The sequence below is a fragment of the Pan paniscus genome, chromosome Y (assembly GCF_029289425.2).
Source record: "Pan paniscus chromosome Y, NHGRI_mPanPan1-v2.0_pri, whole genome shotgun sequence".
Taxonomy (NCBI): Eukaryota; Metazoa; Chordata; class Mammalia; order Primates; family Hominidae; genus Pan; species Pan paniscus.
In genome coordinates, this window is record NC_073273.2 from 12,784,269 (window position 1) to 12,928,447 (window position 144,179).

Below are 144,179 nucleotides of genomic sequence, written 5' to 3' on the forward strand. Positions count from 1 at the left end.
TGGAAAAGGCAATATCTTCACATAAAAACTAGACAGAAGCCTTCTGACAAACTTCTTTGTGATGTGTGAATTTATTTCATAGATTTCAACTTTCTTGTGATTGAGCAGTTGTGAAACACTCTTTTTGTAGAATCTGCAAGTGGACATTTGGAACGCTATGAAGCCTAAGGTGGAAAAGGAAATATCTTCACATAAAAATTAGACAGACGCATTTTGACAAACTTCTTCGAGATGTGTGCATTCATCTCACAGAGTTGAACCTTTCTTTTGATTAAGCAATCTTGAAACACTCTTTTTGTAGAATCTGCAAGTGGATATTTGTTGTGCTTTGAGGCCTACGGTGGAAAAGGAAATATCTTCAAATAAAAACTTGACAGAAGCACTCTGAGAGCCTCCTTTGGGCTGTGTGCATTTATCTCTCAGACTTGACCCTTTCTTTTGATTGAGCATCTTTGAAAGACCACTTTTGTAATAAATGCAAGTGGACATTCGAAGTGCTTTGAGGCCTATGGTGGAAAAGAAAATATCTTCACATCAGAAGGAGACAGAAGCATTCTGACCAATTTCTTTGTGGTGTGTGCATTAATCTCACAGAGTTAAACCTTACTTTCCATTGAGCCATTTTGAAACACTTTTCGTAGAATCTGCAAGTGGACATTTGAAGCGCTTGGAGGCCTAGGGTCGAAAAAGAAATATATTCACATACAAACTAGATGGAAGCCTTCTGACAAACCTCTTTCTGATGTGTGCATTCATCTCACAGAGTTGAACCTTTCTTTTGATTGAGCAGCTTTGAAACCCTCTTTTTGTAGAATTTGCATGTGAACATTTGAAGCGCTTTGAGGCCTGTGGAGCAAAAGGAAATATCTCCACCTAAAAACTAGACAGAAGCATTCTGACAAACTTCTTTGTGATGTGTGCATTCATCTCACAGAGTTGATCCTTACTTTTCATTGAGCAGTTTTGAAACACTCTTTCTGTAGAATCTGCAGGTGGATATTTGGAGGTCTTTGAGGCCTCTGGTGGATAACGAAATATCTTCACATAATAACTAGACAGAAGAATTCTCACAAACTTCTTTGTAATGTGAGCATTCGTCTCACACAGTTGAACTGTTCTTTTGACTGGGCAGCTTTGAAAGAGTACTTTTATCAAATCTGCAAGTGGACATTTGGATCGCTTTGAGGCCTCTGGTGGAAAAGGAAATAGCTTCACAATAAAACTGGAGAGAAGCGTTCTGACAAACTTCTTTGTGATGTGTACATTCATCTCACAGAGTTGAACCTTGCTTTTCATTGAGCAGTTTTGAAACACACTTTTTGTAGAATTTGAAAGTGGACCTTTGGATTGCTTGGAGGCCTATGGTGGAAAAGGAAATATCTTCACATAAAGACTAGACAGAAGCATTGTGACAAACTCCTTTGTGATGTGTGCATTCAACTCACAGAGTTGAACCTTTCTTTTGACTGAGCAACTTTGAAACACTCTCTCTGTAGAATCTCCCAGTGGATATTTGCAGTGGCTTGAGGCCTCTGACGGAAAAGGAAATATCTTCACATAACAAGTAGACAGAAGCACTCAGACAAACTTTTTTGTGATGTGTGCATTCTTCTCACAGAGTTGAACCTTACTTTTCATTGAGGAATTTTTAAATACTCTTTTTGTAGAATCTGCAAGATGACATTTGGAGCGCTTCAAGGCCTATGGTGGATAACGAAACGTCTTCATGTAATAACTAGGCAGAAGCATTATGAGAAACTCCAATGTGATGTGTGCTTTCGTATCACACAGAGTTTAACTTTTCTTTTGATTGAGCAGCTTTGAAACATTCTTTTTGTAGAATCTGAAAGTGGATATTTGGAGCTCTTTGAGGCCTATGGTGGATAACGAAATGACTTCGTATAATAATAACTAGAGAGAAGCATTCTGAGAAGCTTCTTTGTGACGTGATAATTCATCTCACAGATTTGAACCTTCGTTTGAATGAGTAGCTTTGAAGCACTCTTTTTGTAGAATCTGCAAACGGACATTTGGAGCGGTTTGAGGCCTACAGTGGAAAAGGAAACGTCCTCACATAAATAGGAGACAGAAGCATTCTCACAACATTCTTTGAGATATATGCATTCATCTCACAAAGCTGAACCTTACTTTTGATTGAGCAGTTTGGAAACCCCCTTTTTCTACTATCTGAAAATGGACATTTGGAGTGCTTTGAGGCCTATGGTGGAAAAGGAAATATCTTCACTTAAGAAGTAGACAGAAGGATTCTGATAAATTTCTTTGTGATGTGTGCATTCATCTCACAGAGATGAACCTTAGTCTGGTTGAACAGTTTTGAAACACTGTTTTCGTAGAATCTGCAAGTGGACATTTGGAGCGCTTGGAGGGCTATGGTGGTAAAGGAAATATCTTCCCATAAGAACTAGACACAAGCATTCTGACAAGCTTCTTTGTGATGTGTGCATTCGTCTCACAGAGTTGAAACTATCTTTTAATTGAGCAGCTTTGAAACACTCTTTCTGCAGAATCTGCAAGTAGGCATTTGGAAGGTTTGGGGCCTATGGTGGAAAAGGAAATATCTTCACACAAAAATTAGACAGAAGCATTCTGACAACCTTCTTTGTGATATGTGCATTTATCACACAGAGTGAAACCTTACCTTTTATTGAGCAGTTTTGAAACACCCTTTTTGAATGATCTGCATGTGGACTTTTGGAGTGCTTTGAGGTCTATTGTGGCAAAGGAAATATCTTCACCTAAGAACTAGACAGAAGCATTCTGAGAAATTTCTTGTGATATGTGTATTCATCTCACAGAGTTGAACCTTACTTTGGATTGACCAGTTTTGAAACACGAAAAGGAAATATCTTCACATTAAAACTAGACAGAAGGATTTTGACAAACTACTTTGTGATGTGTACATTCATCTCACAGAGTTGAACCTTACTTTCCATTGAGCAGTTTTGAAACCTTCCTTTGGGGAATCTGCAAGTGGATTTTTGGAGCACTTTGAGGCCTTTGCTGGAAAGGAAATACATTCACAAAAAACCTAGACAGAAGCATTCTCACAAACTACTTTGGGATGCATGCATTCATCTCACGGGGCTGAACCTTGCTTTTCATTGAGTAGTTTTGAAACACTCTTTTGTAGCATCTGCAAGTGGACATTTCGAGTGCTCTGAGGCCTACGGTGGATAAGGAAATATCTTCATATCACAGCTAGACAGAAGCTATCTGAGAAGCTTTCTATGTGATGTGTGCATTCATCTCACAGAGTTGAACCTTACTTGTGATTGAGCAGTTTGAAAGACTTTTTTTGTACTATAGGAAAGTGGATAATTGGAGTGCTTTGAGGCCGATCATGGAAAATTAAATATCTTCACATAAGAACAAGACAGAAGCATTCTGACAAATTTCTTTGTGATATGTGCATTCATCTCACAGAGTTGAACCTTAATTTTCATTGAGCAGTTTTGAAACACTCTTTTTGTAGAATCTGCAAGTAGTCATTTGGAGCGCTTTGAGGCCTTTGTTGGAAAACGAAATGTCTTCATATAATAACTAGACAGAAGCATTCTGAGAAACTTATTTGTGATATCTGCATTCATCTCACAGAGTTGAATCTTTCCTTTGATTCAGCAGCTTTGAAACACTCTTTTCGTAGAATCTGCTAGTGGACATTTGGAGCGCTTTGAGGCCTATGGTGGAAAAGGCAATATCTTCACATAAAAACTAGACAGAAGCCTTCTGACAAACTTCTTTGTGATGTGTGAATTTATTTCATAGATTTCAACTTTCTTGTGATTGAGCAGTTGTGAAACACTCTTTTTGTAGAATCTGCAAGTGGACATTTGGAACGCTATGAAGCCTAAGGTGGAAAAGGAAATATCTTCACATAAAAATTAGACAGACGCATTTTGACAAACTTCTTCGAGATGTGTGCATTCATCTCACAGAGTTGAACCTTTCTTTTGATTAAGCAATCTTGAAACACTCTTTTTGTAGAATCTGCAAGTGGATATTTGTTGTGCTTTGAGGCCTACGGTGGAAAAGGAAATATCTTCAAATAAAAACTTGACAGAAGCACTCTGAGAGCCTCCTTTGGGCTGTGTGCATTTATCTCTCAGACTTGACCCTTTCTTTTGATTGAGCATCTTTGAAAGACCACTTTTGTAATAAATGCAAGTGGACATTCGAAGTGCTTTGAGGCCTATGGTGGAAAAGAAAATATCTTCACATCAGAAGGAGACAGAAGCATTCTGACCAATTTCTTTGTGGTGTGTGCATTAATCTCACAGAGTTAAACCTTACTTTCCATTGAGCCATTTTGAAACACTTTTCGTAGAATCTGCAAGTGGACATTTGAAGCGCTTGGAGGCCTAGGGTCGAAAAAGAAATATATTCACATACAAACTAGATGGAAGCCTTCTGACAAACTTCTTTCTGATGTGTGCATTCATCTCACAGAGTTGAACCTTTCTTTTGATTGAGCAGCTTTGAAACCCTCTTTTTGTAGAATTTGCATGTGAACATTTGAAGCGCTTTGAGGCCTGTGGAGCAAAAGGAAATATCTCCACCTAAAAACTAGACAGAAGCATTCTGACAAACTTCTTTGTGATGTGTGCATTCATCTCACAGAGTTGATCCTTACTTTTCATTGAGCAGTTTTGAAACACTCTTTCTGTAGAATCTGCAGGTGGATATTTGGAGGTCTTTGAGGCCTCTGGTGGATAACGAAATATCTTCACATAATAACTAGACAGAAGAATTCTCACAAACTTCTTTGTAATGTGAGCATTCGTCTCACAGAGTTGAACTGTTCTTTTGACTGGGCAGCTTTGAAAGAGTACTTTTATAAAATCTGCAAGTGGACATTTGGATCGCTTTGAGGCCTCTGGTGGAAAAGGAAATAGCTTCACAATAAAACTGGAGAGAAGCGTTCTGACAAACTTCTTTGTGATGTGTACATTCATCTCACAGAGTTGAACCTTGCTTTTCATTGAGCAGTTTTGAAACACACTTTTTGTAGAATTTGAAAGTGGACCTTTGGATTGCTTGGAGGCCTATGGTGGAAAAGGAAATATCTTCACATAAAGACTAGACAGAAGCATTGTGACAAACTCCTTTGTGATGTGTGCATTCAACTCACAGAGTTGAACCTTTCTTTTGACTGAGCAACTTTGAAACACCCTCTCTGTAGAATCTCCCAGTGGATATTTGCAGTGGCTTGAGGCCTCTGACGGAAAAGGAAATATCTTCACATAACAACTAGACAGAAGCACTCAGACAAACTTTTTTGTGATGTGTGCATTCTTCTCACAGAGTTGAACCTTACTTTTCATTGAGGAATTTTTAAATACTCTTTTTGTAGAATCTGCAAGATGACATTTGGAGCGCTTCAAGGCCTATGGTGGATAACGAAACGTCTTCATGTAATAACTAGGCAGAAGCATTATGAGAAACTCCAATGTGATGTGTGCTTTCGTATCACACAGAGTTTAACTTTTCTTTTGATTGAGCAGCTTTGAAACATTCTTTTTGTAGAATCTGAAAGTGGATATTTGGAGCTCTTGGAGGCCTATGGTGGATAACGAAATGACTTCGTATAATAATAACTAGAGAGAAGCATTCTGAGAAGCTTCTTTGTGACGTGATAATTCATCTCACAGATTTGAACCTTCGTTTGAATGCGTAGCTTTGAAGCACTCTTTTTGTAGAATCTGCAAACGGACATTTGGAGCGGTTTGAGGCCTACAGTGGAAAAGGAAACGTCCTCACATAAATAGGAGACAGAAGCATTCTCACAACATTCTTTGAGATATATGCATTCATCTCACAAAGCTGAACCTTACTTTTGATTGAGCAGTTTGGAAACCCCCTTTTTCTACTATCTGAAAATGGACATTTGGAGTGCTTTGAGGCCTATGGTGGAAAAGGAAATATCTTCACTTAAGAAGTAGACAGAAGGATTCTGATAAATTTCTTTGTGATGTGTGCATTCATCTCACAGAGATGAACCTTAGTCTGGTTGAACAGTTTTGAAACACTGTTTTCGTAGAATCTGCAAGTGGACATTTGGAGCGCTTGGAGGGCTATGGTGGTAAAGGAAATATCTTCCCATAAGAACTAGACACAAGCATTCTGACAAGCTTCTTTGTGATGTGTGCATTCGTCTCACAGAGTTGAAACTATCTTTTAATTGAGCAGCTTTGAAACACTCTTTCTGCAGAATCTGCAAGTAGGCATTTGGAAGGTTTGGGGCCTATGGTGGAAAAGGAAATATCTTCACACAAAAATTAGACAGAAGCATTCTGACAACCTTCTTTGTGATATGTGCATTTATCACACAGAGTGAAACCTTACCTTTTATTGAGCAGTTTTGAAACACCCTTTTTGAATGATCTGCATGTGGACTTTTGGAGTGCTTTGAGGTCTATTGTGGCAAAGGAAATATCTTCACCTAAGAACTAGACAGAAGCATTCTGAGAAATTTCTTGTGATATGTGTATTCATCTCACAGAGTTGAACCTTACTTTGGATTGACCAGTTTTGAAACACGAAAAGGAAATATCTTCACATTAAAACTAGACAGAAGGATTTTGACAAACTACTTTGTGATGTGTACATTCATCTCACAGAGTTGAACCTTACTTTCCATTGAGCAGTTTTGAAACCTTCCTTTGGGGAATCTGCAAGTGGATTTTTGGAGCACTTTGAGGCCTTTGCTGGAAAGGAAATACATTCACAAAAAACCTAGACAGAAGCATTCTCACAAACTACTTTGGGATGCATGCATTCATCTCACGGGGCTGAACCTTGCTTTTCATTGAGTAGTTTTGAAACACTCTTTTGTAGCATCTGCAAGTGGACATTTCGAGTGCTCTGAGGCCTACGGTGGATAAGGAAATATCTTCATATCACAGCTAGACAGAAGCTATCTGAGAAGCTTTCTATGTGATGTGTGCATTCATCTCACAGAGTTGAACCTTACTTGTGATTGAGCAGTTTGAAAGACTTTTTTTGTACTATAGGAAAGTGGATAATTGGAGTGCTTTGAGGCCGATCATGGAAAATTAAATATCTTCACATAAGAACAAGACAGAAGCATTCTGACAAATTTCTTTGTGATATGTGCATTCATCTCACAGAGTTGAACCTTAATTTTCATTGAGCAGTTTTGAAACACTCTTTTTGTAGAATCTGCAAGTAGTCATTTGGAGCGCTTTGAGGCCTTTGTTGGAAAACGAAATGTCTTCATATAATAACTAGACAGAAGCATTCTGAGAAACTTATTTGTGATATCTGCATTCATCTCACAGAGTTGAATCTTTCCTTTGATTCAGCAGCTTTGAAACACTCTTTTCGTAGAATCTGCTAGTGGACATTTGGAGCGATTTGAGGCCTATGGTGGAAAAGGCAATATCTTCACATAAAAACTAGACAGAAGCCTTCTGACAAACTTCTTTGTGATGTGTGAATTTATTTCATAGATTTCAACTTTCTTGTGATTGAGCAGTTGTGAAACACTCTTTTTGTAGAATCTGCAAGTGGACATTTGGAACGCTATGAAGCCTAAGGTGGAAAAGGAAATATCTTCACATAAAAATTAGACAGACGCATTTTGACAAACTTCTTCGAGATGTGTGCATTCATCTCACAGAGTTGAACCTTTCTTTTGATTAAGCAATCTTGAAACACTCTTTTTGTAGAATCTGCAAGTGGATATTTGTTGTGCTTTGAGGCCTACGGTGGAAAAGGAAATATCTTCAAATAAAAACTTGACAGAAGCACTCTGAGAGCCTCCTTTGGGCTGTGTGCATTTATCTCTCAGACTTGACCCTTTCTTTTGATTGAGCATCTTTGAAAGACCACTTTTGTAATAAATGCAAGTGGACATTCGAAGTGCTTTGAGGCCTATGGTGGAAAAGAAAATATCTTCACATCAGAAGGAGACAGAAGCATTCTGACCAATTTCTTTGTGGTGTGTGCATTAATCTCACAGAGTTAAACCTTACTTTCCATTGAGCCATTTTGAAACACTTTTCGTAGAATCTGCAAGTGGACATTTGAAGCGCTTGGAGGCCTAGGGTCGAAAAAGAAATATATTCACATACAAACTAGATGGAAGCCTTCTGACAAACCTCTTTCTGATGTGTGCATTCATCTCACAGAGTTGAACCTTTCTTTTGATTGAGCAGCTTTGAAACCCTCTTTTTGTAGAATTTGCATGTGAACATTTGAAGCGCTTTGAGGCCTGTGGAGCAAAAGGAAATATCTCCACCTAAAAACTAGACAGAAGCATTCTGACAAACTTCTTTGTGATGTGTGCATTCATCTCACAGAGTTGATCCTTACTTTTCATTGAGCAGTTTTGAAACACTCTTTCTGTAGAATCTGCAGGTGGATATTTGGAGGTCTTTGAGGCCTCTGGTGGATAACGAAATATCTTCACATAATAACTAGACAGAAGAATTCTCACAAACTTCTTTGTAATGTGAGCATTCGTCTCACACAGTTGAACTGTTCTTTTGACTGGGCAGCTTTGAAAGAGTACTTTTATCAAATCTGCAAGTGGACATTTGGATCGCTTTGAGGCCTCTGGTGGAAAAGGAAATAGCTTCACAATAAAACTGGAGAGAAGCGTTCTGACAAACTTCTTTGTGATGTGTACATTCATCTCACAGAGTTGAACCTTGCTTTTCATTGAGCAGTTTTGAAACACACTTTTTGTAGAATTTGAAAGTGGACCTTTGGATTGCTTGGAGGCCTATGGTGGAAAAGGAAATATCTTCACATAAAGACTAGACAGAAGCATTGTGACAAACTCCTTTGTGATGTGTGCATTCAACTCACAGAGTTGAACCTTTCTTTTGACTGAGCAACTTTGAAACACTCTCTCTGTAGAATCTCCCAGTGGATATTTGCAGTGGCTTGAGGCCTCTGACGGAAAAGGAAATATCTTCACATAACAAGTAGACAGAAGCACTCAGACAAACTTTTTTGTGATGTGTGCATTCTTCTCACAGAGTTGAACCTTACTTTTCATTGAGGAATTTTTAAATACTCTTTTTGTAGAATCTGCAAGATGACATTTGGAGCGCTTCAAGGCCTATGGTGGATAACGAAACGTCTTCATGTAATAACTAGGCAGAAGCATTATGAGAAACTCCAATGTGATGTGTGCTTTCGTATCACACAGAGTTTAACTTTTCTTTTGATTGAGCAGCTTTGAAACATTCTTTTTGTAGAATCTGAAAGTGGATATTTGGAGCTCTTTGAGGCCTATGGTGGATAACGAAATGACTTCGTATAATAATAACTAGAGAGAAGCATTCTGAGAAGCTTCTTTGTGACGTGATAATTCATCTCACAGATTTGAACCTTCGTTTGAATGAGTAGCTTTGAAGCACTCTTTTTGTAGAATCTGCAAACGGACATTTGGAGCGGTTTGAGGCCTACAGTGGAAAAGGAAACGTCCTCACATAAATAGGAGACAGAAGCATTCTCACAACATTCTTTGAGATATATGCATTCATCTCACAAAGCTGAACCTTACTTTTGATTGAGCAGTTTGGAAACCCCCTTTTTCTACTATCTGAAAATGGACATTTGGAGTGCTTTGAGGCCTATGGTGGAAAAGGAAATATCTTCACTTAAGAAGTAGACAGAAGGATTCTGATAAATTTCTTTGTGATGTGTGCATTCATCTCACAGAGATGAACCTTAGTCTGGTTGAACAGTTTTGAAACACTGTTTTCGTAGAATCTGCAAGTGGACATTTGGAGCGCTTGGAGGGCTATGGTGGTAAAGGAAATATCTTCCCATAAGAACTAGACACAAGCATTCTGACAAGCTTCTTTGTGATGTGTGCATTCGTCTCACAGAGTTGAAACTATCTTTTAATTGAGCAGCTTTGAAACACTCTTTCTGCAGAATCTGCAAGTAGGCATTTGGAAGGTTTGGGGCCTATGGTGGAAAAGGAAATATCTTCACACAAAAATTAGACAGAAGCATTCTGACAACCTTCTTTGTGATATGTGCATTTATCACACAGAGTGAAACCTTACCTTTTATTGAGCAGTTTTGAAACACCCTTTTTGAATGATCTGCATGTGGACTTTTGGAGTGCTTTGAGGTCTATTGTGGCAAAGGAAATATCTTCACCTAAGAACTAGACAGAAGCATTCTGAGAAATTTCTTGTGATATGTGTATTCATCTCACAGAGTTGAACCTTACTTTGGATTGACCAGTTTTGAAACACGAAAAGGAAATATCTTCACATTAAAACTAGACAGAAGGATTTTGACAAACTACTTTGTGATGTGTACATTCATCTCACAGAGTTGAACCTTACTTTCCATTGAGCAGTTTTGAAACCTTCCTTTGGGGAATCTGCAAGTGGATTTTTGGAGCACTTTGAGGCCTTTGCTGGAAAGGAAATACATTCACAAAAAACCTAGACAGAAGCATTCTCACAAACTACTTTGGGATGCATGCATTCATCTCACGGGGCTGAACCTTGCTTTTCATTGAGTAGTTTTGAAACACTCTTTTGTAGCATCTGCAAGTGGACATTTCGAGTGCTCTGAGGCCTACGGTGGATAAGGAAATATCTTCATATCACAGCTAGACAGAAGCTATCTGAGAAGCTTTCTATGTGATGTGTGCATTCATCTCACAGAGTTGAACCTTACTTGTGATTGAGCAGTTTGAAAGACTTTTTTTGTACTATAGGAAAGTGGATAATTGGAGTGCTTTGAGGCCGATCATGGAAAATTAAATATCTTCACATAAGAACAAGACAGAAGCATTCTGACAAATTTCTTTGTGATATGTGCATTCATCTCACAGAGTTGAACCTTAATTTTCATTGAGCAGTTTTGAAACACTCTTTTTGTAGAATCTGCAAGTAGTCATTTGGAGCGCTTTGAGGCCTTTGTTGGAAAACGAAATGTCTTCATATAATAACTAGACAGAAGCATTCTGAGAAACTTATTTGTGATATCTGCATTCATCTCACAGAGTTGAATCTTTCCTTTGATTCAGCAGCTTTGAAACACTCTTTTCGTAGAATCTGCTAGTGGACATTTGGAGCGATTTGAGGCCTATGGTGGAAAAGGCAATATCTTCACATAAAAACTAGACAGAAGCCTTCTGACAAACTTCTTTGTGATGTGTGAATTTATTTCATAGATTTCAACTTTCTTGTGATTGAGCAGTTGTGAAACACTCTTTTTGTAGAATCTGCAAGTGGACATTTGGAACGCTATGAAGCCTAAGGTGGAAAAGGAAATATCTTCACATAAAAATTAGACAGACGCATTTTGACAAACTTCTTCGAGATGTGTGCATTCATCTCACAGAGTTGAACCTTTCTTTTGATTAAGCAATCTTGAAACACTCTTTTTGTAGAATCTGCAAGTGGATATTTGTTGTGCTTTGAGGCCTACGGTGGAAAAGGAAATATCTTCAAATAAAAACTTGACAGAAGCACTCTGAGAGCCTCCTTTGGGCTGTGTGCATTTCTCTCTCAGACTTGACCCTTTCTTTTGATTGAGCATCTTTGAAAGACCACTTTTGTAATAAATGCAAGTGGACATTCGAAGTGCTTTGAGGCCTATGGTGGAAAAGAAAATATCTTCACATCAGAAGGAGACAGAAGCATTCTGACCAATTTCTTTGTGGTGTGTGCATTAATCTCACAGAGTTAAACCTTACTTTCCATTGAGCCATTTTGAAACACTTTTCGTAGAATCTGCAAGTGGACATTTGAAGCGCTTGGAGGCCTAGGGTCGAAAAAGAAATATATTCACATACAAACTAGATGGAAGCCTTCTGACAAACTTCTTTCTGATGTGTGCATTCATCTCACAGAGTTGAACCTTTCTTTTGATTGAGCAGCTTTGAAACCCTCTTTTTGTAGAATTTGCATGTGAACATTTGAAGCGCTTTGAGGCCTGTGGAGCAAAAGGAAATATCTCCACCTAAAAACTAGACAGAAGCATTCTGACAAACTTCTTTGTGATGTGTGCATTCATCTCACAGAGTTGATCCTTACTTTTCATTGAGCAGTTTTGAAACACTCTTTCTGTAGAATCTGCAGGTGGATATTTGGAGGTCTTTGAGGCCTCTGGTGGATAACGAAATATCTTCACATAATAACTAGACAGAAGAATTCTCACAAACTTCTTTGTAATGTGAGCATTCGTCTCACAGAGTTGAACTGTTCTTTTGACTGGGCAGCTTTGAAAGAGTACTTTTATCAAATCTGCAAGTGGACATTTGGATCGCTTTGAGGCCTCTGGTGGAAAAGGAAATAGCTTCACAATAAAACTGGAGAGAAGCGTTCTGACAAACTTCTTTGTGATGTGTACATTCATCTCACAGAGTTGAACCTTGCTTTTCATTGAGCAGTTTTGAAACACACTTTTTGTAGAATTTGAAAGTGGACCTTTGGATTGCTTGGAGGCCTATGGTGGAAAAGGAAATATCTTCACATAAAGACTAGACAGAAGCATTGTGACAAACTCCTTTGTGATGTGTGCATTCAACTCACAGAGTTGAACCTTTCTTTTGACTGAGCAACTTTGAAACACTCTCTCTGTAGAATCTCCCAGTGGATATTTGCAGTGGCTTGAGGCCTCTGACGGAAAAGGAAATATCTTCACATAACAAGTAGACAGAAGCACTCAGACAAACTTTTTTGTGATGTGTGCATTCTTCTCACAGAGTTGAACCTTACTTTTCATTGAGGAATTTTTAAATACTCTTTTTGTAGAATCTGCAAGATGACATTTGGAGCGCTTCAAGGCCTATGGTGGATAACGAAACGTCTTCATGTAATAACTAGGCAGAAGCATTATGAGAAACTCCAATGTGATGTGTGCTTTCGTATCACACAGAGTTTAACTTTTCTTTTGATTGAGCAGCTTTGAAACATTCTTTTTGTAGAATCTGAAAGTGGATATTTGGAGCTCTTGGAGGCCTATGGTGGATAACGAAATGACTTCGTATAATAATAACTAGAGAGAAGCATTCTGAGAAGCTTCTTTGTGACGTGATAATTCATCTCACAGATTTGAACCTTCGTTTGAATGCGTAGCTTTGAAGCACTCTTTTTGTAGAATCTGCAAACGGACATTTGGAGCGGTTTGAGGCCTACAGTGGAAAAGGAAACGTCCTCACATAAATAGGAGACAGAAGCATTCTCACAACATTCTTTGAGATATATGCATTCATCTCACAAAGCTGAACCTTACTTTTGATTGAGCAGTTTGGAAACCCCCTTTTTCTACTATCTGAAAATGGACATTTGGAGTGCTTTGAGGCCTATGGTGGAAAAGGAAATATCTTCACTTAAGAAGTAGACAGAAGGATTCTGATAAATTTCTTTGTGATGTGTGCATTCATCTCACAGAGATGAACCTTAGTCTGGTTGAACAGTTTTGAAACACTGTTTTCGTAGAATCTGCAAGTGGACATTTGGAGCGCTTGGAGGGCTATGGTGGTAAAGGAAATATCTTCCCATAAGAACTAGACACAAGCATTCTGACAAGCTTCTTTGTGATGTGTGCATTCGTCTCACAGAGTTGAAACTATCTTTTAATTGAGCAGCTTTGAAACACTCTTTCTGCAGAATCTGCAAGTAGGCATTTGGAAGGTTTGGGGCCTATGGTGGAAAAGGAAATATCTTCACACAAAAATTAGACAGAAGCATTCTGACAACCTTCTTTGTGATATGTGCATTTATCACACAGAGTGAAACCTTACCTTTTATTGAGCAGTTTTGAAACACCCTTTTTGAATGATCTGCATGTGGACTTTTGGAGTGCTTTGAGGTCTATTGTGGCAAAGGAAATATCTTCACCTAAGAACTAGACAGAAGCATTCTGAGAAATTTCTTGTGATATGTGTATTCATCTCACAGAGTTGAACCTTACTTTGGATTGACCAGTTTTGAAACACGAAAAGGAAATATCTTCACATTAAAACTAGACAGAAGGATTTTGACAAACTACTTTGTGATGTGTACATTCATCTCACAGAGTTGAACCTTACTTTCCATTGAGCAGTTTTGAAACCTTCCTTTGGGGAATCTGCAAGTGGATTTTTGGAGCACTTTGAGGCCTTTGCTGGAAAGGAAATACATTCACAAAAAACCTAGACAGAAGCATTCTCACAAACTACTTTGGGATGCATGCATTCATCTCACGGGGCTGAACCTTGCTTTTCATTGAGTAGTTTTGAAACACTCTTTTGTAGCATCTGCAAGTGGACATTTCGAGTGCTCTGAGGCCTACGGTGGATAAGGAAATATCTTCATATCACAGCTAGACAGAAGCTATCTGAGAAGCTTTCTATGTGATGTGTGCATTCATCTCACAGAGTTGAACCTTACTTTTCACTGAACAGTTTTGAAACACTCTTTTGGCAGAATCTACAAGTGGACCTTTGGAACGCTTGGAGGCCTAGGGTGGAAAAGGAAATATCTTCACATAAGAACTAGACAGAAGCATACTGACAAATTTCTTTTTCGTGTGCGCATTCATCTCACAGAGTTGAAAGTTAATTTTCATTGAGCAGTTATGAAACATTCTTTTTGTGGAATCTGGATGACGACATTTGGAGCACTTTGAGGCCTATCACGGAAAGGGAAATATCTTCATATAAAAATTAGATGGAGGCATTCTGAAAAACATCTTTGTGATGTGTGCATTCATCTCACAGAGTTGAACCTTTCTTTTGATTGACCAGCTTCGAAATGCTCTTTTAGTAGAACCTGGAAGTGGACATTTGGAGCCTTTTGCGGCCTATTGCGGAAAAGGAAATATCTTCACGTAAAAAGTAGACAGAAGCATTCTGACAAATTTCTTTATGCTGTGTGCATTCATCTCACAGAGTTGAACATTTCTTTTCATTGACCAGTTTGGAAACAGTGTTTTAGTAGAATCTGGAATTGGACATTTGGAGCACTTTGAGGCCAATGGTGGAAAAGGAAATACCTTCACATAAAAACTAGACAGAAGCATTCTGACAAACTCCTTTGGATGTGTGCATGCATCTCATGGCGTTGAATATTTCTGTGGATGGAGCAGCTTTGAAACACTCTTTTTCTAGAATCTTCAAGGGGACATTTGGAGCACTTTCAGGCCTATGGTTCAATAGGAAATATCTTCACATAAAAACTAGACAGAAGCATTCTGACAAACTTCTCTGTGATGTGTGCATACATCTCAGAGAGTTGAACATTTCTTTTGATAGACCAGCTTTGAAACACTCCATTTGTAGAATCTGGGAGTGGACATTTGGAGTGCTTTGAGGCTTATGGTAGAAAGGGAAATATCTTCATATAAAAACTAGACAGAAGCATTCTGAAAAACTTCTTTGTGATATGTGCATTCATGTCAAAGAGTTGAACTTTTCTTTTGATTGAACAGTCATGAAACTCTCTTTCTGTAGAATCTGCAAACGGACATTTGTTGTGCTTTGAGGCCTATGGTGGAAAAGATAATATCTTCACATAAAAACTAGTCAGAAGCATTCTGAAAACTGTCTTTGTGATACGTGCATTCATCTCACACAGTTGAACCTTACTTGTGATTGAGCAGTTTGAAAGACTTTTTTTGTACTATAGGAAAGTGGATAATTGGAGTGCTTTGAGGCCGATCATGGAAAATTAAATATCTTCACATAAGAACAAGACAGAAGCATTCTGACAAATTTCTTTGTGATATGTGCATTCATCTCACAGAGTTGAACCTTAATTTTCATTGAGCAGTTTTGAAACACTCTTTTTGTAGAATCTGCAAGTAGTCATTTGGAGCGCTTTGAGGCCTTTGTTGGAAAACGAAATGTCTTCATATAATAACTAGACAGAAGCATTCTGAGAAACTTATTTGTGATATCTGCATTCATCTCACAGAGTTGAATCTTTCCTTTGATTCAGCAGCTTTGAAACACTCTTTTCGTAGAATCTGCTAGTGGACATTTGGAGCGCTTTGAGGCCTATGGTGGAAAACGCAATATCTTCACATAAAAACTAGACAGAAGCCTTCTGACAAACTTCTTTGTGATGTGTGAATTTATTTCATAGATTTCAACTTTCTTGTGATTGAGCAGTTGTGAAACACTCTTTTTGTAGAATCTGCAAGTGGACATTTGGAACGCTATGAAGCCTAATGTGGAAAAGGAAATATCTTCACATAAAAATTAGACAGACGCATTTTGACAAACTTCTTCGAGATGTGTGCATTCATCTCACAGAGTTGAACCTTTCTTTTGATTAAGCAATCTTGAAACACTCTTTTTGTAGAATCTGCAAGTGGATATTTGTTGTGCTTTGAGGCCTACGGTGGAAAAGGAAATATCTTCAAATAAAAACTTGACAGAAGCACTCTGAGAGCCTCCTTTGGGCTGTGTGCATTTATCTCTCAGACTTGACCCTTTCTTTTGATTGAGCATCTTTGAAAGACCACTTTTGTAATAAATGCAAGTGGACATTCGAAGTGCTTTGAGGCCTATGGTGGAAAAGAAAATATCTTCACATCAGAAGGAGACAGAAGCATTCTGACCAATTTCTTTGTGGTGTGTGCATTAATCTCACAGAGTTAAACCTTACTTTCCATTGAGCCATTTTGAAACACTTTTCGTAGAATCTGCAAGTGGACATTTGAAGCGCTTTGAGGCCTAGGGTCGAAAAAGAAATATATTCACATACAAACTAGATGGAAGCCTTCTGACAAACTTCTTTCTGATGTGTGCATTCATCTCACAGAGTTGAACCTTTCTTTTGATTGAGCAGCTTTGAAACCCTCTTTTTGTAGAATTTGCATGTGAACATTTGAAGCGCTTTGAGGCCTGTGGAGCAAAAGGAAATATCTCCACCTAAAAACTAGACAGAAGCATTCTGACAAACTTCTTTGTGATGTGTGCATTCATCTCACAGAGTTGATCCTTACTTTTCATTGAGCAGTTTTGAAACACTCTTTCTGTAGAATCTGCAGGTGGATATTTGGAGGTCTTTGAGGCCTCTGGTGGATAACGAAATATCTTCACATAATAACTAGACAGAAGAATTCTCACAAACTTCTTTGTAATGTGAGCATTCGTCTCACAGAGTTGAACTGTTCTTTTGACTGGGCAGCTTTGAAAGAGTACTTTTATAAAATCTGCAAGTGGACATTTGGATCGCTTTGAGGCCTCTGGTGGAAAAGGAAATAGCTTCACAATAAAACTGGAGAGAAGCGTTCTGACAAACTTCTTTGTGATGTGTACATTCATCTCACAGAGTTGAACCTTGCTTTTCATTGAGCAGTTTTGAAACACACTTTTTGTAGAATTTGAAAGTGGACCTTTGGATTGCTTGGAGGCCTATGGTGGAAAAGGAAATATCTTCACATAAAGACTAGACAGAAGCATTGTGACAAACTCCTTTGTGATGTGTGCATTCAACTCACAGAGTTGAACCTTTCTTTTGACTGAGCAACTTTGAAACACCCTCTCTGTAGAATCTCCCAGTGGATATTTGCAGTGGCTTGAGGCCTCTGACGGAAAAGGAAATATCTTCACATAACAACTAGACAGAAGCACTCAGACAAACTTTTTTGTGATGTGTGCATTCTTCTCACAGAGTTGAACCTTACTTTTCATTGAGGAATTTTTAAATACTCTTTTTGTAGAATCTGCAAGATGACATTTGGAGCGCTTCAAGGCCTATGGTGGATAACGAAACGTCTTCATGTAATAACTAGGCAGAAGCATTATGAGAAACTCCAATGTGATGTGTGCTTTCGTATCACACAGAGTTTAACTTTTCTTTTGATTGAGCAGCTTTGAAACATTCTTTTTGTAGAATCTGAAAGTGGATATTTGGAGCTCTTGGAGGCCTATGGTGGATAACGAAATGACTTCGTATAATAATAACTAGAGAGAAGCATTCTGAGAAGCTTCTTTGTGACGTGATAATTCATCTCACAGATTTGAACCTTCGTTTGAATGCGTAGCTTTGAAGCACTCTTTTTGTAGAATCTGCAAACGGACATTTGGAGCGGTTTGAGGCCTACAGTGGAAAAGGAAACGTCCTCACATAAATAGGAGACAGAAGCATTCTCACAACATTCTTTGAGATATATGCATTCATCTCACAAAGCTGAACCTTACTTTTGATTGAGCAGTTTGGAAACCCCCTTTTTCTACTATCTGAAAATGGACATTTGGAGTGCTTTGAGGCCTATGGTGGAAAAGGAAATATCTTCACTTAAGAAGTAGACAGAAGGATTCTGATAAATTTCTTTGTGATGTGTGCATTCATCTCACAGAGATGAACCTTAGTCTGGTTGAACAGTTTTGAAACACTGTTTTCGTAGAATCTGCAAGTGGACATTTGGAGCGCTTGGAGGGCTATGGTGGTAAAGGAAATATCTTCCCATAAGAACTAGACACAAGCATTCTGACAAGCTTCTTTGTGATGTGTGCATTCGTCTCACAGAGTTGAAACTATCTTTTAATTGAGCAGCTTTGAAACACTCTTTCTGCAGAATCTGCAAGTAGGCATTTGGAAGGTTTGGGGCCTATGGTGGAAAAGGAAATATCTTCACACAAAAATTAGACAGAAGCATTCTGACAACCTTCTTTGTGATATGTGCATTTATCACACAGAGTGAAACCTTACCTTTTATTGAGCAGTTTTGAAACACCCTTTTTGAATGATCTGCATGTGGACTTCTGGAGTGCTTTGAGGTCTATTGTGGCAAAGGAAATATCTTCACCTAAGAACTAGACAGAAGCATTCTGAGAAATTTCTTGTGATATGTGTATTCATCTCACAGAGTTGAACCTTACTTTGGATTGACCAGTTTTGAAACACGAAAAGGAAATATCTTCACATTAAAACTAGACAGAAGGATTTTGACAAACTACTTTGTGATGTGTACATTCATCTCACAGAGTTGAACCTTACTTTCCATTGAGCAGTTTTGAAACCTTCCTTTGGGGAATCTGCAAGTGGATTTTTGGAGCACTTTGAGGCCTTTGCTGGAAAGGAAATACATTCACAAAAAACCTAGACAGAAGCATTCTCACAAACTACTTTGGGATGCATGCATTCATCTCACGGGGCTGAACCTTGCTTTTCATTGAGTAGTTTTGAAACACTCTTTTGTAGCATCTGCAAGTGGACATTTCGAGTGCTCTGAGGCCTACGGTGGATAAGGAAATATCTTCATATCACAGCTAGACAGAAGCTATCTGAGAAGCTTTCTATGTGATGTGTGCATTCATCTCACAGAGTTGAACCTTACTTGTGATTGAGCAGTTTGAAAGACTTTTTTTGTACTATAGGAAAGTGGATAATTGGAGTGCTTTGAGGCCGATCATGGAAAATTAAATATCTTCACATAAGAACAAGACAGAAGCATTCTGACAAATTTCTTTGTGATATGTGCATTCATCTCACAGAGTTGAACCTTAATTTTCATTGAGCAGTTTTGAAACACTCTTTTTGTAGAATCTGCAAGTAGTCATTTGGAGCGCTTTGAGGCCTTTGTTGGAAAACGAAATGTCTTCATATAATAACTAGACAGAAGCATTCTGAGAAACTTATTTGTGATATCTGCATTCATCTCACAGAGTTGAATCTTTCCTTTGATTCAGCAGCTTTGAAACACTCTTTTCGTAGAATCTGCTAGTGGACATTTGGAGCGCTTTGAGGCCTATGGTGGAAAAGGCAATATCTTCACATAAAAACTAGACAGAAGCCTTCTGACAAACTTCTTTGTGATGTGTGAATTTATTTCATAGATTTCAACTTTCTTGTGATTGAGCAGTTGTGAAACACTCTTTTTGTAGAATCTGCAAGTGGACATTTGGAACGCTATGAAGCCTAAGGTGGAAAAGGAAATATCTTCACATAAAAATTAGACAGACGCATTTTGACAAACTTCTTCGAGATGTGTGCATTCATCTCACAGAGTTGAACCTTTCTTTTGATTAAGCAATCTTGAAACACTCTTTTTGTAGAATCTGCAAGTGGATATTTGTTGTGCTTTGAGGCCTACGGTGGAAAAGGAAATATCTTCAAATAAAAACTTGACAGAAGCACTCTGAGAGCCTCCTTTGGGCTGTGTGCATTTATCTCTCAGACTTGACCCTTTCTTTTGATTGAGCATCTTTGAAAGACCACTTTTGTAATAAATGCAAGTGGACATTCGAAGTGCTTTGAGGCCTATGGTGGAAAAGAAAATATCTTCACATCAGAAGGAGACAGAAGCATTCTGACCAATTTCTTTGTGGTGTGTGCATTAATCTCACAGAGTTAAACCTTACTTTCCATTGAGCCATTTTGAAACACTTTTCGTAGAATCTGCAAGTGGACATTTGAAGCGCTTTGAGGCCTAGGGTCGAAAAAGAAATATATTCACATACAAACTAGATGGAAGCCTTCTGACAAACTTCTTTCTGATGTGTGCATTCATCTCACAGAGTTGAACCTTTCTTTTGATTGAGCAGCTTTGAAACCCTCTTTTTGTAGAATTTGCATGTGAACATTTGAAGCGCTTTGAGGCCTGTGGAGCAAAAGGAAATATCTCCACCTAAAAACTAGACAGAAGCATTCTGACAAACTTCTTTGTGATGTGTGCATTCATCTCACAGAGTTGATCCTTACTTTTCATTGAGCAGTTTTGAAACACTCTTTCTGTAGAATCTGCAGGTGGATATTTGGAGGTCTTTGAGGCCTCTGGTGGATAACGAAATATCTTCACATAATAACTAGACAGAAGAATTCTCACAAACTTCTTTGTAATGTGAGCATTCGTCTCACAGAGTTGAACTGTTCTTTTGACTGGGCAGCTTTGAAAGAGGACTTTTATAAAATCTGCAAGTGGACATTTGGATCGCTTTGAGGCCTCTGGTGGAAAAGGAAATAGCTTCACAATAAAACTGGAGAGAAGCGTTCTGACAAACTTCTTTGTGATGTGTACATTCATCTCACAGAGTTGAACCTTGCTTTTCATTGAGCAGTTTTGAAACACACTTTTTGTAGAATTTGAAAGTGGACCTTTGGATTGCTTGGAGGCCTATGGTGGAAAAGGAAATATCTTCACATAAAGACTAGACAGAAGCATTGTGACAAACTCCTTTGTGATGTGTGCATTCAACTCACAGAGTTGAACCTTTCTTTTGACTGAGCAACTTTGAAACACCCTCTCTGTAGAATCTCCCAGTGGATATTTGCAGTGGCTTGAGGCCTCTGACGGAAAAGGAAATATCTTCACATAACAACTAGACAGAAGCACTCAGACAAACTTTTTTGTGATGTGTGCATTCTTCTCACAGAGTTGAACCTTACTTTTCATTGAGGAATTTTTAAATACTCTTTTTGTAGAATCTGCAAGATGACATTTGGAGCGCTTCAAGGCCTATGGTGGATAACGAAACGTCTTCATGTAATAACTAGGCAGAAGCATTATGAGAAACTCCAATGTGATGTGTGCTTTCGTATCACACAGAGTTTAACTTTTCTTTTGATTGAGCAGCTTTGAAACATTCTTTTTGTAGAATCTGAAAGTGGATATTTGGAGCTCTTGGAGGCCTATGGTGGATAACGAAATGACTTCGTATAATAATAACTAGAGAGAAGCATTCTGAGAAGCTTCTTTGTGACGTGATAATTCATCTCACAGATTTGAACCTTCGTTTGAATGCGTAGCTTTGAAGCACTCTTTTTGTAGAATCTGCAAACGGACATTTGGAGCGGTTTGAGGCCTACAGTGGAAAAGGAAACGTCCTCACATAAATAGGAGACAGAAGCATTCTCACAACATTCTTTGAGATATATGCATTCATCTCACAAAGCTGAACCTTACTTTTGATTGAGCAGTTTGGAAACCCCCTTTTTCTACTATCTGAAAATGGACATTTGGAGTGCTTTGAGGCCTATGGTGGAAAAGGAAATATCTTCACTTAAGAAGTAGACAGAAGGATTCTGATAAATTTCTTTGTGATGTGTGCATTCATCTCACAGAGATGAACCTTAGTCTGGTTGAACAGTTTTGAAACACTGTTTTCGTAGAATCTGCAAGTGGACATTTGGAGCGCTTGGAGGGCTATGGTGGTAAAGGAAATATCTTCCCATAAGAACTAGACACAAGCATTCTGACAAGCTTCTTTGTGATGTGTGCATTCGTCTCACAGAGTTGAAACTATCTTTTAATTGAGCAGCTTTGAAACACTCTTTCTGCAGAATCTGCAAGTAGGCATTTGGAAGGTTTGGGGCCTATGGTGGAAAAGGAAATATCTTCACACAAAAATTAGACAGAAGCATTCTGACAACCTTCTTTGTGATATGTGCATTTATCACACAGAGTGAAACCTTACCTTTTATTGAGCAGTTTTGAAACACCCTTTTTGAATGATCTGCATGTGGACTTCTGGAGTGCTTTGAGGTCTATTGTGGCAAAGGAAATATCTTCACCTAAGAACTAGACAGAAGGATTCTGATAAATTTCTTTGTGATGTGTGCATTCATCTCACAGAGATGAACCTTAGTCTGGTTGAACAGTTTTGAAACACTGTTTTCGTAGAATCTGCAAGTGGACATTTGGAGCGCTTGGAGGGCTATGGTGGTAAAGGAAATATCTTCCCATAAGAACTAGACACAAGCATTCTGACAAGCTTCTTTGTGATGTGTGCATTCGTCTCACAGAGTTGAAACTATCTTTTAATTGAGCAGCTTTGAAACACTCTTTCTGCAGAATCTGCAAGTAGGCATTTGGAAGGTTTGGGGCCTATGGTGGAAAAGGAAATATCTTCACACAAAAATTAGACAGAAGCATTCTGACAACCTTCTTTGTGATATGTGCATTTATCACACAGAGTGAAACCTTACCTTTTATTGAGCAGTTTTGAAACACCCTTTTTGAATGATCTGCATGTGGACTTCTGGAGTGCTTTGAGGTCTATTGTGGCAAAGGAAATATCTTCACCTAAGAACTAGACAGAAGCATTCTGAGAAATTTCTTGTGATATGTGTATTCATCTCACAGAGTTGAACCTTACTTTGGATTGACCAGTTTTGAAACACGAAAAGGAAATATCTTCACATTAAAACTAGACAGAAGGATTTTGACAAACTACTTTGTGATGTGTACATTCATCTCACAGAGTTGAACCTTACTTTCCATTGAGCAGTTTTGAAACCTTCCTTTGGGGAATCTGCAAGTGGATTTTTGGAGCACTTTGAGGCCTTTGCTGGAAAGGAAATACATTCACAAAAAACCTAGACAGAAGCATTCTCACAAACTACTTTGGGATGCATGCATTCATCTCACGGGGCTGAACCTTGCTTTTCATTGAGTAGTTTTGAAACACTCTTTTGTAGCATCTGCAAGTGGACATTTCGAGTGCTCTGAGGCCTACGGTGGATAAGGAAATATCTTCATATCACAGCTAGACAGAAGCTATCTGAGAAGCTTTCTATGTGATGTGTGCATTCATCTCACAGAGTTGAACCTTACTTGTGATTGAGCAGTTTGAAAGACTTTTTTTGTACTATAGGAAAGTGGATAATTGGAGTGCTTTGAGGCCGATCATGGAAAATTAAATATCTTCACATAAGAACAAGACAGAAGCATTCTGACAAATTTCTTTGTGATATGTGCATTCATCTCACAGAGTTGAACCTTAATTTTCATTGAGCAGTTTTGAAACACTCTTTTTGTAGAATCTGCAAGTAGTCATTTGGAGCGCTTTGAGGCCTTTGTTGGAAAACGAAATGTCTTCATATAATAACTAGACAGAAGCATTCTGAGAAACTTATTTGTGATATCTGCATTCATCTCACAGAGTTGAATCTTTCCTTTGATTCAGCAGCTTTGAAACACTCTTTTCGTAGAATCTGCTAGTGGACATTTGGAGCGCTTTGAGGCCTATGGTGGAAAAGGCAATATCTTCACATAAAAACTAGACAGAAGCCTTCTGACAAACTTCTTTGTGATGTGTGAATTTATTTCATAGATTTCAACTTTCTTGTGATTGAGCAGTTGTGAAACACTCTTTTTGTAGAATCTGCAAGTGGACATTTGGAACGCTATGAAGCCTAAGGTGGAAAAGGAAATATCTTCACATAAAAATTAGACAGACGCATTTTGACAAACTTCTTCGAGATGTGTGCATTCATCTCACAGAGTTGAACCTTTCTTTTGATTAAGCAATCTTGAAACACTCTTTTTGTAGAATCTGCAAGTGGATATTTGTTGTGCTTTGAGGCCTACGGTGGAAAAGGAAATATCTTCAAATAAAAACTTGACAGAAGCACTCTGAGAGCCTCCTTTGGGCTGTGTGCATTTATCTCTCAGACTTGACCCTTTCTTTTGATTGAGCATCTTTGAAAGACCACTTTTGTAATAAATGCAAGTGGACATTCGAAGTGCTTTGAGGCCTATGGTGGAAAAGAAAATATCTTCACATCAGAAGGAGACAGAAGCATTCTGACCAATTTCTTTGTGGTGTGTGCATTAATCTCACAGAGTTAAACCTTACTTTCCATTGAGCCATTTTGAAACACTTTTCGTAGAATCTGCAAGTGGACATTTGAAGCGCTTGGAGGCCTAGGGTCGAAAAAGAAATATATTCACATACAAACTAGATGGAAGCCTTCTGACAAACCTCTTTCTGATGTGTGCATTCATCTCACAGAGTTGAACCTTTCTTTTGATTGAGCAGCTTTGAAACCCTCTTTTTGTAGAATTTGCATGTGAACATTTGAAGCGCTTTGAGGCCTGTGGAGCAAAAGGAAATATCTCCACCTAAAAACTAGACAGAAGCATTCTGACAAACTTCTTTGTGATGTGTGCATTCATCTCACAGAGTTGATCCTTACTTTTCATTGAGCAGTTTTGAAACACTCTTTCTGTAGAATCTGCAGGTGGATATTTGGAGGTCTTTGAGGCCTCTGGTGGATAACGAAATATCTTCACATAATAACTAGACAGAAGAATTCTCACAAACTTCTTTGTAATGTGAGCATTCGTCTCACACAGTTGAACTGTTCTTTTGACTGGGCAGCTTTGAAAGAGTACTTTTATAAAATCTGCAAGTGGACATTTGGATCGCTTTGAGGCCTCTGGTGGAAAAGGAAATAGCTTCACAATAAAACTGGAGAGAAGCGTTCTGACAAACTTCTTTGTGATGTGTACATTCATCTCACAGAGTTGAACCTTGCTTTTCATTGAGCAGTTTTGAAACACACTTTTTGTAGAATTTGAAAGTGGACCTTTGGATTGCTTGGAGGCCTATGGTGGAAAAGGAAATATCTTCACATAAAGACTAGACAGAAGCATTGTGACAAACTCCTTTGTGATGTGTGCATTCAACTCACAGAGTTGAACCTTTCTTTTGACTGAGCAACTTTGAAACACTCTCTCTGTAGAATCTCCCAGTGGATATTTGCAGTGGCTTGAGGCCTCTGACGGAAAAGGAAATATCTTCACATAACAAGTAGACAGAAGCACTCAGACAAACTTTTTTGTGATGTGTGCATTCTTCTCACAGAGTTGAACCTTACTTTTCATTGAGGAATTTTTAAATACTCTTTTTGTAGAATCTGCAAGATGACATTTGGAGCGCTTCAAGGCCTATGGTGGATAACGAAACGTCTTCATGTAATAACTAGGCAGAAGCATTATGAGAAACTCCAATGTGATGTGTGCTTTCGTATCACACAGAGTTTAACTTTTCTTTTGATTGAGCAGCTTTGAAACATTCTTTTTGTAGAATCTGAAAGTGGATATTTGGAGCTCTTGGAGGCCTATGGTGGATAACGAAATGACTTCGTATAATAATAACTAGAGAGAAGCATTCTGAGAAGCTTCTTTGTGACGTGATAATTCATCTCACAGATTTGAACCTTCGTTTGAATGAGTAGCTTTGAAGCACTCTTTTTGTAGAATCTGCAAACGGACATTTGGAGCGGTTTGAGGCCTACAGTGGAAAAGGAAACGTCCTCACATAAATAGGAGACAGAAGCATTCTCACAACATTCTTTGAGATATATGCATTCATCTCACAAAGCTGAACCTTACTTTTGATTGAGCAGTTTGGAAACCCCCTTTTTCTACTATCTGAAAATGGACATTTGGAGTGCTTTGAGGCCTATGGTGGAAAAGGAAATATCTTCACTTAAGAAGTAGACAGAAGGATTCTGATAAATTTCTTTGTGATGTGTGCATTCATCTCACAGAGATGAACCTTAGTCTGGTTGAACAGTTTTGAAACACTGTTTTCGTAGAATCTGCAAGTGGACATTTGGAGCGCTTGGAGGGCTATGGTGGTAAAGGAAATATCTTCCCATAAGAACTAGACACAAGCATTCTGACAAGCTTCTTTGTGATGTGTGCATTCGTCTCACAGAGTTGAAACTATCTTTTAATTGAGCAGCTTTGAAACACTCTTTCTGCAGAATCTGCAAGTAGGCATTTGGAAGGTTTGGGGCCTATGGTGGAAAAGGAAATATCTTCACACAAAAATTAGACAGAAGCATTCTGACAACCTTCTTTGTGATATGTGCATTTATCACACAGAGTGAAACCTTACCTTTTATTGAGCAGTTTTGAAACACCCTTTTTGAATGATCTGCATGTGGACTTCTGGAGTGCTTTGAGGTCTATTGTGGCAAAGGAAATATCTTCACCTAAGAACTAGACAGAAGCATTCTGAGAAATTTCTTGTGATATGTGTATTCATCTCACAGAGTTGAACCTTACTTTGGATTGACCAGTTTTGAAACACGAAAAGGAAATATCTTCACATTAAAACTAGACAGAAGGATTTTGACAAACTACTTTGTGATGTGTACATTCATCTCACAGAGTTGAACCTTACTTTCCATTGAGCAGTTTTGAAACCTTCCTTTGGGGAATCTGCAAGTGGATTTTTGGAGCACTTTGAGGCCTTTGCTGGAAAGGAAATACATTCACAAAAAACCTAGACAGAAGCATTCTCACAAACTACTTTGGGATGCATGCATTCATCTCACGGGGCTGAACCTTGCTTTTCATTGAGTAGTTTTGAAACACTCTTTTGTAGCATCTGCAAGTGGACATTTCGAGTGCTCTGAGGCCTACGGTGGATAAGGAAATATCTTCATATCACAGCTAGACAGAAGCTATCTGAGAAGCTTTCTATGTGATGTGTGCATTCATCTCACAGAGTTGAACCTTACTTGTGATTGAGCAGTTTGAAAGACTTTTTTTGTACTATAGGAAAGTGGATAATTGGAGTGCTTTGAGGCCGATCATGGAAAATTAAATATCTTCACATAAGAACAAGACAGAAGCATTCTGACAAATTTCTTTGTGATATGTGCATTCATCTCACAGAGTTGAACCTTAATTTTCATTGAGCAGTTTTGAAACACTCTTTTTGTAGAATCTGCAAGTAGTCATTTGGAGCGCTTTGAGGCCTTTGTTGGAAAACGAAATGTCTTCATATAATAACTAGACAGAAGCATTCTGAGAAACTTATTTGTGATATCTGCATTCATCTCACAGAGTTGAATCTTTCCTTTGATTCAGCAGCTTTGAAACACTCTTTTCGTAGAATCTGCTAGTGGACATTTGGAGCGCTTTGAGGCCTATGGTGGAAAAGGCAATATCTTCACATAAAAACTAGACAGAAGCCTTCTGACAAACTTCTTTGTGATGTGTGAATTTATTTCATAGATTTCAACTTTCTTGTGATTGAGCAGTTGTGAAACACTCTTTTTGTAGAATCTGCAAGTGGACATTTGGAACGCTATGAAGCCTAAGGTGGAAAAGGAAATATCTTCACATAAAAATTAGACAGACGCATTTTGACAAACTTCTTCGAGATGTGTGCATTCATCTCACAGAGTTGAACCTTTCTTTTGATTAAGCAATCTTGAAACACTCTTTTTGTAGAATCTGCAAGTGGATATTTGTTGTGCTTTGAGGCCTACGGTGGAAAAGGAAATATCTTCAAATAAAAACTTGACAGAAGCACTCTGAGAGCCTCCTTTGGGCTGTGTGCATTTATCTCTCAGACTTGACCCTTTCTTTTGATTGAGCATCTTTGAAAGACCACTTTTGTAATAAATGCAAGTGGACATTCGAAGTGCTTTGAGGCCTATGGTGGAAATGAAAATATCTTCACATCAGAAGGAGACAGAAGCATTCTGACCAATTTCTTTGTGGTGTGTGCATTAATCTCACAGAGTTAAACCTTACTTTCCATTGAGCCATTTTGAAACACTTTTCGTAGAATCTGCAAGTGGACATTTGAAGCGCTTGGAGGCCTAGGGTCGAAAAAGAAATATATTCACATACAAACTAGATGGAAGCCTTCTGACAAACCTCTTTCTGATGTGTGCATTCATCTCACAGAGTTGAACCTTTCTTTTGATTGAGCAGCTTTGAAACCCTCTTTTTGTAGAATTTGCATGTGAACATTTGAAGCGCTTTGAGGCCTGTGGAGCAAAAGGAAATATCTCCACCTAAAAACTAGACAGAAGCATTCTGACAAACTTCTTTGTGATGTGTGCATTCATCTCACAGAGTTGATCCTTACTTTTCATTGAGCAGTTTTGAAACACTCTTTCTGTAGAATCTGCAGGTGGATATTTGGAGGTCTTTGAGGCCTCTGGTGGATAACGAAATATCTTCACATAATAACTAGACAGAAGAATTCTCACAAACTTCTTTGTAATGTGAGCATTCGTCTCACACAGTTGAACTGTTCTTTTGACTGGGCAGCTTTGAAAGAGTACTTTTATCAAATCTGCAAGTGGACATTTGGATCGCTTTGAGGCCTCTGGTGGAAAAGGAAATAGCTTCACAATAAAACTGGAGAGAAGCGTTCTGACAAACTTCTTTGTGATGTGTACATTCATCTCACAGAGTTGAACCTTGCTTTTCATTGAGCAGTTTTGAAACACACTTTTTGTAGAATTTGAAAGTGGACCTTTGGATTGCTTGGAGGCCTATGGTGGAAAAGGAAATATCTTCACATAAAGACTAGACAGAAGCATTGTGACAAACTCCTTTGTGATGTGTGCATTCAACTCACAGAGTTGAACCTTTCTTTTGACTGAGCAACTTTGAAACACTCTCTCTGTAGAATCTCCCAGTGGATATTTGCAGTGGCTTGAGGCCTCTGACGGAAAAGGAAATATCTTCACATAACAAGTAGACAGAAGCACTCAGACAAACTTTTTTGTGATGTGTGCATTCTTCTCACAGAGTTGAACCTTACTTTTCATTGAGGAATTTTTAAATACTCTTTTTGTAGAATCTGCAAGATGACATTTGGAGCGCTTCAAGGCCTATGGTGGATAACGAAACGTCTTCATGTAATAACTAGGCAGAAGCATTATGAGAAACTCCAATGTGATGTGTGCTTTCGTATCACACAGAGTTTAACTTTTCTTTTGATTGAGCAGCTTTGAAACATTCTTTTTGTAGAATCTGAAAGTGGATATTTGGAGCTCTTGGAGGCCTATGGTGGATAACGAAATGACTTCGTATAATAATAACTAGAGAGAAGCATTCTGAGAAGCTTCTTTGTGACGTGATAATTCATCTCACAGATTTGAACCTTCGTTTGAATGAGTAGCTTTGAAGCACTCTTTTTGTAGAATCTGCAAACGGACATTTGGAGCGGTTTGAGGCCTACAGTGGAAAAGGAAACGTCCTCACATAAATAGGAGACAGAAGCATTCTCACAACATTCTTTGAGATATATGCATTCATCTCACAAAGCTGAACCTTACTTTTGATTGAGCAGTTTGGAAACCCCCTTTTTCTACTATCTGAAAATGGACATTTGGAGTGCTTTGAGGCCTATGGTGGAAAAGGAAATATCTTCACTTAAGAAGTAGACAGAAGGATTCTGATAAATTTCTTTGTGATGTGTGCATTCATCTCACAGAGATGAACCTTAGTCTGGTTGAACAGTTTTGAAACACTGTTTTCGTAGAATCTGCAAGTGGACATTTGGAGCGCTTGGAGGGCTATGGTGGTAAAGGAAATATCTTCCCATAAGAACTAGACACAAGCATTCTGACAAGCTTCTTTGTGATGTGTGCATTCGTCTCACAGAGTTGAAACTATCTTTTAATTGAGCAGCTTTGAAACACTCTTTCTGCAGAATCTGCAAGTAGGCATTTGGAAGGTTTGGGGCCTATGGTGGAAAAGGAAATATCTTCACACAAAAATTAGACAGAAGCATTCTGACAACCTTCTTTGTGATATGTGCATTTATCACACAGAGTGAAACCTTACCTTTTATTGAGCAGTTTTGAAACACCCTTTTTGAATGATCTGCATGTGGACTTCTGGAGTGCTTTGAGGTCTATTGTGGCAAAGGAAATATCTTCACCTAAGAACTAGACAGAAGCATTCTGAGAAATTTCTTGTGATATGTGTATTCATCTCACAGAGTTGAACCTTACTTTGGATTGACCAGTTTTGAAACACGAAAAGGAAATATCTTCACATTAAAACTAGACAGAAGGATTTTGACAAACTACTTTGTGATGTGTACATTCATCTCACAGAGTTGAACCTTACTTTCCATTGAGCAGTTTTGAAACCTTCCTTTGGGGAATCTGCAAGTGGATTTTTGGAGCACTTTGAGGCCTTTGCTGGAAAGGAAATACATTCACAAAAAACCTAGACAGAAGCATTCTCACAAACTACTTTGGGATGCATGCATTCATCTCACGGGGCTGAACCTTGCTTTTCATTGAGTAGTTTTGAAACACTCTTTTGTAGCATCTGCAAGTGGACATTTCGAGTGCTCTGAGGCCTACGGTGGATAAGGAAATATCTTCATATCACAGCTAGACAGAAGCTATCTGAGAAGCTTTCTATGTGATGTGTGCATTCATCTCACAGAGTTGAACCTTACTTGTGATTGAGCAGTTTGAAAGACTTTTTTTGTACTATAGGAAAGTGGATAATTGGAGTGCTTTGAGGCCGATCATGGAAAATTAAATATCTTCACATAAGAACAAGACAGAAGCATTCTGACAAATTTCTTTGTGATATGTGCATTCATCTCACAGAGTTGAACCTTAATTTTCATTGAGCAGTTTTGAAACACTCTTTTTGTAGAATCTGCAAGTAGTCATTTGGAGCGCTTTGAGGCCTTTGTTGGAAAACGAAATGTCTTCATATAATAACTAGACAGAAGCATTCTGAGAAACTTATTTGTGATATCTGCATTCATCTCACAGAGTTGAATCTTTCCTTTGATTCAGCAGCTTTGAAACACTCTTTTCGTAGAATCTGCTAGTGGACATTTGGAGCGATTTGAGGCCTATGGTGGAAAAGGCAATATCTTCACATAAAAACTAGACAGAAGCCTTCTGACAAACTTCTTTGTGATGTGTGAATTTATTTCATAGATTTCAACTTTCTTGTGATTGAGCAGTTGTGAAACACTCTTTTTGTAGAATCTGCAAGTGGACATTTGGAACGCTATGAAGCCTAAGGTGGAAAAGGAAATATCTTCACATAAAAATTAGACAGACGCATTTTGACAAACTTCTTCGAGATGTGTGCATTCATCTCACAGAGTTGAACCTTTCTTTTGATTAAGCAATCTTGAAACACTCTTTTTGTAGAATCTGCAAGTGGATATTTGTTGTGCTTTGAGGCCTACGGTGGAAAAGGAAATATCTTCAAATAAAAACTTGACAGAAGCACTCTGAGAGCCTCCTTTGGGCTGTGTGCATTTATCTCTCAGACTTGACCCTTTCTTTTGATTGAGCATCTTTGAAAGACCACTTTTGTAATAAATGCAAGTGGACATTCGAAGTGCTTTGAGGCCTATGGTGGAAAAGAAAATATCTTCACATCAGAAGGAGACAGAAGCATTCTGACCAATTTCTTTGTGGTGTGTGCATTAATCTCACAGAGTTAAACCTTACTTTCCATTGAGCCATTTTGAAACACTTTTCGTAGAATCTGCAAGTGGACATTTGAAGCGCTTGGAGGCCTAGGGTCGAAAAAGAAATATATTCACATACAAACTAGATGGAAGCCTTCTGACAAACCTCTTTCTGATGTGTGCATTCATCTCACAGAGTTGAACCTTTCTTTTGATTGAGCAGCTTTGAAACCCTCTTTTTGTAGAATTTGCATGTGAACATTTGAAGCGCTTTGAGGCCTGTGGAGCAAAAGGAAATATCTCCACCTAAAAACTAGACAGAAGCATTCTGACAAACTTCTTTGTGATGTGTGCATTCATCTCACAGAGTTGATCCTTACTTTTCATTGAGCAGTTTTGAAACACTCTTTCTGTAGAATCTGCAGGTGGATATTTGGAGGTCTTTGAGGCCTCTGGTGGATAACGAAATATCTTCACATAATAACTAGACAGAAGAATTCTCACAAACTTCTTTGTAATGTGAGCATTCGTCTCACACAGTTGAACTGTTCTTTTGACTGGGCAGCTTTGAAAGAGTACTTTTATAAAATCTGCAAGTGGACATTTGGATCGCTTTGAGGCCTCTGGTGGAAAAGGAAATAGCTTCACAATAAAACTGGAGAGAAGCGTTCTGACAAACTTCTTTGTGATGTGTACATTCATCTCACAGAGTTGAACCTTGCTTTTCATTGAGCAGTTTTGAAACACACTTTTTGTAGAATTTGAAAGTGGACCTTTGGATTGCTTGGAGGCCTATGGTGGAAAAGGAAATATCTTCACATAAAGACTAGACAGAAGCATTGTGACAAACTCCTTTGTGATGTGTGCATTCAACTCACAGAGTTGAACCTTTCTTTTGACTGAGCAACTTTGAAACACTCTCTCTGTAGAATCTCCCAGTGGATATTTGCAGTGGCTTGAGGCCTCTGACGGAAAAGGAAATATCTTCACATAACAACTAGACAGAAGCACTCAGACAAACTTTTTTGTGATGTGTGCATTCTTCTCACAGAGTTGAACCTTACTTTTCATTGAGGAATTTTTAAATACTCTTTTTGTAGAATCTGCAAGATGACATTTGGAGCGCTTCAAGGCCTATGGTGGATAACGAAACGTCTTCATGTAATAACTAGGCAGAAGCATTATGAGAAACTCCAATGTGATGTGTGCTTTCGTATCACACAGAGTTTAACTTTTCTTTTGATTGAGCAGCTTTGAAACATTCTTTTTGTAGAATCTGAAAGTGGATATTTGGAGCTCTTGGAGGCCTATGGTGGATAACGAAATGACTTCGTATAATAATAACTAGAGAGAAGCATTCTGAGAAGCTTCTTTGTGACGTGATAATTCATCTCACAGATTTGAACCTTCGTTTGAATGCGTAGCTTTGAAGCACTCTTTTTGTAGAATCTGCAAACGGACATTTGGAGCGGTTTGAGGCCTACAGTGGAAAAGGAAACGTCCTCACATAAATAGGAGACAGAAGCATTCTCACAACATTCTTTGAGATATATGCATTCATCTCACAAAGCTGAACCTTACTTTTGATTGAGCAGTTTGGAAACCCCCTTTTTCTACTATCTGAAAATGGACATTTGGAGTGCTTTGAGGCCTATGGTGGAAAAGGAAATATCTTCACTTAAGAAGTAGACAGAAGGATTCTGATAAATTTCTTTGTGATGTGTGCATTCATCTCACAGAGATGAACCTTAGTCTGGTTGAACAGTTTTGAAACACTGTTTTCGTAGAATCTGCAAGTGGACATTTGGAGCGCTTGGAGGGCTATGGTGGTAAAGGAAATATCTTCCCATAAGAACTAGACACAAGCATTCTGACAAGCTTCTTTGTGATGTGTGCATTCGTCTCACAGAGTTGAAACTATCTTTTAATTGAGCAGCTTTGAAACACTCTTTCTGCAGAATCTGCAAGTAGGCATTTGGAAGGTTTGGGGCCTATGGTGGAAAAGGAAATATCTTCACACAAAAATTAGACAGAAGCATTCTGACAACCTTCTTTGTGATATGTGCATTTATCACACAGAGTGAAACCTTACCTTTTATTGAGCAGTTTTGAAACACCCTTTTTGAATGATCTGCATGTGGACTTCTGGAGTGCTTTGAGGTCTATTGTGGCAAAGGAAATATCTTCACCTAAGAACTAGACAGAAGCATTCTGAGAAATTTCTTGTGATATGTGTATTCATCTCACAGAGTTGAACCTTACTTTGGATTGACCAGTTTTGAAACACGAAAAGGAAATATCTTCACATTAAAACTAGACAGAAGGATTTTGACAAACTACTTTGTGATGTGTACATTCATCTCACAGAGTTGAACCTTACTTTCCATTGAGCAGTTTTGAAACCTTCCTTTGGGGAATCTGCAAGTGGATTTTTGGAGCACTTTGAGGCCTTTGCTGGAAAGGAAATACATTCACAAAAAACCTAGACAGAAGCATTCTCACAAACTACTTTGGGATGCATGCATTCATCTCACGGGGCTGAACCTTGCTTTTCATTGAGTAGTTTTGAAACACTCTTTTGTAGCATCTGCAAGTGGACATTTCGAGTGCTCTGAGGCCTACGGTGGATAAGGAAATATCTTCATATCACAGCTAGACAGAAGCTATCTGAGAAGCTTTCTATGTGATGTGTGCATTCATCTCACAGAGTTGAACCTTACTTGTGATTGAGCAGTTTGAAAGACTTTTTTTGTACTATAGGAAAGTGGATAATTGGAGTGCTTTGAGGCCGATCATGGAAAATTAAATATCTTCACATAAGAACAAGACAGAAGCATTCTGACAAATTTCTTTGTGATATGTGCATTCATCTCACAGAGTTGAACCTTAATTTTCATTGAGCAGTTTTGAAACACTCTTTTTGTAGAATCTGCAAGTAGTCATTTGGAGCGCTTTGAGGCCTTTGTTGGAAAACGAAATGTCTTCATATAATAACTAGACAGAAGCATTCTGAGAAACTTATTTGTGATATCTGCATTCATCTCACAGAGTTGAATCTTTCCTTTGATTCAGCAGCTTTGAAACACTCTTTTCGTAGAATCTGCTAGTGGACATTTGGAGCGCTTTGAGGCCTATGGTGGAAAAGGCAATATCTTCACATAAAAACTAGACAGAAGCCTTCTGACAAACTTCTTTGTGATGTGTGAATTTATTTCATAGATTTCAACTTTCTTGTGATTGAGCAGTTGTGAAACACTCTTTTTGTAGAATCTGCAAGTGGACATTTGGAACGCTATGAAGCCTAAGGTGGAAAAGGAAATATCTTCACATAAAAATTAGACAGACGCATTTTGACAAACTTCTTCGAGATGTGTGCATTCATCTCACAGAGTTGAACCTTTCTTTTGATTAAGCAATCTTGAAACACTCTTTTTGTAGAATCTGCAAGTGGATATTTGTTGTGCTTTGAGGCCTACGGTGGAAAAGGAAATATCTTCAAATAAAAACTTGACAGAAGCACTCTGAGAGCCTCCTTTGGGCTGTGTGCATTTCTCTCTCAGACTTGACCCTTTCTTTTGATTGAGCATCTTTGAAAGACCACTTTTGTAATAAATGCAAGTGGACATTCGAAGTGCTTTGAGGCCTATGGTGGAAAAGAAAATATCTTCACATCAGAAGGAGACAGAAGCATTCTGACCAATTTCTTTGTGGTGTGTGCATTAATCTCACAGAGTTAAACCTTACTTTCCATTGAGCCATTTTGAAACACTTTTCGTAGAATCTGCAAGTGGACATTTGAAGCGCTTGGAGGCCTAGGGTCGAAAAAGAAATATATTCACATACAAACTAGATGGAAGCCTTCTGACAAACTTCTTTCTGATGTGTGCATTCATCTCACAGAGTTGAACCTTTCTTTTGATTGAGCAGCTTTGAAACCCTCTTTTTGTAGAATTTGCATGTGAACATTTGAAGCGCTTTGAGGCCTGTGGAGCAAAAGGAAATATCTCCACCTAAAAACTAGACAGAAGCATTCTGACAAACTTCTTTGTGATGTGTGCATTCATCTCACAGAGTTGATCCTTACTTTTCATTGAGCAGTTTTGAAACACTCTTTCTGTAGAATCTGCAGGTGGATATTTGGAGGTCTTTGAGGCCTCTGGTGGATAACGAAATATCTTCACATAATAACTAGACAGAAGAATTCTCACAAACTTCTTTGTAATGTGAGCATTCGTCTCACAGAGTTGAACTGTTCTTTTGACTGGGCAGCTTTGAAAGAGGACTTTTATAAAATCTGCAAGTGGACATTTGGATCGCTTTGAGGCCTCTGGTGGAAAAGGAAATAGCTTCACAATAAAACTGGAGAGAAGCGTTCTGACAAACTTCTTTGTGATGTGTACATTCATCTCACAGAGTTGAACCTTGCTTTTCATTGAGCAGTTTTGAAACACACTTTTTGTAGAATTTGAAAGTGGACCTTTGGATTCCTTGGAGGCCTATGGTGGAAAAGGAAATATCTTCACATAAAGACTAGACAGAAGCATTGTGACAAACTCCTTTGTGATGTGTGCATTCAACTCACAGAGTTGAACCTTTCTTTTGACTGAGCAACTTTGAAACACCCTCTCTGTAGAATCTCCCAGTGGATATTTGCAGTGGCTTGAGGCCTCTGACGGAAAAGGAAATATCTTCACATAACAACTAGACAGAAGCACTCAGACAAACTTTTTTGTGATGTGTGCATTCTTCTCACAGAGTTGAACCTTACTTTTCATTGAGGAATTTTTAAATACTCTTTTTGTAGAATCTGCAAGATGACATTTGGAGCGCTTCAAGGCCTATGGTGGATAACGAAACGTCTTCATGTAATAACTAGGCAGAAGCATTATGAGAAACTCCAATGTGATGTGTGCTTTCGTATCACACAGAGTTTAACTTTTCTTTTGATTGAGCAGCTTTGAAACATTCTTTTTGTAGAATCTGAAAGTGGATATTTGGAGCTCTTGGAGGCCTATGGTGGATAACGAAATGACTTCGTATAATAATAACTAGAGAGAAGCATTCTGAGAAGCTTCTTTGTGACGTGATAATTCATCTCACAGATTTGAACCTTCGTTTGAATGCGTAGCTTTGAAGCACTCTTTTTGTAGAATCTGCAAACGGACATTTGGAGCGGTTTGAGGCCTACAGTGGAAAAGGAAACGTCCTCACATAAATAGGAGACAGAAGCATTCTCACAACATTCTTTGAGATATATGCATTCATCTCACAAAGCTGAACCTTACTTTTGATTGAGCAGTTTGGAAACCCCCTTTTTCTACTATCTGAAAATGGACATTTGGAGTGCTTTGAGGCCTATGGTGGAAAAGGAAATATCTTCACTTAAGAAGTAGACAGAAGGATTCTGATAAATTTCTTTGTGATGTGTGCATTCATCTCACAGAGATGAACCTTAGTCTGGTTGAACAGTTTTGAAACACTGTTTTCGTAGAATCTGCAAGTGGACATTTGGAGCGCTTGGAGGGCTATGGTGGTAAAGGAAATATCTTCCCATAAGAACTAGACACAAGCATTCTGACAAGCTTCTTTGTGATGTGTGCATTCGTCTCACAGAGTTGAAACTATCTTTTAATTGAGCAGCTTTGAAACACTCTTTCTGCAGAATCTGCAAGTAGGCATTTGGAAGGTTTGGGGCCTATGGTGGAAAAGGAAATATCTTCACACAAAAATTAGACAGAAGCATTCTGACAACCTTCTTTGTGATATGTGCATTTATCACACAGAGTGAAACCTTACCTTTTATTGAGCAGTTTTGAAACACCCTTTTTGAATGATCTGCATGTGGACTTCTGGAGTGCTTTGAGGTCTATTGTGGCAAAGGAAATATCTTCACCTAAGAACTAGACAGAAGCATTCTGAGAAATTTCTTGTGATATGTGTATTCATCTCACAGAGTTGAACCTTACTTTGGATTGACCAGTTTTGAAACACGAAAAGGAAATATCTTCACATTAAAACTAGACAGAAGGATTTTGACAAACTACTTTGTGATGTGTACATTCATCTCACAGAGTTGAACCTTACTTTCCATTGAGCAGTTTTGAAACCTTCCTTTGGGGAATCTGCAAGTGGATTTTTGGAGCACTTTGAGGCCTTTGCTGGAAAGGAAATACATTCACAAAAAACCTAGACAGAAGCATTCTCACAAACTACTTTGGGATGCATGCATTCATCTCACGGGGCTGAACCTTGCTTTTCATTGAGTAGTTTTGAAACACTCTTTTGTAGCATCTGCAAGTGGACATTTCGAGTGCTCTGAGGCCTACGGTGGATAAGGAAATATCTTCATATCACAGCTAGACAGAAGCTATCTGAGAAGCTTTCTATGTGATGTGTGCATTCATCTCACAGAGTTGAACCTTACTTGTGATTGAGCAGTTTGAAAGACTTTTTTTGTACTATAGGAAAGTGGATAATTGGAGTGCTTTGAGGCCGATCATGGAAAATTAAATATCTTCACATAAGAACAAGACAGAAGCATTCTGACAAATTTCTTTGTGATATGTGCATTCATCTCACAGAGTTGAACCTTAATTTTCATTGAGCAGTTTTGAAACACTCTTTTTGTAGAATCTGCAAGTAGTCATTTGGAGCGCTTTGAGGCCTTTGTTGGAAAACGAAATGTCTTCATATAATAACTAGACAGAAGCATTCTGAGAAACTTATTTGTGATATCTGCATTCATCTCACAGAGTTGAATCTTTCCTTTGATTCAGCAGCTTTGAAACACTCTTTTCGTAGAATCTGCTAGTGGACATTTGGAGCGCTTTGAGGCCTATGGTGGAAAAGGCAATATCTTCACATAAAAACTAGACAGAAGCCTTCTGACAAACTTCTTTGTGATGTGTGAATTTATTTCATAGATTTCAACTTTCTTGTGATTGAGCAGTTGTGAAACACTCTTTTTGTAGAATCTGCAAGTGGACATTTGGAACGCTATGAAGCCTAAGGTGGAAAAGGAAATATCTTCACATAAAAATTAGACAGACGCATTTTGACAAACTTCTTCGAGATGTGTGCATTCATCTCACAGAGTTGAACCTTTCTTTTGATTAAGCAATCTTGAAACACTCTTTTTGTAGAATCTGCAAGTGGATATTTGTTGTGCTTTGAGGCCTACGGTGGAAAAGGAAATATCTTCAAATAAAAACTTGACAGAAGCACTCTGAGAGCCTCCTTTGGGCTGTGTGCATTTATCTCTCAGACTTGACCCTTTCTTTTGATTGAGCATCTTTGAAAGACCACTTTTGTAATAAATGCAAGTGGACATTCGAAGTGCTTTGAGGCCTATGGTGGAAAAGAAAATATCTTCACATCAGAAGGAGACAGAAGCATTCTGACCAATTTCTTTGTGGTGTGTGCATTAATCTCACAGAGTTAAACCTTACTTTCCATTGAGCCATTTTGAAACACTTTTCGTAGAATCTGCAAGTGGACATTTGAAGCGCTTGGAGGCCTAGGGTCGAAAAAGAAATATATTCACATAAAAACTAGATGGAAGCCTTCTGACAAACTTCTTTCTGATGTGTGCATTCATCTCACAGAGTTGAACCTTTCTTTTGATTGAGCAGCTTTGAAACCCTCTTTTTGTAGAATTTGCATGTGAACATTTGAAGCGCTTTGAGGCCTGTGGAGCAAAAGGAAATATCTCCACCTAAAAACTAGACAGAAGCATTCTGACAAACTTCTTTGTGATGTGTGCATTCATCTCACAGAGTTGATCCTTACTTTTCATTGAGCAGTTTTGAAACACTCTTTCTGTAGAATCTGCAGGTGGATATTTGGAGGTCTTTGAGGCCTCTGGTGGATAACGAAATATCTTCACATAATAACTAGACAGAAGAATTCTCACAAACTTCTTTGTAATGTGAGCATTCGTCTCACAGAGTTGAACTGTTCTTTTGACTGGGCAGCTTTGAAAGAGGACTTTTATAAAATCTGCAAGTGGACATTTGGATCGCTTTGAGGCCTCTGGTGGAAAAGGAAATAGCTTCACAATAAAACTGGAGAGAAGCGTTCTGACAAACTTCTTTGTGATGTGTACATTCATCTCACAGAGTTGAACCTTGCTTTTCATTGAGCAGTTTTGAAACACACTTTTTGTAGAATTTGAAAGTGGACCTTTGGATTCCTTGGAGGCCTATGGTGGAAAAGGAAATATCTTCACATAAAGACTAGACAGAAGCATTGTGACAAACTCCTTTGTGATGTGTGCATTCAACTCACAGAGTTGAACCTTTCTTTTGACTGAGCAACTTTGAAACACCCTCTCTGTAGAATCTCCCAGTGGATATTTGCAGTGGCTTGAGGCCTCTGACGGAAAAGGAAATATCTTCACATAACAACTAGACAGAAGCACTCAGACAAACTTTTTTGTGATGTGTGCATTCTTCTCACAGAGTTGAACCTTACTTTTCATTGAGGAATTTTTAAATACTCTTTTTGTAGAATCTGCAAGATGACATTTGGAGCGCTTCAAGGCCTATGGTGGATAACGAAACGTCTTCATGTAATAACTAGGCAGAAGCATTATGAGAAACTCCAATGTGATGTGTGCTTTCGTATCACACAGAGTTTAACTTTTCTTTTGATTGAGCAGCTTTGAAACATTCTTTTTGTAGAATCTGAAAGTGGATATTTGGAGCTCTTGGAGGCCTATGGTGGATAACGAAATGACTTCGTATAATAATAACTAGAGAGAAGCATTCTGAGAAGCTTCTTTGTGACGTGATAATTCATCTCACAGATTTGAACCTTCGTTTGAATGCGTAGCTTTGAAGCACTCTTTTTGTAGAATCTGCAAACGGACATTTGGAGCGGTTTGAGGCCTACAGTGGAAAAGGAAACGTCCTCACATAAATAGGAGACAGAAGCATTCTCACAACATTCTTTGAGATATATGCATTCATCTCACAAAGCTGAACCTTACTTTTGATTGAGCAGTTTGGAAACCCCCTTTTTCTACTATCTGAAAATGGACATTTGGAGTGCTTTGAGGCCTATGGTGGAAAAGGAAATATCTTCACTTAAGAAGTAGACAGAAGGATTCTGATAAATTTCTTTGTGATGTGTGCATTCATCTCACAGAGATGAACCTTAGTCTGGTTGAACAGTTTTGAAACACTGTTTTCGTAGAATCTGCAAGTGGACATTTGGAGCGCTTGGAGGGCTATGGTGGTAAAGGAAATATCTTCCCATAAGAACTAGACACAAGCATTCTGACAAGCTTCTTTGTGATGTGTGCATTCGTCTCACAGAGTTGAAACTATCTTTTAATTGAGCAGCTTTGAAACACTCTTTCTGCAGAATCTGCAAGTAGGCATTTGGAAGGTTTGGGGCCTATGGTGGAAAAGGAAATATCTTCACACAAAAATTAGACAGAAGCATTCTGACAACCTTCTTTGTGATATGTGCATTTATCACACAGAGTGAAACCTTACCTTTTATTGAGCAGTTTTGAAACACCCTTTTTGAATGATCTGCATGTGGACTTCTGGAGTGCTTTGAGGTCTATTGTGGCAAAGGAAATATCTTCACCTAAGAACTAGACAGAAGCATTCTGAGAAATTTCTTGTGATATGTGTATTCATCTCACAGAGTTGAACCTTACTTTGGATTGACCAGTTTTGAAACACGAAAAGGAAATATCTTCACATTAAAACTAGACAGAAGGATTTTGACAAACTACTTTGTGATGTGTACATTCATCTCACAGAGTTGAACCTTACTTTCCATTGAGCAGTTTTGAAACCTTCCTTTGGGGAATCTGCAAGTGGATTTTTGGAGCACTTTGAGGCCTTTGCTGGAAAGGAAATACATTCACAAAAAACCTAGACAGAAGCATTCTCACAAACTACTTTGGGATGCATGCATTCATCTCACGGGGCTGAACCTTGCTTTTCATTGAGTAGTTTTGAAACACTCTTTTGTAGCATCTGCAAGTGGACATTTCGAGTGCTCTGAGGCCTACGGTGGATAAGGAAATATCTTCATATCACAGCTAGACAGAAGCTATCTGAGAAGCTTTCTATGTGATGTGTGCATTCATCTCACAGAGTTGAACCTTACTTGTGATTGAGCAGTTTGAAAGACTTTTTTTGTACTATAGGAAAGTGGATAATTGGAGTGCTTTGAGGCCGATCATGGAAAATTAAATATCTTCACATAAGAACAAGACAGAAGCATTCTGACAAATTTCTTTGTGATATGTGCATTCATCTCACAGAGTTGAACCTTAATTTTCATTGAGCAGTTTTGAAACACTCTTTTTGTAGAATCTGCAAGTAGTCATTTGGAGCGCTTTGAGGCCTTTGTTGGAAAACGAAATGTCTTCATATAATAACTAGACAGAAGCATTCTGAGAAACTTATTTGTGATATCTGCATTCATCTCACAGAGTTGAATCTTTCCTTTGATTCAGCAGCTTTGAAACACTCTTTTCGTAGAATCTGCTAGTGGACATTTGGAGCGCTTTGAGGCCTATGGTGGAAAAGGCAATATCTTCACATAAAAACTAGACAGAAGCCTTCTGACAAACTTCTTTGTGATGTGTGAATTTATTTCATAGATTTCAACTTTCTTGTGATTGAGCAGTTGTGAAACACTCTTTTTGTAGAATCTGCAAGTGGACATTTGGAACGCTATGAAGCCTAAGGTGGAAAAGGAAATATCTTCACATAAAAATTAGACAGACGCATTTTGACAAACTTCTTCGAGATGTGTGCATTCATCTCACAGAGTTGAACCTTTCTTTTGATTAAGCAATCTTGAAACACTCTTTTTGTAGAATCTGCAAGTGGATATTTGTTGTGCTTTGAGGCCTACGGTGGAAAAGGAAATATCTTCAAATAAAAACTTGACAGAAGCACTCTGAGAGCCTCCTTTGGGCTGTGTGCATTTCTCTCTCAGACTTGACCCTTTCTTTTGATTGAGCATCTTTGAAAGACCACTTTTGTAATAAATGCAAGTGGACATTCGAAGTGCTTTGAGGCCTATGGTGGAAAAGAAAATATCTTCACATCAGAAGGAGACAGAAGCATTCTGACCAATTTCTTTGTGGTGTGTGCATTAATCTCACAGAGTTAAACCTTACTTTCCATTGAGCCATTTTGAAACACTTTTCGTAGAATCTGCAAGTGGACATTTGAAGCGCTTGGAGGCCTAGGGTCGAAAAAGAAATATATTCACATACAAACTAGATGGAAGCCTTCTGACAAACTTCTTTCTGATGTGTGCATTCATCTCACAGAGTTGAACCTTTCTTTTGATTGAGCAGCTTTGAAACCCTCTTTTTGTAGAATTTGCATGTGAACATTTGAAGCGCTTTGAGGCCTGTGGAGCAAAAGGAAATATCTCCACCTAAAAACTAGACAGAAGCATTCTGACAAACTTCTTTGTGATGTGTGCATTCATCTCACAGAGTTGATCCTTACTTTTCATTGAGCAGTTTTGAAACACTCTTTCTGTAGAATCTGCAGGTGGATATTTGGAGGTCTTTGAGGCCTCTGGTGGATAACGAAATATCTTCACATAATAACTAGACAGAAGAATTCTCACAAACTTCTTTGTAATGTGAGCATTCGTCTCACACAGTTGAACTGTTCTTTTGACTGGGCAGCTTTGAAAGAGTACTTTTATAAAATCTGCAAGTGGACATTTGGATCGCTTTGAGGCCTCTGGTGGAAAAGGAAATAGCTTCACAATAAAACTGGAGAGAAGCGTTCTGACAAACTTCTTTGTGATGTGTACATTCATCTCACAGAGTTGAACCTTGCTTTTCATTGAGCAGTTTTGAAACACACTTTTTGTAGAATTTGAAAGTGGACCTTTGGATTGCTTGGAGGCCTATGGTGGAAAAGGAAATATCTTCACATAAAGACTAGACAGAAGCATTGTGACAAACTCCTTTGTGATGTGTGCATTCAACTCACAGAGTTGAACCTTTCTTTTGACTGAGCAACTTTGAAACACCCTCTCTGTAGAATCTCCCAGTGGATATTTGCAGTGGCTTGAGGCCTCTGACGGAAAAGGAAATATCTTCACATAACAACTAGACAGAAGCACTCAGACAAACTTTTTTGTGATGTGTGCATTCTTCTCACAGAGTTGAACCTTACTTTTCATTGAGGAATTTTTAAATACTCTTTTTGTAGAATCTGCAAGATGACATTTGGAGCGCTTCAAGGCCTATGGTGGATAACGAAACGTCTTCATGTAATAACTAGGCAGAAGCATTATGAGAAACTCCAATGTGATGTGTGCTTTCGTATCACACAGAGTTTAACTTTTCTTTTGATTGAGCAGCTTTGAAACATTCTTTTTGTAGAATCTGAAAGTGGATATTTGGAGCTCTTGGAGGCCTATGGTGGATAACGAAATGACTTCGTATAATAATAACTAGAGAGAAGCATTCTGAGAAGCTTCTTTGTGACGTGATAATTCATCTCACAGATTTGAACCTTCGTTTGAATGCGTAGCTTTGAAGCACTCTTTTTGTAGAATCTGCAAACGGACATTTGGAGCGGTTTGAGGCCTACAGTGGAAAAGGAAACGTCCTCACATAAATAGGAGACAGAAGCATTCTCACAACATTCTTTGAGATATATGCATTCATCTCACAAAGCTGAACCTTACTTTTGATTGAGCAGTTTGGAAACCCCCTTTTTCTACTATCTGAAAATGGACATTTGGAGTGCTTTGAGGCCTATGGTGGAAAAGGAAATATCTTCACTTAAGAAGTAGACAGAAGGATTCTGATAAATTTCTTTGTGATGTGTGCATTCATCTCACAGAGATGAACCTTAGTCTGGTTGAACAGTTTTGAAACACTGTTTTCGTAGAATCTGCAAGTGGACATTTGGAGCGCTTGGAGGGCTATGGTGGTAAAGGAAATATCTTCCCATAAGAACTAGACACAAGCATTCTGACAAGCTTCTTTGTGATGTGTGCATTCGTCTCACAGAGTTGAAACTATCTTTTAATTGAGCAGCTTTGAAACACTCTTTCTGCAGAATCTGCAAGTAGGCATTTGGAAGGTTTGGGGCCTATGGTGGAAAAGGAAATATCTTCACACAAAAATTAGACAGAAGCATTCTGACAACCTTCTTTGTGATATGTGCATTTATCACACAGAGTGAAACCTTACCTTTTATTGAGCAGTTTTGAAACACCCTTTTTGAATGATCTGCATGTGGACTTCTGGAGTGCTTTGAGGTCTATTGTGGCAAAGGAAATATCTTCACCTAAGAACTAGACAGAAGCATTCTGAGAAATTTCTTGTGATATGTGTATTCATCTCACAGAGTTGAACCTTACTTTGGATTGACCAGTTTTGAAACACGAAAAGGAAATATCTTCACATTAAAACTAGACAGAAGGATTTTGACAAACTACTTTGTGATGTGTACATTCATCTCACAGAGTTGAACCTTACTTTCCATTGAGCAGTTTTGAAACCTTCCTTTGGGGAATCTGCAAGTGGATTTTTGGAGCACTTTGAGGCCTTTGCTGGAAAGGAAATACATTCACAAAAAACCTAGACAGAAGCATTCTCACAAACTACTTTGGGATGCATGCATTCATCTCACGGGGCTGAACCTTGCTTTTCATTGAGTAGTTTTGAAACACTCTTTTGTAGCATCTGCAAGTGGACATTTCGAGTGCTCTGAGGCCTACGGTGGATAAGGAAATATCTTCATATCACAGCTAGACAGAAGCTATCTGAGAAGCTTTCTATGTGATGTGTGCATTCATCTCACAGAGTTGAACCTTACTTGTGATTGAGCAGTTTGAAAGACTTTTTTTGTACTATAGGAAAGTGGATAATTGGAGTGCTTTGAGGCCGATCATGGAAAATTAAATATCTTCACATAAGAACAAGACAGAAGCATTCTGACAAATTTCTTTGTGATATGTGCATTCATCTCACAGAGTTGAACCTTAATTTTCATTGAGCAGTTTTGAAACACTCTTTTTGTAGAATCTGCAAGTAGTCATTTGGAGCGCTTTGAGGCCTTTGTTGGAAAACGAAATGTCTTCATATAATAACTAGACAGAAGCATTCTGAGAAACTTATTTGTGATATCTGCATTCATCTCACAGAGTTGAATCTTTCCTTTGATTCAGCAGCTTTGAAACACTCTTTTCGTAGAATCTGCTAGTGGACATTTGGAGCGCTTTGAGGCCTATGGTGGAAAAGGCAATATCTTCACATAAAAACTAGACAGAAGCCTTCTGACAAACTTCTTTGTGATGTGTGAATTTATTTCATAGATTTCAACTTTCTTGTGATTGAGCAGTTGTGAAACACTCTTTTTGTAGAATCTGCAAGTGGACATTTGGAACGCTATGAAGCCTAAGGTGGAAAAGGAAATATCTTCACATAAAAATTAGACAGACGCATTTTGACAAACTTCTTCGAGATGTGTGCATTCATCTCACAGAGTTGAACCTTTCTTTTGATTAAGCAATCTTGAAACACTCTTTTTGTAGAATCTGCAAGTGGATATTTGTTGTGCTTTGAGGCCTACGGTGGAAAAGGAAATATCTTCAAATAAAAACTTGACAGAAGCACTCTGAGAGCCTCCTTTGGGCTGTGTGCATTTATCTCTCAGACTTGACCCTTTCTTTTGATTGAGCATCTTTGAAAGACCACTTTTGTAATAAATGCAAGTGGACATTCGAAGTGCTTTGAGGCCTATGGTGGAAAAGAAAATATCTTCACATCAGAAGGAGACAGAAGCATTCTGACCAATTTCTTTGTGGTGTGTGCATTAATCTCACAGAGTTAAACCTTACTTTCCATTGAGCCATTTTGAAACACTTTTCGTAGAATCTGCAAGTGGACATTTGAAGCGCTTGGAGGCCTAGGGTCGAAAAAGAAATATATTCACATAAAAACTAGATGGAAGCCTTCTGACAAACTTCTTTCTGATGTGTGCATTCATCTCACAGAGTTGAACCTTTCTTTTGATTGAGCAGCTTTGAAACCCTCTTTTTGTAGAATTTGCATGTGAACATTTGAAGCGCTTTGAGGCCTGTGGAGCAAAAGGAAATATCTCCACCTAAAAACTAGACAGAAGCATTCTGACAAACTTCTTTGTGATGTGTGCATTCATCTCACAGAGTTGATCCTTACTTTTCATTGAGCAGTTTTGAAACACTCTTTCTGTAGAATCTGCAGGTGGATATTTGGAGGTCTTTGAGGCCTCTGGTGGATAACGAAATATCTTCACATAATAACTAGACAGAAGAATTCTCACAAACTTCTTTGTAATGTGAGCATTCGTCTCACAGAGTTGAACTGTTCTTTTGACTGGGCAGCTTTGAAAGAGGACTTTTATAAAATCTGCAAGTGGACATTTGGATCGCTTTGAGGCCTCTGGTGGAAAAGGAAATAGCTTCACAATAAAACTGGAGAGAAGCGTTCTGACAAACTTCTTTGTGATGTGTACATTCATCTCACAGAGTTGAACCTTGCTTTTCATTGAGCAGTTTTGAAACACACTTTTTGTAGAATTTGAAAGTGGACCTTTGGATTGCTTGGAGGCCTATGGTGGAAAAGGAAATATCTTCACATAAAGACTAGACAGAAGCATTGTGACAAACTCCTTTGTGATGTGTGCATTCAACTCACAGAGTTGAACCTTTCTTTTGACTGAGCAACTTTGAAACACCCTCTCTGTAGAATCTCCCAGTGGATATTTGCAGTGGCTTGAGGCCTCTGACGGAAAAGGAAATATCTTCACATAACAAGTAGACAGAAGCACTCAGACAAACTTTTTTGTGATGTGTGCATTCTTCTCACAGAGTTGAACCTTACTTTTCATTGAGGAATTTTTAAATACTCTTTTTGTAGAATCTGCAAGATGACATTTGGAGCGCTTCAAGGCCTATGGTGGATAACGAAACGTCTTCATGTAATAACTAGGCAGAAGCATTATGAGAAACTCCAATGTGATGTGTGCTTTCGTATCACACAGACTTTAACTTTTCTTTTGATTGAGCAGCTTTGAAACATTCTTTTTGTAGAATCTGAAAGTGGATATTTGGAGCTCTTGGAGGCCTATGGTGGATAACGAAATGACTTCGTATAATAATAACTAGAGAGAAGCATTCTGAGAAGCTTCTTTGTGACGTGATAATTCATCTCACAGATTTGAACCTTCGTTTGAATGCGTAGCTTTGAAGCACTCTTTTTGTAGAATCTGCAAACGGACATTTGGAGCGGTTTGAGGCCTACAGTGGAAAAGGAAACGTCCTCACATAAATAGGAGACAGAAGCATTCTCACAACATTCTTTGAGATATATGCATTCATCTCACAAAGCTGAACCTTACTTTTGATTGAGCAGTTTGGAAACCCCCTTTTTCTACTATCTGAAAATGGACATTTGGAGTGCTTTGAGGCCTATGGTGGAAAAGGAAATATCTTCACTTAAGAAGTAGACAGAAGGATTCTGATAAATTTCTTTGTGATGTGTGCATTCATCTCACAGAGATGAACCTTAGTCTGGTTGAACAGTTTTGAAACACTGTTTTCGTAGAATCTGCAAGTGGACATTTGGAGCGCTTGGAGGGCTATGGTGGTAAAGGAAATATCTTCCCATAAGAACTAGACACAAGCATTCTGACAAGCTTCTTTGTGATGTGTGCATTCGTCTCACAGAGTTGAAACTATCTTTTAATTGAGCAGCTTTGAAACACTCTTTCTGCAGAATCTGCAAGTAGGCATTTGGAAGGTTTGGGGCCTATGGTGGAAAAGGAAATATCTTCACACAAAAATTAGACAGAAGCATTCTGACAACCTTCTTTGTGATATGTGCATTTATCACACAGAGTGAAACCTTACCTTTTATTGAGCAGTTTTGAAACACCCTTTTTGAATGATCTGCATGTGGACTTCTGGAGTGCTTTGAGGTCTATTGTGGCAAAGGAAATATCTTCACCTAAGAACTAGACAGAAGCATTCTGAGAAATTTCTTGTGATATGTGTATTCATCTCACAGAGTTGAACCTTACTTTGGATTGACCAGTTTTGAAACACGAAAAGGAAATATCTTCACATTAAAACTAGACAGAAGGATTTTGACAAACTACTTTGTGATGTGTACATTCATCTCACAGAGTTGAACCTTACTTTCCATTGAGCAGTTTTGAAACCTTCCTTTGGGGAATCTGCAAGTGGATTTTTGGAGCACTTTGAGGCCTTTGCTGGAAAGGAAATACATTCACAAAAAACCTAGACAGAAGCATTCTCACAAACTACTTTGGGATGCATGCATTCATCTCACGGGGCTGAACCTTGCTTTTCATTGAGTAGTTTTGAAACACTCTTTTGTAGCATCTGCAAGTGGACATTTCGAGTGCTCTGAGGCCTACGGTGGATAAGGAAATATCTTCATATCACAGCTAGACAGAAGCTATCTGAGAAGCTTTCTATGTGATGTGTGCATTCATCTCACAGAGTTGAACCTTACTTGTGATTGAGCAGTTTGAAAGACTTTTTTTGTACTATAGGAAAGTGGATAATTGGAGTGCTTTGAGGCCGATCATGGAAAATTAAATATCTTCACATAAGAACAAGACAGAAGCATTCTGACAAATTTCTTTGTGATATGTGCATTCATCTCACAGAGTTGAACCTTAATTTTCATTGAGCAGTTTTGAAACACTCTTTTTGTAGAATCTGCAAGTAGTCATTTGGAGCGCTTTGAGGCCTTTGTTGGAAAACGAAATGTCTTCATATAATAACTAGACAGAAGCATTCTGAGAAACTTATTTGTGATATCTGCATTCATCTCACAGAGTTGAATCTTTCCTTTGATTCAGCAGCTTTGAAACACTCTTTTCGTAGAATCTGCTAGTGGACATTTGGAGCGCTTTGAGGCCTATGGTGGAAAAGGCAATATCTTCACATAAAAACTAGACAGAAGCCTTCTGACAAACTTCTTTGTGATGTGTGAATTTATTTCATAGATTTCAACTTTCTTGTGATTGAGCAGTTGTGAAACACTCTTTTTGTAGAATCTGCAAGTGGACATTTGGAACGCTATGAAGCCTAAGGTGGAAAAGGAAATATCTTCACATAAAAATTAGACAGACGCATTTTGACAAACTTCTTCGAGATGTGTGCATTCATCTCACAGAGTTGAACCTTTCTTTTGATTAAGCAATCTTGAAACACTCTTTTTGTAGAATCTGCAAGTGGATATTTGTTGTGCTTTGAGGCCTACGGTGGAAAAGGAAATATCTTCAAATAAAAACTTGACAGAAGCACTCTGAGAGCCTCCTTTGGGCTGTGTGCATTTATCTCTCAGACTTGACCCTTTCTTTTGATTGAGCATCTTTGAAAGACCACTTTTGTAATAAATGCAAGTGGACATTCGAAGTGCTTTGAGGCCTATGGTGGAAAAGAAAATATCTTCACATCAGAAGGAGACAGAAGCATTCTGACCAATTTCTTTGTGGTGTGTGCATTAATCTCACAGAGTTAAACCTTACTTTCCATTGAGCCATTTTGAAACACTTTTCGTAGAATCTGCAAGTGGACATTTGAAGCGCTTGGAGGCCTAGGGTCGAAAAAGAAATATATTCACATACAAACTAGATGGAAGCCTTCTGACAAACTTCTTTCTGATGTGTGCATTCATCTCACAGAGTTGAACCTTTCTTTTGATTGAGCAGCTTTGAAACCCTCTTTTTGTAGAATTTGCATGTGAACATTTGAAGCGCTTTGAGGCCTGTGGAGCAAAAGGAAATATCTCCACCTAAAAACTAGATGGAAGCCTTCTGACAAACTTCTTTGTGATGTGTGCATTCATCTCACAGAGTTGATCCTTACTTTTCATTGAGCAGTTTTGAAACACTCTTTCTGTAGAATCTGCAGGTGGATATTTGGAGGTCTTTGAGGCCTCTGGTGGATAACGAAATATCTTCACATAATAACTAGACAGAAGAATTCTCACAAACTTCTTTGTAATGTGAGCATTCGTCTCACAGAGTTGAACTGTTCTTTTGACTGGGCAGCTTTGAAAGAGGACTTTTATAAAATCTGCAAGTGGACATTTGGATCGCTTTGAGGCCTCTGGTGGAAAAGGAAATAGCTTCACAATAAAACTGGAGAGAAGCGTTCTGACAAACTTCTTTGTGATGTGTACATTCATCTCACAGAGTTGAACCTTGCTTTTCATTGAGCAGTTTTGAAACACACTTTTTGTAGAATTTGAAAGTGGACCTTTGGATTGCTTGGAGGCCTATGGTGGAAAAGGAAATATCTTCACATAAAGACTAGACAGAAGCATTGTGACAAACTCCTTTGTGATGTGTGCATTCAACTCACAGAGTTGAACCTTTCTTTTGACTGAGCAACTTTGAAACACCCTCTCTGTAGAATCTCCCAGTGGATATTTGCAGTGGCTTGAGGCCTCTGACGGAAAAGGAAATATCTTCACATAACAACTAGACAGAAGCACTCAGACAAACTTTTTTGTGATGTGTGCATTCTTCTCACAGAGTTGAACCTTACTTTTCATTGAGGAATTTTTAAATACTCTTTTTGTAGAATCTGCAAGATGACATTTGGAGCGCTTCAAGGCCTATGGTGGATAACGAAACGTCTTCATGTAATAACTAGGCAGAAGCATTATGAGAAACTCCAATGTGATGTGTGCTTTCGTATCACACAGAGTTTAACTTTTCTTTTGATTGAGCAGCTTTGAAACATTCTTTTTGTAGAATCTGAAAGTGGATATTTGGAGCTCTTGGAGGCCTATGGTGGATAACGAAATGACTTCGTATAATAATAACTAGAGAGAAGCATTCTGAGAAGCTTCTTTGTGACGTGATAATTCATCTCACAGATTTGAACCTTCGTTTGAATGCGTAGCTTTGAAGCACTCTTTTTGTAGAATCTGCAAACGGACATTTGGAGCGGTTTGAGGCCTACAGTGGAAAAGGAAACGTCCTCACATAAATAGGAGACAGAAGCATTCTCACAACATTCTTTGAGATATATGCATTCATCTCACAAAGCTGAACCTTACTTTTGATTGAGCAGTTTGGAAACCCCCTTTTTCTACTATCTGAAAATGGACATTTGGAGTGCTTTGAGGCCTATGGTGGAAAAGGAAATATCTTCACTTAAGAAGTAGACAGAAGGATTCTGATAAATTTCTTTGTGATGTGTGCATTCATCTCACAGAGATGAACCTTAGTCTGGTTGAACAGTTTTGAAACACTGTTTTCGTAGAATCTGCAAGTGGACATTTGGAGCGCTTGGAGGGCTATGGTGGTAAAGGAAATATCTTCCCATAAGAACTAGACACAAGCATTCTGACAAGCTTCTTTGTGATGTGTGCATTCGTCTCACAGAGTTGAAACTATCTTTTAATTGAGCAGCTTTGAAACACTCTTTCTGCAGAATCTGCAAGTAGGCATTTGGAAGGTTTGGGGCCTATGGTGGAAAAGGAAATATCTTCACACAAAAATTAGACAGAAGCATTCTGACAACCTTCTTTGTGATATGTGCATTTATCACACAGAGTGAAACCTTACCTTTTATTGAGCAGTTTTGAAACACCCTTTTTGAATGATCTGCATGTGGACTTCTGGAGTGCTTTGAGGTCTATTGTGGCAAAGGAAATATCTTCACCTAAGAACTAGACAGAAGCATTCTGAGAAATTTCTTGTGATATGTGTATTCATCTCACAGAGTTGAACCTTACTTTGGATTGACCAGTTTTGAAACACGAAAAGGAAATATCTTCACATTAAAACTAGACAGAAGGATTTTGACAAACTACTTTGTGATGTGTACATTCATCTCACAGAGTTGAACCTTACTTTCCATTGAGCAGTTTTGAAACCTTCCTTTGGGGAATCTGCAAGTGGATTTTTGGAGCACTTTGAGGCCTTTGCTGGAAAGGAAATACATTCACAAAAAACCTAGACAGAAGCATTCTCACAAACTACTTTGGGATGCATGCATTCATCTCACGGGGCTGAACCTTGCTTTTCATTGAGTAGTTTTGAAACACTCTTTTGTAGCATCTGCAAGTGGACATTTCGAGTGCTCTGAGGCCTACGGTGGATAAGGAAATATCTTCATATCACAGCTAGACAGAAGCTATCTGAGAAGCTTTCTATGTGATGTGTGCATTCATCTCACAGAGTTGAACCTTACTTGTGATTGAGCAGTTTGAAAGACTTTTTTTGTACTATAGGAAAGTGGATAATTGGAGTGCTTTGAGGCCGATCATGGAAAATTAAATATCTTCACATAAGAACAAGACAGAAGCATTCTGACAAATTTCTTTGTGATATGTGCATTCATCTCACAGAGTTGAACCTTAATTTTCATTGAGCAGTTTTGAAACACTCTTTTTGTAGAATCTGCAAGTAGTCATTTGGAGCGCTTTGAGGCCTTTGTTGGAAAACGAAATGTCTTCATATAATAACTAGACAGAAGCATTCTGAGAAACTTATTTGTGATATCTGCATTCATCTCACAGAGTTGAATCTTTCCTTTGATTCAGCAGCTTTGAAACACTCTTTTCGTAGAATCTGCTAGTGGACATTTGGAGCGCTTTGAGGCCTATGGTGGAAAAGGCAATATCTTCACATAAAAACTAGACAGAAGCCTTCTGACAAACTTCTTTGTGATGTGTGAATTTATTTCATAGATTTCAACTTTCTTGTGATTGAGCAGTTGTGAAACACTCTTTTTGTAGAATCTGCAAGTGGACATTTGGAACGCTATGAAGCCTAAGGTGGAAAAGGAAATATCTTCACATAAAAATTAGACAGACGCATTTTGACAAACTTCTTCGAGATGTGTGCATTCATCTCACAGAGTTGAACCTTTCTTTTGATTAAGCAATCTTGAAACACTCTTTTTGTAGAATCTGCAAGTGGATATTTGTTGTGCTTTGAGGCCTACGGTGGAAAAGGAAATATCTTCAAATAAAAACTTGACAGAAGCACTCTGAGAGCCTCCTTTGGGCTGTGTGCATTTCTCTCTCAGACTTGACCCTTTCTTTTGATTGAGCATCTTTGAAAGACCACTTTTGTAATAAATGCAAGTGGACATTCGAAGTGCTTTGAGGCCTATGGTGGAAAAGAAAATATCTTCACATCAGAAGGAGACAGAAGCATTCTGACCAATTTCTTTGTGGTGTGTGCATTAATCTCACAGAGTTAAACCTTACTTTCCATTGAGCCATTTTGAAACACTTTTCGTAGAATCTGCAAGTGGACATTTGAAGCGCTTGGAGGCCTAGGGTCGAAAAAGAAATATATTCACATACAAACTAGATGGAAGCCTTCTGACAAACTTCTTTCTGATGTGTGCATTCATCTCACAGAGTTGAACCTTTCTTTTGATTGAGCAGCTTTGAAACCCTCTTTTTGTAGAATTTGCATGTGAACATTTGAAGCGCTTTGAGGCCTGTGGAGCAAAAGGAAATATCTCCACCTAAAAACTAGACAGAAGCATTCTGACAAACTTCTTTGTGATGTGTGCATTCATCTCACAGAGTTGATCCTTACTTTTCATTGAGCAGTTTTGAAACACTCTTTCTGTAGAATCTGCAGGTGGATATTTGGAGGTCTTTGAGGCCTCTGGTGGATAACGAAATATCTTCACATAATAACTAGACAGAAGAATTCTCACAAACTTCTTTGTAATGTGAGCATTCGTCTCACACAGTTGAACTGTTCTTTTGACTGGGCAGCTTTGAAAGAGGACTTTTATAAAATCTGCAAGTGGACATTTGGATCGCTTTGAGGCCTCTGGTGGAAAAGGAAATAGCTTCACAATAAAACTGGAGAGAAGCGTTCTGACAAACTTCTTTGTGATGTGTACATTCATCTCACAGAGTTGAACCTTGCTTTTCATTGAGCAGTTTTGAAACACACTTTTTGTAGAATTTGAAAGTGGACCTTTGGATTGCTTGGAGGCCTATGGTGGAAAAGGAAATATCTTCACATAAAGACTAGACAGAAGCATTGTGACAAACTCCTTTGTGATGTGTGCATTCAACTCACAGAGTTGAACCTTTCTTTTGACTGAGCAACTTTGAAACACCCTCTCTGTAGAATCTCCCAGTGGATATTTGCAGTGGCTTGAGGCCTCTGACGGAAAAGGAAATATCTTCACATAACAACTAGACAGAAGCACTCAGACAAACTTTTTTGTGATGTGTGCATTCTTCTCACAGAGTTGAACCTTACTTTTCATTGAGGAATTTTTAAATACTCTTTTTGTAGAATCTGCAAGATGACATTTGGAGCGCTTCAAGGCCTATGGTGGATAACGAAACGTCTTCATGTAATAACTAGGCAGAAGCATTATGAGAAACTCCAATGTGATGTGTGCTTTCGTATCACACAGAGTTTAACTTTTCTTTTGATTGAGCAGCTTTGAAACATTCTTTTTGTAGAATCTGAAAGTGGATATTTGGAGCTCTTGGAGGCCTATGGTGGATAACGAAATGACTTCGTATAATAATAACTAGAGAGAAGCATTCTGAGAAGCTTCTTTGTGACGTGATAATTCATCTCACAGATTTGAACCTTCGTTTGAATGCGTAGCTTTGAAGCACTCTTTTTGTAGAATCTGCAAACGGACATTTGGAGCGGTTTGAGGCCTACAGTGGAAAAGGAAACGTCCTCACATAAATAGGAGACAGAAGCATTCTCACAACATTCTTTGAGATATATGCATTCATCTCACAAAGCTGAACCTTACTTTTGATTGAGCAGTTTGGAAACCCCCTTTTTCTACTATCTGAAAATGGACATTTGGAGTGCTTTGAGGCCTATGGTGGAAAAGGAAATATCTTCACTTAAGAAGTAGACAGAAGGATTCTGATAAATTTCTTTGTGATGTGTGCATTCATCTCACAGAGATGAACCTTAGTCTGGTTGAACAGTTTTGAAACACTGTTTTCGTAGAATCTGCAAGTGGACATTTGGAGCGCTTGGAGGGCTATGGTGGTAAAGGAAATATCTTCCCATAAGAACTAGACACAAGCATTCTGACAAGCTTCTTTGTGATGTGTGCATTCGTCTCACAGAGTTGAAACTATCTTTTAATTGAGCAGCTTTGAAACACTCTTTCTGCAGAATCTGCAAGTAGGCATTTGGAAGGTTTGGGGCCTATGGTGGAAAAGGAAATATCTTCACACAAAAATTAGACAGAAGCATTCTGACAACCTTCTTTGTGATATGTGCATTTATCACACAGAGTGAAACCTTACCTTTTATTGAGCAGTTTTGAAACACCCTTTTTGAATGATCTGCATGTGGACTTCTGGAGTGCTTTGAGGTCTATTGTGGCAAAGGAAATATCTTCACCTAAGAACTAGACAGAAGCATTCTGAGAAATTTCTTGTGATATGTGTATTCATCTCACAGAGTTGAACCTTACTTTGGATTGACCAGTTTTGAAACACGAAAAGGAAATATCTTCACATTAAAACTAGACAGAAGGATTTTGACAAACTACTTTGTGATGTGTACATTCATCTCACAGAGTTGAACCTTACTTTCCATTGAGCAGTTTTGAAACCTTCCTTTGGGGAATCTGCAAGTGGATTTTTGGAGCACTTTGAGGCCTTTGCTGGAAAGGAAATACATTCACAAAAAACCTAGACAGAAGCATTCTCACAAACTACTTTGGGATGCATGCATTCATCTCACGGGGCTGAACCTTGCTTTTCATTGAGTAGTTTTGAAACACTCTTTTGTAGCATCTGCAAGTGGACATTTCGAGTGCTCTGAGGCCTACGGTGGATAAGGAAATATCTTCATATCACAGCTAGACAGAAGCTATCTGAGAAGCTTTCTATGTGATGTGTGCATTCATCTCACAGAGTTGAACCTTACTTGTGATTGAGCAGTTTGAAAGACTTTTTTTGTACTATAGGAAAGTGGATAATTGGAGTGCTTTGAGGCCGATCATGGAAAATTAAATATCTTCACATAAGAACAAGACAGAAGCATTCTGACAAATTTCTTTGTGATATGTGCATTCATCTCACAGAGTTGAACCTTAATTTTCATTGAGCAGTTTTGAAACACTCTTTTTGTAGAATCTGCAAGTAGTCATTTGGAGCGCTTTGAGGCCTTTGTTGGAAAACGAAATGTCTTCATATAATAACTAGACAGAAGCATTCTGAGAAACTTATTTGTGATATCTGCATTCATCTCACAGAGTTGAATCTTTCCTTTGATTCAGCAGCTTTGAAACACTCTTTTCGTAGAATCTGCTAGTGGACATTTGGAGCGCTTTGAGGCCTATGGTGGAAAAGGCAATATCTTCACATAAAAACTAGACAGAAGCCTTCTGACAAACTTCTTTGTGATGTGTGAATTTATTTCATAGATTTCAACTTTCTTGTGATTGAGCAGTTGTGAAACACTCTTTTTGTAGAATCTGCAAGTGGACATTTGGAACGCTATGAAGCCTAAGGTGGAAAAGGAAATATCTTCACATAAAAATTAGACAGACGCATTTTGACAAACTTCTTCGAGATGTGTGCATTCATCTCACAGAGTTGAACCTTTCTTTTGATTAAGCAATCTTGAAACACTCTTTTTGTAGAATCTGCAAGTGGATATTTGTTGTGCTTTGAGGCCTACGGTGGAAAAGGAAATATCTTCAAATAAAAACTTGACAGAAGCACTCTGAGAGCCTCCTTTGGGCTGTGTGCATTTATCTCTCAGACTTGACCCTTTCTTTTGATTGAGCATCTTTGAAAGACCACTTTTGTAATAAATGCAAGTGGACATTCGAAGTGCTTTGAGGCCTATGGTGGAAAAGAAAATATCTTCACATCAGAAGGAGACAGAAGCATTCTGACCAATTTCTTTGTGGTGTGTGCATTAATCTCACAGAGTTAAACCTTACTTTCCATTGAGCCATTTTGAAACACTTTTCGTAGAATCTGCAAGTGGACATTTGAAGCGCTTGGAGGCCTAGGGTCGAAAAAGAAATATATTCACATACAAACTAGATGGAAGCCTTCTGACAAACTTCTTTCTGATGTGTGCATTCATCTCACAGAGTTGAACCTTTCTTTTGATTGAGCAGCTTTGAAACCCTCTTTTTGTAGAATTTGCATGTGAACATTTGAAGCGCTTTGAGGCCTGTGGAGCAAAAGGAAATATCTCCACCTAAAAACTAGACAGAAGCATTCTGACAAACTTCTTTGTGATGTGTGCATTCATCTCACAGAGTTGATCCTTACTTTTCATTGAGCAGTTTTGAAACACTCTTTCTGTAGAATCTGCAGGTGGATATTTGGAGGTCTTTGAGGCCTCTGGTGGATAACGAAATATCTTCACATAATAACTAGACAGAAGAATTCTCACAAACTTCTTTGTAATGTGAGCATTCGTCTCACACAGTTGAACTGTTCTTTTGACTGGGCAGCTTTGAAAGAGGACTTTTATAAAATCTGCAAGTGGACATTTGGATCGCTTTGAGGCCTCTGGTGGAAAAGGAAATAGCTTCACAATAAAACTGGAGAGAAGCGTTCTGACAAACTTCTTTGTGATGTGTACATTCATCTCACAGAGTTGAACCTTGCTTTTCATTGAGCAGTTTTGAAACACACTTTTTGTAGAATTTGAAAGTGGACCTTTGGATTGCTTGGAGGCCTATGGTGGAAAAGGAAATATCTTCACATAAAGACTAGACAGAAGCATTGTGACAAACTCCTTTGTGATGTGTGCATTCAACTCACAGAGTTGAACCTTTCTTTTGACTGAGCAACTTTGAAACACCCTCTCTGTAGAATCTCCCAGTGGATATTTGCAGTGGCTTGAGGCCTCTGACGGAAAAGGAAATATCTTCACATAACAAGTAGACAGAAGCACTCAGACAAACTTTTTTGTGATGTGTGCATTCTTCTCACAGAGTTGAACCTTACTTTTCATTGAGGAATTTTTAAATACTCTTTTTGTAGAATCTGCAAGATGACATTTGGAGCGCTTCAAGGCCTATGGTGGATAACGAAACGTCTTCATGTAATAACTAGGCAGAAGCATTATGAGAAACTCCAATGTGATGTGTGCTTTCGTATCACACAGAGTTTAACTTTTCTTTTGATTGAGCAGCTTTGAAACATTCTTTTTGTAGAATCTGAAAGTGGATATTTGGAGCTCTTGGAGGCCTATGGTGGATAACGAAATGACTTCGTATAATAATAACTAGAGAGAAGCATTCTGAGAAGCTTCTTTGTGACGTGATAATTCATCTCACAGATTTGAACCTTCGTTTGAATGCGTAGCTTTGAAGCACTCTTTTTGTAGAATCTGCAAACGGACATTTGGAGCGGTTTGAGGCCTACAGTGGAAAAGGAAACGTCCTCACATAAATAGGAGACAGAAGCATTCTCACAACATTCTTTGAGATATATGCATTCATCTCACAAAGCTGAACCTTACTTTTGATTGAGCAGTTTGGAAACCCCCTTTTTCTACTATCTGAAAATGGACATTTGGAGTGCTTTGAGGCCTATGGTGGAAAAGGAAATATCTTCACTTAAGAAGTAGACAGAAGGATTCTGATAAATTTCTTTGTGATGTGTGCATTCATCTCACAGAGATGAACCTTAGTCTGGTTGAACAGTTTTGAAACACTGTTTTCGTAGAATCTGCAAGTGGACATTTGGAGCGCTTGGAGGGCTATGGTGGTAAAGGAAATATCTTCCCATAAGAACTAGACACAAGCATTCTGACAAGCTTCTTTGTGATGTGTGCATTCGTCTCACAGAGTTGAAACTATCTTTTAATTGAGCAGCTTTGAAACACTCTTTCTGCAGAATCTGCAAGTAGGCATTTGGAAGGTTTGGGGCCTATGGTGGAAAAGGAAATATCTTCACACAAAAATTAGACAGAAGCATTCTGACAACCTTCTTTGTGATATGTGCATTTATCACACAGAGTGAAACCTTACCTTTTATTGAGCAGTTTTGAAACACCCTTTTTGAATGATCTGCATGTGGACTTCTGGAGTGCTTTGAGGTCTATTGTGGCAAAGGAAATATCTTCACCTAAGAACTAGACAGAAGCATTCTGAGAAATTTCTTGTGATATGTGTATTCATCTCACAGAGTTGAACCTTACTTTGGATTGACCAGTTTTGAAACACGAAAAGGAAATATCTTCACATTAAAACTAGACAGAAGGATTTTGACAAACTACTTTGTGATGTGTACATTCATCTCACAGAGTTGAACCTTACTTTCCATTGAGCAGTTTTGAAACCTTCCTTTGGGGAATCTGCAAGTGGATTTTTGGAGCACTTTGAGGCCTTTGCTGGAAAGGAAATACATTCACAAAAAACCTAGACAGAAGCATTCTCACAAACTACTTTGGGATGCATGCATTCATCTCACGGGGCTGAACCTTGCTTTTCATTGAGTAGTTTTGAAACACTCTTTTGTAGCATCTGCAAGTGGACATTTCGAGTGCTCTGAGGCCTACGGTGGATAAGGAAATATCTTCATATCACAGCTAGACAGAAGCTATCTGAGAAGCTTTCTATGTGATGTGTGCATTCATCTCACAGAGTTGAACCTTACTTGTGATTGAGCAGTTTGAAAGACTTTTTTTGTACTATAGGAAAGTGGATAATTGGAGTGCTTTGAGGCCGATCATGGAAAATTAAATATCTTCACATAAGAACAAGACAGAAGCATTCTGACAAATTTCTTTGTGATATGTGCATTCATCTCACAGAGTTGAACCTTAATTTTCATTGAGCAGTTTTGAAACACTCTTTTTGTAGAATCTGCAAGTAGTCATTTGGAGCGCTTTGAGGCCTTTGTTGGAAAACGAAATGTCTTCATATAATAACTAGACAGAAGCATTCTGAGAAACTTATTTGTGATATCTGCATTCATCTCACAGAGTTGAATCTTTCCTTTGATTCAGCAGCTTTGAAACACTCTTTTCGTAGAATCTGCTAGTGGACATTTGGAGCGCTTTGAGGCCTATGGTGGAAAAGGCAATATCTTCACATAAAAACTAGACAGAAGCCTTCTGACAAACTTCTTTGTGATGTGTGAATTTATTTCATAGATTTCAACTTTCTTGTGATTGAGCAGTTGTGAAACACTCTTTTTGTAGAATCTGCAAGTGGACATTTGGAACGCTATGAAGCCTAAGGTGGAAAAGGAAATATCTTCACATAAAAATTAGACAGACGCATTTTGACAAACTTCTTCGAGATGTGTGCATTCATCTCACAGAGTTGAACCTTTCTTTTGATTAAGCAATCTTGAAACACTCTTTTTGTAGAATCTGCAAGTGGATATTTGTTGTGCTTTGAGGCCTACGGTGGAAAAGGAAATATCTTCAAATAAAAACTTGACAGAAGCACTCTGAGAGCCTCCTTTGGGCTGTGTGCATTTCTCTCTCAGACTTGACCCTTTCTTTTGATTGAGCATCTTTGAAAGACCACTTTTGTAATAAATGCAAGTGGACATTCGAAGTGCTTTGAGGCCTATGGTGGAAAAGAAAATATCTTCACATCAGAAGGAGACAGAAGCATTCTGACCAATTTCTTTGTGGTGTGTGCATTAATCTCACAGAGTTAAACCTTACTTTCCATTGAGCCATTTTGAAACACTTTTCGTAGAATCTGCAAGTGGACATTTGAAGCGCTTGGAGGCCTAGGGTCGAAAAAGAAATATATTCACATACAAACTAGATGGAAGCCTTCTGACAAACTTCTTTCTGATGTGTGCATTCATCTCACAGAGTTGAACCTTTCTTTTGATTGAGCAGCTTTGAAACCCTCTTTTTGTAGAATTTGCATGTGAACATTTGAAGCGCTTTGAGGCCTGTGGAGCAAAAGGAAATATCTCCACCTAAAAACTAGACAGAAGCATTCTGACAAACTTCTTTGTGATGTGTGCATTCATCTCACAGAGTTGATCCTTACTTTTCATTGAGCAGTTTTGAAACACTCTTTCTGTAGAATCTGCAGGTGGATATTTGGAGGTCTTTGAGGCCTCTGGTGGATAACGAAATATCTTCACATAATAACTAGACAGAAGAATTCTCACAAACTTCTTTGTAATGTGAGCATTCGTCTCACAGAGTTGAACTGTTCTTTTGACTGGGCAGCTTTGAAAGAGGACTTTTATAAAATCTGCAAGTGGACATTTGGATCGCTTTGAGGCCTCTGGTGGAAAAGGAAATAGCTTCACAATAAAACTGGAGAGAAGCGTTCTGACAAACTTCTTTGTGATGTGTACATTCATCTCACAGAGTTGAACCTTGCTTTTCATTGAGCAGTTTTGAAACACACTTTTTGTAGAATTTGAAAGTGGACCTTTGGATTGCTTGGAGGCCTATGGTGGAAAAGGAAATATCTTCACATAAAGACTAGACAGAAGCATTGTGACAAACTCCTTTGTGATGTGTGCATTCAACTCACAGAGTTGAACCTTTCTTTTGACTGAGCAACTTTGAAACACCCTCTCTGTAGAATCTCCCAGTGGATATTTGCAGTGGCTTGAGGCCTCTGACGGAAAAGGAAATATCTTCACATAACAACTAGACAGAAGCACTCAGACAAACTTTTTTGTGATGTGTGCATTCTTCTCACAGAGTTGAACCTTACTTTTCATTGAGGAATTTTTAAATACTCTTTTTGTAGAATCTGCAAGATGACATTTGGAGCGCTTCAAGGCCTATGGTGGATAACGAAACGTCTTCATGTAATAACTAGGCAGAAGCATTATGAGAAACTCCAATGTGATGTGTGCTTTCGTATCACACAGAGTTTAACTTTTCTTTTGATTGAGCAGCTTTGAAACATTCTTTTTGTAGAATCTGAAAGTGGATATTTGGAGCTCTTGGAGGCCTATGGTGGATAACGAAATGACTTCGTATAATAATAACTAGAGAGAAGCATTCTGAGAAGCTTCTTTGTGACGTGATAATTCATCTCACAGATTTGAACCTTCGTTTGAATGCGTAGCTTTGAAGCACTCTTTTTGTAGAATCTGCAAACGGACATTTGGAGCGGTTTGAGGCCTACAGTGGAAAAGGAAACGTCCTCACATAAATAGGAGACAGAAGCATTCTCACAACATTCTTTGAGATATATGCATTCATCTCACAAAGCTGAACCTTACTTTTGATTGAGCAGTTTGGAAACCCCCTTTTTCTACTATCTGAAAATGGACATTTGGAGTGCTTTGAGGCCTATGGTGGAAAAGGAAATATCTTCACTTAAGAAGTAGACAGAAGGATTCTGATAAATTTCTTTGTGATGTGTGCATTCATCTCACAGAGATGAACCTTAGTCTGGTTGAACAGTTTTGAAACACTGTTTTCGTAGAATCTGCAAGTGGACATTTGGAGCGCTTGGAGGGCTATGGTGGTAAAGGAAATATCTTCCCATAAGAACTAGACACAAGCATTCTGACAAGCTTCTTTGTGATGTGTGCATTCGTCTCACAGAGTTGAAACTATCTTTTAATTGAGCAGCTTTGAAACACTCTTTCTGCAGAATCTGCAAGTAGGCATTTGGAAGGTTTGGGGCCTATGGTGGAAAAGGAAATATCTTCACACAAAAATTAGACAGAAGCATTCTGACAACCTTCTTTGTGATATGTGCATTTATCACACAGAGTGAAACCTTACCTTTTATTGAGCAGTTTTGAAACACCCTTTTTGAATGATCTGCATGTGGACTTCTGGAGTGCTTTGAGGTCTATTGTGGCAAAGGAAATATCTTCACCTAAGAACTAGACAGAAGCATTCTGAGAAATTTCTTGTGATATGTGTATTCATCTCACAGAGTTGAACCTTACTTTGGATTGACCAGTTTTGAAACACGAAAAGGAAATATCTTCACATTAAAACTAGACAGAAGGATTTTGACAAACTACTTTGTGATGTGTACATTCATCTCACAGAGTTGAACCTTACTTTCCATTGAGCAGTTTTGAAACCTTCCTTTGGGGAATCTGCAAGTGGATTTTTGGAGCACTTTGAGGCCTTTGCTGGAAAGGAAATACATTCACAAAAAACCTAGACAGAAGCATTCTCACAAACTACTTTGGGATGCATGCATTCATCTCACGGGGCTGAACCTTGCTTTTCATTGAGTAGTTTTGAAACACTCTTTTGTAGCATCTGCAAGTGGACATTTCGAGTGCTCTGAGGCCTACGGTGGATAAGGAAATATCTTCATATCACAGCTAGACAGAAGCTATCTGAGAAGCTTTCTATGTGATGTGTGCATTCATCTCACAGAGTTGAACCTTACTTGTGATTGAGCAGTTTGAAAGACTTTTTTTGTACTATAGGAAAGTGGATAATTGGAGTGCTTTGAGGCCGATCATGGAAAATTAAATATCTTCACATAAGAACAAGACAGAAGCATTCTGACAAATTTCTTTGTGATATGTGCATTCATCTCACAGAGTTGAACCTTAATTTTCATTGAGCAGTTTTGAAACACTCTTTTTGTAGAATCTGCAAGTAGTCATTTGGAGCGCTTTGAGGCCTTTGTTGGAAAACGAAATGTCTTCATATAATAACTAGACAGAAGCATTCTGAGAAACTTATTTGTGATATCTGCATTCATCTCACAGAGTTGAATCTTTCCTTTGATTCAGCAGCTTTGAAACACTCTTTTCGTAGAATCTGCTAGTGGACATTTGGAGCGCTTTGAGGCCTATGGTGGAAAAGGCAATATCTTCACATAAAAACTAGACAGAAGCCTTCTGACAAACTTCTTTGTGATGTGTGAATTTATTTCATAGATTTCAACTTTCTTGTGATTGAGCAGTTGTGAAACACTCTTTTTGTAGAATCTGCAAGTGGACATTTGGAACGCTATGAAGCCTAAGGTGGAAAAGGAAATATCTTCACATAAAAATTAGACAGACGCATTTTGACAAACTTCTTCGAGATGTGTGCATTCATCTCACAGAGTTGAACCTTTCTTTTGATTAAGCAATCTTGAAACACTCTTTTTGTAGAATCTGCAAGTGGATATTTGTTGTGCTTTGAGGCCTACGGTGGAAAAGGAAATATCTTCAAATAAAAACTTGACAGAAGCACTCTGAGAGCCTCCTTTGGGCTGTGTGCATTTCTCTCTCAGACTTGACCCTTTCTTTTGATTGAGCATCTTTGAAAGACCACTTTTGTAATAAATGCAAGTGGACATTCGAAGTGCTTTGAGGCCTATGGTGGAAAAGAAAATATCTTCACATCAGAAGGAGACAGAAGCATTCTGACCAATTTCTTTGTGGTGTGTGCATTAATCTCACAGAGTTAAACCTTACTTTCCATTGAGCCATTTTGAAACACTTTTCGTAGAATCTGCAAGTGGACATTTGAAGCGCTTTGAGGCCTAGGGTCGAAAAAGAAATATATTCACATACAAACTAGATGGAAGCCTTCTGACAAACTTCTTTCTGATGTGTGCATTCATCTCACAGAGTTGAACCTTTCTTTTGATTGAGCAGCTTTGAAACCCTCTTTTTGTAGAATTTGCATGTGAACATTTGAAGCGCTTTGAGGCCTGTGGAGCAAAAGGAAATATCTCCACCTAAAAACTAGACAGAAGCATTCTGACAAACTTCTTTGTGATGTGTGCATTCATCTCACAGAGTTGATCCTTACTTTTCATTGAGCAGTTTTGAAACACTCTTTCTGTAGAATCTGCAGGTGGATATTTGGAGGTCTTTGAGGCCTCTGGTGGATAACGAAATATCTTCACATAATAACTAGACAGAAGAATTCTCACAAACTTCTTTGTAATGTGAGCATTCGTCTCACAGAGTTGAACTGTTCTTTTGACTGGGCAGCTTTGAAAGAGGACTTTTATAAAATCTGCAAGTGGACATTTGGATCGCTTTGAGGCCTCTGGTGGAAAAGGAAATAGCTTCACAATAAAACTGGAGAGAAGCGTTCTGACAAACTTCTTTGTGATGTGTACATTCATCTCACAGAGTTGAACCTTGCTTTTCATTGAGCAGTTTTGAAACACACTTTTTGTAGAATTTGAAAGTGGACCTTTGGATTGCTTGGAGGCCTATGGTGGAAAAGGAAATATCTTCACATAAAGACTAGACAGAAGCATTGTGACAAACTCCTTTGTGATGTGTGCATTCAACTCACAGAGTTGAACCTTTCTTTTGACTGAGCAACTTTGAAACACCCTCTCTGTAGAATCTCCCAGTGGATATTTGCAGTGGCTTGAGGCCTCTGACGGAAAAGGAAATATCTTCACATAACAACTAGACAGAAGCACTCAGACAAACTTTTTTGTGATGTGTGCATTCTTCTCACAGAGTTGAACCTTACTTTTCATTGAGGAATTTTTAAATACTCTTTTTGTAGAATCTGCAAGATGACATTTGGAGCGCTTCAAGGCCTATGGTGGATAACGAAACGTCTTCATGTAATAACTAGGCAGAAGCATTATGAGAAACTCCAATGTGATGTGTGCTTTCGTATCACACAGAGTTTAACTTTTCTTTTGATTGAGCAGCTTTGAAACATTCTTTTTGTAGAATCTGAAAGTGGATATTTGGAGCTCTTGGAGGCCTATGGTGGATAACGAAATGACTTCGTATAATAATAACTAGAGAGAAGCATTCTGAGAAGCTTCTTTGTGACGTGATAATTCATCTCACAGATTTGAACCTTCGTTTGAATGCGTAGCTTTGAAGCACTCTTTTTGTAGAATCTGCAAACGGACATTTGGAGCGGTTTGAGGCCTACAGTGGAAAAGGAAACGTCCTCACATAAATAGGAGACAGAAGCATTCTCACAACATTCTTTGAGATATATGCATTCATCTCACAAAGCTGAACCTTACTTTTGATTGAGCAGTTTGGAAACCCCCTTTTTCTACTATCTGAAAATGGACATTTGGAGTGCTTTGAGGCCTATGGTGGAAAAGGAAATATCTTCACTTAAGAAGTAGACAGAAGGATTCTGATAAATTTCTTTGTGATGTGTGCATTCATCTCACAGAGATGAACCTTAGTCTGGTTGAACAGTTTTGAAACACTGTTTTCGTAGAATCTGCAAGTGGACATTTGGAGCGCTTGGAGGGCTATGGTGGTAAAGGAAATATCTTCCCATAAGAACTAGACACAAGCATTCTGACAAGCTTCTTTGTGATGTGTGCATTCGTCTCACAGAGTTGAAACTATCTTTTAATTGAGCAGCTTTGAAACACTCTTTCTGCAGAATCTGCAAGTAGGCATTTGGAAGGTTTGGGGCCTATGGTGGAAAAGGAAATATCTTCACACAAAAATTAGACAGAAGCATTCTGACAACCTTCTTTGTGATATGTGCATTTATCACACAGAGTGAAACCTTACCTTTTATTGAGCAGTTTTGAAACACCCTTTTTGAATGATCTGCATGTGGACTTCTGGAGTGCTTTGAGGTCTATTGTGGCAAAGGAAATATCTTCACCTAAGAACTAGACAGAAGCATTCTGAGAAATTTCTTGTGATATGTGTATTCATCTCACAGAGTTGAACCTTACTTTGGATTGACCAGTTTTGAAACACGAAAAGGAAATATCTTCACATTAAAACTAGACAGAAGGATTTTGACAAACTACTTTGTGATGTGTACATTCATCTCACAGAGTTGAACCTTACTTTCCATTGAGCAGTTTTGAAACCTTCCTTTGGGGAATCTGCAAGTGGATTTTTGGAGCACTTTGAGGCCTTTGCTGGAAAGGAAATACATTCACAAAAAACCTAGACAGAAGCATTCTCACAAACTACTTTGGGATGCATGCATTCATCTCACGGGGCTGAACCTTGCTTTTCATTGAGTAGTTTTGAAACACTCTTTTGTAGCATCTGCAAGTGGACATTTCGAGTGCTCTGAGGCCTACGGTGGATAAGGAAATATCTTCATATCACAGCTAGACAGAAGCTATCTGAGAAGCTTTCTATGTGATGTGTGCATTCATCTCACAGAGTTGAACCTTACTTGTGATTGAGCAGTTTGAAAGACTTTTTTTGTACTATAGGAAAGTGGATAATTGGAGTGCTTTGAGGCCGATCATGGAAAATTAAATATCTTCACATAAGAACAAGACAGAAGCATTCTGACAAATTTCTTTGTGATATGTGCATTCATCTCACAGAGTTGAACCTTAATTTTCATTGAGCAGTTTTGAAACACTCTTTTTGTAGAATCTGCAAGTAGTCATTTGGAGCGCTTTGAGGCCTTTGTTGGAAAACGAAATGTCTTCATATAATAACTAGACAGAAGCATTCTGAGAAACTTATTTGTGATATCTGCATTCATCTCACAGAGTTGAATCTTTCCTTTGATTCAGCAGCTTTGAAACACTCTTTTCGTAGAATCTGCTAGTGGACATTTGGAGCGCTTTGAGGCCTATGGTGGAAAAGGCAATATCTTCACATAAAAACTAGACAGAAGCCTTCTGACAAACTTCTTTGTGATGTGTGAATTTATTTCATAGATTTCAACTTTCTTGTGATTGAGCAGTTGTGAAACACTCTTTTTGTAGAATCTGCAAGTGGACATTTGGAACGCTATGAAGCCTAAGGTGGAAAAGGAAATATCTTCACATAAAAATTAGACAGACGCATTTTGACAAACTTCTTCGAGATGTGTGCATTCATCTCACAGAGTTGAACCTTTCTTTTGATTAAGCAATCTTGAAACACTCTTTTTGTAGAATCTGCAAGTGGATATTTGTTGTGCTTTGAGGCCTACGGTGGAAAAGGAAATATCTTCAAATAAAAACTTGACAGAAGCACTCTGAGAGCCTCCTTTGGGCTGTGTGCATTTCTCTCTCAGACTTGACCCTTTCTTTTGATTGAGCATCTTTGAAAGACCACTTTTGTAATAAATGCAAGTGGACATTCGAAGTGCTTTGAGGCCTATGGTGGAAAAGAAAATATCTTCACATCAGAAGGAGACAGAAGCATTCTGACCAATTTCTTTGTGGTGTGTGCATTAATCTCACAGAGTTAAACCTTACTTTCCATTGAGCCATTTTGAAACACTTTTCGTAGAATCTGCAAGTGGACATTTGAAGCGCTTGGAGGCCTAGGGTCGAAAAAGAAATATATTCACATACAAACTAGATGGAAGCCTTCTGACAAACTTCTTTCTGATGTGTGCATTCATCTCACAGAGTTGAACCTTTCTTTTGATTGAGCAGCTTTGAAACCCTCTTTTTGTAGAATTTGCATGTGAACATTTGAAGCGCTTTGAGGCCTGTGGAGCAAAAGGAAATATCTCCACCTAAAAACTAGACAGAAGCATTCTGACAAACTTCTTTGTGATGTGTGCATTCATCTCACAGAGTTGATCCTTACTTTTCATTGAGCAGTTTTGAAACACTCTTTCTGTAGAATCTGCAGGTGGATATTTGGAGGTCTTTGAGGCCTCTGGTGGATAACGAAATATCTTCACATAATAACTAGACAGAAGAATTCTCACAAACTTCTTTGTAATGTGAGCATTCGTCTCACAGAGTTGAACTGTTCTTTTGACTGGGCAGCTTTGAAAGAGGACTTTTATAAAATCTGCAAGTGGACATTTGGATCGCTTTGAGGCCTCTGGTGGAAAAGGAAATAGCTTCACAATAAAACTGGAGAGAAGCGTTCTGACAAACTTCTTTGTGATGTGTACATTCATCTCACAGAGTTGAACCTTGCTTTTCATTGAGCAGTTTTGAAACACACTTTTTGTAGAATTTGAAAGTGGACCTTTGGATTGCTTGGAGGCCTATGGTGGAAAAGGAAATATCTTCACATAAAGACTAGACAGAAGCATTGTGACAAACTCCTTTGTGATGTGTGCATTCAACTCACAGAGTTGAACCTTTCTTTTGACTGAGCAACTTTGAAACACCCTCTCTGTAGAATCTCCCAGTGGATATTTGCAGTGGCTTGAGGCCTCTGACGGAAAAGGAAATATCTTCACATAACAACTAGACAGAAGCACTCAGACAAACTTTTTTGTGATGTGTGCATTCTTCTCACAGAGTTGAACCTTACTTTTCATTGAGGAATTTTTAAATACTCTTTTTGTAGAATCTGCAAGATGACATTTGGAGCGCTTCAAGGCCTATGGTGGATAACGAAACGTCTTCATGTAATAACTAGGCAGAAGCATTATGAGAAACTCCAATGTGATGTGTGCTTTCGTATCACACAGAGTTTAACTTTTCTTTTGATTGAGCAGCTTTGAAACATTCTTTTTGTAGAATCTGAAAGTGGATATTTGGAGCTCTTGGAGGCCTATGGTGGATAACGAAATGACTTCGTATAATAATAACTAGAGAGAAGCATTCTGAGAAGCTTCTTTGTGACGTGATAATTCATCTCACAGATTTGAACCTTCGTTTGAATGCGTAGCTTTGAAGCACTCTTTTTGTAGAATCTGCAAACGGACATTTGGAGCGGTTTGAGGCCTACAGTGGAAAAGGAAACGTCCTCACATAAATAGGAGACAGAAGCATTCTCACAACATTCTTTGAGATATATGCATTCATCTCACAAAGCTGAACCTTACTTTTGATTGAGCAGTTTGGAAACCCCCTTTTTCTACTATCTGAAAATGGACATTTGGAGTGCTTTGAGGCCTATGGTGGAAAAGGAAATATCTTCACTTAAGAAGTAGACAGAAGGATTCTGATAAATTTCTTTGTGATGTGTGCATTCATCTCACAGAGATGAACCTTAGTCTGGTTGAACAGTTTTGAAACACTGTTTTCGTAGAATCTGCAAGTGGACATTTGGAGCGCTTGGAGGGCTATGGTGGTAAAGGAAATATCTTCCCATAAGAACTAGACACAAGCATTCTGACAAGCTTCTTTGTGATGTGTGCATTCGTCTCACAGAGTTGAAACTATCTTTTAATTGAGCAGCTTTGAAACACTCTTTCTGCAGAATCTGCAAGTAGGCATTTGGAAGGTTTGGGGCCTATGGTGGAAAAGGAAATATCTTCACACAAAAATTAGACAGAAGCATTCTGACAACCTTCTTTGTGATATGTGCATTTATCACACAGAGTGAAACCTTACCTTTTATTGAGCAGTTTTGAAACACCCTTTTTGAATGATCTGCATGTGGACTTCTGGAGTGCTTTGAGGTCTATTGTGGCAAAGGAAATATCTTCACCTAAGAACTAGACAGAAGCATTCTGAGAAATTTCTTGTGATATGTGTATTCATCTCACAGAGTTGAACCTTACTTTGGATTGACCAGTTTTGAAACACGAAAAGGAAATATCTTCACATTAAAACTAGACAGAAGGATTTTGACAAACTACTTTGTGATGTGTACATTCATCTCACAGAGTTGAACCTTACTTTCCATTGAGCAGTTTTGAAACCTTCCTTTGGGGAATCTGCAAGTGGATTTTTGGAGCACTTTGAGGCCTTTGCTGGAAAGGAAATACATTCACAAAAAACCTAGACAGAAGCATTCTCACAAACTACTTTGGGATGCATGCATTCATCTCACGGGGCTGAACCTTGCTTTTCATTGAGTAGTTTTGAAACACTCTTTTGTAGCATCTGCAAGTGGACATTTCGAGTGCTCTGAGGCCTACGGTGGATAAGGAAATATCTTCATATCACAGCTAGACAGAAGCTATCTGAGAAGCTTTCTATGTGATGTGTGCATTCATCTCACAGAGTTGAACCTTACTTGTGATTGAGCAGTTTGAAAGACTTTTTTTGTACTATAGGAAAGTGGATAATTGGAGTGCTTTGAGGCCGATCATGGAAAATTAAATATCTTCACATAAGAACAAGACAGAAGCATTCTGACAAATTTCTTTGTGATATGTGCATTCATCTCACAGAGTTGAACCTTAATTTTCATTGAGCAGTTTTGAAACACTCTTTTTGTAGAATCTGCAAGTAGTCATTTGGAGCGCTTTGAGGCCTTTGTTGGAAAACGAAATGTCTTCATATAATAACTAGACAGAAGCATTCTGAGAAACTTATTTGTGATATCTGCATTCATCTCACAGAGTTGAATCTTTCCTTTGATTCAGCAGCTTTGAAACACTCTTTTCGTAGAATCTGCTAGTGGACATTTGGAGCGCTTTGAGGCCTATGGTGGAAAAGGCAATATCTTCACATAAAAACTAGACAGAAGCCTTCTGACAAACTTCTTTGTGATGTGTGAATTTATTTCATAGATTTCAACTTTCTTGTGATTGAGCAGTTGTGAAACACTCTTTTTGTAGAATCTGCAAGTGGACATTTGGAACGCTATGAAGCCTAAGGTGGAAAAGGAAATATCTTCACATAAAAATTAGACAGACGCATTTTGACAAACTTCTTCGAGATGTGTGCATTCATCTCACAGAGTTGAACCTTTCTTTTGATTAAGCAATCTTGAAACACTCTTTTTGTAGAATCTGCAAGTGGATATTTGTTGTGCTTTGAGGCCTACGGTGGAAAAGGAAATATCTTCAAATAAAAACTTGACAGAAGCACTCTGAGAGCCTCCTTTGGGCTGTGTGCATTTCTCTCTCAGACTTGACCCTTTCTTTTGATTGAGCATCTTTGAAAGACCACTTTTGTAATAAATGCAAGTGGACATTCGAAGTGCTTTGAGGCCTATGGTGGAAAAGAAAATATCTTCACATCAGAAGGAGACAGAAGCATTCTGACCAATTTCTTTGTGGTGTGTGCATTAATCTCACAGAGTTAAACCTTACTTTCCATTGAGCCATTTTGAAACACTTTTCGTAGAATCTGCAAGTGGACATTTGAAGCGCTTGGAGGCCTAGGGTCGAAAAAGAAATATATTCACATACAAACTAGATGGAAGCCTTCTGACAAACTTCTTTCTGATGTGTGCATTCATCTCACAGAGTTGAACCTTTCTTTTGATTGAGCAGCTTTGAAACCCTCTTTTTGTAGAATTTGCATGTGAACATTTGAAGCGCTTTGAGGCCTGTGGAGCAAAAGGAAATATCTCCACCTAAAAACTAGACAGAAGCATTCTGACAAACTTCTTTGTGATGTGTGCATTCATCTCACAGAGTTGATCCTTACTTTTCATTGAGCAGTTTTGAAACACTCTTTCTGTAGAATCTGCAGGTGGATATTTGGAGGGCTTTGAGGCCTCTGGTGGATAACGAAATATCTTCACATAATAACTAGACAGAAGAATTCTCACAAACTTCTTTGTAATGTGAGCATTCGTCTCACAGAGTTGAACTGTTCTTTTGACTGGGCAGCTTTGAAAGAGTACTTTTATAAAATCTGCAAGTGGACATTTGGATCGCTTTGAGGCCTCTGGTGGAAAAGGAAATAGCTTCACAATAAAACTGGAGAGAAGCGTTCTGACAAACTTCTTTGTGATGTGTACATTCATCTCACAGAGTTGAACCTTGCTTTTCATTGAGCAGTTTTGAAACACACTTTTTGTAGAATTTGAAAGTGGACCTTTGGATTGCTTGGAGGCCTATGGTGGAAAAGGAAATATCTTCACATAAAGACTAGACAGAAGCATTGTGACAAACTCCTTTGTGATGTGTGCATTCAACTCACAGAGTTGAACCTTTCTTTTGACTGAGCAACTTTGAAACACCCTCTCTGTAGAATCTCCCAGTGGATATTTGCAGTGGCTTGAGGCCTCTGACGGAAAAGGAAATATCTTCACATAACAACTAGACAGAAGCACTCAGACAAACTTTTTTGTGATGTGTGCATTCTTCTCACAGAGTTGAACCTTACTTTTCATTGAGGAATTTTTAAATACTCTTTTTGTAGAATCTGCAAGATGACATTTGGAGCGCTTCAAGGCCTATGGTGGATAACGAAACGTCTTCATGTAATAACTAGGCAGAAGCATTATGAGAAACTCCAATGTGATGTGTGCTTTCGTATCACACAGAGTTTAACTTTTCTTTTGATTGAGCAGCTTTGAAACATTCTTTTTGTAGAATCTGAAAGTGGATATTTGGAGCTCTTGGAGGCCTATGGTGGATAACGAAATGACTTCGTATAATAATAACTAGAGAGAAGCATTCTGAGAAGCTTCTTTGTGACGTGATAATTCATCTCACAGATTTGAACCTTCGTTTGAATGCGTAGCTTTGAAGCACTCTTTTTGTAGAATCTGCAAACGGACATTTGGAGCGGTTTGAGGCCTACAGTGGAAAAGGAAACGTCCTCACATAAATAGGAGACAGAAGCATTCTCACAACATTCTTTGAGATATATGCATTCATCTCACAAAGCTGAACCTTACTTTTGATTGAGCAGTTTGGAAACCCCCTTTTTCTACTATCTGAAAATGGACATTTGGAGTGCTTTGAGGCCTATGGTGGAAAAGGAAATATCTTCACTTAAGAAGTAGACAGAAGGATTCTGATAAATTTCTTTGTGATGTGTGCATTCATCTCACAGAGATGAACCTTAGTCTGGTTGAACAGTTTTGAAACACTGTTTTCGTAGAATCTGCAAGTGGACATTTGGAGCGCTTGGAGGGCTATGGTGGTAAAGGAAATATCTTCCCATAAGAACTAGACACAAGCATTCTGACAAGCTTCTTTGTGATGTGTGCATTCGTCTCACAGAGTTGAAACTATCTTTTAATTGAGCAGCTTTGAAACACTCTTTCTGCAGAATCTGCAAGTAGGCATTTGGAAGGTTTGGGGCCTATGGTGGAAAAGGAAATATCTTCACACAAAAATTAGACAGAAGCATTCTGACAACCTTCTTTGTGATATGTGCATTTATCACACAGAGTGAAACCTTACCTTTTATTGAGCAGTTTTGAAACACCCTTTTTGAATGATCTGCATGTGGACTTTTGGAGTGCTTTGAGGTCTATTGTGGCAAAGGAAATATCTTCACCTAAGAACTAGACAGAAGCATTCTGAGAAATTTCTTGTGATATGTGTATTCATCTCACAGAGTTGAACCTTACTTTGGATTGACCAGTTTTGAAACACGAAAAGGAAATATCTTCACATTAAAACTAGACAGAAGGATTTTGACAAACTACTTTGTGATGTGTACATTCATCTCACAGAGTTGAACCTTACTTTCCATTGAGCAGTTTTGAAACCTTCCTTTGGGGAATCTGCAAGTGGATTTTTGGAGCACTTTGAGGCCTTTGCTGGAAAGGAAATACATTCACAAAAAACCTAGACAGAAGCATTCTCACAAACTACTTTGGGATGCATGCATTCATCTCACGGGGCTGAACCTTGCTTTTCATTGAGTAGTTTTGAAACACTCTTTTGTAGCATCTGCAAGTGGACATTTCGAGTGCTCTGAGGCCTACGGTGGATAAGGAAATATCTTCATATCACAGCTAGACAGAAGCTATCTGAGAAGCTTTCTATGTGATGTGTGCATTCATCTCACAGAGTTGAACCTTACTTGTGATTGAGCAGTTTGAAAGACTTTTTTTGTACTATAGGAAAGTGGATAATTGGAGTGCTTTGAGGCCGATCATGGAAAATTAAATATCTTCACATAAGAACAAGACAGAAGCATTCTGACAAATTTCTTTGTGATATGTGCATTCATCTCACAGAGTTGAACCTTAATTTTCATTGAGCAGTTTTGAAACACTCTTTTTGTAGAATCTGCAAGTAGTCATTTGGAGCGCTTTGAGGCCTTTGTTGGAAAACGAAATGTCTTCATATAATAACTAGACAGAAGCATTCTGAGAAACTTATTTGTGATATCTGCATTCATCTCACAGAGTTGAATCTTTCCTTTGATTCAGCAGCTTTGAAACACTCTTTTCGTAGAATCTGCTAGTGGACATTTGGAGCGCTTTGAGGCCTATGGTGGAAAAGGCAATATCTTCACATAAAAACTAGACAGAAGCCTTCTGACAAACTTCTTTGTGATGTGTGAATTTATTTCATAGATTTCAACTTTCTTGTGATTGAGCAGTTGTGAAACACTCTTTTTGTAGAATCTGCAAGTGGACATTTGGAACGCTATGAAGCCTAAGGTGGAAAAGGAAATATCTTCACATAAAAATTAGACAGACGCATTTTGACAAACTTCTTCGAGATGTGTGCATTCATCTCACAGAGTTGAACCTTTCTTTTGATTAAGCAATCTTGAAACACTCTTTTTGTAGAATCTGCAAGTGGATATTTGTTGTGCTTTGAGGCCTACGGTGGAAAAGGAAATATCTTCAAATAAAAACTTGACAGAAGCACTCTGAGAGCCTCCTTTGGGCTGTGTGCATTTATCTCTCAGACTTGACCCTTTCTTTTGATTGAGCATCTTTGAAAGACCACTTTTGTAATAAATGCAAGTGGACATTCGAAGTGCTTTGAGGCCTATGGTGGAAAAGAAAATATCTTCACATCAGAAGGAGACAGAAGCATTCTGACCAATTTCTTTGTGGTGTGTGCATTAATCTCACAGAGTTAAACCTTACTTTCCATTGAGCCATTTTGAAACACTTTTCGTAGAATCTGCAAGTGGACATTTGAAGCGCTTGGAGGCCTAGGGTCGAAAAAGAAATATATTCACATACAAACTAGATGGAAGCCTTCTGACAAACTTCTTTCTGATGTGTGCATTCATCTCACAGAGTTGAACCTTTCTTTTGATTGAGCAGCTTTGAAACCCTCTTTTTGTAGAATTTGCATGTGAACATTTGAAGCGCTTTGAGGCCTGTGGAGCAAAAGGAAATATCTCCACCTAAAAACTAGACAGAAGCATTCTGACAAACTTCTTTGTGATGTGTGCATTCATCTCACAGAGTTGATCCTTACTTTTCATTGAGCAGTTTTGAAACACTCTTTCTGTAGAATCTGCAGGTGGATATTTGGAGGTCTTTGAGGCCTCTGGTGGATAACGAAATATCTTCACATAATAACTAGACAGAAGAATTCTCACAAACTTCTTTGTAATGTGAGCATTCGTCTCACAGAGTTGAACTGTTCTTTTGACTGGGCAGCTTTGAAAGAGTACTTTTATAAAATCTGCAAGTGGACATTTGGATCGCTTTGAGGCCTCTGGTGGAAAATGAAATAGCTTCACAATAAAACTGGAGAGAAGCGTTCTGACAAACTTCTTTGTGATGTGTACATTCATCTCACAGAGTTGAACCTTGCTTTTCATTGAGCAGTTTTGAAACACACTTTTTGTAGAATTTGAAAGTGGACCTTTGGATTGCTTGGAGGCCTATGGTGGAAAAGGAAATATCTTCACATAAAGACTAGACAGAAGCATTGTGACAAACTCCTTTGTGATGTGTGCATTCAACTCACAGAGTTGAACCTTTCTTTTGACTGAGCAACTTTGAAACACCCTCTCTGTAGAATCTCCCAGTGGATATTTGCAGTGGCTTGAGGCCTCTGACGGAAAAGGAAATATCTTCACATAACAACTAGACAGAAGCACTCAGACAAACTTTTTTGTGATGTGTGCATTCTTCTCACAGAGTTGAACCTTACTTTTCATTGAGGAATTTTTAAATACTCTTTTTGTAGAATCTGCAAGATGACATTTGGAGCGCTTCAAGGCCTATGGTGGATAACGAAACGTCTTCATGTAATAACTAGGCAGAAGCATTATGAGAAACTCCAATGTGATGTGTGCTTTCGTATCACACAGAGTTTAACTTTTCTTTTGATTGAGCAGCTTTGAAACATTCTTTTTGTAGAATCCGAAAGTGGATATTTGGAGCTCTTGGAGGCCTATGGTGGATAACGAAATGACTTCGTATAATAATAACTAGAGAGAAGCATTCTGAGAAGCTTCTTTGTGACGTGATAATTCATCTCACAGATTTGAACCTTCGTTTGAATGCGTAGCTTTGAAGCACTCTTTTTGTAGAATCTGCAAACGGACATTTGGAGCGGTTTGAGGCCTACAGTGGAAAAGGAAACGTCCTCACATAAATAGGAGACAGAAGCATTCTCACAACATTCTTTGAGATATATGCATTCATCTCACAAAGCTGAACCTTACTTTTGATTGAGCAGTTTGGAAACCCCCTTTTTCTACTATCTGAAAATGGACATTTGGAGTGCTTTGAGGCCTATGGTGGAAAAGGAAATATCTTCACTTAAGAAGTAGACAGAAGGATTCTGATAAATTTCTTTGTGATGTGTGCATTCATCTCACAGAGATGAACCTTAGTCTGGTTGAACAGTTTTGAAACACTGTTTTCGTAGAATCTGCAAGTGGACATTTGGAGCGCTTGGAGGGCTATGGTGGTAAAGGAAATATCTTCCCATAAGAACTAGACACAAGCATTCTGACAAGCTTCTTTGTGATGTGTGCATTCGTCTCACAGAGTTGAAACTATCTTTTAATTGAGCAGCTTTGAAACACTCTTTCTGCAGAATCTGCAAGTAGGCATTTGGAAGGTTTGGGGCCTATGGTGGAAAAGGAAATATCTTCACACAAAAATTAGACAGAAGCATTCTGACAACCTTCTTTGTGATATGTGCATTTATCACACAGAGTGAAACCTTACCTTTTATTGAGCAGTTTTGAAACACCCTTTTTGAATGATCTGCATGTGGACTTCTGGAGTGCTTTGAGGTCTATTGTGGCAAAGGAAATATCTTCACCTAAGAACTAGACAGAAGCATTCTGAGAAATTTCTTGTGATATGTGTATTCATCTCACAGAGTTGAACCTTACTTTGGATTGACCAGTTTTGAAACACGAAAAGGAAATATCTTCACATTAAAACTAGACAGAAGGATTTTGACAAACTACTTTGTGATGTGTACATTCATCTCACAGAGTTGAACCTTACTTTCCATTGAGCAGTTTTGAAACCTTCCTTTGGGGAATCTGCAAGTGGATTTTTGGAGCACTTTGAGGCCTTTGCTGGAAAGGAAATACATTCACAAAAAACCTAGACAGAAGCATTCTCACAAACTACTTTGGGATGCATGCATTCATCTCACGGGGCTGAACCTTGCTTTTCATTGAGTAGTTTTGAAACACTCTTTTGTAGCATCTGCAAGTGGACATTTCGAGTGCTCTGAGGCCTACGGTGGATAAGGAAATATCTTCATATCACAGCTAGACAGAAGCTATCTGAGAAGCTTTCTATGTGATGTGTGCATTCATCTCACAGAGTTGAACCTTACTTGTGATTGAGCAGTTTGAAAGACTTTTTTTGTACTATAGGAAAGTGGATAATTGGAGTGCTTTGAGGCCGATCATGGAAAATTAAATATCTTCACATAAGAACAAGACAGAAGCATTCTGACAAATTTCTTTGTGATATGTGCATTCATCTCACAGAGTTGAACCTTAATTTTCATTGAGCAGTTTTGAAACACTCTTTTTGTAGAATCTGCAAGTAGTCATTTGGAGCGCTTTGAGGCCTTTGTTGGAAAACGAAATGTCTTCATATAATAACTAGACAGAAGCATTCTGAGAAACTTATTTGTGATATCTGCATTCATCTCACAGAGTTGAATCTTTCCTTTGATTCAGCAGCTTTGAAACACTCTTTTCGTAGAATCTGCTAGTGGACATTTGGAGCGCTTTGAGGCCTATGGTGGAAAAGGCAATATCTTCACATAAAAACTAGACAGAAGCCTTCTGACAAACTTCTTTGTGATGTGTGAATTTATTTCATAGATTTCAACTTTCTTGTGATTGAGCAGTTGTGAAACACTCTTTTTGTAGAATCTGCAAGTGGACATTTGGAACGCTATGAAGCCTAAGGTGGAAAAGGAAATATCTTCACATAAAAATTAGACAGACGCATTTTGACAAACTTCTTCGAGATGTGTGCATTCATCTCACAGAGTTGAACCTTTCTTTTGATTAAGCAATCTTGAAACACTCTTTTTGTAGAATCTGCAAGTGGATATTTGTTGTGCTTTGAGGCCTACGGTGGAAAAGGAAATATCTTCAAATAAAAACTTGACAGAAGCACTCTGAGAGCCTCCTTTGGGCTGTGTGCATTTATCTCTCAGACTTGACCCTTTCTTTTGATTGAGCATCTTTGAAAGACCACTTTTGTAATAAATGCAAGTGGACATTCGAAGTGCTTTGAGGCCTATGGTGGAAAAGAAAATATCTTCACATCAGAAGGAGACAGAAGCATTCTGACCAATTTCTTTGTGGTGTGTGCATTAATCTCACAGAGTTAAACCTTACTTTCCATTGAGCCATTTTGAAACACTTTTCGTAGAATCTGCAAGTGGACATTTGAAGCGCTTGGAGGCCTAGGGTCGAAAAAGAAATATATTCACATAAAAACTAGATGGAAGCCTTCTGACAAACTTCTTTCTGATGTGTGCATTCATCTCACAGAGTTGAACCTTTCTTTTGATTGAGCAGCTTTGAAACCCTCTTTTTGTAGAATTTGCATGTGAACATTTGAAGCGCTTTGAGGCCTGTGGAGCAAAAGGAAATATCTCCACCTAAAAACTAGACAGAAGCATTCTGACAAACTTCTTTGTGATGTGTGCATTCATCTCACAGAGTTGATCCTTACTTTTCATTGAGCAGTTTTGAAACACTCTTTCTGTAGAATCTGCAGGTGGATATTTGGAGGGCTTTGAGGCCTCTGGTGGATAACGAAATATCTTCACATAATAACTAGACAGAAGAATTCTCACAAACTTCTTTGTAATGTGAGCATTCGTCTCACAGAGTTGAACTGTTCTTTTGACTGGGCAGCTTTGAAAGAGTACTTTTATAAAATCTGCAAGTGGACATTTGGATCGCTTTGAGGCCTCTGGTGGAAAAGGAAATAGCTTCACAATAAAACTGGAGAGAAGCGTTCTGACAAACTTCTTTGTGATGTGTACATTCATCTCACAGAGTTGAACCTTGCTTTTCATTGAGCAGTTTTGAAACACACTTTTTGTAGAATTTGAAAGTGGACCTTTGGATTGCTTGGAGGCCTATGGTGGAAAAGGAAATATCTTCACATAAAGACTAGACAGAAGCATTGTGACAAACTCCTTTGTGATGTGTGCATTCAACTCACAGAGTTGAACCTTTCTTTTGACTGAGCAACTTTGAAACACCCTCTCTGTAGAATCTCCCAGTGGATATTTGCAGTGGCTTGAGGCCTCTGACGGAAAAGGAAATATCTTCACATAACAACTAGACAGAAGCACTCAGACAAACTTTTTTGTGATGTGTGCATTCTTCTCACAGAGTTGAACCTTACTTTTCATTGAGGAATTTTTAAATACTCTTTTTGTAGAATCTGCAAGATGACATTTGGAGCGCTTCAAGGCCTATGGTGGATAACGAAACGTCTTCATGTAATAACTAGGCAGAAGCATTATGAGAAACTCCAATGTGATGTGTGCTTTCGTATCACACAGAGTTTAACTTTTCTTTTGATTGAGCAGCTTTGAAACATTCTTTTTGTAGAATCTGAAAGTGGATATTTGGAGCTCTTGGAGGCCTATGGTGGATAACGAAATGACTTCGTATAATAATAACTAGAGAGAAGCATTCTGAGAAGCTTCTTTGTGACGTGATAATTCATCTCACAGATTTGAACCTTCGTTTGAATGCGTAGCTTTGAAGCACTCTTTTTGTAGAATCTGCAAACGGACATTTGGAGCGGTTTGAGGCCTACAGTGGAAAAGGAAACGTCCTCACATAAATAGGAGACAGAAGCATTCTCACAACATTCTTTGAGATATATGCATTCATCTCACAAAGCTGAACCTTACTTTTGATTGAGCAGTTTGGAAACCCCCTTTTTCTACTATCTGAAAATGGACATTTGGAGTGCTTTGAGGCCTATGGTGGAAAAGGAAATATCTTCACTTAAGAAGTAGACAGAAGGATTCTGATAAATTTCTTTGTGATGTGTGCATTCATCTCACAGAGATGAACCTTAGTCTGGTTGAACAGTTTTGAAACACTGTTTTCGTAGAATCTGCAAGTGGACATTTGGAGCGCTTGGAGGGCTATGGTGGTAAAGGAAATATCTTCCCATAAGAACTAGACACAAGCATTCTGACAAGCTTCTTTGTGATGTGTGCATTCGTCTCACAGAGTTGAAACTATCTTTTAATTGAGCAGCTTTGAAACACTCTTTCTGCAGAATCTGCAAGTAGGCATTTGGAAGGTTTGGGGCCTATGGTGGAAAAGGAAATATCTTCACACAAAAATTAGACAGAAGCATTCTGACAACCTTCTTTGTGATATGTGCATTTATCACACAGAGTGAAACCTTACCTTTTATTGAGCAGTTTTGAAACACCCTTTTTGAATGATCTGCATGTGGACTTTTGGAGTGCTTTGAGGTCTATTGTGGCAAAGGAAATATCTTCACCTAAGAACTAGACAGAAGCATTCTGAGAAATTTCTTGTGATATGTGTATTCATCTCACAGAGTTGAACCTTACTTTGGATTGACCAGTTTTGAAACACGAAAAGGAAATATCTTCACATTAAAACTAGACAGAAGGATTTTGACAAACTACTTTGTGATGTGTACATTCATCTCACAGAGTTGAACCTTACTTTCCATTGAGCAGTTTTGAAACCTTCCTTTGGGGAATCTGCAAGTGGATTTTTGGAGCACTTTGAGGCCTTTGCTGGAAAGGAAATACATTCACAAAAAACCTAGACAGAAGCATTCTCACAAACTACTTTGGGATGCATGCATTCATCTCACGGGGCTGAACCTTGCTTTTCATTGAGTAGTTTTGAAACACTCTTTTGTAGCATCTGCAAGTGGACATTTCGAGTGCTCTGAGGCCTACGGTGGATAAGGAAATATCTTCATATCACAGCTAGACAGAAGCTATCTGAGAAGCTTTCTATGTGATGTGTGCATTCATCTCACAGAGTTGAACCTTACTTGTGATTGAGCAGTTTGAAAGACTTTTTTTGTACTATAGGAAAGTGGATAATTGGAGTGCTTTGAGGCCGATCATGGAAAATTAAATATCTTCACATAAGAACAAGACAGAAGCATTCTGACAAATTTCTTTGTGATATGTGCATTCATCTCACAGAGTTGAACCTTAATTTTCATTGAGCAGTTTTGAAACACTCTTTTTGTAGAATCTGCAAGTAGTCATTTGGAGCGCTTTGAGGCCTTTGTTGGAAAACGAAATGTCTTCATATAATAACTAGACAGAAGCATTCTGAGAAACTTATTTGTGATATCTGCATTCATCTCACAGAGTTGAATCTTTCCTTTGATTCAGCAGCTTTGAAACACTCTTTTCGTAGAATCTGCTAGTGGACATTTGGAGCGCTTTGAGGCCTATGGTGGAAAAGGCAATATCTTCACATAAAAACTAGACAGAAGCCTTCTGACAAACTTCTTTGTGATGTGTGAATTTATTTCATAGATTTCAACTTTCTTGTGATTGAGCAGTTGTGAAACACTCTTTTTGTAGAATCTGCAAGTGGACATTTGGAACGCTATGAAGCCTAAGGTGGAAAAGGAAATATCTTCACATAAAAATTAGACAGACGCATTTTGACAAACTTCTTCGAGATGTGTGCATTCATCTCACAGAGTTGAACCTTTCTTTTGATTAAGCAATCTTGAAACACTCTTTTTGTAGAATCTGCAAGTGGATATTTGTTGTGCTTTGAGGCCTACGGTGGAAAAGGAAATATCTTCAAATAAAAACTTGACAGAAGCACTCTGAGAGCCTCCTTTGGGCTATGTGCATTTATCTCTCAGACTTGACCCTTTCTTTTGATTGAGCATCTTTGAAAGACCACTTTTGTAATAAATGCAAGTGGACATTCGAAGTGCTTTGAGGCCTATGGTGGAAAAGAAAATATCTTCACATCAGAAGGAGACAGAAGCATTCTGACCAATTTCTTTGTGGTGTGTGCATTAATCTCACAGAGTTAAACCTTACTTTCCATTGAGCCATTTTGAAACACTTTTCGTAGAATCTGCAAGTGGACATTTGAAGCGCTTTGAGGCCTAGGGTCGAAAAAGAAATATATTCACATAAAAACTAGATGGAAGCCTTCTGACAAACTTCTTTCTGATGTGTGCATTCATCTCACAGAGTTGAACCTTTCTTTTGATTGAGCAGCTTTGAAACCCTCTTTTTGTAGAATTTGCATGTGAACATTTGAAGCGCTTTGAGGCCTGTGGAGCAAAAGGAAATATCTCCACCTAAAAACTAGACAGAAGCATTCTGACAAACTTCTTTGTGATGTGTGCATTCATCTCACAGAGTTGATCCTTACTTTTCATTGAGCAGTTTTGAAACACTCTTTCTGTAGAATCTGCAGGTGGATATTTGGAGGTCTTTGAGGCCTCTGGTGGATAACGAAATATCTTCACATAATAACTAGACAGAAGAATTCTCACAAACTTCTTTGTAATGTGAGCATTCGTCTCACACAGTTGAACTGTTCTTTTGACTGGGCAGCTTTGAAAGAGTACTTTTATAAAATCTGCAAGTGGACATTTGGATCGCTTTGAGGCCTCTGGTGGAAAAGGAAATAGCTTCACAATAAAACTGGAGAGAAGCGTTCTGACAAACTTCTTTGTGATGTGTACATTCATCTCACAGAGTTGAACCTTGCTTTTCATTGAGCAGTTTTGAAACACACTTTTTGTAGAATTTGAAAGTGGACCTTTGGATTGCTTGGAGGCCTATGGTGGAAAAGGAAATATCTTCACATAAAGACTAGACAGAAGCATTGTGACAAACTCCTTTGTGATGTGTGCATTCAACTCACAGAGTTGAACCTTTCTTTTGACTGAGCAACTTTGAAACACCCTCTCTGTAGAATCTCCCAGTGGATATTTGCAGTGGCTTGAGGCCTCTGACGGAAAAGGAAATATCTTCACATAACAAGTAGACAGAAGCACTCAGACAAACTTTTTTGTGATGTGTGCATTCTTCTCACAGAGTTGAACCTTACTTTTCATTGAGGAATTTTTAAATACTCTTTTTGTAGAATCTGCAAGATGACATTTGGAGCGCTTCAAGGCCTATGGTGGATAACGAAACGTCTTCATGTAATAACTAGGCAGAAGCATTATGAGAAACTCCAATGTGATGTGTGCTTTCGTATCACACAGAGTTTAACTTTTCTTTTGATTGAGCAGCTTTGAAACATTCTTTTTGTAGAATCTGAAAGTGGATATTTGGAGCTCTTGGAGGCCTATGGTGGATAACGAAATGACTTCGTATAATAATAACTAGAGAGAAGCATTCTGAGAAGCTTCTTTGTGACGTGATAATTCATCTCACAGATTTGAACCTTCGTTTGAATGCGTAGCTTTGAAGCACTCTTTTTGTAGAATCTGCAAACGGACATTTGGAGCGGTTTGAGGCCTACAGTGGAAAAGGAAACGTCCTCACATAAATAGGAGACAGAAGCATTCTCACAACATTCTTTGAGATATATGCATTCATCTCACAAAGCTGAACCTTACTTTTGATTGAGCAGTTTGGAAACCCCCTTTTTCTACTATCTGAAAATGGACATTTGGAGTGCTTTGAGGCCTATGGTGGAAAAGGAAATATCTTCACTTAAGAAGTAGACAGAAGGATTCTGATAAATTTCTTTGTGATGTGTGCATTCATCTCACAGAGATGAACCTTAGTCTGGTTGAACAGTTTTGAAACACTGTTTTCGTAGAATCTGCAAGTGGACATTTGGAGCGCTTGGAGGGCTATGGTGGTAAAGGAAATATCTTCCCATAAGAACTAGACACAAGCATTCTGACAAGCTTCTTTGTGATGTGTGCATTCGTCTCACAGAGTTGAAACTATCTTTTAATTGAGCAGCTTTGAAACACTCTTTCTGCAGAATCTGCAAGTAGGCATTTGGAAGGTTTGGGGCCTATGGTGGAAAAGGAAATATCTTCACACAAAAATTAGACAGAAGCATTCTGACAACCTTCTTTGTGATATGTGCATTTATCACACAGAGTGAAACCTTACCTTTTATTGAGCAGTTTTGAAACACCCTTTTTGAATGATCTGCATGTGGACTTTTGGAGTGCTTTGAGGTCTATTGTGGCAAAGGAAATATCTTCACCTAAGAACTAGACAGAAGCATTCTGAGAAATTTCTTGTGATATGTGTATTCATCTCACAGAGTTGAACCTTACTTTGGATTGACCAGTTTTGAAACACGAAAAGGAAATATCTTCACATTAAAACTAGACAGAAGGATTTTGACAAACTACTTTGTGATGTGTACATTCATCTCACAGAGTTGAACCTTACTTTCCATTGAGCAGTTTTGAAACCTTCCTTTGGGGAATCTGCAAGTGGATTTTTGGAGCACTTTGAGGCCTTTGCTGGAAAGGAAATACATTCACAAAAAACCTAGACAGAAGCATTCTCACAAACTACTTTGGGATGCATGCATTCATCTCACGGGGCTGAACCTTGCTTTTCATTGAGTAGTTTTGAAACACTCTTTTGTAGCATCTGCAAGTGGACATTTCGAGTGCTCTGAGGCCTACGGTGGATAAGGAAATATCTTCATATCACAGCTAGACAGAAGCTATCTGAGAAGCTTTCTATGTGATGTGTGCATTCATCTCACAGAGTTGAACCTTACTTGTGATTGAGCAGTTTGAAAGACTTTTTTTGTACTATAGGAAAGTGGATAATTGGAGTGCTTTGAGGCCGATCATGGAAAATTAAATATCTTCACATAAGAACAAGACAGAAGCATTCTGACAAATTTCTTTGTGATATGTGCATTCATCTCACAGAGTTGAACCTTAATTTTCATTGAGCAGTTTTGAAACACTCTTTTTGTAGAATCTGCAAGTAGTCATTTGGAGCGCTTTGAGGCCTTTGTTGGAAAACGAAATGTCTTCATATAATAACTAGACAGAAGCATTCTGAGAAACTTATTTGTGATATCTGCATTCATCTCACAGAGTTGAATCTTTCCTTTGATTCAGCAGCTTTGAAACACTCTTTTCGTAGAATCTGCTAGTGGACATTTGGAGCGCTTTGAGGCCTATGGTGGAAAAGGCAATATCTTCACATAAAAACTAGACAGAAGCCTTCTGACAAACTTCTTTGTGATGTGTGAATTTATTTCATAGATTTCAACTTTCTTGTGATTGAGCAGTTGTGAAACACTCTTTTTGTAGAATCTGCAAGTGGACATTTGGAACGCTATGAAGCCTAAGGTGGAAAAGGAAATATCTTCACATAAAAATTAGACAGACGCATTTTGACAAACTTCTTCGAGATGTGTGCATTCATCTCACAGAGTTGAACCTTTCTTTTGATTAAGCAATCTTGAAACACTCTTTTTGTAGAATCTGCAAGTGGATATTTGTTGTGCTTTGAGGCCTACGGTGGAAAAGGAAATATCTTCAAATAAAAACTTGACAGAAGCACTCTGAGAGCCTCCTTTGGGCTGTGTGCATTTATCTCTCAGACTTGACCCTTTCTTTTGATTGAGCATCTTTGAAAGACCACTTTTGTAATAAATGCAAGTGGACATTCGAAGTGCTTTGAGGCCTATGGTGGAAAAGAAAATATCTTCACATCAGAAGGAGACAGAAGCATTCTGACCAATTTCTTTGTGGTGTGTGCATTAATCTCACAGAGTTAAACCTTACTTTCCATTGAGCCATTTTGAAACACTTTTCGTAGAATCTGCAAGTGGACATTTGAAGCGCTTTGAGGCCTAGGGTCGAAAAAGAAATATATTCACATAAAAACTAGATGGAAGCCTTCTGACAAACTTCTTTCTGATGTGTGCATTCATCTCACAGAGTTGAACCTTTCTTTTGATTGAGCAGCTTTGAAACCCTCTTTTTGTAGAATTTGCATGTGAACATTTGAAGCGCTTTGAGGCCTTTGGAGCAAAAGGAAAAATCTCCACTTAAAAACTAGACAGAAGCATTCTGACAAACTTCTTTGTGATGTGTGCATTCATCTCACAGAGTTGATCCTTACTTTTCATTGAGCAGTTTTGAAACACTCTTTCTGTAGAATCTGCAGGTGGATATTTGGAGGTCTTTGAGGCCTCTGGTGGATAACGAAATATCTTCACATAATAACTAGACAGAAGAATTCTCACAAACTTCTTTGTAATGTGAGCATTCGTCTCACAGAGTTGAACTGTTCTTTTGACTGGGCAGCTTTGAAAGAGTACTTTTATCAAATCTGCAAGTGGACATTTGGATCGCTTTGAGGCCTCTGGTGGAAAAGGAAATAGCTTCACAATAAAACTGGAGAGAAGCGTTCTGACAAACTTCTTTGTGATGTGTACATTCATCTCACAGAGTTGAACCTTGCTTTTCATTGAGCAGTTTTGAAACACACTTTTTGTAGAATTTGAAAGTGGACCTTTGGATTGCTTGGAGGCCTATGGTGGAAAAGGAAATATCTTCACATAAAGACTAGACAGAAGCATTGTGACAAACTCCTTTGTGATGTGTGCATTCAACTCACAGAGTTGAACCTTTCTTTTGACTGAGCAACTTTGAAACACCCTCTCTGTAGAATCTCCCAGTGGATATTTGCAGTGGCTTGAGGCCTCTGACGGAAAAGGAAATATCTTCACATAACAAGTAGACAGAAGCACTCAGACAAACTTTTTTGTGATGTGTGCATTCTTCTCACAGAGTTGAACCTTACTTTTCATTGAGGAATTTTTAAATACTCTTTTTGTAGAATCTGCAAGATGACATTTGGAGCGCTTCAAGGCCTATGGTGGATAACGAAACGTCTTCATGTAATAACTAGGCAGAAGCATTATGAGAAACTCCAATGTGATGTGTGCCTTCGTATCACACAGAGTTTAACTTTTCTTTTGATTGAGCAGCTTTGAAACATTCTTTTTGTAGAATCTGAAAGTGGATATTTGGAGCTCTTGGAGGCCTATGGTGGATAACGAAATGACTTCGTATAATAATAACTAGAGAGAAGCATTCTGAGAAGCTTCTTTGTGACGTGATAATTCATCTCACAGATTTGAACCTTCGTTTGAATGAGTAGCTTTGAAGCACTCTTTTTGTAGAATCTGCAAATGGACATTTGGAGCGGTTTGAGGCCTACAGTGGAAAAGGAAACGTCCTCACATAAATAGGAGACAGAAGCATTCTCACAACATTCTTTGAGATATATGCATTCATCTCACAAAGCTGAACCTTACTTTTGATTGAGCAGTTTGGAAACCCCCTTTTTCTACTATCTGAAAATGGACATTTGGAGTGCTTTGAGGCCTATGGTGGAAAAGGAAATATCTTCACTTAAGAAGTAGACAGAAGGATTCTGATAAATTTCTTTGTGATGTGTGCATTCATCTCACAGAGATGAACCTTAGTCTGGTTGAACAGTTTTGAAACACTGTTTTCGTAGAATCTGCAAGTGGACATTTGGAGCGCTTGGAGGGCTATGGTGGTAAAGGAAATATCTTCCCATAAGAACTAGACACAAGCATTCTGACAAGCTTCTTTGTGATGTGTGCATTCGTCTCACAGAGTTGAAACTATCTTTTAATTGAGCAGCTTTGAAACACTCTTTCTGCAGAATCTGCAAGTAGGCATTTGGAAGGTTTGGGGCCTATGGTGGAAAAGGAAATATCTTCACACAAAAATTAGACAGAAGCATTCTGACAACCTTCTTTGTGATATGTGCATTTATCACACAGAGTGAAACCTTACCTTTTATTGAGCAGTTTTGAAACACCCTTTTTGAATGATCTGCATGTGGACTTTTGGAGTGCTTTGAGGTCTATTGTGGCAAAGGAAATATCTTCACCTAAGAACTAGACAGAAGCATTCTGAGAAATTTCTTGTGATATGTGTATTCATCTCACAGAGTTGAACCTTACTTTGGATTGACCAGTTTTGAAACACGAAAAGGAAATATCTTCACATTAAAACTAGACAGAAGGATTTTGACAAACTACTTTGTGATGTGTACATTCATCTCACAGAGTTGAACCTTACTTTCCATTGAGCAGTTTTGAAACCTTCCTTTGGGGAATCTGCAAGTGGATTTTTGGAGCACTTTGAGGCCTTTGCTGGAAAGGAAATACATTCACAAAAAACCTAGACAGAAGCATTCTCACAAACTACTTTGGGATGCATGCATTCATCTCACGGGGCTGAACCTTGCTTTTCATTGAGTAGTTTTGAAACACTCTTTTGTAGCATCTGCAAGTGGACATTTCGAGTGCTCTGAGGCCTACGGTGGATAAGGAAATATCTTCATATCACAGCTAGACAGAAGCTATCTGAGAAGCTTTCTATGTGATGTGTGCATTCATCTCACAGAGTTGAACCTTACTTGTGATTGAGCAGTTTGAAAGACTTTTTTTGTACTATAGGAAAGTGGATAATTGGAGTGCTTTGAGGCCGATCATGGAAAATTAAATATCTTCACATAAGAACAAGACAGAAGCATTCTGACAAATTTCTTTGTGATATGTGCATTCATCTCACAGAGTTGAACCTTAATTTTCATTGAGCAGTTTTGAAACACTCTTTTTGTAGAATCTGCAAGTAGTCATTTGGAGCGCTTTGAGGCCTTTGTTGGAAAACGAAATGTCTTCATATAATAACTAGACAGAAGCATTCTGAGAAACTTATTTGTGATATCTGCATTCATCTCACAGAGTTGAATCTTTCCTTTGATTCAGCAGCTTTGAAACACTCTTTTCGTAGAATCTGCTAGTGGACATTTGGAGCGCTTTGAGGCCTATGGTGGAAAAGGCAATATCTTCACATAAAAACTAGACAGAAGCCTTCTGACAAACTTCTTTGTGATGTGTGAATTTATTTCATAGATTTCAACTTTCTTGTGATTGAGCAGTTGTGAAACACTCTTTTTGTAGAATCTGCAAGTGGACATTTGGAACGCTATGAAGCCTAAGGTGGAAAAGGAAATATCTTCACATAAAAATTAGACAGACGCATTTTGACAAACTTCTTCGAGATGTGTGCATTCATCTCACAGAGTTGAACCTTTCTTTTGATTAAGCAATCTTGAAACACTCTTTTTGTAGAATCTGCAAGTGGATATTTGTTGTGCTTTGAGGCCTACGGTGGAAAAGGAAATATCTTCAAATAAAAACTTGACAGAAGCACTCTGAGAGCCTCCTTTGGGCTGTGTGCATTTATCTCTCAGACTTGACCCTTTCTTTTGATTGAGCATCTTTGAAAGACCACTTTTGTAATAAATGCAAGTGGACATTCGAAGTGCTTTGAGGCCTATGGTGGAAAAGAAAATATCTTCACATCAGAAGGAGACAGAAGCATTCTGACCAATTTCTTTGTGGTGTGTGCATTAATCTCACAGAGTTAAACCTTACTTTCCATTGAGCCATTTTGAAACACTTTTCGTAGAATCTGCAAGTGGACATTTGAAGCGCTTTGAGGCCTAGGGTCGAAAAAGAAATATATTCACATACAAACTAGATGGAAGCCTTCTGACAAACTTCTTTCTGATGTGTGCATTCATCTCACAGAGTTGAACCTTTCTTTTGATTGAGCAGCTTTGAAACCCTCTTTTTGTAGAATTTGCATGTGAACATTTGAAGCGCTTTGAGGCCTGTGGAGCAAAAGGAAATATCTCCACCTAAAAACTAGACAGAAGCATTCTGACAAACTTCTTTGTGATGTGTGCATTCATCTCACAGAGTTGATCCTTACTTTTCATTGAGCAGTTTTGAAACACTCTTTCTGTAGAATCTGCAGGTGGATATTTGGAGGTCTTTGAGGCCTCTGGTGGATAACGAAATATCTTCACATAATAACTAGACAGAAGAATTCTCACAAACTTCTTTGTAATGTGAGCATTCGTCTCACACAGTTGAACTGTTCTTTTGACTGGGCAGCTTTGAAAGAGTACTTTTATAAAATCTGCAAGTGGACATTTGGATCGCTTTGAGGCCTCTGGTGGAAAAGGAAATAGCTTCACAATAAAACTGGAGAGAAGCGTTCTGACAAACTTCTTTGTGATGTGTACATTCATCTCACAGAGTTGAACCTTGCTTTTCATTGAGCAGTTTTGAAACACACTTTTTGTAGAATTTGAAAGTGGACCTTTGGATTGCTTGGAGGCCTATGGTGGAAAAGGAAATATCTTCACATAAAGACTAGACAGAAGCATTGTGACAAACTCCTTTGTGATGTGTGCATTCAACTCACAGAGTTGAACCTTTCTTTTGACTGAGCAACTTTGAAACACCCTCTCTGTAGAATCTCCCAGTGGATATTTGCAGTGGCTTGAGGCCTCTGACGGAAAAGGAAATATCTTCACATAACAAGTAGACAGAAGCACTCAGACAAACTTTTTTGTGATGTGTGCATTCTTCTCACAGAGTTGAACCTTACTTTTCATTGAGGAATTTTTAAATACTCTTTTTGTAGAATCTGCAAGATGACATTTGGAGCGCTTCAAGGCCTATGGTGGATAACGAAACGTCTTCATGTAATAACTAGGCAGAAGCATTATGAGAAACTCCAATGTGATGTGTGCTTTCGTATCACACAGAGTTTAACTTTTCTTTTGATTGAGCAGCTTTGAAACATTCTTTTTGTAGAATCTGAAAGTGGATATTTGGAGCTCTTGGAGGCCTATGGTGGATAACGAAATGACTTCGTATAATAATAACTAGAGAGAAGCATTCTGAGAAGCTTCTTTGTGACGTGATAATTCATCTCACAGATTTGAACCTTCGTTTGAATGCGTAGCTTTGAAGCACTCTTTTTGTAGAATCTGCAAACGGACATTTGGAGCGGTTTGAGGCCTACAGTGGAAAAGGAAACGTCCTCACATAAATAGGAGACAGAAGCATTCTCACAACATTCTTTGAGATATATGCATTCATCTCACAAAGCTGAACCTTACTTTTGATTGAGCAGTTTGGAAACCCCCTTTTTCTACTATCTGAAAATGGACATTTGGAGTGCTTTGAGGCCTATGGTGGAAAAGGAAATATCTTCACTTAAGAAGTAGACAGAAGGATTCTGATAAATTTCTTTGTGATGTGTGCATTCATCTCACAGAGATGAACCTTAGTCTGGTTGAACAGTTTTGAAACACTGTTTTCGTAGAATCTGCAAGTGGACATTTGGAGCGCTTGGAGGGCTATGGTGGTAAAGGAAATATCTTCCCATAAGAACTAGACACAAGCATTCTGACAAGCTTCTTTGTGATGTGTGCATTCGTCTCACAGAGTTGAAACTATCTTTTAATTGAGCAGCTTTGAAACACTCTTTCTGCAGAATCTGCAAGTAGGCATTTGGAAGGTTTGGGGCCTATGGTGGAAAAGGAAATATCTTCACACAAAAATTAGACAGAAGCATTCTGACAACCTTCTTTGTGATATGTGCATTTATCACACAGAGTGAAACCTTACCTTTTATTGAGCAGTTTTGAAACACCCTTTTTGAATGATCTGCATGTGGACTTTTGGAGTGCTTTGAGGTCTATTGTGGCAAAGGAAATATCTTCACCTAAGAACTAGACAGAAGCATTCTGAGAAATTTCTTGTGATATGTGTATTCATCTCACAGAGTTGAACCTTACTTTGGATTGACCAGTTTTGAAACACGAAAAGGAAATATCTTCACATTAAAACTAGACAGAAGGATTTTGACAAACTACTTTGTGATGTGTACATTCATCTCACAGAGTTGAACCTTACTTTCCATTGAGCAGTTTTGAAACCTTCCTTTGGGGAATCTGCAAGTGGATTTTTGGAGCACTTTGAGGCCTTTGCTGGAAAGGAAATACATTCACAAAAAACCTAGACAGAAGCATTCTCACAAACTACTTTGGGATGCATGCATTCATCTCACGGGGCTGAACCTTGCTTTTCATTGAGTAGTTTTGAAACACTCTTTTGTAGCATCTGCAAGTGGACATTTCGAGTGCTCTGAGGCCTACGGTGGATAAGGAAATATCTTCATATCACAGCTAGACAGAAGCTATCTGAGAAGCTTTCTATGTGATGTGTGCATTCATCTCACAGAGTTGAACCTTACTTGTGATTGAGCAGTTTGAAAGACTTTTTTTGTACTATAGGAAAGTGGATAATTGGAGTGCTTTGAGGCCGATCATGGAAAATTAAATATCTTCACATAAGAACAAGACAGAAGCATTCTGACAAATTTCTTTGTGATATGTGCATTCATCTCACAGAGTTGAACCTTAATTTTCATTGAGCAGTTTTGAAACACTCTTTTTGTAGAATCTGCAAGTAGTCATTTGGAGCGCTTTGAGGCCTTTGTTGGAAAACGAAATGTCTTCATATAATAACTAGACAGAAGCATTCTGAGAAACTTATTTGTGATATCTGCATTCATCTCACAGAGTTGAATCTTTCCTTTGATTCAGCAGCTTTGAAACACTCTTTTCGTAGAATCTGCTAGTGGACATTTGGAGCGCTTTGAGGCCTATGGTGGAAAAGGCAATATCTTCACATAAAAACTAGACAGAAGCCTTCTGACAAACTTCTTTGTGATGTGTGAATTTATTTCATAGATTTCAACTTTCTTGTGATTGAGCAGTTGTGAAACACTCTTTTTGTAGAATCTGCAAGTGGACATTTGGAACGCTATGAAGCCTAAGGTGGAAAAGGAAATATCTTCACATAAAAATTAGACAGACGCATTTTGACAAACTTCTTCGAGATGTGTGCATTCATCTCACAGAGTTGAACCTTTCTTTTGATTAAGCAATCTTGAAACACTCTTTTTGTAGAATCTGCAAGTGGATATTTGTTGTGCTTTGAGGCCTACGGTGGAAAAGGAAATATCTTCAAATAAAAACTTGACAGAAGCACTCTGAGAGCCTCCTTTGGGCTGTGTGCATTTATCTCTCAGACTTGACCCTTTCTTTTGATTGAGCATCTTTGAAAGACCACTTTTGTAATAAATGCAAGTGGACATTCGAAGTGCTTTGAGGCCTATGGTGGAAAAGAAAATATCTTCACATCAGAAGGAGACAGAAGCATTCTGACCAATTTCTTTGTGGTGTGTGCATTAATCTCACAGAGTTAAACCTTACTTTCCATTGAGCCATTTTGAAACACTTTTCGTAGAATCTGCAAGTGGACATTTGAAGCGCTTTGAGGCCTAGGGTCGAAAAAGAAATATATTCACATAAAAACTAGATGGAAGCCTTCTGACAAACTTCTTTCTGATGTGTGCATTCATCTCACAGAGTTGAACCTTTCTTTTGATTGAGCAGCTTTGAAACCCTCTTTTTGTAGAATTTGCATGTGAACATTTGAAGCGCTTTGAGGCCTGTGGAGCAAAAGGAAATATCTCCACCTAAAAACTAGACAGAAGCATTCTGACAAACTTCTTTGTGATGTGTGCATTCATCTCACAGAGTTGATCCTTACTTTTCATTGAGCAGTTTTGAAACACTCTTTCTGTAGAATCTGCAGGTGGATATTTGGAGGTCTTTGAGGCCTCTGGTGGATAACGAAATATCTTCACATAATAACTAGACAGAAGAATTCTCACAAACTTCTTTGTAATGTGAGCATTCGTCTCACACAGTTGAACTGTCCTTTTGACTGGGCAGCTTTGAAAGAGTACTTTTATAAAATCTGCAAGTGGACATTTGGATCGCTTTGAGGCCTCTGGTGGAAAAGGAAATAGCTTCACAATAAAACTGGAGAGAAGCGTTCTGACAAACTTCTTTGTGATGTGTACATTCATCTCACAGAGTTGAACCTTGCTTTTCATTGAGCAGTTTTGAAACACACTTTTTGTAGAATTTGAAAGTGGACCTTTGGATTGCTTGGAGGCCTATGGTGGAAAAGGAAATATCTTCACATAAAGACTAGACAGAAGCATTGTGACAAACTCCTTTGTGATGTGTGCATTCAACTCACAGAGTTGAACCTTTCTTTTGACTGAGCAACTTTGAAACACCCTCTCTGTAGAATCTCCCAGTGGATATTTGCAGTGGCTTGAGGCCTCTGACGGAAAAGGAAATATCTTCACATAACAAGTAGACAGAAGCACTCAGACAAACTTTTTTGTGATGTGTGCATTCTTCTCACAGAGTTGAACCTTACTTTTCATTGAGGAATTTTTAAATACTCTTTTTGTAGAATCTGCAAGATGACATTTGGAGCGCTTCAAGGCCTATGGTGGATAACGAAACGTCTTCATGTAATAACTAGGCAGAAGCATTATGAGAAACTCCAATGTGATGTGTGCTTTCGTATCACACAGAGTTTAACTTTTCTTTTGATTGAGCAGCTTTGAAACATTCTTTTTGTAGAATCTGAAAGTGGATATTTGGAGCTCTTGGAGGCCTATGGTGGATAACGAAATGACTTCGTATAATAATAACTAGAGAGAAGCATTCTGAGAAGCTTCTTTGTGACGTGATAATTCATCTCACAGATTTGAACCTTCGTTTGAATGCGTAGCTTTGAAGCACTCTTTTTGTAGAATCTGCAAACGGACATTTGGAGCGGTTTGAGGCCTACAGTGGAAAAGGAAACGTCCTCACATAAATAGGAGACAGAAGCATTCTCACAACATTCTTTGAGATATATGCATTCATCTCACAAAGCTGAACCTTACTTTTGATTGAGCAGTTTGGAAACCCCCTTTTTCTACTATCTGAAAATGGACATTTGGAGTGCTTTGAGGCCTATGGTGGAAAAGGAAATATCTTCACTTAAGAAGTAGACAGAAGGATTCTGATAAATTTCTTTGTGATGTGTGCATTCATCTCACAGAGATGAACCTTAGTCTGGTTGAACAGTTTTGAAACACTGTTTTCGTAGAATCTGCAAGTGGACATTTGGAGCGCTTGGAGGGCTATGGTGGTAAAGGAAATATCTTCCCATAAGAACTAGACACAAGCATTCTGACAAGCTTCTTTGTGATGTGTGCATTCGTCTCACAGAGTTGAAACTATCTTTTAATTGAGCAGCTTTGAAACACTCTTTCTGCAGAATCTGCAAGTAGGCATTTGGAAGGTTTGGGGCCTATGGTGGAAAAGGAAATATCTTCACACAAAAATTAGACAGAAGCATTCTGACAACCTTCTTTGTGATATGTGCATTTATCACACAGAGTGAAACCTTACCTTTTATTGAGCAGTTTTGAAACACCCTTTTTGAATGATCTGCATGTGGACTTTTGGAGTGCTTTGAGGTCTATTGTGGCAAAGGAAATATCTTCACCTAAGAACTAGACAGAAGCATTCTGAGAAATTTCTTGTGATATGTGTATTCATCTCACAGAGTTGAACCTTACTTTGGATTGACCAGTTTTGAAACACGAAAAGGAAATATCTTCACATTAAAACTAGACAGAAGGATTTTGACAAACTACTTTGTGATGTGTACATTCATCTCACAGAGTTGAACCTTACTTTCCATTGAGCAGTTTTGAAACCTTCCTTTGGGGAATCTGCAAGTGGATTTTTGGAGCACTTTGAGGCCTTTGCTGGAAAGGAAATACATTCACAAAAAACCTAGACAGAAGCATTCTCACAAACTACTTTGGGATGCATGCATTCATCTCACGGGGCTGAACCTTGCTTTTCATTGAGTAGTTTTGAAACACTCTTTTGTAGCATCTGCAAGTGGACATTTCGAGTGCTCTGAGGCCTACGGTGGATAAGGAAATATCTTCATATCACAGCTAGACAGAAGCTATCTGAGAAGCTTTCTATGTGATGTGTGCATTCATCTCACAGAGTTGAACCTTACTTGTGATTGAGCAGTTTGAAAGACTTTTTTTGTACTATAGGAAAGTGGATAATTGGAGTGCTTTGAGGCCGATCATGGAAAATTAAATATCTTCACATAAGAACAAGACAGAAGCATTCTGACAAATTTCTTTGTGATATGTGCATTCATCTCACAGAGTTGAACCTTAATTTTCATTGAGCAGTTTTGAAACACTCTTTTTGTAGAATCTGCAAGTAGTCATTTGGAGCGCTTTGAGGCCTTTGTTGGAAAACGAAATGTCTTCATATAATAACTAGACAGAAGCATTCTGAGAAACTTATTTGTGATATCTGCATTCATCTCACAGAGTTGAATCTTTCCTTTGATTCAGCAGCTTTGAAACACTCTTTTCGTAGAATCTGCTAGTGGACATTTGGAGCGCTTTGAGGCCTATGGTGGAAAAGGCAATATCTTCACATAAAAACTAGACAGAAGCCTTCTGACAAACTTCTTTGTGATGTGTGAATTTATTTCATAGATTTCAACTTTCTTGTGATTGAGCAGTTGTGAAACACTCTTTTTGTAGAATCTGCAAGTGGACATTTGGAACGCTATGAAGCCTAAGGTGGAAAAGGAAATATCTTCACATAAAAATTAGACAGACGCATTTTGACAAACTTCTTCGAGATGTGTGCATTCATCTCACAGAGTTGAACCTTTCTTTTGATTAAGCAATCTTGAAACACTCTTTTTGTAGAATCTGCAAGTGGATATTTGTTGTGCTTTGAGGCCTACGGTGGAAAAGGAAATATCTTCAAATAAAAACTTGACAGAAGCACTCTGAGAGCCTCCTTTGGGCTGTGTGCATTTCTCTCTCAGACTTGACCCTTTCTTTTGATTGAGCATCTTTGAAAGACCACTTTTGTAATAAATGCAAGTGGACATTCGAAGTGCTTTGAGGCCTATGGTGGAAAAGAAAATATCTTCACATCAGAAGGAGACAGAAGCATTCTGACCAATTTCTTTGTGGTGTGTGCATTAATCTCACAGAGTTAAACCTTACTTTCCATTGAGCCATTTTGAAACACTTTTCGTAGAATCTGCAAGTGGACATTTGAAGCGCTTTGAGGCCTAGGGTCGAAAAAGAAATATATTCACATAAAAACTAGATGGAAGCCTTCTGACAAACTTCTTTCTGATGTGTGCATTCATCTCACAGAGTTGAACCTTTCTTTTGATTGAGCAGCTTTGAAACCCTCTTTTTGTAGAATTTGCATGTGAACATTTGAAGCGCTTTGAGGCCTTTGGAGCAAAAGGAAAAATCTCCACTTAAAAACTAGACAGAAGCATTCTGACAAACTTCTTTGTGATGTGTGCATTCATCTCACAGAGTTGATCCTTACTTTTCATTGAGCAGTTTTGAAACACTCTTTCTGTAGAATCTGCAGGTGGATATTTGGAGGTCTTTGAGGCCTCTGGTGGATAACGAAATATCTTCACATAATAACTAGACAGAAGAATTCTCACAAACTTCTTTGTAATGTGAGCATTCGTCTCACAGAGTTGAACTGTTCTTTTGACTGGGCAGCTTTGAAAGAGTACTTTTATCAAATCTGCAAGTGGACATTTGGATCGCTTTGAGGCCTCTGGTGGAAAAGGAAATAGCTTCACAATAAAACTGGAGAGAAGCGTTCTGACAAACTTCTTTGTGATGTGTACATTCATCTCACAGAGTTGAACCTTGCTTTTCATTGAGCAGTTTTGAAACACACTTTTTGTAGAATTTGAAAGTGGACCTTTGGATTGCTTGGAGGCCTATGGTGGAAAAGGAAATATCTTCACATAAAGACTAGACAGAAGCATTGTGACAAACTCCTTTGTGATGTGTGCATTCAACTCACAGAGTTGAACCTTTCTTTTGACTGAGCAACTTTGAAACACCCTCTCTGTAGAATCTCCCAGTGGATATTTGCAGTGGCTTGAGGCCTCTGACGGAAAAGGAAATATCTTCACATAACAAGTAGACAGAAGCACTCAGACAAACTTTTTTGTGATGTGTGCATTCTTCTCACAGAGTTGAACCTTACTTTTCATTGAGGAATTTTTAAATACTCTTTTTGTAGAATCTGCAAGATGACATTTGGAGCGCTTCAAGGCCTATGGTGGATAACGAAACGTCTTCATGTAATAACTAGGCAGAAGCATTATGAGAAACTCCAATGTGATGTGTGCCTTCGTATCACACAGAGTTTAACTTTTCTTTTGATTGAGCAGCTTTGAAACATTCTTTTTGTAGAATCTGAAAGTGGATATTTGGAGCTCTTGGAGGCCTATGGTGGATAACGAAATGACTTCGTATAATAATAACTAGAGAGAAGCATTCTGAGAAGCTTCTTTGTGACGTGATAATTCATCTCACAGATTTGAACCTTCGTTTGAATGAGTAGCTTTGAAGCACTCTTTTTGTAGAATCTGCAAATGGACATTTGGAGCGGTTTGAGGCCTACAGTGGAAAAGGAAACGTCCTCACATAAATAGGAGACAGAAGCATTCTCACAACATTCTTTGAGATATATGCATTCATCTCACAAAGCTGAACCTTACTTTTGATTGAGCAGTTTGGAAACCCCCTTTTTCTACTATCTGAAAATGGACATTTGGAGTGCTTTGAGGCCTATGGTGGAAAAGGAAATATCTTCACTTAAGAAGTAGACAGAAGGATTCTGATAAATTTCTTTGTGATGTGTGCATTCATCTCACAGAGATGAACCTTAGTCTGGTTGAACAGTTTTGAAACACTGTTTTCGTAGAATCTGCAAGTGGACATTTGGAGCGCTTGGAGGGCTATGGTGGTAAAGGAAATATCTTCCCATAAGAACTAGACACAAGCATTCTGACAAGCTTCTTTGTGATGTGTGCATTCGTCTCACAGAGTTGAAACTATCTTTTAATTGAGCAGCTTTGAAACACTCTTTCTGCAGAATCTGCAAGTAGGCATTTGGAAGGTTTGGGGCCTATGGTGGAAAAGGAAATATCTTCACACAAAAATTAGACAGAAGCATTCTGACAACCTTCTTTGTGATATGTGCATTTATCACACAGAGTGAAACCTTACCTTTTATTGAGCAGTTTTGAAACACCCTTTTTGAATGATCTGCATGTGGACTTTTGGAGTGCTTTGAGGTCTATTGTGGCAAAGGAAATATCTTCACCTAAGAACTAGACAGAAGCATTCTGAGAAATTTCTTGTGATATGTGTATTCATCTCACAGAGTTGAACCTTACTTTGGATTGACCAGTTTTGAAACACGAAAAGGAAATATCTTCACATTAAAACTAGACAGAAGGATTTTGACAAACTACTTTGTGATGTGTACATTCATCTCACAGAGTTGAACCTTACTTTCCATTGAGCAGTTTTGAAACCTTCCTTTGGGGAATCTGCAAGTGGATTTTTGGAGCACTTTGAGGCCTTTGCTGGAAAGGAAATACATTCACAAAAAACCTAGACAGAAGCATTCTCACAAACTACTTTGGGATGCATGCATTCATCTCACGGGGCTGAACCTTGCTTTTCATTGAGTAGTTTTGAAACACTCTTTTGTAGCATCTGCAAGTGGACATTTCGAGTGCTCTGAGGCCTACGGTGGATAAGGAAATATCTTCATATCACAGCTAGACAGAAGCTATCTGAGAAGCTTTCTATGTGATGTGTGCATTCATCTCACAGAGTTGAACCTTACTTGTGATTGAGCAGTTTGAAAGACTTTTTTTGTACTATAGGAAAGTGGATAATTGGAGTGCTTTGAGGCCGATCATGGAAAATTAAATATCTTCACATAAGAACAAGACAGAAGCATTCTGACAAATTTCTTTGTGATATGTGCATTCATCTCACAGAGTTGAACCTTAATTTTCATTGAGCAGTTTTGAAACACTCTTTTTGTAGAATCTGCAAGTAGTCATTTGGAGCGCTTTGAGGCCTTTGTTGGAAAACGAAATGTCTTCATATAATAACTAGACAGAAGCATTCTGAGAAACTTATTTGTGATATCTGCATTCATCTCACAGAGTTGAATCTTTCCTTTGATTCAGCAGCTTTGAAACACTCTTTTCGTAGAATCTGCTAGTGGACATTTGGAGCGATTTGAGGCCTATGGTGGAAAAGGCAATATCTTCACATAAAAACTAGACAGAAGCCTTCTGACAAACTTCTTTGTGATGTGTGAATTTATTTCATAGATTTCAACTTTCTTGTGATTGAGCAGTTGTGAAACACTCTTTTTGTAGAATCTGCAAGTGGACATTTGGAACGCTATGAAGCCTAAGGTGGAAAAGGAAATATCTTCACATAAAAATTAGACAGACGCATTTTGACAAACTTCTTCGAGATGTGTGCATTCATCTCACAGAGTTGAACCTTTCTTTTGATTAAGCAATCTTGAAACACTCTTTTTGTAGAATCTGCAAGTGGATATTTGTTGTGCTTTGAGGCCTACGGTGGAAAAGGAAATATCTTCAAATAAAAACTTGACAGAAGCACTCTGAGAGCCTCCTTTGGGCTGTGTGCATTTATCTCTCAGACTTGACCCTTTCTTTTGATTGAGCATCTTTGAAAGACCACTTTTGTAATAAATGCAAGTGGACATTCGAAGTGCTTTGAGGCCTATGGTGGAAAAGAAAATATCTTCACATCAGAAGGAGACAGAAGCATTCTGACCAATTTCTTTGTGGTGTGTGCATTAATCTCACAGAGTTAAACCTTACTTTCCATTGAGCCATTTTGAAACACTTTTCGTAGAATCTGCAAGTGGACATTTGAAGCGCTTTGAGGCCTAGGGTCGAAAAAGAAATATATTCACATACAAACTAGATGGAAGCCTTCTGACAAACTTCTTTCTGATGTGTGCATTCATCTCACAGAGTTGAACCTTTCTTTTGATTGAGCAGCTTTGAAACCCTCTTTTTGTAGAATTTGCATGTGAACATTTGAAGCGCTTTGAGGCCTGTGGAGCAAAAGGAAATATCTCCACCTAAAAACTAGACAGAAGCATTCTGACAAACTTCTTTGTGATGTGTGCATTCATCTCACAGAGTTGATCCTTACTTTTCATTGAGCAGTTTTGAAACACTCTTTCTGTAGAATCTGCAGGTGGATATTTGGAGGTCTTTGAGGCCTCTGGTGGATAACGAAATATCTTCACATAATAACTAGACAGAAGAATTCTCACAAACTTCTTTGTAATGTGAGCATTCGTCTCACACAGTTGAACTGTTCTTTTGACTGGGCAGCTTTGAAAGAGTACTTTTATAAAATCTGCAAGTGGACATTTGGATCGCTTTGAGGCCTCTGGTGGAAAATGAAATAGCTTCACAATAAAACTGGAGAGAAGCGTTCTGACAAACTTCTTTGTGATGTGTACATTCATCTCACAGAGTTGAACCTTGCTTTTCATTGAGCAGTTTTGAAACACACTTTTTGTAGAATTTGAAAGTGGACCTTTGGATTGCTTGGAGGCCTATGGTGGAAAAGGAAATATCTTCACATAAAGACTAGACAGAAGCATTGTGACAAACTCCTTTGTGATGTGTGCATTCAACTCACAGAGTTGAACCTTTCTTTTGACTGAGCAACTTTGAAACACTCTCTCTGTAGAATCTCCCAGTGGATATTTGCAGTGGCTTGAGGCCTCTGACGGAAAAGGAAATATCTTCACATAACAAGTAGACAGAAGCACTCAGACAAACTTTTTTGTGATGTGTGCATTCTTCTCACAGAGTTGAACCTTACTTTTCATTGAGGAATTTTTAAATACTCTTTTTGTAGAATCTGCAAGATGACATTTGGAGCGCTTCAAGGCCTATGGTGGATAACGAAACGTCTTCATGTAATAACTAGGCAGAAGCATTATGAGAAACTCCAATGTGATGTGTGCTTTCGTATCACACAGAGTTTAACTTTTCTTTTGATTGAGCAGCTTTGAAACATTCTTTTTGTAGAATCTGAAAGTGGATATTTGGAGCTCTTTGAGGCCTATGGTGGATAACGAAATGACTTCGTATAATAATAACTAGAGAGAAGCATTCTGAGAAGCTTCTTTGTGACGTGATAATTCATCTCACAGATTTGAACCTTCGTTTGAATGAGTAGCTTTGAAGCACTCTTTTTGTAGAATCTGCAAACGGACATTTGGAGCGGTTTGAGGCCTACAGTGGAAAAGGAAACGTCCTCACATAAATAGGAGACAGAAGCATTCTCACAACATTCTTTGAGATATATGCATTCATCTCACAAAGCTGAACCTTACTTTTGATTGAGCAGTTTGGAAACCCCCTTTTTCTACTATCTGAAAATGGACATTTGGAGTGCTTTGAGGCCTATGGTGGAAAAGGAAATATCTTCACTTAAGAAGTAGACAGAAGGATTCTGATAAATTTCTTTGTGATGTGTGCATTCATCTCACAGAGATGAACCTTAGTCTGGTTGAACAGTTTTGAAACACTGTTTTCGTAGAATCTGCAAGTGGACATTTGGAGCGCTTGGAGGGCTATGGTGGTAAAGGAAATATCTTCCCATAAGAACTAGACACAAGCATTCTGACAAGCTTCTTTGTGATGTGTGCATTCGTCTCACAGAGTTGAAACTATCTTTTAATTGAGCAGCTTTGAAACACTCTTTCTGCAGAATCTGCAAGTAGGCATTTGGAAGGTTTGGGGCCTATGGTGGAAAAGGAAATATCTTCACACAAAAATTAGACAGAAGCATTCTGACAACCTTCTTTGTGATATGTGCATTTATCACACAGAGTGAAACCTTACCTTTTATTGAGCAGTTTTGAAACACCCTTTTTGAATGATCTGCATGTGGACTTTTGGAGTGCTTTGAGGTCTATTGTGGCAAAGGAAATATCTTCACCTAAGAACTAGACAGAAGCATTCTGAGAAATTTCTTGTGATATGTGTATTCATCTCACAGAGTTGAACCTTACTTTGGATTGACCAGTTTTGAAACACGAAAAGGAAATATCTTCACATTAAAACTAGACAGAAGGATTTTGACAAACTACTTTGTGATGTGTACATTCATCTCACAGAGTTGAACCTTACTTTCCATTGAGCAGTTTTGAAACCTTCCTTTGGGGAATCTGCAAGTGGATTTTTGGAGCACTTTGAGGCCTTTGCTGGAAAGGAAATACATTCACAAAAAACCTAGACAGAAGCATTCTCACAAACTACTTTGGGATGCATGCATTCATCTCACGGGGCTGAACCTTGCTTTTCATTGAGTAGTTTTGAAACACTCTTTTGTAGCATCTGCAAGTGGACATTTCGAGTGCTCTGAGGCCTACGGTGGATAAGGAAATATCTTCATATCACAGCTAGACAGAAGCTATCTGAGAAGCTTTCTATGTGATGTGTGCATTCATCTCACAGAGTTGAACCTTACTTTTCACTGAACAGTTTTGAAACACTCTTTTGGCAGAATCTACAAGTGGACCTTTGGAACGCTTGGAGGCCTAGGGTGGAAAAGGAAATATCTTCACATAAGAACTAGACAGAAGCATACTGACAAATTTCTTTTTCGTGTGCGCATTCATCTCACAGAGTTGAAAGTTAATTTTCATTGAGCAGTTATGAAACATTCTTTTTGTGGAATCTGGATGACGACATTTGGAGCACTTTGAGGCCTATCACGGAAAGGGAAATATCTTCATATAAAAATTAGATGGAGGCATTCTGAAAAACATCTTTGTGATGTGTGCATTCATCTCACAGAGTTGAACCTTTCTTTTGATTGACCAGCTTCGAAATGCTCTTTTAGTAGAACCTGGAAGTGGACATTTGGAGCCTTTTGCGGCCTATTGCGGAAAAGGAAATATCTTCACGTAAAAAGTAGACAGAAGCATTCTGACAAATTTCTTTATGCTGTGTGCATTCATCTCACAGAGTTGAACATTTCTTTTCATTGACCAGTTTGGAAACAGTGTTTTAGTAGAATCTGGAATTGGACATTTGGAGCACTTTGAGGCCTATGGTGGAAAAGGAAATACCTTCACATAAAAACTAGACAGAAGCATTCTGACAAACTCCTTTGGATGTGTGCATGCATCTCATGGCGTTGAATATTTCTGTGGATGGAGCAGCTTTGAAACACTCTTTTTCTAGAATCTTCAAGGGGACATTTGGAGCACTTTCAGGCCTATGGTTCAATAGGAAATATCTTCACATAAAAACTAGACAGAAGCATTCTGACAAACTTCTCTGTGATGTGTGCATACATCTCAGAGAGTTGAACATTTCTTTTGATAGACCAGCTTTGAAACACTCCATTTGTAGAATCTGGGAGTGGACATTTGGAGTGCTTTGAGGCTTATGGTAGAAAGGGAAATATCTTCATATAAAAACTAGACAGAAGCATTCTGAAAAACTTCTTTGTGATATGTGCATTCATGTCAAAGAGTTGAACTTTTCTTTTGATTGAACAGTCATGAAACTCTCTTTCTGTAGAATCTGCAAACGGACATTTGTTGTGCTTTGAGGCCTATGGTGGAAAAGATAATATCTTCACATAAAAACTAGTCAGAAGCATTCTGAAAACTGTCTTTGTGATACGTGCATTCATCTCACACAGTTGAACCTTACTTGTGATTGAGCAGTTTGAAAGACTTTTTTTGTACTATAGGAAAGTGGATAATTGGAGTGCTTTGAGGCCGATCATGGAAAATTAAATATCTTCACATAAGAACAAGACAGAAGCATTCTGACAAATTTCTTTGTGATATGTGCATTCATCTCACAGAGTTGAACCTTAATTTTCATTGAGCAGTTTTGAAACACTCTTTTTGTAGAATCTGCAAGTAGTCATTTGGAGCGCTTTGAGGCCTTTGTTGGAAAACGAAATGTCTTCATATAATAACTAGACAGAAGCATTCTGAGAAACTTATTTGTGATATCTGCATTCATCTCACAGAGTTGAATCTTTCCTTTGATTCAGCAGCTTTGAAACACTCTTTTCGTAGAATCTGCTAGTGGACCTTTGGAGCGCTTTGAGGCCTATGGTGGAAAAGGCAATATCTTCACATAAAAACTAGACAGAAGCCTTCTGACAAACTTCTTTGTGATGTGTGAATTTATTTCATAGATTTCAACTTTCTTGTGATTGAGCAGTTGTGAAACACTCTTTTTGTAGAATCTGCAAGTGGACATTTGGAACGCTATGAAGCCTAATGTGGAAAAGGAAATATCTTCACATAAAAATTAGACAGACGCATTTTGACAAACTTCTTCGAGATGTGTGCATTCATCTCACAGAGTTGAACCTTTCTTTTGATTAAGCAATCTTGAAACACTCTTTTTGTAGAATCTGCAAGTGGATATTTGTTGTGCTTTGAGGCCTACGGTGGAAAAGGAAATATCTTCAAATAAAAACTTGACAGAAGCACTCTGAGAGCCTCCTTTGGGCTGTGTGCATTTATCTCTCAGACTTGACCCTTTCTTTTGATTGAGCATCTTTGAAAGACCACTTTTGTAATAAATGCAAGTGGACATTCGAAGTGCTTTGAGGCCTATGGTGGAAAAGAAAATATCTTCACATCAGAAGGAGACAGAAGCATTCTGACCAATTTCTTTGTGGTGTGTGCATTAATCTCACAGAGTTAAACCTTACTTTCCATTGAGCCATTTTGAAACACTTTTCGTAGAATCTGCAAGTGGACATTTGAAGTGCTTTGAGGCCTAGGGTCGAAAAAGAAATATATTCACATAAAAACTAGATGGAAGCCTTCTGACAAACATCTTTCTGATGTGAGCATTCATCTCACAGAGTTGAACCTTTCTTTTGATTGAGCAGCTTTGAAACCCTCTTTTTGTAGAATTTGCATGTGAACATTTGAAGCGCTTTGAGGCCTGTGGAGCAAAAGGAAATATCTCCACCTAAAAACTAGACAGAAGCATTCTGACAAACTTCTTTGTGATGTGTGCATTCATCTCACAGAGTTGATCCTTACTTTTCATTGAGCAGTTTTGAAACACTCTTTTTGTAGAATCTGCAGGTGGATATTTGGAGGGCTTTGAGGCCTCTGGTGGATAACGAAATATCTTCACATAATAACTAGACAGAAGAATTCTCACAAACTTCTTTGTAATGTGAGCATTCGTCTCACACAGTTGAACTGTTCTTTTGACTGAGCAGCTTTGAAAGAGTACTTTTATAAAATCTGCAAGTGGACATTTGGATCGCTTTGAGGCCTCTGGTGGAAAAGGAAATAGCTTCACAATAAAACTGGAGAGAAGCGTTCTGACAAACTTCTTTGTGATGTGTACATTCATCTCACAGAGTTGAACCTTGCTTTTCATTGAGCAGTTTTGAAACACACTTTTTGTAGAATTTGAAAGTGGACCTTTGGATTGCTTGGAGGCCTATGGTGGAAAAGGAAATATCTTCACATAAAGACTAGACAGAAGCATTGTGACAAACTCCTTTGTGATGTGTGCATTCAACTCACAGAGTTGAACCTTTCTTTTGACTGAGCAACTTTGAAACACTCTCTCTGTAGAATCTCCCAGTGGATATTTGCAGTGGCTTGAGGCCTCTGATGGAAAAGGAAATATCTTCACATAACAAGTAGACAGAAGCACTCAGACAAACTTTTTTGTGATGTGTGCATTCTTCTCACAGAGTTGAACCTTACTTTTCATTGAGGAATTTTTAAATACTCTTTTTGTAGAATCTGCAAGATGACATTTGGAGCGCTTCAAGGCCTATGGTGGATAACGAAACGTCTTCATGTAATAACTAGGCAGAAGCATTATGAGAAACTCCAATGTGATGTGTGCTTTCGTATCACACAGAGTTTAACTTTTCTTTTGATTGAGCAGCTTTGAAACATTCTTTTTGTAGAATCTGAAAGTGGATATTTGGAGCTCTTGGAGGCCTATGGTGGATAACGAAATGACTTCGTATAATAATAACTAGAGAGAAGCATTCTGAGAAGCTTCTTTGTGACGTGATAATTCATCTCACAGATTTGAACCTTCGTTTGAATGAGTAGCTTTGAAGCACTCTTTTTGTAGAATCTGCAAACGGACATTTGGAGTGGTTTGAGGCCTACAGTGGAAAAGGAAACGTCCTCACATAAATAGGAGACAGAAGCATTCTCACAACATTCTTTGAGATATATGCAATCATCTCACAAAGCTGAACCTTACTTTTGATTGAGCAGTTTGGAAACCCCCTTTTTCTACTATCTGAAAATGGACATTTGGAGTGCTTTGAGGCCTATGGTGGAAAAGGAAATATCTTCACTTAAGAAGTAGACAGAAGGATTCTGATAAATTTCTTTGTGATGTGTGCATTCATCTCACAGAGATGAACCTTAGTCTGGTTGAACAGTTTTGAAACACTGTTTTCGTAGAATCTGCAAGTGGACATTTGGAGCGCTTGGAGGGCTATGGTGGTAAAGGAAATACCTTCCCATAAGAACTAGACACAAGCATTCTGACAAGCTTCTTTGTGATGTGTGCATTCATCTCACAGAGTTGATCCTTACTTTTCATTGAGCAGTTTTGAAACACTCTTTCTGTAGAATCTGCAGGTGGATATTTGGAGGTCTTTTAGGCCTCTGGTGGATAACGAAATATCTTCACATAATAACTAGACAGAAGAATTCTCACAAACTTCTTTGTAATGTGAGCATTCGTCTCACACAGTTGAACTGTTCTTTTGACTGGGCAGCTTTGAAAGAGTACTTTTATAAAATCTGCAAGTGGACATTTGGATCGCTTTGAGGCCTCTGGTGGAAAATGAAATAGCTTCACAATAAAACTGGAGTGAAGCGTTCTGACAAACTTCTTTGTGATGTGTACATTCATCTCACAGAGTTGAACCTTGCTTTTCATTGAGCAGTTTTGAAACACACTTTTTGTAGAATTTGAAAGTGGACCTTTGGATTGCTTGGAGGCCTATGGTGGAAAAGGAAATATCTTCACATAAAGACTAGACAGAAGCATTGTGACAAACTCCTTTGTGATGTGTGCATTCAACTCACAGAGTTGAACCTTTCTTTTGACTGAGCAACTTTGAAACACTCTCTCTGTAGAATCTCCCAGTGGATATTTGCAGTGGCTTGAGGCCTCTGACGGAAAAGGAAATATCTTCACATAACAAGTAGACAGAAGCACTCAGACAAACTTTTTTGTGATGTGTGCATTCTTCTCACAGAGTTGAACCTTACTTTTCATTGAGGAATTTTTAAATACTCTTTTTGTAGAATCTGCAAGATGACATTTGGAGCGCTTCAAGGCCTATGGTGGATAACGAAACGTCTTCATGTAATAACTAGGCAGAAGCATTATGAGAAACTCCAATGTGATGTGTGCTTTCGTATCACACAGAGTTTAACTTTTCTTTTGATTGAGCAGCTTTGAAACATTCTTTTTGTAGAATCTGAAAGTGGATATTTGGAGCTCTTGGAGGCCTATGGTGGATAACGAAATGACTTCGTATAATAATAACTAGAGAGAAGCATTCTGAGAAGCTTCTTTGTGACGTGATAATTCATCTCACAGATTTGAACCTTCGTTTGAATGAGTAGCTTTGAAGCACTCTTTTTGTAGAATCTGCAAACGGACATTTGGAGCGGTTTGAGGCCTACAGTGGAAAAGGAAACGTCCTCACATAAATAGGAGACAGAAGCATTCTCACAACATTCTTTGAGATATATGCATTCATCTCACAAAGCTGAACCTTACTTTTGATTGAGCAGTTTGGAAACCCCCTTTTTCTACTATCTGAAAATGGACATTTGGAGTGCTTTGAGGCCTATGGTGGAAAAGGAAATATCTTCACTTAAGAAGTAGACAGAAGGATTCTGATAAATTTCTTTGTGATGTGTGCATTCATCTCACAGAGATGAACCTTAGTCTGGTTGAACAGTTTTGAAACACTGTTTTCGTAGAATCTGCAAGTGGACATTTGGAGCGCTTGGAGGGCTATGGTGGTAAAGGAAATATCTTCCCATAAGAACTAGACACAAGCATTCTGACAAGCTTCTTTGTGATGTGTGCATTCGTCTCACAGAGTTGAAACTATCTTTTAATTGAGCAGCTTTGAAACACTCTTTCTGCAGAATCTGCAAGTAGGCATTTGGAAGGTTTGGGGCCTATGGTGGAAAAGGAAATATCTTCACACAAAAATTAGACAGAAGCATTCTGACAACCTTCTTTGTGATATGTGCATTTATCACACAGAGTGAAACCTTACCTTTTATTGAGCAGTTTTGAAACACCCTTTTTGAATGATCTGCATGTGGACTTTTGGAGTGCTTTGAGGTCTATTGTGGCAAAGGAAATATCTTCACCTAAGAACTAGACAGAAGCATTCTGAGAAATTTCTTGTGATATGTGTATTCATCTCACAGAGTTGAACCTTACTTTGGATTGACCAGTTTTGAAACACGAAAAGGAAATATCTTCACATTAAAACTAGACAGAAGGATTTTGACAAACTACTTTGTGATGTGTACATTCATCTCACAGAGTTGAACCTTACTTTCCATTGAGCAGTTTTGAAACCTTCCTTTGGGGAATCTGCAAGTGGATTTTTGGAGCACTTTGAGGCCTTTGCTGGAAAGGAAATACATTCACAAAAAACCTAGACAGAAGCATTCTCACAAACTACTTTGGGATGCATGCATTCATCTCACGGGGCTGAACCTTGCTTTTCATTGAGTAGTTTTGAAACACTCTTTTGTAGCATCTGCAAGTGGACATTTCGAGTGCTCTGAGGCCTACGGTGGATAAGGAAATATCTTCATATCACAGCTAGACAGAAGCTATCTGAGAAGCTTTCTATGTGATGTGTGCATTCATCTCACAGAGTTGAACCTTACTTTTCACTGAACAGTTTTGAAACACTCTTTTGGCAGAATCTACAAGTGGACCTTTGGAACGCTTGGAGGCCTAGGGTGGAAAAGGAAATATCTTCACATAAGAACTAGACAGAAGCATACTGACAAATTTCTTTTTCGTGTGCGCATTCATCTCACAGAGTTGAAAGTTAATTTTCATTGAGCAGTTATGAAACATTCTTTTTGTGGAATCTGGATGACGACATTTGGAGCACTTTGAGGCCTATCACGGAAAGGGAAATATCTTCATATAAAAATTAGATGGAGGCATTCTGAAAAACATCTTTGTGATGTGTGCATTCATCTCACAGAGTTGAACCTTTCTTTTGATTGACCAGCTTCGAAATGCTCTTTTAGTAGAACCTGGAAGTGGACATTTGGAGCCTTTTGCGGCCTATTGCGGAAAAGGAAATATCTTCACGTAAAAAGTAGACAGAAGCATTCTGACAAATTTCTTTATGCTGTGTGCATTCATCTCACAGAGTTGAACATTTCTTTTCATTGACCAGTTTGGAAACAGTGTTTTAGTAGAATCTGGAATTGGACATTTGGAGCACTTTGAGGCCTATGGTGGAAAAGGAAATACCTTCACATAAAAACTAGACAGAAGCATTCTGACAAACTCCTTTGGATGTGTGCATGCATCTCATGGCGTTGAATATTTCTGTGGATGGAGCAGCTTTGAAACACTCTTTTTCTAGAATCTTCAAGGGGACATTTGGAGCACTTTCAGGCCTATGGTTCAATAGGAAATATCTTCACATAAAAACTAGACAGAAGCATTCTGACAAACTTCTCTGTGATGTGTGCATACATCTCAGAGAGTTGAACATTTCTTTTGATAGACCAGCTTTGAAACACTCCATTTGTAGAATCTGGGAGTGGACATTTGGAGTGCTTTGAGGCTTATGGTAGAAAGGGAAATATCTTCATATAAAAACTAGACAGAAGCATTCTGAAAAACTTCTTTGTGATATGTGCATTCATGTCAAAGAGTTGAACTTTTCTTTTGATTGAACAGTCATGAAACTCTCTTTCTGTAGAATCTGCAAACGGACATTTGTTGTGCTTTGAGGCCTATGGTGGAAAAGATAATATCTTCACATAAAAACTAGTCAGAAGCATTCTGAAAACTGTCTTTGTGATACGTGCATTCATCTCACACAGTTGAACCTTACTTGTGATTGAGCAGTTTGAAAGACTTTTTTTGTACTATAGGAAAGTGGATAATTGGAGTGCTTTGAGGCCGATCATGGAAAATTAAATATCTTCACATAAGAACAAGACAGAAGCATTCTGACAAATTTCTTTGTGATATGTGCATTCATCTCACAGAGTTGAACCTTAATTTTCATTGAGCAGTTTTGAAACACTCTTTTTGTAGAATCTGCAAGTAGTCATTTGGAGCGCTTTGAGGCCTTTGTTGGAAAACGAAATGTCTTCATATAATAACTAGACAGAAGCATTCTGAGAAACTTATTTGTGATATCTGCATTCATCTCACAGAGTTGAATCTTTCCTTTGATTCAGCAGCTTTGAAACACTCTTTTCGTAGAATCTGCTAGTGGACCTTTGGAGCGCTTTGAGGCCTATGGTGGAAAAGGCAATATCTTCACATAAAAACTAGACAGAAGCCTTCTGACAAACTTCTTTGTGATGTGTGAATTTATTTCATAGATTTCAACTTTCTTGTGATTGAGCAGTTGTGAAACACTCTTTTTGTAGAATCTGCAAGTGGACATTTGGAACGCTATGAAGCCTAATGTGGAAAAGGAAATATCTTCACATAAAAATTAGACAGACGCATTTTGACAAACTTCTTCGAGATGTGTGCATTCATCTCACAGAGTTGAACCTTTCTTTTGATTAAGCAATCTTGAAACACTCTTTTTGTAGAATCTGCAAGTGGATATTTGTTGTGCTTTGAGGCCTACGGTGGAAAAGGAAATATCTTCAAATAAAAACTTGACAGAAGCACTCTGAGAGCCTCCTTTGGGCTGTGTGCATTTATCTCTCAGACTTGACCCTTTCTTTTGATTGAGCATCTTTGAAAGACCACTTTTGTAATAAATGCAAGTGGACATTCGAAGTGCTTTGAGGCCTATGGTGGAAAAGAAAATATCTTCACATCAGAAGGAGACAGAAGCATTCTGACCAATTTCTTTGTGGTGTGTGCATTAATCTCACAGAGTTAAACCTTACTTTCCATTGAGCCATTTTGAAACACTTTTCATAGAATCTGCAAGTGGACATTTGAAGTGCTTTGAGGCCTAGGGTCGAAAAAGAAATATATTCACATAAAAACTAGATGGAAGCCTTCTGACAAACTTCTTTCTGATGTGAGCATTCATCTCACAGAGTTGAACCTTTCTTTTGATTGAGCAGCTTTGAAACCCTCTTTTTGTAGAATTTGCATGTGAACATTTGAAGCGCTTTGAGGCCTGTGGAGCAAAAGGAAATATCTCCACCTAAAAACTAGACAGAAGCATTCTGACAAACTTCTTTGTGATGTGTGCATTCATCTCACAGAGTTGATCCTTACTTTTCATTGAGCAGTTTTGAAACACTCTTTTTGTAGAATCTGCAGGTGGATATTTGGAGGGCTTTGAGGCCTCTGGTGGATAACGAAATATCTTCACATAATAACTAGACAGAAGAATTCTCACAAACTTCTTTGTAATGTGAGCATTCGTCTCACACAGTTGAACTGTTCTTTTGACTGAGCAGCTTTGAAAGAGTACTTTTATAAAATCTGCAAGTGGACATTTGGATCGCTTTGAGGCCTCTGGTGGAAAAGGAAATAGCTTCACAATAAAACTGGAGAGAAGCGTTCTGACAAACTTCTTTGTGATGTGTACATTCATCTCACAGAGTTGAACCTTGCTTTTCATTGAGCAGTTTTGAAACACACTTTTTGTAGAATTTGAAAGTGGACCTTTGGATTGCTTGGAGGCCTATGGTGGAAAAGGAAATATCTTCACATAAAGACTAGACAGAAGCATTGTGACAAACTCCTTTGTGATGTGTGCATTCAACTCACAGAGTTGAACCTTTCTTTTGACTGAGCAACTTTGAAACACTCTCTCTGTAGAATCTCCCAGTGGATATTTGCAGTGGCTTGAGGCCTCTGATGGAAAAGGAAATATCTTCACATAACAAGTAGACAGAAGCACTCAGACAAACTTTTTTGTGATGTGTGCATTCTTCTCACAGAGTTGAACCTTACTTTTCATTGAGGAATTTTTAAATACTCTTTTTGTAGAATCTGCAAGATGACATTTGGAGCGCTTCAAGGCCTATGGTGGATAACGAAACGTCTTCATGTAATAACTAGGCAGAAGCATTATGAGAAACTCCAATGTGATGTGTGCTTTCGTATCACACAGAGTTTAACTTTTCTTTTGATTGAGCAGCTTTGAAACATTCTTTTTGTAGAATCTGAAAGTGGATATTTGGAGCTCTTGGAGGCCTATGGTGGATAACGAAATGACTTCGTATAATAATAACTAGAGAGAAGCATTCTGAGAAGCTTCTTTGTGACGTGATAATTCATCTCACAGATTTGAACCTTCGTTTGAATGAGTAGCTTTGAAGCACTCTTTTTGTAGAATCTGCAAACGGACATTTGGAGTGGTTTGAGGCCTAGAGTGGAAAAGGAAACGTCCTCACATAAATAGGAGACAGAAGCATTCTCACAACATTCTTTGAGATATATGCAATCATCTCACAAAGCTGAACCTTACTTTTGATTGAGCAGTTTGGAAACCCCCTTTTTCTACTATCTGAAAATGGACATTTGGAGTGCTTTGAGGCCTATGGTGGAAAAGGAAATATCTTCACTTAAGAAGTAGACAGAAGGATTCTGATAAATTTCTTTGTGATGTGTGCATTCATCTCACAGAGATGAACCTTAGTCTGGTTGAACAGTTTTGAAACACTGTTTTCGTAGAATCTGCAAGTGGACATTTGGAGCGCTTGGAGGGCTATGGTGGTAAAGGAAATATCTTCCCATAAGAACTAGACACAAGCATTCTGACAAGCTTCTTTGTGATGTGTGCATTCGTCTCACAGAGTTGAAACTATCTTTTAATTGAGCAGCTTTGAAACACTCTTTCTGCAGAATCTGCAAGTAGGCATTTGGAAGGTTTGGGGCGTATGGTGGAAAAGGAAATATCTTCACACAAAAATTAGACAGAAGCATTCTGACAACCTTCTTTGTGATATGTGCATTTATCACACAGAGTGAAACCTTACTTTTTATTGAGCAGTTTTGAAACACCCTTTTTGAATGATCTGCAAGTGGACATTTGGAGTGCTTTGAGGTCTATTGTGGCCAAGGAAATATCTTCACCTAAGAACTAGACAGAAGCATTCTGAGAAATTTCTTGTGATATGTGTATTCATCTCACAGAGTTGAACCTCACTTTGGATTGACCAGTTTTGAAACACGAAAAGGAAATATCTTCACATTAAAACTAGACAGAAGGATTTTGACAAACTTCTTTGTGATGTGTACATTCATCTCACAGAGTTGAACCTTACTTTCCATTGAGCAGTTTCGAAACCTTCCTTTGGGGAATCTGCAAGTGGATTTTTGGAGCACTTTGAGGCCTTTGCTGGAAAGGAAATACATTCACAAAAAACCTAGACAGAAGCATTCTCACAAACTACTTTGGGATGCATGCATTCTTCTCACAGGGCTGAAGCTTGCTTTTCATTGAGTAGTTTTGAAACACACTTTTGTAGCATCTGCAAGTGGACATTTCGAGTGCTCTGAGGCCTACGGTGGATAAGGAAATATCTTCATATCACAGCTAGACAGAAGCTATCTGAGAAGCTTTCTATGTGATGTGTGCATTCATCTCACAGAGTTGAACCTTACTTTTCACTGAACAGTTTTGAAACACTCTTTTGGCAGAATCTACAAGTGGACCTTTGGAACGCTTGGAGGCCTAGGGTTGAAAAGGAAATATCTTCACATAAGAACTAGACAGAAGAATACTGACAAATTTCTTTTTCGTGTGTGCATTCATCTCACAGAGTTGAAAGTTAATTTTCATTGAGCAGTTATGAAACATTCTTTTTGTGGAATCTGGATGACGACATTTGGAGCACTTTGAGGCCTATCACGGAAAGGGAAATATCTTCATATAAAAATTAGATGGAGGCATTCTGAAAAACATCTTTGTGATGTGTGCATTCATCTCACAGAGTTGAACCTTTCTTTTGATTGACCAGCTTCGAAATGCTCTTTTAGTAGGACCTGGAAGTGGACATTTGGAGCCTTTTGTGGCCTATTGCGGAAAAGGAAATATCTTCACGTAAAAAGTAGACAGAAGCATTCTGACAAATTTCTTTATGCTGTGTGCATTCATCTCACAGAGTTGAACATTTCTTTTCATTGACCAGTTTGGAAACACTGTTTTAGTAGAATCCGGAAGTGGACATTTGGAGCACTTTGAGGCCTATGGTGGAAAAGGAAATACCTTCACATAAAAACTAGACAGAAGCATTCTGACAAACTCCTTTGGATGTGTGCATGCATCTCATGGCGTTGAATATTTCTGTGGATTGAGCAGCTTTGAAACACTCTTTTTCTAGAATCTTCAAGGGGACATTTGGAGCACTTTCAGGCCTATGGTTCAATAGGAAATATCTTCACATAAAAACTAGACAGAAGCATTCTGACAAACTTCTCTGTGATGTGTGCATACATCTCAGAGAGTTGAACATTTCTTTTGATAGACCAGCTTTGAAACACTCCATTTGTAGAATCTGGGAGTGGACATTTGGAGTGCTTTGAGGCTTATGGTAGAAAGGGAAATATCTTCATATAAAAACTAGACAGAAGCATTCTGAAAAACTTCTTTGTGATATGTGCATTCATGTCAAAGAGTTGAACTTTTCTTTTGATTGAACAGTCATGAAACTCTCTTTCTGTAGAATCTGCAAACGGACATTTGTTGTGCTTTGAGGCCTATGGTGGAAAAGATAATATCTTCACATAAAAACTAGTCAGAAGCATTCTGAAAACTGTCTTTGTGATACGTGCATTCATCTCACACAGTTGAACCTTACTTGTGATTGAGCAGTTTGAAAGACTTTTTTTGTACTATAGGAAAGTGGATAATTGGAGTGCTTTGAGGCCGATCATGGAAAATTAAATATCTTCACATAAGAACAAGACAGAAGCATTCTGACAAATTTCTTTGTGATATGTGCATTCATCTCACAGAGTTGAACCTTAATTTTCATTGAGCAGTTTTGAAACACTCTTTTTGTAGAATCTGCAAGTAGTCATTTGGAGCGCTTTGAGGCCTTTGTTGGAAAACGAAATGTCTTCATATAATAACTAGACAGAAGCATTCTGAGAAACTTATTTGTGATATCTGCATTCATCTCACAGAGTTGAATCTTTCCTTTGATTCAGCAGCTTTGAAACACTCTTTTCGTAGAATCTGCTAGTGGACCTTTGGAGCGCTTTGAGGCCTATGGTGGAAAAGGCAATATCTTCACATAAAAACTAGACAGAAGCCTTCTGACAAACTTCTTTGTGATGTGTGAATTTATTTCATAGATTTCAACTTTCTTGTGATTGAGCAGTTGTGAAACACTCTTTTTGTAGAATCTGCAAGTGGACATTTGGAACGCTATGAAGCCTAATGTGGAAAAGGAAATATCTTCACATAAAAATTAGACAGACGCATTTTGACAAACTTCTTCGAGATGTGTGCATTCATCTCACAGAGTTGAACCTTTCTTTTGATTAAGCAATCTTGAAACACTCTTTTTGTAGAATCTGCAAGTGGATATTTGTTGTGCTTTGAGGCCTACGGTGGAAAAGGAAATATCTTCAAATAAAAACTTGACAGAAGCACTCTGAGAGCCTCCTTTGGGCTGTGTGCATTTATCTCTCAGACTTGACCCTTTCTTTTGATTGAGCATCTTTGAAAGACCACTTTTGTAATAAATGCAAGTGGACATTCGAAGTGCTTTGAGGCCTATGGTGGAAAAGAAAATATCTTCACATCAGAAGGAGACAGAAGCATTCTGACCAATTTCTTTGTGGTGTGTGCATTAATCTCACAGAGTTAAACCTTACTTTCCATTGAGCCATTTTGAAACACTTTTCGTAGAATCTGCAAGTGGACATTTGAAGTGCTTTGAGGCCTAGGGTCGAAAAAGAAATATATTCACATAAAAACTAGATGGAAGCCTTCTGACAAACTTCTTTCTGATGTGAGCATTCATCTCACAGAGTTGAACCTTTCTTTTGATTGAGCAGCTTTGAAACCCTCTTTTTGTAGAATTTGCATGTGAACATTTGAAGCGCTTTGAGGCCTGTGGAGCAAAAGGAAATATCTCCACCTAAAAACTAGACAGAAGCATTCTGACAAACTTCTTTGTGATGTGTGCATTCATCTCACAGAGTTGATCCTTACTTTTCATTGAGCAGTTTTGAAACACTCTTTTTGTAGAATCTGCAGGTGGATATTTGGAGGGCTTTGAGGCCTCTGGTGGATAACGAAATATCTTCACATAATAACTAGACAGAAGAATTCTCACAAACTTCTTTGTAATGTGAGCATTCGTCTCACACAGTTGAACTGTTCTTTTGACTGAGCAGCTTTGAAAGAGTACTTTTATAAAATCTGCAAGTGGACATTTGGATCGCTTTGAGGCCTCTGGTGGAAAAGGAAATAGCTTCACAATAAAACTGGGGAGAAGCGTTCTGACAAACTTCTTTGTGATGTGTACATTCATCTCACAGAGTTGAACCTTGCTTTTCATTGAGCAGTTTTGAAACACACTTTTTGTAGAATTTGAAAGTGGACCTTTGGATTGCTTGGAGGCCTATGGTGGAAAAGGAAATATCTTCACATAAAGACTAGACAGAAGCATTGTGACAAACTCCTTTGTGATGTGTGCATTCAACTCACAGAGTTGAACCTTTCTTTTGACTGAGCAACTTTGAAACACTCTCTCTGTAGAATCTCCCAGTGGATATTTGCAGTGGCTTGAGGCCTCTGATGGAAAAGGAAATATCTTCACATAACAAGTAGACAGAAGCACTCAGACAAACTTTTTTGTGATGTGTGCATTCTTCTCACAGAGTTGAACCTTACTTTTCATTGAGGAATTTTTAAATACTCTTTTTGTAGAATCTGCAAGATGACATTTGGAGCGCTTCAAGGCCTATGGTGGATAACGAAACGTCTTCATGTAATAACTAGGCAGAAGCATTATGAGAAACTCCAATGTGATGTGTGCTTTCGTATCACACAGAGTTTAACTTTTCTTTTGATTGAGCAGCTTTGAAACATTCTTTTTGTAGAATCTGAAAGTGGATATTTGGAGCTCTTGGAGGCCTATGGTGGATAACGAAATGACTTCGTATAATAATAACTAGAGAGAAGCATTCTGAGAAGCTTCTTTGTGACGTGATAATTCATCTCACAGATTTGAACCTTCGTTTGAATGAGTAGCTTTGAAGCACTCTTTTTGTAGAATCTGCAAACGGACATTTGGAGTGGTTTGAGGCCTACAGTGGAAAAGGAAACGTCCTCACATAAATAGGAGACAGAAGCATTCTCACAACATTCTTTGAGATATATGCAATCATCTCACAAAGCTGAACCTTACTTTTGATTGAGCAGTTTGGAAACCCCCTTTTTCTACTATCTGAAAATGGACATTTGGAGTGCTTTGAGGCCTATGGTGGAAAAGGAAATATCTTCACTTAAGAAGTAGACAGAAGGATTCTGATAAATTTCTTTGTGATGTGTGCATTCATCTCACAGAGATGAACCTTAGTCTGGTTGAACAGTTTTGAAACACTGTTTTCGTAGAATCTGCAAGTGGACATTTGGAGCGCTTGGAGGGCTATGGTGGTAAAGGAAATATCTTCCCATAAGAACTAGACACAAGCATTCTGACAAGCTTCTTTGTGATGTGTGCATTCGTCTCACAGAGTTGAAACTATCTTTTAATTGAGCAGCTTTGAAACACTCTTTCTGCAGAATCTGCAAGTAGGCATTTGGAAGGTTTGGGGCGTATGGTGGAAAAGGAAATATCTTCACACAAAAATTAGACAGAAGCATTCTGACAACCTTCTTTGTGATATGTGCATTTATCACACAGAGTGAAACCTTACTTTTTATTGAGCAGTTTTGAAACACCCTTTTTGAATGATCTGCAAGTGGACATTTGGAGTGCTTTGAGGTCTATTGTGGCCAAGGAAATATCTTCACCTAAGAACTAGACAGAAGCATTCTGAGAAATTTCTTGTGATATGTGTATTCATCTCACAGAGTTGAACCTCACTTTGGATTGACCAGTTTTGAAACACGAAAAGGAAATATCTTCACATTAAAACTAGACAGAAGGATTTTGACAAACTTCTTTGTGATGTGTACATTCATCTCACAGAGTTGAACCTTACTTTCCATTGAGCAGTTTCGAAACCTTCCTTTGGGGAATCTGCAAGTGGATTTTTGGAGCACTTTGAGGCCTTTGCTGGAAAGGAAATACATTCACAAAAAACCTAGACAGAAGCATTCTCACAAACTACTTTGGGATGCATGCATTCTTCTCACAGGGCTGAAGCTTGCTTTTCATTGAGTAGTTTTGAAACACACTTTTGTAGCATCTGCAAGTGGACATTTCGAGTGCTCTGAGGCCTACGGTGGATAAGGAAATATCTTCATATCACAGCTAGACAGAAGCTATCTGAGAAGCTTTCTATGTGATGTGTGCATTCATCTCACAGAGTTGAACCTTACTTTTCACTGAACAGTTTTGAAACACTCTTTTGGCAGAATCTACAAGTGGACCTTTGGAACGCTTGGAGGCCTAGGGTTGAAAAGGAAATATCTTCACATAAGAACTAGACAGAAGAATACTGACAAATTTCTTTTTCGTGTGTGCATTCATCTCACAGAGTTGAAAGTTAATTTTCATTGAGCAGTTATGAAACATTCTTTTTGTGGAATCTGGATGACGACATTTGGAGCACTTTGAGGCCTATCACGGAAAGGGAAATATCTTCATATAAAAATTAGATGGAGGCATTCTGAAAAACATCTTTGTGATGTGTGCATTCATCTCACAGAGTTGAACCTTTCTTTTGATTGACCAGCTTCGAAATGCTCTTTTAGTAGGACCTGGAAGTGGACATTTGGAGCCTTTTGTGGCCTATTGCGGAAAAGGAAATATCTTCACGTAAAAAGTAGACAGAAGCATTCTGACAAATTTCTTTATGCTGTGTGCATTCATCTCACAGAGTTGAACATTTCTTTTCATTGACCAGTTTGGAAACACTGTTTTAGTAGAATCCGGAAGTGGACATTTGGAGCACTTTGAGGCCTATGGTGGAAAAGGAAATACCTTCACATAAAAACTAGACAGAAGCATTCTGACAAACTCCTTTGGATGTGTGCATGCATCTCATGGCGTTGAATATTTCTGTGGATTGAGCAGCTTTGAAACACTCTTTTTCTAGAATCTTCAAGGGGACATTTGGAGCACTTTCAGGCCTATGGTTCAATAGGAAATATCTTCACATAAAAACTAGACAGAAGCATTCTGACAAACTTCTCTGTGATGTGTGCATACATCTCAGAGAGTTGAACATTTCTTTTGATAGACCAGCTTTGAAACACTCCATTTGTAGAATCTGGGAGTGGACATTTGGAGTGCTTTGAGGCTTATGGTAGAAAGGGAAATATCTTCATATAAAAACTAGACAGCAGCATTCTGAAAAACTTCTTTGTGATATGTGCATTCATGTCAAAGAGTTGAACTTTTCTTTTGATTGAACAGTCATGAAACTCTTTCTGTAGAATCTGCAAACGGACATTTGTTGTGCTTTGAGGCCTATGGTGGAAAAGATAATATCTTCACATAAAACTAGTCAGAAGCATTCTGAAAACTGTCTTTCTGATACGTGCATTCATCTCACACAGTTGAACCTTACTTGTGATTGAGCAGTTTGAAAGACTTTTTTTGTACTATAGGAAAGTGGATAATTGGAGTGCTTTGAGGCCGATCATGGAAAATTAAATATCTTCACATAAGAACAAGACAGAAGCATTCTGACAAATTTCTTTGTGATATGTGCATTCATCTCACAGAGTTGAACCTTAATTTTCATTGAGCAGTTTTGAAACACTCTTTTTGTAGAATCTGCAAGTAGTCATTTGGAGCGCTTTGAGGCCTTTGTTGGAAAACGAAATGTCTTCATATAATAACTAGACAGAAGCATTCTGAGAAACTTATTTGTGATATCTGCATTCATCTCACAGAGTTGAATCTTTCCTTTGATTCAGCAGCTTTGAAACACTCTTTTCGTAGAATCTGCTAGTGGACCTTTGGAGAGCTTTGAGGCCTATGGTGGAAAAGGCAATATCTTCACATAAAAACTAGACAGAAGCCTTCTGACAAACTTCTTTGTGATGTGTGAATTTATTTCATAGATTTCAACTTTCTTGTGATTGAGCAGTTGTGAAACACTCTTTTTGTAGAATCTGCAAGTGGACATTTGGAACGCTATGAAGCCTAATGTGGAAAAGGAAATATCTTCACATAAAAATTAGACAGACGCATTTTGACAAACTTCTTCGAGATGTGTGCATTCATCTCACAGAGTTGAACCTTTCTTTTGATTAAGCAATCTTGAAACACTCTTTTTGTAGAATCTGCAAGTGGATATTTGTTGTGCTTTGAGGCCTACGGTGGAAAAGGAAATATCTTCAAATAAAAACTTGACAGAAGCACTCTGAGAGCCTCCTTTGGGCTGTGTGCATTTATCTCTCAGACTTGACCCTTTCTTTTGATTGAGCATCTTTGAAAGACCACTTTTGTAATAAATGCAAGTGGACATTCGAAGTGCTTTGAGGCCTATGGTGGAAAAGAAAATATCTTCACATCAGAAGGAGACAGAAGCATTCTGACCAATTTCTTTGTGGTGTGTGCATTAATCTCACAGAGTTAAACCTTACTTTCCATTGAGCCATTTTGAAACACTTTTCGTAGAATCTGCAAGTGGACATTTGAAGTGCTTTGAGGCCTAGGGTCGAAAAAGAAATATATTCACATAAAAACTAGATGGAAGCATTCTGACAAACTTCTTTCTGATGTGAGCATTCATCTCACAGAGTTGAACCATTCTTTTGATTGAGCAGCTATGAAACCCTCTTTTTGTAGAATTTGCATGTGAACATTTGAAGCGCTTTGAGGCCTGTGGAGCAAAAGGAAATATCTCCACCTAAAAACTAGACAGAAGCATTCTGACAAACTTCTTTGTGATGTGTGCATTCATCTCACAGAGTTGATCCTTACTTTTCATTGAGCAGTTTTGAAACACTCTTTTTGTAGAATCTGCAGGTGGATATTTGGAGGGCTTTGAGGCCTCTGGTGGATAACGAAATATCTTCACATAATAACTAGACAGAAGAATTCTCACAAACTTCTTTGTAATGTGAGCATTCGTCTCACACAGTTGAACTGTTCTTTTGACTGAGCAGCTTTGAAAGAGTACTTTTATAAAATCTGCAAGTGGACATTTGGATCGCTTTGAGGCCTCTGGTGGAAAAGGAAATAGCTTCACAATAAAACTGGAAAGAAGCGTTCTGACAAACTTCTTTGTGATGTGTACATTCATCTCACAGAGTTGAACCTTGCTTTTCATTGAGCAGTTTTGAAACACACTTTTTGTAGAATTTGAAAGTGGACCTTTGGATTGCTTGGAGGCCTATGGTGGAAAAGGAAATATCTTCACATAAAGACTAGACAGAAGCATTGTGACAAACTCCTTTGTGATGTGTGCATTCAACTCACAGAGTTGAACCTTTCTTTTGACTGAGCAACTTTGAAACACTCTCTCTGTAGAATCTCCCAGTGGATATTTGCAGTGGCTTGAGGCCTCTGATGGAAAAGGAAATATCTTCACATAACAAGTAGACAGAAGCACTCAGACAAACTTTTTTGTGATGTGTGCATTCTTCTCACAGAGTTGAACCTTACTTTTCATTGAGGAATTTTTAAATACTCTTTTTGTAGAATCTGCAAGATGACATTTGGAGCGCTTCAAGGCCTATGGTGGATAACGAAACGTCTTCATGTAATAACTAGGCAGAAGCATTATGAGAAACTCCAATGTGATGTGTGCTTTCGTATCACACAGAGTTTAACTTTTCTTTTGATTGAGCAGCTTTGAAACATTCTTTTTGTAGAATCTGAAAGTGGATATTTGGAGCTCTTGGAGGCCTATGGTGGATAACGAAATGACTTCGTATAATAATAACTAGAGAGAAGCATTCTGAGAAGCTTCTTTGTGACGTGATAATTCATCTCACAGATTTGAACCTTCGTTTGAATGAGTAGCTTTGAAGCACTCTTTTTGTAGAATCTGCAAACGGACATTTGGAGTGGTTTGAGGCCTAGAGTGGAAAAGGAAACGTCCTCACATAAATAGGAGACAGAAGCATTCTCACAACATTCTTTGAGATATATGCAATCATCTCACAAAGCTGAACCTTACTTTTGATTGAGCAGTTTGGAAACCCCCTTTTTCTACTATCTGAAAATGGACATTTGGAGTGCTTTGAGGCCTATGGTGGAAAAGGAAATATCTTCACTTAAGAAGTAGACAGAAGGATTCTGATAAATTTCTTTGTGATGTGTGCATTCATCTCACAGAGATGAACCTTAGTCTGGTTGAACAGTTTTGAAACACTGTTTTCGTAGAATCTGCAAGTGGACATTTGGAGCGCTTGGAGGGCTATGGTGGTAAAGGAAATATCTTCCCATAAGAACTAGACACAAGCATTCTGACAAGCTTCTTTGTGATGTGTGCATTCGTCTCACAGAGTTGAAACTATCTTTTAATTGAGCAGCTTTGAAACACTCTTTCTGCAGAATCTGCAAGTAGGCATTTGGAAGGTTTGGGGCGTATGGTGGAAAAGGAAATATCTTCACACAAAAATTAGACAGAAGCATTCTGACAACCTTCTTTGTGATATGTGCATTTATCACACAGAGTGAAACCTTACTTTTTATTGAGCAGTTTTGAAACACCCTTTTTGAATGATCTGCAAGTGGACATTTGGAGTGCTTTGAGGTCTATTGTGGCCAAGGAAATATCTTCACCTAAGAACTAGACAGAAGCATTCTGAGAAATTTCTTGTGATATGTGTATTCATCTCACAGAGTTGAACCTCACTTTGGATTGACCAGTTTTGAAACACGAAAAGGAAATATCTTCACATTAAAACTAGACAGAAGGATTTTGACAAACTTCTTTGTGATGTGTACATTCATCTCACAGAGTTGAACCTTACTTTCCATTGAGCAGTTTCGAAACCTTCCTTTGGGGAATCTGCAAGTGGATTTTTGGAGCACTTTGAGGCCTTTGCTGGAAAGGAAATACATTCACAAAAAACCTAGACAGAAGCATTCTCACAAACTACTTTGGGATGCATGCATTCTTCTCACAGGGCTGAAGCTTGCTTTTCATTGAGTAGTTTTGAAACACACTTTTGTAGCATCTGCAAGTGGACATTTCGAGTGCTCTGAGGCCTACGGTGGATAAGGAAATATCTTCATATCACAGCTAGACAGAAGCTATCTGAGAAGCTTTCTATGTGATGTGTGCATTCATCTCACAGAGTTGAACCTTACTTTTCACTGAACAGTTTTGAAACACTCTTTTGGCAGAATCTACAAGTGGACCTTTGGAACGCTTGGAGGCCTAGGGTTGAAAAGGAAATATCTTCACATAAGAACTAGACAGAAGAATACTGACAAATTTCTTTTTCGTGTGTGCATTCATCTCACAGAGTTGAAAGTTAATTTTCATTGAGCAGTTATGAAACATTCTTTTTGTGGAATCTGGATGACGACATTTGGAGCACTTTGAGGCCTATCACGGAAAGGGAAATATCTTCATATAAAAATTAGATGGAGGCATTCTGAAAAACATCTTTGTGATGTGTGCATTCATCTCACAGAGTTGAACCTTTCTTTTGATTGACCAGCTTCGAAATGCTCTTTTAGTAGGACCTGGAAGTGGACATTTGGAGCCTTTTGTGGCCTATTGCGGAAAAGGAAATATCTTCACGTAAAAAGTAGACAGAAGCATTCTGACAAATTTCTTTATGCTGTGTGCATTCATCTCACAGAGTTGAACATTTCTTTTCATTGACCAGTTTGGAAACACTGTTTTAGTAGAATCCGTAAGTGGACATTTGGAGCACTTTGAGGCCTATGGTGGAAAAGGAAATACCTTCACATAAAAACTAGACAGAAGCATTCTGACAAACTCATTTGGATGTGTGCATGCATCTCATGGCGTTGAATATTTCTGTGGATTGAGCAGCTTTGAAACACTCTTTTTCTAGAATCTTCAAGGGGACATTTGGAGCACTTTCAGGCCTATGGTTCAATAGGAAATATCTTCACATAAAAACTAGACAGAAGCATTCTGACAAACTTCTCTGTGATGTGTGCATACATCTCAGAGAGTTGAACATTTCTTTTGATAGACCAGCTTTGAAACACTCCATTTGTAGAATCTGGGAGTGGACATTTGGAGTGCTTTGAGGCTTATGGTAGAAAGGGAAATATCTTCATATAAAAACTAGACAGCAGCATTCTGAAAAACTTCTTTGTGATATGTGCATTCATGTCAAAGAGTTGAACTTTCTTTTGATTGAACAGTCATGAAACTTTCTGTAGAATCTGCAAACGGACATTTGTTGTGCTTTGAGGCCTATGGTGGAAAAGATAATATCTTCACACAAAACTAGTCAGAAGCATTCTGAAAACTGTCTTTCTGATACGTGCATTCATCTCACACAGTTGAACCTTACTTGTGATTGAGCAGTTTGAAAGACTTTTTTTGTACTATAGGAAAGTGGATAATTGGAGTGCTTTGAGGCCGATCATGGAAAATTAAATATCTTCACATAAGAACAAGACAGAAGCATTCTGACAAATTTCTTTGTGATATGTGCATTCATCTCACAGAGTTGAACCTTAATTTTCATTGAGCAGTTTTGAAACACTCTTTTTGTAGAATCTGCAATAGTCATTTGGAGCGCTTTGAGGCCTTTGTTGGAAAACGAAATGTCTTCATATAATAACTAGACAGAAGCATTCTGAGAAACTTATTTGTGATATCTGCATTCATCTCACAGAGTTGAATCTTTCCTTTGACTCAGCAGCTTTGAAACACTCTTTTCGTAGAATCTGCTAGTGGACATTTGGAGCGCTTCGAGGCCTATGGTGGAAAAGGCAATATCTTCACATAAAAACTAGACAGAAGCCTTCTGACAAACTTCTTTGTGATGTGTGAATTTATTTCATAGATTTCAACTTTCTTGTGATTGAGCAGTTGTGAAACACTCTTTTTGTAGAATCTGCAAGTGGACATTTGGAACGCTATGAAGCCTAAGGTGGAAAAGGAAATATCTTCACATAAAAATTAGACAGACGCATTTTGACAAACTTCTTCGAGATGTGTGCATTCATCTCACAGAGTTGAACCTTTCTTTTGATTAAGCAATCTTGAAACACTCTTTTTGTAGAATCTGCAAGTGGATATTTGTTGTGCTTTGAGGCCTACGGTGGAAAAGGAAATATCTTCAAATAAAAACTTGACAGAAGCACTCTGAGAGCCTCCTTTGGGCTGTGTGCATTTATCTCTCAGACTTGACCCTTTCTTTTGATTGAGCATCTTTGAAAGACCACTTTTGTAATAAATGCAAGTGGACATTCGAAGTGCTTTGAGGCCTATGGTGGAAAAGAAAATATCTTCACATCAGAAGGAGACAGAAGCATTCTGACCAATTTCTTTGTGGTGTGTGCATTAATCTCACAGAGTTAAACCTTACTTTCCATTGAGCCATTTTGAAACACTTTTCGTAGAATCTGCAAGTGGACATTTGAAGCGCTTGGAGGCCTAGGGTCGAAAAAGAAATATATTCACATAAAAACTAGATGGAAGCCTTCTGACAAACTTCTTTCTGATGTGTGCATTCATCTCACAGAGTTGAACCTTTCTTTTGATTGAGCAGCTTTGAAACCCTCTTTTTGTAGAATTTGCATGTGAACATTTGAAGCGCTTTGAGGCCTGTGGAGCAAAAGGAAATATCTCCACCTAAAAACTAGACAGAAGCATTCTGACAAACTTCTTTGTGATGTGTGCATTCATCTCACAGAGTTGATCCTTACTTTTCATTGAGCAGTTTTGAAACACTCTTTTTGTAGAATCTGCAGGTGGATATTTGGAGGGCTTTGAGGCCTCTGGTGGATAACGAAATATCTTCACATAATAACTAGACAGAAGAATTCTCACAAACTTCTTTGTAATGTGAGCATTCGTCTCACAGAGTTGAACTGTTCTTTTGACTGGGCAGCTTTGAAAGAGTACTTTTATAAAATCTGCAAGTGGACATTTGGATCGCTTTGAGGCCTCTGGTGGAAAAGGAAATAGCTTCACAATAAAACTGGAGAGAAGCGTTCTGACAAACTTCTTTGTGATGTGTACATTCATCTCACAGAGTTGAACCTTGCTTTTCATTGAGCAGTTTTGAAACACACTTTTTGTAGAATTTGAAAGTGGACCTTTGGATTGCTTGGAGGCCTATGGTGGAAAAGGAAATATCTTCACATAAAGACTAGACAGAAGCATTGTGACAAACTCCTTTGTGATGTGTGCATTCAACTCACAGAGTTGAACCTTTCTTTTGACTGAGCAACTTTGAAACACTCTCTCTGTAGAATCTCCCAGTGGATATTTGCAGTGGCTTGAGGCCTCTGATGGAAAAGGAAATATCTTCACATAACAAGTAGACAGAAGCACTCAGACAAACTTTTTTGTGATGTGTGCATTCTTCTCACAGAGTTGAACCTTACTTTTCATTGAGGAATTTTTAAATACTCTTTTTGTAGAATCTGCAAGATGACATTTGGAGCGCTTCAAGGCCTATGGTGGATAACGAAACGTCTTCATGTAATAACTAGGCAGAAGCATTATGAGAAACTCCAATGTGATGTGTGCTTTCGTATCACACAGAGTTTAACTTTTCTTTTGATTGAGCAGCTTTGAAACATTCTTTTTGTAGAATCTGAAAGTGGATATTTGGAGCTCTTGGAGGCCTATGGTGGATAACGAAATGACTTCGTATAATAATAACTAGAGAGAAGCATTCTGAGAAGCTTCTTTGTGACGTGATAATTCATCTCACAGATTTGAACCTTCGTTTGAATGAGTAGCTTTGAAGCACTCTTTTTGTAGAATCTGCAAACGGACATTTGGAGTGGTTTGAGGCCTAGAGTGGAAAAGGAAACGTCCTCACATAAATAGGAGACAGAAGCATTCTCACAACATTCTTTGAGATATATGCAATCATCTCACAAAGCTGAACCTTACTTTTGATTGAGCAGTTTGGAAACCCCCTTTTTCTACTATCTGAAAATGGACATTTGGAGTGCTTTGAGGCCTATGGTGGAAAAGGAAATATCTTCACTTAAGAAGTAGACAGAAGGATTCTGATAAATTTCTTTGTGATGTGTGCATTCATCTCACAGAGATGAACCTTAGTCTGGTTGAACAGTTTTGAAACACTGTTTTCGTAGAATCTGCAAGTGGACATTTGGAGCGCTTGGAGGGCTATGGTGGTAAAGGAAATATCTTCCCATAAGAACTAGACACAAGCATTCTGACAAGCTTCTTTGTGATGTGTGCATTCGTCTCACAGAGTTGAAACTATCTTTTAATTGAGCAGCTTTGAAACACTCTTTCTGCAGAATCTGCAAGTAGGCATTTGGAAGGTTTGGGGCGTATGGTGGAAAAGGAAATATCTTCACACAAAAATTAGACAGAAGCATTCTGACAACCTTCTTTGTGATATGTGCATTTATCACACAGAGTGAAACCTTACTTTTTATTGAGCAGTTTTGAAACACCCTTTTTGAATGATCTGCAAGTGGACATTTGGAGTGCTTTGAGGTCTATTGTGGCCAAGGAAATATCTTCACCTAAGAACTAGACAGAAGCATTCTGAGAAATTTCTTGTGATATGTGTATTCATCTCACAGAGTTGAACCTCACTTTGGATTGACCAGTTTTGAAACACGAAAAGGAAATATCTTCACATTAAAACTAGACAGAAGGATTTTGACAAACTTCTTTGTGATGTGTACATTCATCTCACAGAGTTGAACCTTACTTTCCATTGAGCAGTTTCGAAACCTTCCTTTGGGGAATCTGCAAGTGGATTTTTGGAGCACTTTGAGGCCTTTGCTGGAAAGGAAATACATTCACAAAAAACCTAGACAGAAGCATTCTCACAAACTACTTTGGGATGCATGCATTCTTCTCACAGGGCTGAAGCTTGCTTTTCATTGAGTAGTTTTGAAACACACTTTTGTAGCATCTGCAAGTGGACATTTCGAGTGCTCTGAGGCCTACGGTGGATAAGGAAATATCTTCATATCACAGCTAGACAGAAGCTATCTGAGAAGCTTTCTATGTGATGTGTGCATTCATCTCACAGAGTTGAACCTTACTTTTCACTGAACAGTTTTGAAACCCTCTTTTGGCAGAATCTACAAGTGGACCTTTGGAACGCTTGGAGGCCTAGGGTTGAAAAGGAAATATCTTCACATAAGAACTAGACAGAAGAATACTGACAAATTTCTTTTTCGTGTGTGCATTCATCTCACAGAGTTGAAAGTTAATTTTCATTGAGCAGTTATGAAACATTCTTTTTGTGGAATCTGGATGACGACATTTGGAGCACTTTGAGGCCTATCACGGAAAGGGAAATATCTTCATATAAAAATTAGATGGAGGCATTCTGAAAAACATCTTTGTGATGTGTGCATTCATCTCACAGAGTTGAACCTTTCTTTTGATTGACCAGCTTCGAAATGCTCTTTTAGTAGGACCTGGAAGTGGACATTTGGAGCCTTTTGTGGCCTATTGCGGAAAAGGAAATATCTTCACGTAAAAAGTAGACAGAAGCATTCTGACAAATTTCTTTATGCTGTGTGCATTCATCTCACAGAGTTGAACATTTCTTTTCATTGACCAGTTTGGAAACACTGTTTTAGTAGAATCCGGAAGTGGACATTTGGAGCACTTTGAGGCCTATGGTGGAAAAGGAAATACCTTCACATAAAAACTAGACAGAAGCATTCTGACAAACTCATTTGGATGTGTGCATGCATCTCATGGCGTTGAATATTTCTGTGGATTGAGCAGCTTTGAAACACTCTTTTTCTAAAATCTTCAAGGGGACATTTGGAGCACTTTCAGGCCTATGGTTCAATAGGAAATATCTTCACATAAAAACTAGACAGAAGCATTCTGACAAACTTCTCTGTGATGTGTGCATACATCTCAGAGAGTTGAACATTTCTTTTGATAGACCAGCTTTGAAACACTCCATTTGTAGAATCTGGGAGTGGACATTTGGAGTGCTTTGAGGCTTATGGTAGAAAGGGAAATATCTTCATATAAGAACTAGACAGCAGCATTTTGAAAAACTTCTTTGTGATATGTGCATTCATGTCAAAGAGTTGAACTTTTCTTTTGATTGAACAGTCATGAAACTCTTTCTGTAGAATCTGCAAACGGACATTTGTTGTGCTTTGAGGCCTATGGTGGAAAAGATAATATCTTCACATAAAACTAGTCAGAAGCATTCTGAAAACTGTCTTTGTGATACGTGCATTCATCTCACACAGTTGAACCTTACTTGTGATTGAGCAGTTTGAAAGACTTTTTTTGTACTATAGGAAAGTGGATAATTGGAGTGCTTTGAGGCCGATCATGGAAAATTAAATATCTTCACATAAGAACAAGACAGAAGCATTCTGACAAATTTCTTTGTGATATGTGCATTCATCTCACAGAGTTGAACCTTAATTTTCATTGAGCAGTTTTGAAACACTCTTTTTGTAGAATCTGCAAGTAGTCATTTGGAGCGCTTTGAGGCCTTTGTTGGAAAACGAAATGTCTTCATATAATAACTAGACAGAAGCATTCTGAGAAACTTATTTGTGATATCTGCATTCATCTCACAGAGTTGAATCTTTCCTTTGATTCAGCAGCTTTGAAACACTCTTTTCGTAGAATCTGCTAGTGGACATTTGGAGCGCTTCGAGGCCTATGGTGGAAAAGGCAATATCTTCACATAAAAACTAGACAGAAGCCTTCTGACAAACTTCTTTGTGATGTGTGAATTTATTTCATAGATTTCAACTTTATTGTGATTGAGCAGTTGTGAAACACTCTTTTTATAGAATCTGCAAGTGGACATTTGGAACGCTATGAAGCCTAAGGTGGAAAAGGAAGTATCTTCACATAAAAATTAGACAGACGCATTTTGACAAACTTCTTCGAGATGTGTGCATTCATCTCACAGAGTTGAACCTTTCTTTTGATTAAGCAATCTTGAAACACTCTTTTTGTAGAATCTGCAAGTGGATATTTGTTGTGCTTTGAGGCCTACGGTGGAAAAGGAAATATCTTCAAATAAAAACTTGACAGAAGCACTCTGAGAGCCTCCTTTGGGCTGTGTGCATTTATCTCTCAGACTTGACCCTTTCTTTTGATTGAGCATCTTTGAAAGACCACTTTTGTAATAAATGCAAGTGGACATTCGAAGTGCTTTGAGGCCTATGGTGGAAAAGAAAATATCTTCACATCAGAAGGAGACAGAAGCATTCTGACCAATTTCTTTGTGGTGTGTGCATTAATCTCACAGAGTTAAACCTTACTTTCCATTGAGCCATTTTGAAACACTTTTCGTAGAATCTGCAAGTGGACATTTGAAGCGCTTGGAGGCCTAGGGTCAAAAAAGAAATATATTCACATAAAAACTAGATGGAAGCCTTCTGACAAACTTCTTTCTGATGTGTGCATTCATCTCACAGAGTTGAACCTTTCTTTTGATTGAGCAGCTTTGAAACCCTCTTTTTGTAGAATTTGCATGTGAACATTTGAAGCGCTTTGAGGCCTGTGGAGCAAAAGGAAATATCTCCACCTAAAAACTAGACAGAAGCATTCTGACAAACTTCTTTGTGATGTGTGCATTCATCTCACAGAGTTGATCCTTACTTTTCATTGAGCAGTTTTGAAACACTCTTTTTGTAGAATCTGCAGGTGGATATTTGGAGGGCTTTGAGGCCTCTGGTGGATAACGAAATATCTTCACATAATAACTAGACAGAAGAATTCTCACAAACTTCTTTGTAATGTGAGCATTCGTCTCACAGAGTTGAACTGTTCTTTTGACTGGGCAGCTTTGAAAGAGTACTTTTATCAAATCTGCAAGTGGACATTTGGATCGCTTTGAGGCCTCTGGTGGAAAAGGAAATAGCTTCACAATAAAACTGGAGAGAAGCGTTCTGACAAACTTCTTTGTGATGTGTACATTCATCTCACAGAGTTGAACCTTGCTTTTCATTGAGCAGTTTTGAAACACACTTTTTGTAGAATTTGAAAGTGGACCTTTGGATTGCTTGGAGGCCTATGGTGGAAAAGGAAATATCTTCACATAAAGACTAGACAGAAGCATTGTGACAAACTCCTTTGTGATGTGTGCATTCAACTCACAGAGTTGAACCTTTCTTTTGACTGAGCAACTTTGAAACACTCTCTCTGTAGAATCTCCCAGTGGATATTTGCAGTGGCTTGAGGCCTCTGACGGAAAAGGAAATATCTTCACATAACAAGTAGACAGAAGCACTCAGACAAACTTTTTTGTGATGTGTGCATTCTTCTCACGGAGTTGAACCTTAATTTTCATTGAGCAGTTTTGAAACACTCTTTTTGTAGAATCTGCAAGTAGTCATTTGGAGCGCTTTGAGGCCTTTGTTGGAAAACGAAATGTCTTCATATAATAACTAGACAGAAGCATTCTGAGAAACTTATTTGTGATATCTGCATTCATCTCACAGAGTTGAATCTTTCCTTTGATTCAGCAGCTTTGAAACAGTCTTTTCGTAGAATCTGCTAGTGGACATTTGGAGCGCTTCGAGGCCTATGGTGGAAAAGGCAATATCTTCACATAAAAACTAGACAGAAGCCTTCTGACAAACTTCTTTGTGATGTGTGAATTTATTTCATAGATTTCAACTTTCTTGTGATTGAGCAGTTGTGAAACACTCTTTTTGTAGAATCTGCAAGTGGACATTTGGAACGCTATGAAGCCTAAGGTGGAAAAGGAAATATCTTCACATAAAAATTAGACAGACGCATTTTGACAAACTTCTTCGAGATGTGTGCATTCATCTCACAGAGTTGAACCTTTCTTTTGATTAAGCAATCTTGAAACACTCTTTTTGTAGAATCTGCAAGCGGATATTTGTTGTGCTTTGAGGCCTACGGTGGAAAAGGAAATATCTTCAAATAAAAACTTGACAGAAGCACTCTGAGAGCCTCCTTTGGGCTGTGTGCATTTATCTCTCAGACTTGACCCTTTCTTTTGATTGAGCATCTTTGAAAGACCACTTTTGTAATAAATGCAAGTGGACATTCGAAGTGCTTTGAGGCCTATGGTGGAAAAGAAAATATCTTCACATCAGAAGGAGACAGAAGCATTCTGACCAATTTCTTTGTGGTGTGTGCATTAATCTCACAGAGTTAAACCTTACTTTCCATTGAGCCATTTTGAAACACTTTTCGTAGAATCTGCAAGTGGACATTTGAAGCGCTTGGAGGCCTAGGGTCGAAAAAGAAATATATTCACATACAAACTAGATGGAAGCCTTCTGACAAACTTCTTTCTGATGTGTGCATTCATCTCACAGAGTTGAACCTTTCTTTTGATTGAGCAGCTTTGAAACCCTCTTTTTGTAGAATTTGCATGTGAACATTTGAAGCGCTTTGAGGCCTGTGGAGCAAAAGGAAATATCTCCACCTAAAAACTAGACAGAAGCATTCTGACAAACTTCTTTGTGATGTGTGCATTCATCTCACAGAGTTGATCCTTACTTTTCATTGAGCAGTTTTGAAACACTCTTTCTGTAGAATCTGCAGGTGGATATTTGGAGGTCTTTGAGGCCTCTGGTGGATAACGAAATATCTTCACATAATAACTAGACAGAAGAATTCTCACAAACTTCTTTGTAATGTGAGCATTCGTCTCACAGAGTTGAACTGTTCTTTTGACTGGGCAGCTTTGAAAGAGTACTTTTATAAAATCTGCAAGTGGACATTTGGATCGCTTTGAGGCCTCTGGTGGAAAAGGAAATAGCTTCACAATAAAACTGGAGAGAAGCGTTCTGACAAACTTCTTTGTGATGTGTACATTCATCTCACAGAGTTGAACCTTGCTTTTCATTGAGCAGTTTTGAAACACACTTTTTGTAGAATTTGAAAGTGGACCTTTGGATTGCTTGGAGGCCTATGGTGGAAAAGGAAATATCTTCACATAAAGACTAGACAGAAGCATTGTGACAAACTCCTTTGTGATGTGTGCATTCAACTCACAGAGTTGAACCTTTCTTTTGACTGAGCAACTTTGAAACACCCTCTCTGTAGAATCTCCCAGTGGATATTTGCAGTGGCTTGAGGCCTCTGACGGAAAAGGAAATATCTTCACATAACAAGTAGACAGAAGCACTCAGACAAACTTTTTTGTGATGTGTGCATTCTTCTCACAGAGTTGAACCTTACTTTTCATTGAGGAATTTTTAAATACTCTTTTTGTAGAATCTGCAAGATGACATTTGGAGCGCTTCAAGGCCTATGGTGGATAACGAAACGTCTTCATGTAATAACTAGGCAGAAGCATTATGAGAAACTCCAATGTGATGTGTGCTTTCGTATCACACAGAGTTTAACTTTTCTTTTGATTGAGCAGCTTTGAAACATTCTTTTTGTAGAATCTGAAAGTGGATATTTGGAGCTCTTGGAGGCCTATGGTGGATAACGAAATGACTTCGTATAATAATAACTAGAGAGAAGCATTCTGAGAAGCTTCTTTGTGACGTGATAATTCATCTCACAGATTTGAACCTTCGTTTGAATGCGTAGCTTTGAAGCACTCTTTTTGTAGAATCTGCAAACGGACATTTGGAGCGGTTTGAGGCCTACAGTGGAAAAGGAAACGTCCTCACATAAATAGGAGACAGAAGCATTCTCACAACATTCTTTGAGATATATGCATTCATCTCACAAAGCTGAACCTTACTTTTGATTGAGCAGTTTGGAAACCCCCTTTTTCTACTATCTGAAAATGGACATTTGGAGTGCTTTGAGGCCTATGGTGGAAAAGGAAATATCTTCACTTAAGAAGTAGACAGAAGGATTCTGATAAATTTCTTTGTGATGTGTGCATTCATCTCACAGAGATGAACCTTAGTCTGGTTGAACAGTTTTGAAACACTGTTTTCGTAGAATCTGCAAGTGGACATTTGGAGCGCTTGGAGGGCTATGGTGGTAAAGGAAATATCTTCCCATAAGAACTAGACACAAGCATTCTGACAAGCTTCTTTGTGATGTGTGCATTCGTCTCACAGAGTTGAAACTATCTTTTAATTGAGCAGCTTTGAAACACTCTTTCTGCAGAATCTGCAAGTAGGCATTTGGAAGGTTTGGGGCCTATGGTGGAAAAGGAAATATCTTCACACAAAAATTAGACAGAAGCATTCTGACAACCTTCTTTGTGATATGTGCATTTATCACACAGAGTGAAACCTTACCTTTTATTGAGCAGTTTTGAAACACCCTTTTTGAATGATCTGCATGTGGACTTCTGGAGTGCTTTGAGGTCTATTGTGGCAAAGGAAATATCTTCACCTAAGAACTAGACAGAAGCATTCTGAGAAATTTCTTGTGATATGTGTATTCATCTCACAGAGTTGAACCTTACTTTGGATTGACCAGTTTTGAAACACGAAAAGGAAATATCTTCACATTAAAACTAGACAGAAGGATTTTGACAAACTACTTTGTGATGTGTACATTCATCTCACAGAGTTGAACCTTACTTTCCATTGAGCAGTTTTGAAACCTTCCTTTGGGGAATCTGCAAGTGGATTTTTGGAGCACTTTGAGGCCTTTGCTGGAAAGGAAATACATTCACAAAAAACCTAGACAGAAGCATTCTCACAAACTACTTTGGGATGCATGCATTCATCTCACGGGGCTGAACCTTGCTTTTCATTGAGTAGTTTTGAAACACTCTTTTGTAGCATCTGCAAGTGGACATTTCGAGTGCTCTGAGGCCTACGGTGGATAAGGAAATATCTTCATATCACAGCTAGACAGAAGCTATCTGAGAAGCTTTCTATGTGATGTGTGCATTCATCTCACAGAGTTGAACCTTACTTGTGATTGAGCAGTTTGAAAGACTTTTTTTGTACTATAGGAAAGTGGATAATTGGAGTTCTTTGAGGCCGATCATGGAAAATTAAATATCTTCACATAAGAACAAGACAGAAGCATTCTGACAAATTTCTTTGTGATATGTGCATTCATCTCACAGAGTTGAACCTTAATTTTCATTGAGCAGTTTTGAAACACTCTTTTTGTAGAATCTGCAAGTAGTCATTTGGAGCGCTTTGAGGCCTTTGTTGGAAAACGAAATGTCTTCATATAATAACTAGACAGAAGCATTCTGAGAAACTTATTTGTGATATCTGCATTCATCTCACAGAGTTGAATCTTTCCTTTGATTCAGCAGCTTTGAAACACTCTTTTCGTAGAATCTGCTAGTGGACATTTGGAGCGCTTTGAGGCCTATGGTGGAAAAGGCAATATCTTCACATAAAAACTAGACAGAAGCCTTCTGACAAACTTCTTTGTGATGTGTGAATTTATTTCATAGATTTCAACTTTCTTGTGATTGAGCAGTTGTGAAACACTCTTTTTGTAGAATCTGCAAGTGGACATTTGGAACGCTATGAAGCCTAAGGTGGAAAAGGAAATATCTTCACATAAAAATTAGACAGACGCATTTTGACAAACTTCTTCGAGATGTGTGCATTCATCTCACAGAGTTGAACCTTTCTTTTGATTAAGCAATCTTGAAACACTCTTTTTGTAGAATCTGCAAGTGGATATTTGTTGTGCTTTGGGGCCTACGGTGGAAAAGGAAATATCTTCAAATAAAAACTTGACAGAAGCACTCTGAGAGCCTCCTTTGGGCTGTGTGCCTTTATCTCTCAGACTTGACCCTTTCTTTTGATTGAGCATCTTTGAAAGACCACTTTTGTAATAAATGCAAGTGGACATTCGAAGTGCTTTGAGGCCTATGGTGGAAAAGAAAATATCTTCACATCAGAAGGAGACAGAAGCATTCTGACCAATTTCTTTGTGGTGTGTGCATTAATCTCACAGAGTTAAACCTTACTTTCCATTGAGCCATTTTGAAACACTTTTCGTAGAATCTGCAAGTGGACATTTGAAGCGCTTGGAGGCCTAGGGTCGAAAAAGAAATATATTCACATACAAACTAGATGGAAGCCTTCTGACAAACTTCTTTCTGATGTGTGCATTCATCTCACAGAGTTGAACCTTTCTTTTGATTGAGCAGCTTTGAAACCCTCTTTTTGTAGAATTTGCATGTGAACATTTGAAGCGCTTTGAGGCCTGTGGAGCAAAAGGAAAAATCTCCACTTAAAAACTAGACAGAAGCATTCTGACAAACTTCTTTGTGATGTGTGCATTCATCTCACAGAGTTGATCCTTACTTTTCATTGAGCAGTTTTGAAACACTCTTTCTGTAGAATCTGCAGGTGGATATTTGGAGGGCTTTGAGGCCTCTGGTGGATAACGAAATATCTTCACATAATAACTAGACAGAAGAATTCTCACAAACTTCTTTGTAATGTGAGCATTCGTCTCACAGAGTTGAACTGTTCTTTTGACTGGGCAGCTTTGAAAGAGTACTTTTATAAAATCTGCAAGTGGACATTTGGATCGCTTTGAGGCCTCTGGTGGAAAATGAAATAGCTTCACAATAAAACTGGAGAGAAGCGTTCTGACAAACTTCTTTGTGATGTGTACATTCATCTCACAGAGTTGAACCTTGCTTTTCATTGAGCAGTTTTGAAACACACTTTTTGTAGAATTTGAAAGTGGACCTTTGGATTGCTTGGAGGCCTATGGTGGAAAAGGAAATATCTTCACATAAAGACTAGACAGAAGCATTGTGACAAACTCCTTTGTGATGTGTGCATTCAACTCACAGAGTTGAACCTTTCTTTTGACTGAGCAACTTTGAAACACTCTCTCTGTAGAATCTCCCAGTGGATATTTGCAGTGGCTTGAGGCCTCTGACGGAAAAGGAAATATCTTCACATAACAAGTAGACAGAAGCACTCAGACAAACTTTTTTGTGATGTGTGCATTCTTCTCACAGAGTTGAACCTTACTTTTCATTGAGGAATTTTTAAATACTCTTTTTGTAGAATCTGCAAGATGACATTTGGAGCGCTTCAAGGCCTATGGTGGATAACGAAACGTCTTCATGTAATAACTAGGCAGAAGCATTATGAGAAACTCCAATGTGATGTGTGCTTTCGTATCACACAGAGTTTAACTTTTCTTTTGATTGAGCAGCTTTGAAACATTCTTTTTGTAGAATCTGAAAGTGGATATTTGGAGCTCTTGGAGGCCTATGGTGGATAACGAAATGACTTCGTATAATAATAACTAGAGAGAAGCATTCTGAGAAGCTTCTTTGTGACGTGATAATTCATCTCACAGATTTGAACCTTCGTTTGAATGAGTAGCTTTGAAGCACTCTTTTTGTAGAATCTGCAAACGGACATTTGGAGCGGTTTGAGGCCTACAGTGGAAAAGGAAACGTCCTCACATAAATAGGAGACAGAAGCATTCTCACAACATTCTTTGAGATATATGCATTCATCTCACAAAGCTGAACCTTACTTTTGATTGAGCAGTTTGGAAACCCCCTTTTTCTACTATCTGAAAATGGACATTTGGAGTGCTTTGAGGCCTATGGTGGAAAAGGAAATATCTTCACTTAAGAAGTAGACAGAAGGATTCTGATAAATTTCTTTGTGATGTGTGCATTCATCTCACAGAGATGAACCTTAGTCTGGTTGAACAGTTTTGAAACACTGTTTTCGTAGAATCTGCAAGTGGACATTTGGAGCGCTTGGAGGGCTATGGTGGTAAAGGAAATATCTTCCCATAAGAACTAGACACAAGCATTCTGACAAGCTTCTTTGTGATGTGTGCATTCGTCTCACAGAGTTGAAACTATCTTTTAATTGAGCAGCTTTGAAACACTCTTTCTGCAGAATCTGCAAGTAGGCATTTGGAAGGTTTGGGGCCTATGGTGGAAAAGGAAATATCTTCACACAAAAATTAGACAGAAGCATTCTGACAACCTTCTTTGTGATATGTGCATTTATCACACAGAGTGAAACCTTACCTTTTATTGAGCAGTTTTGAAACACCCTTTTTGAATGATCTGCATGTGGACTTTTGGAGTGCTTTGAGGTCTATTGTGGCAAAGGAAATATCTTCACCTAAGAACTAGACAGAAGCATTCTGAGAAATTTCTTGTGATATGTGTATTCATCTCACAGAGTTGAACCTTACTTTGGATTGACCAGTTTTGAAACACGAAAAGGAAATATCTTCACATTAAAACTAGACAGAAGGATTTTGACAAACTACTTTGTGATGTGTACATTCATCTCACAGAGTTGAACCTTACTTTCCATTGAGCAGTTTTGAAACCTTCCTTTGGGGAATCTGCAAGTGGATTTTTGGAGCACTTTGAGGCCTTTGCTGGAAAGGAAATACATTCACAAAAAACCTAGACAGAAGCATTCTCACAAACTACTTTGGGATGCATGCATTCATCTCACGGGGCTGAACCTTGCTTTTCATTGAGTAGTTTTGAAACACTCTTTTGTAGCATCTGCAAGTGGACATTTCGAGTGCTCTGAGGCCTACGGTGGATAAGGAAATATCTTCATATCACAGCTAGACAGAAGCTATCTGAGAAGCTTTCTATGTGATGTGTGCATTCATCTCACAGAGTTGAACCTTACTTTTCACTGAACAGTTTTGAAACACTCTTTTGGCAGAATCTACAAGTGGACCTTTGGAACGCTTGGAGGCCTAGGGTTGAAAAGGAAATATCTTCACATAAGAACTAGACAGAAGCATGCTGACAAATTTCTTTTTCGTGTGCGCATTCATCTCACAGAGTTGAAAGTTAATTTTCATTGAGCAGTTATGAAACATTCTTTTTGTGGAATCTGGATGACGACATTTGGAGCACTTTGAGGCCTATCACGGAAAGGGAAATATCTTCATATAAAAATTAGATGGAGGCATTCTGAAAAACATCTTTGTGATGTGTGCATTCATCTCACAGAGTTGAACCTTTCTTTTGATTGACCAGCTTCGAAATGCTCTTTTAGTAGAACCTGGAAGTGGACATTTGGAGCCTTTTGCGGCCTATTGCGGAAAAGGAAATATCTTCACGTAAAAAGTAGACAGAAGCATTCTGACAAATTTCTTTATGCTGTGTGCATTCATCTCACAGAGTTGAACATTTCTTTTCATTGACCAGTTTGGAAACAGTGTTTTAGGAGAATCTGGAATTGGACATTTGGAGCACTTTGAGGCCTATGGTGGAAAAGGAAATACCTTCACATAAAAACTAGACAGAAGCATTCTGACAAACTCCTTTGGATGTGTGCATGCATCTCATGGCGTTGAATATTTCTGTGGATGGAGCAGCTTTGAAACACTCTTTTTCTAGAATCTTCAAGGGGACATTTGGAGCACTTTCAGGCCTATGGTTCAATAGGAAATATCTTCACATAAAAACTAGACAGAAGCATTCTGACAAACTTCTCTGTGATGTGTGCATACATCTCAGAGAGTTGAACATTTCTTTTGATAGACCAGCTTTGAAACACTCCATTTGTAGAATCTGGGAGTGGACATTTGGAGTGCTTTGAGGCTTATGGTAGAAAGGGAAATATCTTCATATAAAAACTAGACAGAAGCATTCTGAAAAACTTCTTTGTGATATGTGCATTCATGTCAAAGAGTTGAACTTTTCTTTTGATTGAACAGTCATGAAACTCTCTTTCTGTAGAATCTGCAAACGGACATTTGTTGTGCTTTGAGGCCTATGGTGGAAAAGATAATATCTTCACATAAAAACTAGTCAGAAGCATTCTGAAAACTGTCTTTGTGATACGTGCATTCATCTCACACAGTTGAACCTTACTTGTGATTGAGCAGTTTGAAAGACTTTTTTTGTACTATAGGAAAGTGGATAATTGGAGTGCTTTGAGGCCGATCATGGAAAATTAAATATCTTCACATAAGAACAAGACAGAAGCATTCTGACAAATTTCTTTGTGATATGTGCATTCATCTCACAGAGTTGAACCTTAATTTTCATTGAGCAGTTTTGAAACACTCTTTTTGTAGAATCTGCAAGTAGTCATTTGGAGCGCTTTGAGGCCTTTGTTGGAAAACGAAATGTCTTCATATAATAACTAGACAGAAGCATTCTGAGAAACTTATTTGTGATATCTGCATTCATCTCACAGAGTTGAATCTTTCCTTTGATTCAGCAGCTTTGAAACACTCTTTTCGTAGAATCTGCTAGTGGACCTTTGGAGCGCTTTGAGGCCTATGGTGGAAAAGGCAATATCTTCACATAAAAACTAGACAGAAGCCTTCTGACAAACTTCTTTGTGATGTGTGAATTTATTTCATAGATTTCAACTTTCTTGTGATTGAGCAGTTGTGAAACACTCTTTTTGTAGAATCTGCAAGTGGACATTTGGAACGCTATGAAGCCTAATGTGGAAAAGGAAATATCTTCACATAAAAATTAGACAGACGCATTTTGACAAACTTCTTCGAGATGTGTGCATTCATCTCACAGAGTTGAACCTTTCTTTTGATTAAGCAATCTTGAAACACTCTTTTTGTAGAATCTGCAAGTGGATATTTGTTGTGCTTTGAGGCCTACGGTGGAAAAGGAAATATCTTCAAATAAAAACTTGACAGAAGCACTCTGAGAGCCTCCTTTGGGCTGTGTGCATTTATCTCTCAGACTTGACCCTTTCTTTTGATTGAGCATCTTTGAAAGACCACTTTTGTAATAAATGCAAGTGGACATTCGAAGTGCTTTGAGGCCTATGGTGGAAAAGAAAATATCTTCACATCAGAAGGAGACAGAAGCATTCTGACCAATTTCTTTGTGGTGTGTGCATTAATCTCACAGAGTTAAACCTTACTTTCCATTGAGCCATTTTGAAACACTTTTCGTAGAATCTGCAAGTGGACATTTGAAGTGCTTTGAGGCCTAGGGTCGAAAAAGAAATATATTCACATAAAAACTAGATGGAAGCCTTCTGACAAACTTCTTTCTGATGTGAGCATTCATCTCACAGAGTTGAACCTTTCTTTTGATTGAGCAGCTTTGAAACCCTCTTTTTGTAGAATTTGCATGTGAACATTTGAAGCGCTTTGAGGCCTGTGGAGCAAAAGGAAATATCTCCACCTAAAAACTAGACAGAAGCATTCTGACAAACTTCTTTGTGATGTGTGCATTCATCTCACAGAGTTGATCCTTACTTTTCATTGAGCAGTTTTGAAACACTCTTTTTGTAGAATCTGCAGGTGGATATTTGGAGGGCTTTGAGGCCTCTGGTGGATAACGAAATATCTTCATATAATAACT